The sequence below is a fragment of the Telopea speciosissima genome, chromosome 5, assembly GCF_018873765.1.
Source record: "Telopea speciosissima isolate NSW1024214 ecotype Mountain lineage chromosome 5, Tspe_v1, whole genome shotgun sequence".
NCBI classification, from domain to species: domain Eukaryota; kingdom Viridiplantae; phylum Streptophyta; class Magnoliopsida; order Proteales; family Proteaceae; genus Telopea; species Telopea speciosissima.
The window spans coordinates 21,472,468-21,616,646 of NC_057920.1; the positions used below are offsets into that span (position 1 = coordinate 21,472,468).

Here is a 144,179-nt window from a genome sequence, read left to right on the forward strand (position 1 = left end):
AGATGGGTTCAGAGGATGAGGAATGCAGAATTTCGGGAAGTGCCATTTAGTGAAGATGCAGTTTCAGAGGTGAAGAACATGCTTGACGAGGACGCAGCTGGGTGGGGATTGAAGAAGGAAGAAGTTGATCTTGTGCTTACGTGGAAGAGGTGAAGAACATGCTTGACTCTACAAAGACTTGGGTTCAGTCATCGAAGGGCTTATCAGATGGTTTCCGTTTTATCTACTTCATCTGGCACAGGGGGAACTGAGAAGAGAAAGAAAGGGATCAATAGGTAATGGAGTCGGCTGGGATTCCCAAGGAAATAGAAAAAATCAAAAGGGGAGATAGAACAGCCATCCTATTGGAGATTTTAAAGAAAGAAATGGGTTTTGGTTAGTGGAAGCAAAGAGAGAATGGAAGAACAAAACAGAAGAGAGAAATGATTATGGGGTTTCGGTGATGGTGGGGTACAGATTTCACAGATGGAGGAAGAAGAGAAATAAAGAAGGGAGAGAAGGTTTGGTGATGCAGTCACAGAGGAGAGGGTTTCATGGATGAGGTTGGCAGCTACTGTTGGGGTTAAAGGATAAAGGAAGAATAAACCTCAGGGGGTTGCAGGAATGCACAATGACTAAGGGGGGTCGCGTTCGTCCCAGACGTCGCCAGAGTTTATGTCGGAGAGTCCATCGGATACAATAAAAATTTCGTTCATCCCAGACGTTGCCGGAGTTTTAGTTTCGTTTTCTCATCTCTCACCCTTTGAGTTTGGCGAGGGTTTTTGTGCAAGAGGAAAAGCCTCTGAATCATTCTGGCCTGGCATTGGAGATCAATGATTCAATTTCAGAGACACCTAGCTTTTTGGAAAGATGATTTGTTCAACAAGGACAAATTGGGAGAGAGCGTTTTATGCATCGAGGTGCAATTTTTTTCTTCATCTGAGTTTAGGGTTTACGGAAAAAGAAGAAAAGGAAGAGAAGCTAAGAGAGGGGTGATTGCAGAAAAGAAGATTTGCGATTCAGTGAACGGATTTGTGGCGGTGGTTGTAAGCATAGGACTAGTGGTTGGGCTGGGGTGTATAACAGGAAGGTTTTTTCGACGAGATTGGAATCGTTGAATAGGAGCCGCAGTATTTTCAAAAGGCAGGGGGTCGCTTTGTATTTAGGATAAATCTCAGGGGGTTGCAGTGTAATTTTCCGTAAAAAATTAATCACTGCTTAACAGCTCCTGACTAATGACTGTAAAGGACAGGGGCAGTTAGAGTAATTTTGATTCCCATAGGGGTGTTTTTTAATATATTGGAAAACCTTAGGGAATAGCATTGATAATTTATCAATTTTTTAATGTGTTATCCATTTAACCTTGAAAACCCAGTGCGGCTCATGCGTTTAAACATAAAGGGGTATGAAATGACTGCACCACCCCCAGGAAAGGTAGAAATTCCATTCCTGTTGATACTTTTGTGTATACTCCCATTGGTCCCATGTTGCCTTTAGGAACCTTCTGCCCTAAGTTTTTTTGGTAGAAAGAACACTATCTAGTCGTGTGCGGCGCACGGCCCCTGCGTCCACACACATGACCTTGGAAAATGACACCGCTCGTGACTATGTAGCATTCTCTCCCCCCCCCCTTTTAACCAAAAACGTCTTATTCAATTTGTCCTCTTACGTTTTTTTATGAAAAAAGAAAAGAAAAGAAAATGATCAGTAAATATTAAAAATATTTACATTGTCTCCAGAGATAACAAAATCCAGACGGTCATTCATGGCTCTAGGTGCTAAACTCCAACATGGGTGATTAAAGCCTGAAGCCTGCTCCTTGATACAAAATGTCATATTGTTCAAGAGAGAGTTTAGTTGTAGAAAAAAGGAAACAAGGTGCCAAGGTCATGCATGCTGAGAAGGGGTGGGGATGAAAGCCGTAAGCTCCTGGTTTACGCTCCAGACCTCCTTGATCTACCAGCCCTTCTTCATAGCATGGTTGAGTCCCAAAAGAATTCCATGTACATCAACATCTAATTGTTGTCCTGTATCCAAAAAAATCTACAGCAACCAAAGTAAATTATCCATCTAATAAAATGCAAGAAGCCCAACCAGAGATTTAGGGATGGATCAAAGACTCCAGTGCAAATGAGCATAGGAATCATAGGATCCCTTAGAATAAGAAAATCATAAGAACTACAAGGGGAACAAAAATCAAGATTGTGGATATCACAGTGGGTATACAATAGTCTAGATTAGGGGGGTTGATGTTCAAGTCAGAGATCCAACGGAATATCTTGTGCAACACCTGGGATGGGTCGGGTTTGGCCGAATTCGTTTTGACCATTCACAAGATAGAAGAATATACCATAAGGACTCAACACCAGATCCACAAAGGACATAGGTAGGGTCGATCCATTTTGATAGGATAACCTTGAAAGGAAATCCTGCATGTAAAACACCCAAAAAAACATCTTAAATTTGGGATGTAACTTGAGCTTCCAAAAGAAATGCCACCACTTTGGATACTGGCACACCTCTAGAAGGGCATTGGGTAGAGTTAAGAAATTTAGCAGTTAGATGGATTTTAAACCTCCCATCATTAGAGAGAGTACAGAGCCATCGATCTTCCAAACCTGAGATTGACACTTTAGCAATATAATTAACATTGTAACTAGGCAGTAAAGGGTGCAAAAGATAGAAATCATATTTCCCGTTAATCAAAGCATCCTTAACAAGATAAGTTGAACTACTTACCATCAAATCACGAGGAATCACATGGTCAGCGAATGAGGGGATCCAAGGATCCCACTAGAAAAAAAAAACCACCACCATTCCCTATGGATCGAACAACAATATTTTTTAGAGAAGGTAAAATATGGACAATACTATTCCATGTTCTAGAACCTCTCTTAACAATCACCTTAGGATGGAAAATTGAATTGTGGGCAAAATATTTGGCCTTTAAAACCTAGACCCACAAATCGGACTCTTCGAATAGGAATCTCCAACCCAATTTCAGAAGCAAGGATTGGTTGTGGAGGGAGGCCTTGCGTAGACTCGGCCCTCCAATAGAAGGCCTACAAATTTTACCCCAGGCAATTAAATGAATTTTTTTAGAGTTATCCTTCTCACCATTCAAAAATTCAAGGCAAATGGAATCTAGGTTCCGATAGGTTCAAATGGGCAAAGCAAAAAAAATTTGTTTGTTTGTATAAAAAAAGAGGAAAATTATGCATACACCCCCTTGTACTTTACCTAAAGTAGTAAAAAACCCGAAGTTTTGAAAAATTGGCTTGTACACCCTCTCGATTTATAAAAAAAAATACAAAATTAACAGTCCGTTCTGATGACGTGGGATATAATTTGCACTTGAAATGACACTTATACACCTTTCTAACACTTCTAACAAACCAATGACCCTCCCTTCTCTTCATCCTCCCCAAACCTCACCCATCATCCCTGTCTCCATGCGAAGAAGAGGTGAACCAGCCCTGTTCCTCATCCGGAAACCAGAAGACCAACCATATTCCTCTTCCGGCAAACAGAACACTTGTGCATTCTTGAGGTGTTTGTCCTTGCCAACTAGGGTTCCTCATCCATGTCTCATCTCCATACGAAGAAGAGGAGAACTAGCGGACATTTGGACACATTCATACATTCCAAACGATGGTTTGAAGAATACTCTAGCACTCCAACAAGAAATAGAACAACATATATTCTTTTGGACATGTGTTCATCCTCTTGAAGGTAATTTCTTACCTATTCTTTGTTCTAGCCTAAATCAATGATCTTGCAAGTATGTTGTTAGGAATAGGGATTTATATGATTATAGGGTTCTAAAAGAGTGGGTTTAGTTTCATTTCATCTGAAAGAATGATCTAATTAAATCTATTGAAGTTGTAAATCAGCTAACAACTAAGCTTTGGTTTGAGGGACAAGGATTTACATGATTATGGGTTCGAATTTAGGGCTAGCAAAATTGATGAAAGTTTGCTCGGCCATGCTATCATTTCAGATGTCAAGCATTTTGAATGAGTCAACAACTACTTTAAGTTGGTTTCGGACTCTTCTCCACTGTCTTTCACTCTAACTATCAAGGATACCTTCCTGGTTCAAGTTTAGTAGGAAGATAAAATTCAGGATCTGAAGCTTTTTTCTTTCTCCCTGGATAACTATATATTCCCTATTCCATTCCTCAAACGAACTCATCTACAGCAAAGTTTAGAGTTTTCTAGTCTCTTTTGACAAGAGAAAGAAAAGTTTCACTAGATCTAAGGGACTTGGCTTTCCTTATAAGTTAAAAATATCTCCAGGGTACATCATGAGATTGCTTCCAACCAATTACAAAAGCTTAGTCTCCTTTAGTCATAGCATTTAGCCATGAATTCATGGGAAACTTAAACTTCCAAGCTTGTAATTACTGCCTTCAAGTCTCACATTATGAAGTCACTAACACCAATGGGCCCCGAGAAAACCAAAACTATATTACATTATCACCTCCATGATTCCTAAAAGCTCCCTCCTCCCATGGCTACGAGGATAGGATTACCAAAGGTTTGCCTTCGAATTCTAGCTTAATAATACTAGGGGGACCCAAAAAGACTGAATCTTCATAGGAATCAGTGAAAAAGAGGTCACTAAGTCCCATTTTCTCAATACTTAATCTTCTAAGAACCACTAAAACCTCCAAGGTTGTCGTAAACCTAGTTGTCTTCAGCATTATGGCGATATCACCTCTTGGATGGATCTAACATGTTAACCCAGCCCTTCACTCAAAATCAGATGGATCACAACAAAATTGATTCAAAAGGTAACCCATAACTTAGGTGAACTGAATTATTGAAAGAAGCCTACTGGAATCCATCATTGTGCTTTATGACCTCTCCTATTTGAACCAATGGCATCTCTACCTAAAATAAATCTACAATAATTCTATAAACACATGACAAGGAAAAAATTTATACCCATGACACTTCTTTTATTTCTTTATAGCCTCTCTAGTACTAAATTGAAGAAGATGATGATGGTTTTATACTATTTTAATGTTACATAATCTCATTTAGTGATCAATATCATCAGTGACTACTAGGTTATAAACTGTAGATTATCTAATATACTATTTAAACTTAGTTCATATCCTTTGTGCAATTTATGAAAATCAAGTTAATGAACATGATGCACGTACTAATACACAATGCATGTATATGAGATTTGTTTCTATTGACACTTCTTTTACTTCTTTATAGCCTCTCTAGTACTAAATTGAAGAAGATAATGATGGTTTTATACTATTTTAATGTTACATAATCTCATTTAGTGATCAATATCATCAATGACTGCTAGGTTATAAACTGTAGATTATCTGATATACTATTTAAACTTAGTTCATATCCTTTGTGCAACTTATGAAAATCAAGTTAATGAACATGATGCACGTACTAATACACAATGCATGTATATGAGATTTGTTTCTATTGACACAATCAGGAGGGGTGGTGGTATTTGCCCAAATCGATCGCATTAACAATTCATTTGGTTACTAACCAAACTCACTCTAGCAATGCATGACAACTTTAAGGTCTTCTCATTGCCATCTATAGACATCAATATACACACGGAAAAAAAAAAGGGAGAAAAGAGAAGAAGAAGAAAAATACTCACCGATGAGCTGATTCTCCCCGAAGAAAAAACTTCAGAATTCTAAGTAGCATAACAGATGTCGCCCTTCTTCAAACACATAATTTTTTAACTCTCCACCTCTGCCCTCTTAAGTTCTGATATCAAAGCACCCACCCACCCACTCTCTTAACCCCTTTTCTCTCTTTCCTGTGGTTGGAACAAGAGGGCTCACAACGGTCACTCTTGGACTATCGTCTCCAACAAATCCCTGTAACCTCCTCTTCACCCCCTTCTGCTCTCCCGATTCCCACCTCTCTTCTTTCTTTTGTTTTTACAACTGCTGACTTACGATACTGGACTTCTCCAGCATCGTGATCCTTGCTAAGCTGATTCTGATTTTAGCACTGACGTTTGAAGCTTAATACCTTCAAACCTGATTGGCCACCCCTTCATCTGTACTCTGCTTACAAAATTCCTCTGTAGACCATGTATCCATGGCTCACAAAATCTAGGTATCACCCCTACTCTTATCCACAGAACCAATCGAGAGGTCATCAAGCTCGCACACCTGAACCTTGGCAGTCGTTTTGGACTTCTGACTCCTCTACTGCAAGCTCATCTAGACCTTTATCACCAAACTTTATGGAAGACAGAACTCTCCACGGTTATACCATTGGATTCCCCAAACCGCAGAAAGATGTACTTTGCAATTTTCTAGGATTATTATGGGAACCTTTGGGAGTGACTTCGGTCCGATGCTATGAAAAAGCTTGGTTTGCTGTTGAGTGCAAGACACCTGAATAGAGAGACTTCATCATTGATTCTGCACCTTAGTGGTTTGATAGATGCCTCCTTCAGTTGTTCAAGCACCCCCCTGATGCTTCTTTGTTCCGACAAGAACGTGAAGCCGTGCTAATTTGGACACAAATAAGTGGAATACTGGATACCTGTTTCAACGCAGGATTCATCAGACAAGCAATATCCTGTGCTGGTAAGGCTGTTGAATTCCAGTTAAACCATGCTGAGTTGGTATTACCTAAGGGGACTGCTAGAGTGAAAATCCTTTTCAAAAAGAATAAGCCAGTATGTGTTTCTTCAAAAATCAAGGACATCCATGGTCATAATCACACTGTGGCCATTTCTAATGAGGTGACTTTGTTCTGCACCTGCTGTGGGCGAATATGCCATGATATTTCTCACTGTCCAAGTCTGAGGGGGCCTCCGGATCCCACACTCCCCCCAATGGGCTTTTCAGTAAAGCTGTTATTCCACCAATCCGGGTCAACCACATACCTGAGATCCCAAAGTGCCCGAACCTACCTCAATCTGAATCAAACTCAACTTCGGCCATGGATGTCTCCTATGGACATGAGGTTAGCATCCCTGGTATCCATATTGTGAACTCTGAACAAGAATCTACTGCACACAATAATACTTTGAGAATAGGAAATACAAATACTGAGGGTACTGGAGGTACCCATTTTGGTAATTCTTCTAGCAGTCCCACTTTCTCAAACCTCCCTGACATCAATTTGACAACCCAAACAATGCAGCCCATGCAATAGAATCTCTTTCCTCTACCTGAAGACATGAACTGGAATTTGTTTGAAACCCTCTCACCTGGAGTCCCTCACACAACTTGCCAAACTGCGTCCACTACAACTTTTACCACACCTTTGGTCCAGCACACTGCAGTAAACAATACCTTCCAAAGTACTATCATCTCTGATGCAGGGAATACTGAACAACATTTTTCCCATTAGACTTTCTCAGCTTGCAGTTTCTTGTTGGGAATCCTAGTAACTTCCCCACCACCAAGAAAAGAAAAGTGACTTTCCCCTCTGAACCTAAACCTATTTTTTCTGAGCTTGAGAAAATCAAAACCTTCCTCACCCAATCTCTGGAATCATCCTCTGATCCACAAGTCCTCCTCCCCATGGTTCAGGAATGGCTGGCTGCGATCTCTGTTTCGTCACTTGATGAGTCGTCTCCCCCTCCTCCCCTGGTCATGCCCAACTTTACAAGCTATACTATGAGTGAACCAGATGAGCCCTATGACCAACCACAGGTAAGTCCCCCACACTCAATTTCTGATTTCCATAATTTCTTTATTGTATATTTTATGATACTGCTTAGCATTGGTTTTTCTTGGTTTTTGTTCTCCAACAAATACATCAAACGCGGATTTTATCCCAGAAGGTTTTCTTTTCTTAGCTTATTACTATTATTTTTAATGATCTCTATCGCACTACAACACTTTGCATCTCTTGTTGTCACATTAATTTCCTTTACACCTGCCTTTCGTTATATGTTCATTTGTTATGCTACTTCTATAATCATCATGAAGTTGGTATCCTGGAATGTTAGGGGATTGAACAACAAATTTACGTTACAATGCTTAGGTCACCATCTCAAAAATTTCAAGCCTGGCCTAGTTTTTCTATGTGAAACCAAAGTCACTGACTACAGCAGAATAAAATGCAAAGCTATCTCTGACAATTTCCTCTCCCTAGCCACCCATGCTAGTAATGGAACTAAAGGCCTAAGTGGAGGACTGTGGGTACTAATTGCAAAGAACACTCGGGCCTCTATGGCTTGTGAACATCAATACTTTATTGATGTTAACATTACTGAATCTGTGGATCTTAGCTGGAGATTAATCTGTGTTTATGCCCCACCACACCCTTTGGAGAGGAAAAAATGTTGGTTTGACCTAAACAATTACATCTAAACTATTAACTCACCCTACATCTTGATGGGGGATTTCAACCAGCTTCTTAGCCAAAGTGACAAACTTGGAGGTAAATCTGTCTCACCCCCATCATGTACCCCATCCCTTAAATCCATCATTGAAGATCTATCCCTCAAAAATATAAAATTACCTGGCTCACCTTTTACCTGGACCAATAGACAAAAACCTCCAAAATTAATTAAAGAATGCCTGGATCAAGTTCTAGCCTCACCAAACTGGCTCATGATGTTCCCTAAAACTTCCCTGAAGAAACTGTCACCTGCTGGATCCAACCACAACCCTCTTTACCTGAACACCTCCACTGAAACAAAATCTTACAAAAAGCTCTTCCATTTCCAACATGCCTGGACCTATCACCCTGATTTCAAAACCTTCTGCTCCCAGACTTGGACATTTCTTCATCCCTCAAACCTTCATAACAAACTCACCAATATGAGTTTCCTCTTGTCCAAATGGAACAAGGAGATTTTTTGACACATCAACTCCTTACAAGCCAAGTACCTAAACCAAATTGCTTTGATTGAAGAGAACCCTAAAACCCCCCTGAACCCTGAGGAGTTAGACTCTATTTTACACAGACTCAGATGGACCTTTGATGCTGAAGAAACCTTTTGGCTCCAAAAATCCAGACATGCCTACATCCATGATGGAGATCGCAATACTAAATTCTACCACTCTATTGCTAAAGCAAATCTGAGGAAAAGGCATCTCCTATCGATTCTAAATGAAGAAGGGGAAAGAACAGAAGACCCCATTTTGATGGCCAAAATCTTCACACACCACCTATCTAAGATCTTCACATTCTCTGACCCCCTCGACACATCCTTTGTTAAATGCCTCTTCCCCAGTATCCTTGATCCTTCTAAAACACCCTTAACTGCATCTCCAACTTTGAATGAAGTAAAATCGGTTGTTTTCAAGATTGGGGGTTTTAAAGCCCCAGGACCTGATGGCTACCAAGCTTGTTTCTTTCACACCTTCTGGGATCTCATTGCTGATGATGTCTACAATTTTGTAAAAAATTTCTTCACCACTGAAGCACTCCCTGAAGGTTGTAACCACACTCTGTTATGTATGATCCCAAAATCTAACAGTGCCCTGATTGCATCTGACTTTAGACCCATTAGCCTTTACAATGTCTCATACAAAATTCTTGCAAAAATCCTGGTAGACTGATTTAAGCTCTACCTACCCCTCATCATCTCCCCCAACCAAGCTGCTTTCATCCAAGGCCGACAAATCACTGACAATATTGTCATTGCTCAAGAAATCTTCCACTTCCTAAAAAGGAAAAAATCCGGTTGTTCTAGCTTTGTGGCTATGAAATTGGACATGTCCAAGGCCTATGACCGTGTGGAGTGGATCATGAAAACAAATATCCTTAAATTTCTTGGTTTCCCAGAAAAATGGATAAATTTGATCAAATCTCTCATCAGCATAACCTCTTTCTCCTTTAAAATAAATGGTAGTCCTTTTGGCTATTTTAAACCTTCCAGAGGCCTCAGACAAGGATGTCCTCTTAGTCCCTACCTATTCCTCCTTACTATGGAAGTCCTCTCACGACTGTTAGAGGCAATCAGGGAGATAGGAACCTTTAAAGGGATTAAAATTGTCAGAAGTGCCCCTGAAATCACACACCTCTTCTTTGCTAATGACACTTTCATTTTCTATAGGAACTCTGAAGAAGATATTTTATCTATCAAAGCTACCCTTAAGCTTTTCTCTGATCTTACTGGACAGGAAATAAACTTCTCTAAGAGTGAACTTTTTTTCAGTAAAAATACTAACAGTGAAGATAAAAGAAGAACTTGCACACTGCTTGGTATGAAGGATATGAAGCCTGAATCCTCGTACCTGGGAACCAAACTTTTCCACCACAGATCCAAAGTGAAAGAGTTAGAACCCCTTGTCCATCGCATTAAATCCAAATTAAACCTTTGGAAGGCAAATTGCTTGTCTTTTACTGGAAGGCATGTGTTAATACAATCCGTCTTAGCCTCTATACCATCTTACCTTATGAGTTGTTTTTTGTTTCCCCAAAAAACTTGCTCATCCTTAGATTCAATCTACCTTAATTTCTGGAACAATAACCCACCAAATAAACACAAGACCCATCTTATTGGGTGGGATAAAATCTGCACTCCCAAAACCATGGGTGGTTTGGGACTTCGCAAATCCCACAACCATAATAAAGCCCTCATCACCAAATTAGGTTGGAGACTGATAAATGAAAATAATTCCCTTTGGGCTAAGGTAATTAAGGGAAAATACTTCCCCTATACCTCCATCTTCAACCCATGTGTGGCAAAAAAGAAAGGAAAATGGATTTGGAATAGCATTGCCTCTGTGCTACCTGACCTCAACAAAATTGTGTGGAGAAGAATTGGGAATGGAATGAGTACCAATTGCTAGTATGACCCATGGGTACCAACTATACCAGGACATTGTATACCCCCAAATTTTCAAAACTCAGCGTATAGCCTGGTAAGTGACCTCACCAGCAACCAAAATTGGAACTTTGACATCCTATCACAAATTCTACCCAATTGCTTAAGTCATGAAATCTCTAAATTGAGTCTATCTGAATCCATGGACTGATGGAGTTGCTCTCTTACTAAAAATGGAAGCTTCTCTACCAAACTTGCGGCAAGTTTTTTCAATCCAATTTTGCAAAATAGGCCCCTTGTATCCAAATGGTGGCGCTTTTTCTGGAAACTAAATATTCATCCAAAATTTAAAATGTTTTTTTGGCGTGTCTTAAATGCAAGTTTACCTGTCAAGGCCACTCTCTCAAAGTGGACATCGATCGAGCCTACATGTGTTTTTTGTGGTGCTCATGATGAATCCCACTGGCACCTCTTTCTATCTTGTGAATGGACTAAGCGTATCTGGGCCTGTAGACCCCTCGAACTCAGAACAGAGCACCTAAGAAGCTCTAATTTGGCACACCTGTCTGCCTCCCTCTTCCAATCCAAAACCATGGACAAACAAACTGCAATCTGGTTTTTTTCAGTTTTCATTATTACATATTATTTTATTTGGACTGTAAGAAACAGAGTAATTCACAAACTGGAATCAACAGACCCAACCCCTGTACTCAAACTTGTCACCAAATGGATTAGAGATCTGAATATAAGACCACTGTTGGAGTACAGCCAACCGCTTGATAATTTTGTGCATACACACACTGATCTCGAGGCTCCAACACACACTAATCATCAAATGAATTTTCCCATTTTATGTTGTGCAGGTCTTTCTGAACCAAATGTAGGCCTAATAGGATGGGCATACTGCTTTTTGCTTGACGATCAGAGTGTTTTAGCATCTACAGGATTGCTAGTTCAATCGATGCAATGAAGGCTGAGCTACAAGGAATCTTGCATGGGTGGAAACACGCTGTCACTAATGAAATCCAATTAAGAGAAATTTGGATCACTAACAAAAACCTACTCAATCTTTTGCTTGCCAAGGAGAATATAACTATCCCATGGCAATTAGTCCCTAGTTTTTTTGACCTAGCTGAACAAACCTTGAGCTTTGCAACTGTACAATTTAAATATAAAAACAATAGATGGACTAATAGACTATGCTCTCTAGCAACTTTCTCTATCACCAACAGGACTATTATCCCCCCCCCTTTCTCTATGATGTAAATATGTTTCTCTCTTTAATTGAATATATTACTGTTTTTCATTAAAAAAAAAAAAAAAACAAGTAGCAATAATGTTATGGCTAGTGATGAAGCTGTGTAAATATCAGATGAGTCAGATGATGAGAATTGGGAATAGCATGGTAATGAATGGGTGCATGGTAATGAAAGAGACATCCAAGATGATGATAGAGAAGAATGTGATAGTGATGGAATGGACAGTGGCAATGATTATTGTGAAGAAGAGGAAAAAGAGGAAGATAGTGATGGGGATGAAAATCATGAAGGTAATGATGATATCTCCGATTACAACTCAGATGAATATCATGAATGATTTTCACAACAACAACATGTAGATCAGGTAGGGACATTGAAGATGGAACGTAAAATGGTGTTTGGCAATGTGAACATTTTCAGGGATCATTAGGGGTGTCAAAACCTAGCCCGAACTGTTAAGACCAACCGAAATCGACCGAAAAAACCTGAGATCGAACCGAACCGATCCTTATTGGATCCGTTTTGGACTGGGGTATGACGGGACCGGTTGAAAACCGGACTGCACTGGACCGACCGATAACAAATCGAAAATCAAACACCAAACCGAATGAAACCGATAAGAAAATAATTAGTATAAGGTTATGAATCATTGAATTGATTTCAATATTAGTGAGCAAATTTATGATTGTAAGATAAATTGTTACAAATCAATGAGTATAAGGTTACGAAAATAGGGAAATTGATTTGTAACAATGCTTGTTCCATTGATCTCCTTTTTAAGTGTGGGGCTAATGAAATATTTTATGTAGTTGAAAAGAGAGAGAAGAAAATAGGCACAAACCGAACCCAACTTGTTTAAAAAAACCCAGTACCGAGCCGAATCCAAACCGATATCAACCCGTTATCATAAATCGAAACCAACACGAAACCGAAACCGAGCCAAAATCGAAAAGTTCTTATTGGATTGGTCTCGATTTCTCTAAAAGCCACACCGAAACCAAAAAACCCGAACCGAACCGACCCATTGACACCCCTAGGGATCATATACAAGACTTTTCTATACAAGAGGGATTTAATATACTAAGAAAGGAGAACAAGATGGAATGTTGAATGGTGTTTGTGAAAGTTTTGATTGTACATGGATGGTCCATGCTTTACCTATGGATAATGCATGTACATATAAGATAAAATCATATAACCTAATGCACACATATAAACCTGTATCAAAAAACTCTGGGGTTACATCCACATGGATTGCAAGGACTCTTGCTTTTGAGCTTAAAGCATACCTTAATATGTCAAATGAAAGTATGCTTGACATTTTGAGGAAAAAATATTTTATCAAAGCAGAGGGTTAAAAATTGTACAAAGCAAAGACGATTGCCAAATAATTGCATGAAGGTAAGCATTTTAAATCATATGCACTATTGCATAAATATGCTGAGAAACTTTTGACATCCAATCTTGGTAGCTCAATCAAACTAAAGTATCAGGAGAGGAGAAATGATCAAGAACCCCTAACTTTTAAGAGAGTGTTTGTCTATTTGCATGCTTGTAAGGTTGGAATTTTGAAAGGCTGCCGAACTTTTTTAGGATTGGATGGATGTCAGTTGAAACGTATGTATGGTGGGGTACTTCTATCTGCAACACCCATTGATGGAAATATGAATTGTTTTCTGTTGCATTCAATATAGTACAGATTGAATACAAAGATAGTTGACAATTTTTCTGAACAGTTTAAATGCTACTCTAGGGACAGAAGGAGAAACATTGTTCATCACTTTCATGTTCGACAATCACAAGCTGTGTACTTGTATAGTTGCATTTAGCTTCAAATTATTTTTTTTTCCGATTATTATGATTTGTAAAATAATGTACATGTTGTGTAGGGCCTTGCAGATGCTATTACAAAGATATTTCCACGTGCTAATCATAGATATAGTAGTAGACATCTCTACAACAACTTTAAAAGTAAATATCCTGGAGATCAGTTAAAATCAAACTTTTGGACTGCCTCGAGAGCTACTAGTGCAAGAATGTTCGGAAAGGCAATGAATGTTATGAAGAAGAACAACAATAAAGCACGTGATTGATTAATGAGGAATCCCCCAAGCAAATGTTCTAGACATGCCTTCGTTATCAGATCTAAAAGTAATTACATCATTAACAATATGTTTGAGTCATTCAACAGCTAGATATGACCTTATAGGGGTAAACCTATTGTGGCATTGATTGACTAGATAAAAATCAAGCTGATGATTAGATTACATAAGACGTATGTAAGGAGTGTTACTTTTGAGGGGATGATCACACCAAGGATGAAAAAGTTGTTGGAAAAGGTATAGAGAAATGCTAGGGGTTGTACAACTGTTCAAGCAACAGTTGATGAGTTTGAAGTGGAGGGTGTGGAAACCAGATTTGTAGTTAACTTAAAAACCAAAACATTTGATTGCAAGGTTTGGGAATCCACTGGACTTCCTTGTAGACATACATCAGGGACAAACATGAAGACCTTTGTGACCCTTACTATACCAAAGAGAGATACCAATAGTCATATGAAAATATGACACATGCTCTACCAAGGTTTCTAGATGAAGAAGATTTAAGTCAAAGTGAGTTGCTGCAACCTCCGCCACTTAAGAGGCTACAAGGTATTCCTCAGAAAAACAGGAAAAGAGAACCTGGTGAGCCAGATCCTCCTGAGTTTAGGAAGATATCCTCCACTGTTAGATGTGACATTTGGAAGGGATTACGTTATAACAAGATGACTTGCCAAAGGAATCAAGTTAATGAACAAATGGGATCATCTTCAAGGGAAAAATCTAACTTGAAGGTATTATATTCCAAACTTCCTTAAAGAGTTCTATTATTTGTGATATTGATATTTCTTTAATTGCTTGTGTAAAGAAAGCAGAGTGTACAAGGCAACCAAGCTGATGTTAACCCTTCTCAGAGCACATCATCTTCTAAGACTTCAACTAGAGTAAAGGTATTATATTCTAAATTTTTTTTAATGAGTTTTATTATTAAGGAATGTTAGTGATAGTTCTTCATTGCTCGTGTAGAGGAAGCAGAGCGTAAAGACAGCCAAGCTATATCTTTAGACCCGCACCCGAGATCCTATTATACTAATGTTATCCTTGTAACGTGTAGATGGAGCTGGCATGTATGCTGATGAGTTGTTCGCAATGGTCGTCAAACCAAGTTATAAGATCATTGTCCAGTTCACGGGTATGGCGGTTGAGGAAAGATTTCTCAATCGAGAATGGAGAAAATTTGTGGATGACGACTTCATAGACTACCATCCTATCACAAGTCCCAAGAGTGAGGAATACCGAAGAGAGCATCCAGTGTCTTGTCACATCGACACGACGTGCCCTGGTGAAGTAAACGTCGAAATAAGGAAACTCTTTGGGATCTCGGAAAGCAATCCTTGACGGGAAAGGGAACTATTTTGGGTACATTCTAAAGTTATTTGTGTGTAGGGGTGTCAATAAAGCCCGGCTGGCCCGAACCTGCCCTGAGCCCGACCCGGACCTGACCTTGATTTTTCAACCCTGAGGGCAGGTTTGGGTTTAGTTATAGTCTGGCCCTGGCAGGGTCGGGTCGGGTCAGAGTTTAGATCCCGGGCTTAGACCGGCCAGGCCCAACCCGACCCTGTATTAATTATAAGTATATAATATTGCATATATATATATATATATTGGTCTAATATTTATTTATATATGTAGCCTAATAAAAAAATTAAAAAGCAAAAGACAAAAAAAGCCCTAAAGGCACATGGGATTACAGACAAAATTAGGGTCAGGGTCAGGGTCAAGACAGGGTCAATCAGGGCCGGGTCGAGTCAGGAAATACCTTGGCAGGGTCGGGACTGGGTTGAGGGTTTCTTGGCCCAGGCAGGGTCGGGTTGGGTCAGGGTTTAGGTTAAGGCCTCTAGGGTTGGGTTAGGGTTTAGGGCAGGCCTGGCCCAACCCGACCCATTGACACCCCTATTTGTGCGTGTGCATACTCCCTTTGTAATCTTAGAATGGTGGGCCAAAGCCCGGGGATTATCACCCTTGGTTTACCCTTTTACAACAGGGCTAGACCCTAGACTGGTCTCACAAGGGTGAGTCCACCCATGCTGTAAGCCTTATTTTTGGGTAAAGTGTTATGGGACCCACATGTCCCATGTCTCAGGTTTCGCTATGGTGTCCCCAGGCATGGTGGACCCACCCCCCTTCTGTTCCTTTTGGGGTTAGGCCTTAAAAGTAAGTCCAAAAGACCCTTCTTAAACTCAAAAATGGGTTTTGGTGTCATGAGGCCAAACCAAACAAGCCTTCACTTAAACCCTACTATAAATAGAAGTTATGACCATTTATTGGTCATAACTTCAGCAACCTACCTAAAATCATGGGAGTAAAGAGAGGAAAGAAAGGAGGAAAGAGAAGGAAGAGGTTGGAGGAAGGCTAGGGCTTATGGAGCTCAACCCTAGGTGTCACGCCCCCATTCCGAAAGGGAATAAAATTCAATAAAAGGGGGTATGACTAGGATGACATGTGTCACCCCTCACTGTCAGGATCTCGATTTGCAGTGTATTGAATCACGGTCAAGACTAATATAATCATCACAAATATAATAGTAAATGGAAATAGAGAAATATTACATTTCCAAGGTAAAACAGAGCTGCGGAAGCGTCTAAGTAATAGTTACATAATGTTCATTTGCCTAGTGTTAGGTTATACAGTAATCCAGTGATATTTCAAATGACCATTACATAACTATCAAAATGTAGTCTGTACAAGCACAGTGTAAGCTAAAAAAGAAACAGAAGTAAGTCTCAGAATCAAATTGCCCCATAGGCACAGTCATCATACGGACACCCATCGCCGTGTTCCTCTATCAATGGCTCTGGGTCCTCCACACCCACAGAATCATACTCAGACAAGTGAACGTCCAGGTTTGCCACAAATCCATCATCTGCTGCCATATCTAAAAAGGTGTACACAAAGGGGGTAAGCTCCACTGAGCCAAGTGAGGGGATGGGGAGCATGCAAGCAATAACATATAGTCCATGATGCATGAATTATTATACAATTAGTCACCTAACAAGCACATCTAAGTCACTAGGTACTTGCTACTGCAACAACTCGGGTAACATCGTAGATCACTTATCTTATAACCGTCGATGCAACCTCAATTGTTACAAGGGAGCTCGCGCCGGTAGAAGCTACTCGCCACCCAGAGGCAAACCCCGATAACCAATGATCTCACCTGACCTGGCCTCGTATCACTCCTCAGGCACCACAGGTAGCCTTGGTTACCCAACACCTAAACCCCTGTTGGTAAGGGTCGTAGTAAGGGGATCGAACATCCTAGCCGCAATAATACTATATGAGGCTATCGTATTGAGAGGTATTTCAGGCACATTGACGTCCCATACCATCTAGTACCTGGGTACCAGCACGACACGACACATGACAAACAAGGATTAACAATTTAAGGGGGTCCGATGCCGGCATACCCGACACCGTATCCCAACCAAACATTTGAAATAGATCTACATAAACCACATCACCAACATATCCACAATCATAGTTATAAATATGCAATTTATGAAAGATGCATGATAATTGGCATTCAAATCACACAATATAATAAACACTCCCAAAATCAAATCAAATCCCAACCCCACTCACCTATTGGTTCACAATCCGTTACTAAGGTTTGTTTGCTGTTCAACGTAACGTAGTCCCATCGTACAAGTAATATTGCTTAGAGAAGCGTAACAAAGCGAATTAGGTGTGGTAAGAGGGGTCCCAAAGTCTAGGCTTAAGGATAACACATTAGAGTTTAGGTGGACTCTTGAGTGGAGGCACAGCGCCTGGGTCCATCCTGGGCAAAATACTCTAGATTGGACTCTTGGGTGGATCCTGGCCTAAGTCCACCACATGGTCCAGCTCCTGCAGAGAAGGGGTGGACTCTGGTTGTGGTTTCTCGAGTCCGAGTCCACCACAGGTCCAGCCCTCCGCAGAATTTGAATTTCACCACAAGCAAGCTCCCGAACCCGATTTCTCTTGGGTTTCAGCTCACAAGGACTTGGGGAAAAGGTCTACAAGCCACCTAGGGTCATAATACCCTAATCTTATCATAGGGTTATTGGGTTCAAAGGATAATTTCATCAAAACCCTAAATCTAAGGTTTCTCCACCAAGCACCCTAGATCCAAGAATCAAAATCTAGAAAAGGGAAGAGAATAGACTCAAGGCTAGATTCAAGCCTCCAAGTAGGGAGGATACTAACCCAAAAGCATCCTTGGGTTCCAAATGGAACCCTAGGTTCAAAAACCCCCAGTCCAAATGGTCACATCTCCAAACCCAAAAGAATTGAAGAAGAGAGAGAGAGATAGATAGATTCAATGACCTACCTTGTCTTAGCAATAACTCCTAGATAGAGTGGTTGCACAAGCAGTAGGATCTCCACCTCATTTCTCCTCTTTCCTTCTTCTTCCCCTCTCTTTTCCTTTCTCTACTCATCTCCACGATTTTTCTTGGTTAGATGACTTAGTGGCTAGTTAGTGGGTAAGTTATGGTTTTGTGAGTGGATAGATAAGACCAATCCACAAAACTCCAAAACTCAAAGTTGTCTTTAGTGGGGACCTAGGATATTTATGGCTTGTGAGTGGATAGTTGGATCTCTAGTGGGTCCCTAAGATATTTCATGACCCCACACTAAAATACAAAAAAAGATGATGGGGCCCACGATACCTTATCCACAATAAATCATATGGCAGGTGTGGACTCACCACCGGGTCCAGTTCAGGGTCCAGTCCACCAGAAATAAGGTAAACTCAAGGCAATAGACGCCAGGCTTTGACCCACCCCTTAAGGGCACTAAGGGAATTAAGCAACCTTGTAAACAAGTTCAGAACATACCCAAAATAGTTCCTTTGCCCCATCAAAGATTAATTTTCAGAATCCCGAAGAGTTTCCTTACTTCGACGTTCACTTCACCAGGGCTCGTCATGTCGATGTGACAAGACACTGGGTTCTCTCTTCGGTACTCCTCGCTCTTGGGACTAGTGCTTGGAGGGTAGTCCATGAAGTCTTCGTCCATGAATTTCCCCCAATCCCGATTGAGAAACCTTTCCTCCACCGCCAAACCAGTGAACTGGTCAACGATCTTATAACTCGGTTTGACCACCATTGCGAATAGCTCACCGGCATAGACACTAGCTCCGTCTACGTGGCACAAAATATTAATATTAAAAGATGATCTCGGGTGTGGGTCTAACACTAGGTGTGTTTTGCTACTTTGGCTCAGGAAGGCCCTTTAGTCTCTCCCTCTATTTCTCTCTCTTTCTCTCTTCTTTTTTTCTTTTGGGTTTGGGGAAGAAGCCGTTGAGGTTGGGGGTTTTGACCTAGGGTTCCACTTGGAACCCAAGGATGTTTATGAATCTGGTATCTTACCTTATTGGGGGCTTGATGCTCACCTTTAAGACATCTCATGACCTTATATTGGATCTCTTTTTCTTGGATTTAGGGTTCTTGATGGAAAAACCCTAAACCTAGGTCATGTTGTGTGATTTTTTCTTTAAACCCACCAACCCCTTGATAAGGGTAGGGTATTATGACCCTGGGTGACTTAGAGACCCTTTCCCCAAGCTCTTGTGGCCTAAAACCCAAATAATATCTAGTTGGAAAGATCAAACCCTAGGAAATTTGAGTTCAGCAAAGAGTGGACCCAGAGGTGGACTTAAGCTAGAATCCGCATATGAGTCCATCACTTTGTTGTTTGTAGTTGGACCCAAAGGTGGACTCAAGCCAAAATCCGCATATGAGTCCACCCCTTCTCTGTTTGCAGGTGGACTCAAGCCAGAATCTGCATATGAGTCCACCCCTTCTCTGTTTGCAGGTAGACCTATAGGTGGACTCAGACCAGAAACCACCCAAGAGTCTGGTTCAGGTTTTTTTAGCATTTTGCCCCGGTTGGACCCAGGTACTGTGCCTCCACTCAAGAGTCCATCTAGACTCTGTTATCCTTCCTTAAGGCTTAATCTTTGGAGAATCTTTGGGACCCCTCCTACCTTACCTAACTTGCTTTGTCACGCTTCTTTAGGCAACATTACTCTTACAGTGAGGCTTATTATTTGTTGACCAGTGATGAACCCTAGTAAACGGATCACGAACTAATAGGCGAGTGGGGTTGGGATTTGACTTGATTTTGGGAATGTTTACATATAATGTGTATAATTTGAATGCCAACTAGCATGCATCCCTCATAATTGCATATTTATAACTATGATTTGCGGATACGTTAGTGATGTGGATTGTGCAGTTGTGGTGGATCTATTAGAAATGCATGGTTTGGGATACAATGTCGGGTATGTCGACATCGGATCCCCATAAAATGTTATTCCATGCCTATCATGTGTCCTGTCGTGCTGGTACCCGGGTACTAGATGATATGACACGTTAATGTGCCCGGAATACCTCTCGATATGATAGCTTCATATAGGGTTTTCGATCCCCTTGCTTTGACCCTTACCAACAGGGGTTTAGGTATTGGGTAATCGAGGCTCCCTGTGTGCCTGAGGAGTGATTCGAGGCCAGGTCAGGGATGACCATTGGTTATTAGGGTTTGCCTCAGGGTGGCGAGTGGCTTCTACTGGCACGAGCCCCATTGTAACAATTGAGGTTATATTTCGGTGATAAGATAAGTGATTTGCGATGTTACCCGAGTTGTTGCAGTAGCAAGTACTTAGTGACTTAGACATGCTTGTTAGGTGGTTAATTAGATAATACATTCATGCATCATGGACTATATATTTTTGCTTGTGTGTTCTGCATCCCCTCACTGAGCTTAGTGGAGCTTACCCCCTTTGTGTACACCTTTTTAGATATGGCTGCAGATGATGGATTTGTGGCGAATCTGGAGGTTTACTCATTTGATTATGATTTTGTTGGCGTGGGAGACCCAGAGTCTATGATTGAGGAACATGACGACGGGTGTCCATGTGATGACTGTGCCTATGGGGCATATTGATTCAGAGACTTTACTTCTGATTCTTTTTTAGTTTATACCGTGCATTCTATAAGCTTTGTTTTGATAGTTATGTAATGGTCATTTGTTTTAACACTGGATTACTGAAATACCTATCATTAGGCAGATGAACATTATGTAACAATTACTTATACGCTTTCGCAGTTCTGTTTTATCTTGGAAATGTAATATTCTTTTGTTTTCGTTTCGTAGTATTCTTGTGATTATTATATTAGTTTCTGACTGTGATTCAATATACTGCATTCGAGATCATGGCGGTATGGGATGACACATGTTGTCCTAGTCATATCCCCTTTTCTTTGTATTTTATCCCTTTTTGGGATGGTGGCATGACAATATCAACCCTTCTAAGACTATCTGATCACAAATTTCTTCCACAACCCAAGTTGGTGATGTTGATTGCATGCAAGTGAAGCAACTGCCAAGAAAGGTTGCCCAGATAGCAAAGATGCAGGCAAGGAGAAGTACTCAGAAGACATGATGTTAACTTTGTTTGGATGTAATAGTTTAAATTTTGGATGGATGTAACAGTTAAAGTTTGTCTGATACATTATAACAATTTGAGTTTGTTTGGACGTATCTTGTAACGATACAACTATCAAATTTAGGGATGTGATGTCAGGTGGATGTTTAGGTTCTAAAATCAGCAATTTTCAAATACTTGATGGATTGGAAAGTATTATTACAGAATGTATGTTGTGTGGCTGGGCCTTTTTCTACAAAATCTTGATGGATTGAAAATTATTAACTGTGATATGGTTATTGCACAGATAGGCCAAGAGAGCAACTAATGTAGTTATTATGATTTTGTGATGCATTCTAATTGGTTATAGCCCCTTTGTTGATTTTTTTGAAAGAATTAAGGTTAATGTGAAATAGACTTTTGTACTCCATGCATAAAAACAAGACTATTTCATAATAATAGTTTTCAAAATACAAACATAGATCTATAAGTGCTTTTATCATTTTTCTACAATCAACAAAATAAAGATTACAACCAATAAAACTATTATATAATGACCCAAAGTTTTCATATTTCGGACCTCCTCCTTCAACTATTGAACTTTAGATATTATTTCACTTCTGTTGGAAAATACACTTTTTCATAATGGTTTTAATGATAACAAACACATGAATGTACTAACGTTTTGTGAAAGATCATAATGAAGTAATCAAGACCCAAAAGCCATTGATGTTCAAGAAAGGACTTAAAGAAGTCAAGCACATTTATACAAAGAAAGAATGAAGCCTGAAGATTGAAAGACATCACTTGAGAAGATTCAAGCTCTCATAAGACAATACAAGTATAAAGATGCTCGTGTGCACTTAGAATACGATTGCATAATGTATTGCATAAATAATGTAAAAATGCATCTCATTTAGACACCTTAGGAAGTATTAAAATCCCCCTCATAGGCCTGAACATAGGTTTGGAATTGGTTAAGATAAGCCTTTTAGATACAGGCAGTCAAAGCTGACCAAAACTATCAGTTTAATATGGTGACGGGACCAAGCTAGCGGTTCATATTGGCAAACAATCTGTTTGCACTGGTTGAAAATGCTTGTGTAGTCCAATCGACCGGTGGATATTTGATCATAATCCGGATCTAAGTAATAGATCGAGTAAATAACAAAGGATACTAGTCTAGAGGCTCCACTATTGAGATTTGGCAATAAATCACATACAAAGCATGAAATGTAAGATGCCCCAATATTTACACTTAGGAGACATTGACAAGAAATAAAGGCTAAACCCCATTAGCATCCTTGCCAAAGCACTCAAAAAACCCAAATCAAGTCTTCTAAGGGTTTTAGGTTTCTATTATCCTCCAAATTTTCATATAAACGGTTTTTTATATACTCTATGTTCACAATTTGGTAACTCCATCAGCCACTAGTTCATAATTTGGTAACTTCAACTGCTTAATAGCTGGTGGAGTTACCAAATTGGGGTTGGGGATATGAGTCGGAGTGAGTGAGAAGTGTAGTAACACAAATGGGTGGGATGGTTGGTACTGTTATCGTGGTGTGTTCTTCATATCACAGATAAACAAAGGGAGGGGAGAGGGATAGAAGAGAAATATAACATCATACACCGAAATTAGACTCTAAGTTGACGGAGGTTGCAGGTGTAGTCGCATTGCCCAACATAGATAGCTCGCATAAGAAATAATAACGGTCATATTAAGGGTTTGTTAGATTTGAGTTATCTTTTATTTTGTTAGAAAAGGGTATAAGTGTCATTTCAAGTGTAAATTTTTTTTATTTTTTTTTTATCTTGAATATTATCTGGGACTCGGGCTGGCCCCTATAATTTTATTAAAAATTAACTTATTTCAAGAAACAAATACAAGGAGGGGGGTTTACCTGCCTTACCCCAACCCAGAAAAACAAAATCCAACTCTCGCACTCATCTGTGTAACTTGCAACCCTACAAAGCCCCAATAATAAAATAAAGCTATCTGCGCACAACCAGAAGACCGCATCCTCCTTAATAATTTGTCTAAGATTCCTAGGAAGGTCAATTAGAAAATTGAAGTAGTAATTAGAAGTCGAATCACCTGCATAGTTTGCCAACCAGTCCGTCGCCCTGTTACCTTCTCTGAAAGTAAACGATATAATTGGCTGCAACGCTTCACTAAGAGTCATGGTCTCATGAAACCAGTACCACCCCTTCCAAAGATTCCAATTTTTCCTGGTAGTGCTCGTTACCATCAAGGCAGAATCCGAATTCACATAAAAATTCCGGAGACCCATCTTGGTACAAAGTTTCAGACCATCTCGCAAAGCTCTAAACTCCCCGATGGAATTTGTACACTCACCATAGAAATGTGCGAAGGCAGCCAATACCTGGCCATTAACGTCCTGAATAATACCTCCTCCTGCTCCCAAACCAGGGTTCCCTCTGCAAGCCCCATCGACATTAAGTTTCACTTCATTGAAAGGGGGCAACCAATAGACAACAATGGGAGGTTTTTGACTAATCGGAGGGAATTTCGAATGCAAATTATATTCCATGTCATCTTAACACTCAGGTCCTAACAAACTATTAATTTTGTGTTTTTTTATAGGGAGAAAGAACGCTAATCGATGTTGTGTGTTGGTGTGTACCTACGTCTAGACACAACTCGATCCGAAAAGACCATCGCACCCTTGGACCTTTCCACCTTTCTAGAGGGTGCGACAATCTTTCATGCCGGGCTGTGTCTAGGCGCAGGTACACGCGCGGTTAGCATTCATTTTTCCTTTTTTTTTTTTTTTTTTTAATATATATCAAGAAAGGGGGGTGTACAAGCCAATTTTTGCGAAACTTCGGGTTTATTACTATTTTAGGCAAAGTACAGGGATAAACGCAAATTAGTCCTCTTACGCTACCTCTCCCCCACCACCCCCCTCCAAAAAAAAAAAAAAAAAACAAAAACCCCTCGTGCTCCATATAAAACATTTGTCCTCTTTACGCCTCTCATCTCGCTCTCGGCTCTCACACTAAAAACGCTCTGCTTCTTCTCCTTTCTCCGGCGGCGACTGACAATCCTACACTCTTTAGCTCGCTCTGATTCGATCCCAAAACCTGCAAACCTCTAACCCTAGGAATGGACGAAATATGCGAAGGGAAGGATTTCTCCTTCCCAAAAGAAGAAGAAAAGATTCTGAAGTTATGGGACGACATCAAAGCCTTCGAGAATCAGCTCAAACGAACCGAGAACATGCCAGAATACGTCTTCTATGATGGGCCACCATTCGCTACTGGCCTGCCTCATTATGGACACATACTTGCAGGAACAATCAAGGACATTGTTACAAGGTACCAGTCTATGCTTGGGCACCATGTGACGAGGAGGTTTGGATGGGATTGCCATGGGTTACCTGTTGAACACGAGATCGATATCAAGTTGGGGATTAAGAGTAGAAAGGATGTTGAGGAGATGGGGATCGATAAGTATAACGAGGAGTGTAGGAGTATTGTTACGAGGTATGTTGAGGAGTGGGAGATTATTGTGAAGAGGACTGGGAGATGGATTGATTTTAAGAATGGTTATAAGACGATGGATCTTACATACATGGAAGGGGTTTGGTGGGTTTTCTCGCAGCTTTATGAGAAGGGTTTGGTTTATAAGGGTTTTAAGGTACACATTTGTAGTTGTTGTGCTCTTGTTTTATGTATTTTATTTCTCATTTTGTTTGGTTCTTGTTAAAGTGATCACTTTTATTTTTAGTTTAAAATGACTGCTGAAATATAATTTATTCCAATTTGTTACTCCAATTATCTTTATGTTTGGTTTTTTTATTTGGTTAGAAACAAACTTTTTGATTGTTAAGTTAGCGAGCAGATTGAACAATCTGCGTTAATGAACTGCAAATGATGCTCATTCGTTCCTATAATTAATATGTTCGCAGGTTATGCCGTACAGTACTGGGTGCAAAACCCCGCTTTCGAACTTTGAAGCCAACTTGAACTATAAGGTCTTCAACAAAAATTCTCATTTCTGGTGGCTCTTAATTTGTATCAGTGTGATCTTTATTATGTTGTCTCTAAATTGTGTTTGAGTTGTGTAGGAAGTACCCGACCCTGAAATTATGGTGTCTTTCCCAATAGTTGGTGATCCACATAATGCAGCTTTTGTGGCATGGACGACAACGCCATGGACTCTTCCGAGTAATCTTGCTCTTTGTGTCAATGCAAATTATACCTATGTAAAGGTCAGTTTACTAAAGTTAAGTCCTTCATATGGTTTGTCTAAAATTTGCATGGCAATGGGAAGCACATTATGTCAACCTTCTAGTGGCATTTTACAATAATTCGTCTTTTGATTTTGTTTATAATGTGACTGAATTTGTTACTTGTTAATGGTGAGGGTTTTTGTTGTAGAACTGATTTGGCACAATTCCTGAACATAATGTACTGTGGGTGGGGTTGAACATGGTGACTTGGTTTCCTTTCTTAAACTGATGCTGAACTGCTGAAGTAACCAACATGTGAAAGGCTTATTGGACCTTGGGCGATTCCTTATCAGGATGATACTTGGATGATCTCCAGTGGTCCAGTGTATGTGCATACTAACAGAGTGGATATTGGGAACAGTTCACTTAAACTGTTAAACATAACTCAGCAACATGTAAATCTGAGATGTAAATATTGACAAAATGCCTGGAAGTTGATTGCAGTCAATCTCTTGCTTTCCTTAATGACCTCTTTCTTATAGAGTTGACACAAATGATGGTCATTCTCGGACTAATGTGTGATTTCTAGCGTAATATTTGGATTCAAGTTGCTTTATACTCTTGACACTACACAAATATTCATTTCTAATTGGCTTTAGCTTAGCTTAACCTCAGCTTTGACGTCAGTCTTCATTCTTTGGACTTGCCTTTGCTTTATATCTTCAGCACCTCATGAATAGTGAAATCATGCTGTTCCTGTTGGCATTTTTCAATACCTTTGCGCTTCCCATCCTTTTATCTATGTAAAGCATTGGGCTTTTCCTACCATGTTGTCACCCTCTTAGTCCTTCCATAGCTTTTTTTACATTTTGTGGATCACACACTTCTTTCATTCCGACTCTAGTAGAAGAAGAATATGATAGAGATGAAGAAGTACATTATTGGCAGAGAAATAATAATAAGAAGAAAGACAATATGGGAGAAGTGATTAGAAAGATTACAGCTGAGAATCGACCTCAAACTTGATGTTGCATGGGGAGAGAGAGAGAAGAGAAGCTTATTGACCAGCAAGACTATCATCAGTCCGTGCAAAAGTCAGCAACTCATGAAAGAAAAAGACATATCTTTCTTTTTAAAACTGTAAAATTGATGGGGGTTGTTTATATCATATATGTGGACTCTTAAAAACCTATTTGACTCTCAAAAGAATTCCTAATCATACTCCTAAACTGAAATACACTATTCAGATTGAAAACATAACTTAAACTAACCCTGTGCCAGCTTCTAAGGTATCCTAAAACCATTCAAACTCTGATATTTTAAAACGAAATAACCAGTACCTATTAACTGCTAAGGACTCAATTTTCAATTACAATAATTACAATTATAACCCCAAGATTTCCTAAATGACTAAGCCACTCCTTATGCTGCTGCCAGTCCCTTGTGGGCTTCCTACTCTTTGATTTAAATCCCCATAGTGTAACATATCGATCCAACCAGGTTATGTCCCCAAGGGTTGTATCACTACGTCGTCAAGATGTTATCGAGTGTCGGTCTACAGACATATGCTCCACAGTATTGCAACCCTGTAGGCCTACCTTAGCTCAATGTAGGGACACCTTGCCCTTACTTCTTGGTCTCAGGTTTGGCTATTCCAGTGGATTCAGCATTCAGGAGTTGATGTTATACCTTCTTAGGAGTGTTTTTTGCAGCTCCATGGTGTTTCAAATGAATGAATCAAATTTATGATTTTCACTTCATTGTATTTTAACAGTTGATCTTCAGTGCACACTGCACTAGAATAAAATTGGACACAGCCTGGTGGTTATAGTTGTATAGTCCAGGTATAAGGTGATGAGTTGGTTATCCAGATTCCAGATTTTGTAGATTGAGAAAGATGATGCTACGATAATGAAGCACAACATCATGTATCCCTTCCCTCAACACCCCCACCCCAAAAAAAAAAAAAAAAAAAAAAGACCCTTTGCTATGATGCTATCTATAAACTTTTGCCATCTTTACAGTGACAAGTTACACCAGTGACATTGTTGTGGCTGTAGCATTGCACAATGACTTCCGACATGACAGTTCACAGTCCTAGACATTTAGAATTTTTTCTTGTACTAGTCTGTTTTCATTTCAGTTGGCTTTAATGTATGTACTGTACAATTTTTTTTTGATCAAATATATAGTGTATATATTATTCCTTGGAGGATCACTGGAAGTTCAATGTTAAATAGGTACGAGATAAGGTATCTGGATCAACATATGTTGTTGCTGAATCTCGATTATCTCAGCTACCCAGCAAGAAACCAAAACCAGATACACCAAGTGGACCAGTTCAAGATCCAAAACATTCGAATTCGAATTCGAAGAGCAAAAGCTCCTCGAATGAAAAAGTTAAGAATGCGGTGGATACTGGATCTTATGAGTTGCTAGAGAAAGTCACTGGTGCTTCTCTGGTGGGGATGAAGTGAGTACTCTTCTGCCTTTCTTCTGAACTCTATAGTCAATGATTCCTTGGTATTGTCATTGATATCATTTATTTTCTAATGGTTGATTCCCTGTTTATACAACAACAACTCAGCCTTATCCCAACTTAGTGGGGTCAGTTACATGGATCCTTGTTTATGAATTTCATAATTCACAGACAATTGTTGATGAAGTTAAAAAGAATTACATTCATCTGAGCTCATCTTCTACAATTTATGTGGTACTACACAATGAGTGAGTGGATGATTATTAGATCTACCACACATTCTGATGTAGGACAGCCTAATATTTCCAAATCTAGGGCTGGACTAAATAGAAAGGTGGTGGGAAAAGGGTAGGATGGATTAGGGTTTCAAGGAATAGACAAGAGAGAGGGAAAGTGTATCTGAAAGTTACTGTTTTGGGACTGGGAATAATACTCATGAACAGTAATCAAGATTAGACGGAGAGAAACCTGGAGAAAAAGTAATATGAGGGGAGAGAGAACTCTTCACACACTTCAATTCAACTCTAATTGATTGTTGGGGGGTTGGTTGGTTATATATTTAGGGAAAAAGATCCACGCCAACAGTGTGGGGATGCTTTCCCATGCTCACTCACATCCTGGCCATGTGGGTCCACACTGACTTTCTCTCTTTCCCCTGACTGTGGTCCTGGTTGATTAAACCATTTCCACGCCATGATTGGTGTGCCATTGGAGATTCCCCCCCCCCTCCACTGGCAGCGTAGGGAACCTCCTTGCATATATTTATAAGAAAACTAAAGAAATTATCCTAAAATCTAAAACTCTTGGGCAGCTAGATTAACTTAACTAACAATTATTTTAAAATGTTTAAGATTAGTTGGACTTAAATGGGTTGTGCAACAAACATTTGCTTTTGCATAAAAAGGGAATTAGTTTGTAAGCTGCATTCTGGAGTGGCCCATATCTGAAAATGCTTTCTAAGAGTGCCAAATCATTAACTTTGTACTTCTGTATAAGTTTTGATGTTTCAGCTCTTTCTTTTGTTTCTCTATGGATTTCTTGAAACCTCTTGTTGGATTCAGAAAACTTCTTTATCTACTTAAATCTTTCTGTGATTATTTTGTTGTTAGTTGGTTATCTTTGGGGCCTATTCAATATGTCCAATTGCGGTTCTTCTAGTGTTAGTGGGAAATCCCTAGTTCCTTGTTTCGTTTTAGATCCTTCATAAATGAAAGCTTTTTGGTGGCTTCAACTTGTAAAAAATTTAAAATGGAGAATCCTTAATTTAGTTTTTCTTTCCGAATGATAGTTTTTTGGTAAACCCTTTATAGTTTTTCTTGAGATCCTTTTATTGTTCAAGGGCCTTTCTCCAAATATCTATAAATGCAAATCTTGGTCTTATCGTGTGCATGCCGGTGGGGTGGAGAAGAAAACACGCCTGTGGGATGGAGAAGAAAAATTCCTGCTTCACTTTACAGTTCCCTGTAGTCACAGGTTTCAAAACATATGGTCCTTGACTTTTCTTGATTAATATTTGCTGGCAAGTATTTTATTTTATGTGAAAAAATAAAGGATTGTCTTTTCCATATATGCATAAATTGTTATTAATGTTTGCAGCTCCTTCATAACTGATTCATACATGGATTGCTCCTGCATAACTGATTCAGACATGGATTTACTCTGCTGGTAACTTCAAACTTGTAATGACCAATATTCAAGGGAATATGGAGTTCTAAAAAATACAGTCTTGACCACCTCCTGCTTGCCCCCCCCTCCTTATTCCATCAAAGTGACAAGATTCATATTTTTCTTTTTGGGGTTCGAGGATCAGAAGGGGTGTGATGGTGAGAGTGGTTGTAAATGCATCTTAATTGGGAAGCTGTTGGGCTGCAACAAGGACCAGCAGTGATCATTTCTGCACAGAAGAGGGAAATGAGATGGAGGCTGCAAATGTAGTCCTAGATTGGTAGGAGACCAACTAGGAGCCAGTAAACCAGGATCTACTATGAGCTGGTAATCGGCTAGGTCAAAATAGGGTTCTTGGTGAAATTAAGGTTAGGGTTTTATGTATGGGTTATGTCAAGTCAAGGTAGGGGAGTCTAACATTGAAGGTCCTGAGATGTTTTAATGGAGGGAACTATGCTGATTTGAATTAACAGTAATTTAGGGTTAGGGTTTTTGAAAAGTGTAAAATAGGGGAATCTAGGGTTTAGAGTGGGAGGATGGGGCTAGGGTTTGGATCGAGTGCTATAGGGGCAGGGGTGGAGAGTTTGAATTAAAAAAAGGAGGGAATTTGCTGGCTGGTTTGGTCTGGGCATAATTGAGGTTATGGGAATGTTGTTCAGTGATGGAGGGAATGTTAAGGTTTGGTGGTTTAGAGGATTAGAGGAAGGATGGGGATGCATCCTACTTGCTTGTAATGGCAGAAAATTATTGGCAGCAGCTTGTTGATGGAGGAAATTGAATAAAATTGAATCTTTGACTGAAACTAGAAAGTAGAACTTGAAGAGAACCACTCGGGCTTCACACTGCAGAGTGTTGATTGGATTATACACGATTCCCACCAACGAACCACCTGGACTTCCCACCGCAAGGTGTCAATCGCATCAAACACCGATCACACCAGTCCTGATCAAACACAAGACAAAAATCTTCAATGGAGAAGAAGAGCAGCAAAAACTTTTTTATTAATATCAAAATTCGTGTACCATACTTGCCCACCTTACAACCTTAAATAAAAGACTTAAAATAGACTCCTACACTAAAAAGGAAAGGCCTAACCCAATTCTTAACCTATTAGGTAACTTTAACTGAGTAGGAAACTGAAATAGATTCAAAACATGGCTGGACTTAGAGAGTCTTAAGCCAGCCCAACTTAAACAATAATTAAATAGTCACATGACCACTTAACTCATCATGGCTTCTAATTCCTCCAAGTTGCTTGAGCCGATGAAACACCTTGCCGATGGATAAAGATTTCTATTTTTTTTTTTGTAGAAATTTGCCGGTCGAGTATTTCTTGTCGATGAAGAAACTCATTAGGGAGGAACCGAGATAGAGGATTCCTCCATCAATTGCTCCACCTTGTTTGGCTCTGAATACCAATTGTTACATAAACAAGTGGTGGGAAGAGAGAGAGAAAATACAAAGAGAGAAAATAGGAATGTAGAGATACAAATAACATAGAAAATTAGATAAACTTTGGCTTTATAGACAAAGCTAGGCGTCTTTGGCCTTATCGAGGAAGCCATGACCTCCTTCTCTCTACAGAAATTGTAGGAACACAAATTATCAAATCTCATCCCCTTTTTCCATTACATTCTTCAACTATAAATAAGGATAGAAATTTGGATAGTTATCAAACTATCTCCATTATTAACCACAACTCCCTAACAACTTACCCCTGTAAAACATAACTACGTAGTTAATATAAAATAATTATAAACACTCCCAGTCCATAACTACTCTCCCTATTATTTCTCCGTTTTATTTTTATGCACGTAACATATTCCCATGATCTTGTTTTCTTAGTTGGTGTTTGCGAGCATTAACTCTTGCAACTTGTAAATCAATAAGTTTTGGATTTTTGTAATCAAGACATGTAGTACTGTTGTTTCTTGGACAAGTTCACGCCATGAGAGAAATGCTTCCAGTTTTTGTAAAGGATTAGGGCCCTAGGATGTAGTTGATGGGTCTGTTGAACAATTCTTGCTGAAATTCCTCCAAGATTGTAACCATTTGATCTAATGGATTCTTTTAGGCTTCTGGTGGTTAAATTTGGTTAATGGTCAAGGAATAACCTAGAAGAAGTTTAACTGAGTACAATTGTTTGGGTCAGACTTTATTGGGGTGCTGGACCCATGTAATTGGGATCCCTGTTTTTGGACTAAATAAACATACGCTACCTTACCCTAGTGAACAACTGCCACCACCCGTGCATGCGGTACCTGAGAATTACTCTTATGCATTCATCCTTTTTTCATATTTATCTTTACTATTCTTAATCTTGTAGAATAATGATGATGTTAGAAATTGTTTCTTGCAGGTACGTCCCACTATTTGATTACTTTATGGAGTTGTCAGATGCTGCATTTAGAGTTGTTGCGGACAATTATGTCACTGATGATAGTGGTACGGGTGTAGTTCATTGTGCTCCTGCATATGGTGAAGATGATTATCGTGTTTGCATTGAGAATCAAATAATCAATAAGGTACTCGTAACTAACTTTAGCAATCCTCCTCATGTCTATGTTGGACTCTGAATTTTATTTATGTTTATTCTTTCGCATTTGGTATTCTCCTTATCTTATGAATTTTTTCAAGTTCACGCGTCGGCACCCGGATGCGGTGACAAGTAGGCACCCTAAGTAGGATTGGTTGAAAGTAGTCAGTTACAATTTTGGGAACACTTGGATGGATGACTGCAAGGTTTTAGTTGAGGATAAAAGATTATTATATAGGTGATCTGAATGGACATGTTGGGAGAGGTCGTAGGGGGGCTATGAAGGTGGGATGGAGGATATGGTTTTGGAGAGAGAAATGAGGAGGGGATCTCAATTGTAGATTTTGCTATGACTTATGATTTATTATAAACACTTTAAAAAGAGAGAGGAGCATTTAGTTACCTTCAAAAGTGGGCATCATAGTAGCCAAATAGATTATTATGTGAGTATTGTAAGGTTATACCAGGAGTGAGCCTAACTAGACAACAAAGATTAGTGGGTCATGGGTATGTGCCACATTATGCATAATTGTAAGAAAGGCGAGCTTATTTGCCCTAGGATAAGGTGGTGGAGCTTAAAGGAGATACGTTGAAATCATTTACTGATGAAGCGGTCAAACAAGGACAGTGGGACTTTTTGAGGGAGACACTAATACGATGTGGAACAAGATGATTAGTTGTATTAAGAAGGTTGCTAAAGATGTCTTAAGTGAAGTGAAAGGAAAACGTCATTCCTCTAGGGAGTCTTGGTAGTGGGATGATGAGGTTCAAGAAACCATTTAAGACTAAGAAAGCTAGTTTTAACATATGGCAAAGGACTAAGGATGTAGAGGATCTAAAAAGGTATAAATTTGCTAGAAATGAAGCTATAAAGATTTGGGAAAAGCAATGGCGAAGAAATATGAATATCTTTATAACAATTTGAGCACAAAAGAATGGGAAAAACTATATATAAGATATCTAAAATGAAAGAAAGGAAGAGTAGAAATCTCGACCACGTTAGATGTATTAAAAATGAAGATGGAAAAATACTAATACGGGATGAGGACATTAATGAGAGATGGAAAGGTTATTTCTATAGCCTACTAAATGAAGACAATTCAAGTAATAGTGTCCTGGAAGACTACATCACCCATCAAGACACCATAGTCGTAGTCTCATAAATATGTATGAAAGATTGGTGTTTCTAAAATAAAAGAACCTTTAAAGAGGATTAAAGTAGGCAAGGCACTAGGCCCAGATGAATTCCCAACAGAAGTGTGGAAGAGCTTAGGAATCTGTGGTTGATCTTGGTTAAGCAAGCTGTTTAATAAGATTACGAGCACTAGGAAAATGCCAGATGAATGGAGGAGAACCATTGTGATTCTGATTTTACAAAAATGAAGGTGATTTTCAGAGTTGCAATAACTATAGTGGGATAAAACTAATGAGTCATACTATGAAATTATGGGAAAGGTTTATTGAAACCCACATAAGACATTAACGACAATTATGGAGAACCAATTTGGTTTTGTTACAGGAAGATCCATGATAGAAGCTGTTTAGGTACTTTGGAGACTAATGGAAAGATGTAGAGATTGCAAGAAGGATCTTTAAATGGTCTTTATTGACCTAGAAAAAGCTTATGACAGAGTCTCTAAAGAGTTAATCTAGCAAGTGCTAGAGAAGCAAAGTGTTTCAGGTAAATATGTGGACATAATTGAAGATATGTATGATGGTGTGGTGACTAGTCTAAGAATTGTGTGGGGGGGGGGGTGGTCAAGGTAGTGAATTCCTAATTACAATTGGGTTACATCAAGGATTAGCTTTAAGCCCTATTTGTTTCTGGTTATCATGGATGATTTAACTAGGGACATTCAAGATGGGTTCCATGGTGTATGTTTTTCGTTGATGAGACAAAAATAGAGATTAATGTCAAGTTGGAGTTTTGGAGATCAACCTTGGAATCAAAAGGTTTTAAGATAAGTAGAACAAGGACGGATTATATGGTGTGTAACTAAAAAGTTACACTAGGACAGATAATGAGGTGGTGAAAACTAATGAGATAGAAATTCCGCAAAGTGATTATTTTAGGTATCTGGGCTCAATCGTAAATAAAGAAATTGATATAGTGGATGATGTTTCACAGAGAATTATAATATGATGTATGAAATGAAGAGGTGCGTCCGGAGTGTTGTGTGATTGACGTAATCCTTTAAATCTTAAAGGAAAATTTTGTAGGACAGTCATACGGCCGACTATGATGTATGATGTGAAATGTTGGGCCGTTAAGAAGCATCATGTAGATAAGCTCATTGTAATGGAGATGAGGATGCTGACGTGGATGTGTGGCAAAAGTAGGAAGGATAAAGTAAGAAATGATCATATTAGAGCTGATTTGGGGGTAGCTCTGATACATGATAAGATACAAGAAAGTCGTTTGAGGTGGCATGACCATGTTCATTGGAGGCCTTTGGATGCTCCAGTACGAAGGAGTGATTTGATTCAGATTGAAGGAACCAAAAGAGCCAGGGGCAGACCTAAAATGACCCTAGGGAAGTTGAGGAAAGACATGCATATCTTAGGCCTTGTATCAAGTATGACCTCGAATAGAGCAGGTTGGAGGGCATAGATCCATGTAGCCGACCCCATTTATTTGGGATAAGGCTGAGTTGTTGTTGTTGTTGATTTATCTATATTTTTATGAAATTACGTTTCTTTTTAATTGATTTTGCTTTATTTTTATCAGCTTTAATTGTATTTTGAGAGCTCTTTATTGTTGTTTCTTCCCTCCTCTTGTGACAGTTGCATTGTTTATGTTTGCATTCAGCAATGTTATGTCAATTTTCTTAAACCATCTTGCCAATGAATATATTTTTTTGGAATAGTTCTGGTTCCTTAACCCTCATATTTTATCATTCTATTTCATTGTACTGTCTAGATTCGCCATTTGTTTTGCTTCTATCCATTCTGGTAATTTATAGAGATTCCTTTTGTTACTTGTCTACATTTAGGGTTGTAATTTGATGGTCTTGTGTGATCATGGCATATTAGAGACTTTGGATCGGCCCTCACCTGGCCTGGGAATAATAATTGACAAAACCCTAATTTTGGCTGGGACTGAAAACTGGTCTTTGAGTACAATAGAAGAGCTGCTGAGTTATAGAGAACTAACCAGACATGCTCGGCAGAGATAGGAATGCATTTTCTTTTAGATGTTATACCCATAATAAAACTTGAGTTATTGCCTTCATTCACTTGGTGGATGGATACTTATTAATTAATTAAGTTGATGGGACAAGAATGTCTATAACCTTTGCGCATATGGTTCATTCTTCTTTGTTTATTCATGCTTTTAGATCAGAGTTATTTTTATTGGAGTTAAGTAACTTTATTAAGCTCAAAGGAGATTGCACCATGTATTTTTAATTTGTTACCTTTACAAGTTCCACAAATAGGAATATATATCTTGTTTTTTTCAAAGAATGTAAGATACAAACAGAATATATCTTAGTGAAATATTCTGTTTGTATGATTGACCACCAGTCCCTTCGGAAATCAGAAATGTTTATATGGTGAATTATCTTTGTTGTGCGTCTGCTGCTAGTTTGATAGGATCCTATATCAGCATATTTTTGGTTTCCAGCCTTACATTACGATTGGAGAGATTTTTATCTTGCTCTTTCCAAATTCCTTGGGTGATTGCATATGGTATCAGCTGCCAATGAAGCATCAGAGAAGCACTTAGTTTTCAGGCCATTTACTGGAGCTTCATCTCAGATCATGTGCTTCAACCCATTCTTTACCATAAAGTCCAACAGATACTGGCACGGTACATTAGTAAATAGTAATATTTCAAATAACTAACAGTCGAAAGTAGTTTCTCTGTATTTCCACTCAATTTACGTCTACTAGCCAATGTGAAACCCCTCCCTTCAGCTGCTTCAGATGATGACCCTGTTAAATGAAAGCACCTGGGCAAACACTATTACTTTCATATCTCCTTATCTTGAATACGTCCTTATGTTTGTAATGTAGCTCTAAATGGTTCTGAAATTGATCAGCCGATTGGGGCAAAGTAGGCTGATTTGACTCAAAACTAGGGTTAGGTAAGGGGAATGAGTGAATATGATAAATGATAATGATGGGCAGGTCTAGGGGAAGCTATTAATGTTGGTAGAATGATGTTTAATTAACAAAATTAAATTTCAGAATTTTAGGGTTAGGGTTTTGGGTTTTAGAATTTTGGTCAAATTTAGGATTCTAAGTGGGATTTAAGGGCTGGGCTTAGGATCTACTGGCAGGGAGAGGGAGGTTCGACCAGAATTTGGGCTAATTCTGACGGCTAGAATAGACTGTGGGAATTTTAGGGTGTATAGGGCTTTAATGGAGAAGAGGCAATTTAGGTTTAGATGGCTGGATAGGGCTGAGATGACTATCGAGTGGAGGGGATGATGTCAAGGGACTGTGACTGAAATATGAATCAGTTTTGATGGTTGGTCGGGGCTGTAACTGAACTAGGGTGTAGGGAATTCAAATAAAAATTAAGGGGGATCGATTGGGAGGAAGAAAATGGAGATGGGGCTTCAAAACTTACTTGCAGTTGCAGCCGGTCTTCGATGGAGGCAGCAGCTATGTGATAGAAGGATAAAACCACCTTCCAGCTGAAGAAGATCCTCCCAGCCGTCACGGTGTAAGGAGTCAATTGGATTCCACCAATCCCTTTCCACCTTGAGATCCACAAGGATGCACACACTCACAAGGAGCAAAGGAGCAGCAACAATGGCAGCCAAGCAAACACGAATTTTTAATTCAATTAAACTGTGGGGAGCCTCCCCGATATTCTATTATTTGAACGATGGCCTTAGGCCAAATCCTACTACAAATTAACCTCTTCCTTGATAAATCGTGGAAGGCAAACTAAAGCTAATAACTTAAAATAGTAAATTTACCTATCTACCACTAATAACGTAAATTAAAAGACACTTAGCTAAATAACTTAAATTGACCCAATTGAACCAATTGGATGCAACCAATTTTGAACCGGCCCAATTTTAAAAACAAGAAAATAAACTAAGTATGGAATGGAAATTACTAGAATGTAAACCTAAGCTATGGCTCCCTAATTAAGCCCTAAGTTCAGAACTTCTTCTTCTTCTTCTTCTTCCTACTTGGTGCTGCATCAATTCTCCCCGACTTAAAAGCATTCATCTCCGATGAATGGTTGGAGATCATAGAATAGTCATTCAAATCAGGATCAAGTTTCTTAAGATCATCCTCTGCAAATGGCTCAAGCTTGTAGGCGGATAGCAGCTCTTTGATGGATAGAGAAGGTTGGAATTCTGGCTGGACAATAATAGCCTCTTGAAGCATCACATGAACCCCTCTTAGGTCATTACCCTCGGCTTCAAAGTAAGCAACCACATCTTCATCATCATCCGTAGGATAAGCATGGAAGCCTTTGTCTTCATCATCATCGTGGACTTCCTCTTTCTCAGCTACGTTGATGTTCTTCCTTTTGTTTGGGCAGTCTTACGTCCCATAGGAGCTTTGCCCTTATCATCAACACGTGGGGGAACAGCAGGGCGAGAGGTGCTGCCTATAGAGGGACCCTGTCGTGAGGTGCTAGTGTTGATGTAGGCCGGCTTGGAAGTAGAACCCGGCTGTTTGCTTGAAGCTAGTAGCTCCTCTGCTTTCAAGGCCTTCTCAAAGCAATCTCGAATGTCTGTAACTTCAACCACCCCAATTGCCCTGTTGATCTCACTTGTCAAACCCAACCTGAACCGGGAAAGCATCTGGATGCCCTCCTCTCTAATTCTAATGTGAGAAGAAAGTGCATCAAATTTCCTCATGTACTTGGATACAATCATGGTCCCTATCATGGTCCCTTGGCGTAGGGAGTTGAATTGATCCTGTAACTGAGACCTGAAGTGCCTTGGCAAGTACTTCTTACTCAGGTCATATTTCATGTCCTCCCAAGTGCGGGTGTAGTATCATCAAAGTCCATCTCTCTTTCTGTGGTCCTCCACCACTCACGTGTTGGTCCAACTAGTTTGGTACGGACTAGCTTCATTTTTCTCTCTTTAGATAGATCATACCAGTCAAAGTAGTCATCCAGGGCAGCAAGCCAGTCATAGAATACCTGAGGGTCATGATCACCATCGAACTCTTTCAATTCAAGCTTCACTTTTTGGTTGTCAGTGTGGCAACGATTGTGACCTTGTTCTCCAGTAAAGTAGGTCCTCATATACTCCCCAAAAATGGGCTGGTTACCACTATTTCTGTCCCGGTCTTCTCTTTCTCTGTCTCTATAGCCTCTTTGTTGATCTCTGTGTTCCCAGGAAGGCTCACAGGTACCTCTAGGTCTGTCCCGACGATCTCTATAATGGTCTCTATCATCGTCATCTCGGTCATCTCTGAATCTGTTCCTGTGACCTCTGGGTCCACCTCTATAACCCCTGTAATCATTTCTGGGGTTCTCATCTTTGTCAGGCAGCCTCTGTACCACTGAATGGAGCTGGTACCTGTCTTCTTCTATGGGTAAGTTGCTGTCCCTATCAGGAGGGACTCTCTGTTCTTCCAATTGTTGCAATCTAGTCATGATTGCATCAGTTGCAGCCCTTTGGTCAGCAACAAGTTTCTGGAACATCTTTAACATTGCTGCCATAGGATCGGGTGGGTATGGCAGCACTGTATTGAGCACTGGATTGCCATGCTCATCCATGGCTCTAATACAAAGTTAATGTAACTCTAAATAGGAGGCAGTCCTACTAGAGGCCAGGTGAACAATGGTTCTGAAATTGATCAGCCGATTGGGGCAAATTAGGCTGATTTGACTCAAAACTAGGGTTAGGTAAGGGGAATGAGTGAATGTGATATATGATAATGATGGGCAGGTCTAGGGGAAGCTATTAATGTAGGTAGAATGATGTTTAATTAACAAAATTAAATTTCAGAATTTTAGGGTTAGGGTTTCGGGTTTCGGTTTTAGAATTTAGGTCAAATTTAGAGTTTTAAGTGGGATTTAAGGGCTGGGCTTAGGATCGAGTATTACTGGCAGGGCGAGGGAGGTTCGACCAGAGTTTGGGCTAATTCTGATGGCTAGAATAGACTGGGAATTTTAGGGTTTATAGGGCTTTAATGGAGAAGAGGGAATTTAGGCTTAGATGGCTGGATAGGGCTGAGATGACTATCGAGTGGAGGGGATGATGTCAAGGGACTGTGACTGAAATATGAATCAGTTTTGATGGTTGGTTGGGGCTGTAACTGAACTAGGGTTTAGGGAATTCAAATAAAAATTAAGCGGGGTTGATTGGGAGGAAGAAAATGGAGATGGGGCTTCAAACTTACTTGCAGTTGCAGCCGGTCTTCAATGGAGGCAGCAGCTATGTGATCGAAGGATAGAGCCACCTTCTAGCTGAAGAAGCTCCTCCCAGCCGTCACGGCATAAGGAGTCAATTGGATTCCACCAATCCGTTTCCACCTTGAGATCCACAAGGATGCACACACTCACAAGGAGCAAAGGAACAGCAGCAATGGCAGCCAAACAAAAATGATTTTTTAATTCAAATAAACTGTGGGGAGCCTCCACGATATTCTATTATTTAAAGTGTGGCCTTAGGCCAAATCCTACTACAAATTAGCCTCTTCCTTGATAAATTGTGGAAGGGAAGGTGTTAAAACTAAAGCTAATAACTTAAAACTGTAAATTGACCTATCTACCCCTAATAACTTAAATTAAAAAGACACTTAGCTAAATAACTTAAATTGACCCAATTGAACCAATTGGATGCAACCAATTTTCAACCGGCTCAATTTTAAAAACAGGAAAATAAACTAAGTATAGAATGGAAATTACTAGAATGTAAACCTAAGCTAGCTCCATAATTAAGCCCCAAGTTCAAGACGACTTCTTCTTCTTCTTCTTCCTATTTGGTGCTGCATCCGTTAGGTCATGCTATTGCATAAGATCGTATAGAACAAAACAGAATATAGAATATGAAGCGCATTGTTTCACACTCGAAGAATCCTTGCACCAGGTCAAAAGTGTAACTATAAAGGCAATGTAACAGGTTGAAGCATCCTTCTATTCCTGCTTCTAAATTTGAGATCCATAAGACTGACCGTTAACTGTCTCAAAACTTTAGTTTGCAGCAATTTTTAAGTATGACAAATTTTAATTAGTGTAATTTTGTAATGCTTTCTTGTATGCTACTTTTGCAATATTTGGCATTTGGTTCACCTTTTGTGAAGTATTGAACAGTAGATGGAAATATATATACATGTATTTGGATATTTTAGTGTTCCACTATTTACTTCTTTCGTATATTTTACTTGTGTAGGGAGAGAGCCTAATTGTGGCAGTTGATGATGATGGCTCCTTTACTGATAAAGTTTCAGACTACAGGGGGAAGTATGTCAAGGATGCCGATAAGGATATTATTAATGATGTGAAGGCAAGAATTGTGTCTCCCATCTCTCTCTCTCTCTCTCTGGCTTTGTATTTTCCGCTAGCTTAAAGGGTAAATCTTTAATATGTATAACTGTAAAGCAGATGAAGGTTACCTAGGTTTGAAGTAATGTTAATTAGAGGGTTAACTTTCAACTCTTAAAATTTACAGTGATATTTGCAAATCAATGTGGACGGAACAATTGTACATAGTTGTTAAGGCGCCTAGGCGAACCAAGGCGATGGAAAGGACTAAAAACCAAGTCGACACCAGCAAGGCGACACCAAAAGTCAAGGCGAGAGAAAGGCGCCTGGACGCCTTGACAACTATGCAATTGTAATGAACGTATGTCATAATACATGCATGAGTGGCAACTGGGGCAGTTCTCCATAAAGGCCATGGGTCATTGAGCAATATAGTGGTTTCGTTTGCTAAATATGAAGTTTATTAGCTACACCACTCCATCTCATATTCATAGAGATTGACTACACGTCAAATTTGGTGGTCCAACTTAATCATATGGCTCACATTGTATTGGGATTTTTCTCTATATTTCCATCCGTTTGACTGTCTTTCTCCATTCTTGACTTCTCAACCATTTTTCAAGGCTTTCTTTTGCCACTTTTGTTAAGCTCTGCTTGTCTTGGGTAGTGGAGGGTTGGGCATTGGGCCTAGGTTTGCTTCAATTTGGGTGCAAGATGAGGTGTTATGGGGCAACTAGAAGCCACTCGTTGTGCTTGGCCTAGCACAATTGTCATTGCACCTACAACTTTCTCACTCCTAATTCAGAACATCCATAACATTCCTAATTAAGCACAAAATGATATGCTAAATTCAACTAAATAATCTCTTTGGAATGAAAAATAATCCTTCCTTGAACAAAATCAAATAAGAACATCCTGAATTTCTCTTATCTGTTTAAATTTTGTAGTTGGGTTTTATGTTCTTGATAAAATAGAGCGTGACCCATAGATATGGTTCATTTTATGACTTTTTTTTTGTCTATTCTTTTATTTCTTTGTTGGGTGGGAGGGTTGGTGGTGTAGGTTTTAGTGTTTTACCTTGTAGTTTTGGCTTTGGTGGCACTGTTTTTTGGGCCAGCTCTGTTGCAATGGTGGGCCTTGTTTTCTTTTTATTCCTTATTCTCTTTTATCCTTTCCTCCATAGAATTTTCTCGGTGCCGATAAATAAAAGGAGATAATAGAGAGATGCTGTTTGAAACCTTGCTTACTTGTGGCTGAGTTGACAACCTTAGAAATTCCCATGTGTTCCTCAGGTCATCCACTCAGCATGTGGAAAGTTTAGCTCTATGCTGTGTGTTAAAAAGAGCCATTTTCAGCCCTTTTTACATGAAAAATAAGAATGAGCCATGAGGCTCCTGATTTTCATTGACAAGGCTAGAGTCCATGTGGCTGATTAATATGGGCAGTCTATATGTTGCAACGGACAACGGTCCTCCATTTGGTCAAAGAACCCCCCTGTATCATAATTTAGAAAATTTGTGGTTTAAAAAAAAAAAAAATCCTTGTAAAGCTCTAATGCTTCGCTTGATTGTACACTTGCACTTGATTGAAGTGCAGCTTTTGGCAGGGAGGGGGGGGGTGTTGGAATTTGCTTAAATGGATGCCACATGAAAATTTTCAGATTTTCATTCTTCAGTGTGTTATGCAATATAAACTAGCATTGGGTTCTTCTTGTGGACATGTTCTAATGAAAGACTTGATGTATTGGAGAGGCCTTCCACCCCCCCCCTCCTCCACGAGAGTGGAATTCTGGATCTTTATCTTTTAATTTATAGGCAAAAAGTTTTATGGATGGTGACACCCATGACCCATACTCTTGTATGGGTGGGCCACGTGGATGTGGTAATTTCAGCTGTTGGAAATCTAGGGAAATTTAGCCTTAAATTCAGTTATGTAGTTCTGTAACCTCCCAGGTATGGCAATGCATCCTTCCTTATGCCCATGACCCTTTTCATAGGCCTGGATTTTTCAATGATTTGTTTGCCACATGGTTAATTATCATTGGGCTGAAACTTGACATGTTAGCTAGGGATATTGGGTTCTACCTGCCCACAAAATTTCAGCACCATCAGAGCTGCCACTAGTACGACATTGCAGAACTAGGTGCTCACCAATAAATCCTGCTCCCAATTTATATTGTTGTAAAAGTAGGTGTCTTCTTGCTTGCAACAAGGCGAAGAATACTAAAATTGAGGTCACAACATGAGAGGCTTGGAGCTTGTTGTAGAGTTGTATCTTGGCCAATTTTTTATTGGATGTCTACAAACTTGTGACTGGGGTTCTAATACAAAAACTCTAGAGCATTTGTCATGTATCAGCATTTTTTTCCCCATTATATTGACACAAAATTTTGACAGGCCAAAGGCAGGCTTGTTAAATCTGGAAGCTTTATGCATTCTTATCCGTTCTGTTGGAGATCTGATACCCCTCTTATTTATAGAGCAGTTCCAAGCTGGTACGTGCATGCTTGTGAAAGTGGTTCCTTCTTTCTCTGTTTGCACCATTCCTTTTTTTCCTTGACTCCTTTAGTGTTATTCTTTTCGTAATTATGTAATTTTATTGATTTGATTAAGAAATTTTTTTTTTGGATGAAATTTTAAGATATGATGTCGTTTCACTGTCACCGACTTCTATGTTTCTCTGCCTCTTATTTTTGTTTGACATGGTATAGAAGATAGCATATGGTCACTCTATTTGGCAAGTTCTCACCGATGCTGGTGTAGTTTACAGAAGGAACACTCTATTAATCTGCTAATATAGGCCCTGAGACATTGTGTTGGCTCTGTTTGGTTAGATGTGAAGTGAAGTGAAACTGAAGTAAAATCGTATCCATAACAAATTGGAAAATTTTGTAATGAATACCAAGAATACAAACTAAAAAACGTACTAAATATGGCAATTACATTTTATTCTCCTAATCAATCAAAACAGTACTGACATTTTTTTACCTCCTATCTTCTATATTTTGTGGGCCCACATGTTTTATTATCACTTTGCATCGACTCTCCTTTTCTCCATCATAGGCTGCTAGAACATGCTAACCAACAAGCTTCTCAGCCCCTGGTTTGTCATGAAAATTGCCTAAGCTTAGGCCTATGTTGCAACTTGCAACCAATCAATTTGTTGATTCTTAATCTAGGAGTAGGATTGGCTGGCTGCATTACACAGACTATTGTTTAGATTTACTTACAATTTGGAAGAAAAAATTTAGTTGACTTTGCCTGGTTGCTAATACTTGTGGTGCATTCAGGGTCCTGAACTCTTGACTTTGTCTGGTTGCTAATACTTGTACTGCATTCAGTGTCCTGAACTCTGCCTGTTTTCTTCGATATTTGTTTTTGTTTATTTAATGGGAAGATGTTGTTAACCTGGTTGTTGCCAGTCTAGGCAGCACATACAGCCTGATTTGAACCATGTGGGGGGATAATGTGACCAATACAAACCATTAGATAGATGGAGGACCTTCTCGATTTTCCACATGTCAAATTCATGGGCCATATCAACCTTGTGGCCCTGTGCCCACCATGTGTTGCACTTTTCCATTGTATTGCCAGCCATTCACTCTTGAAAATACATTAATGATGCAGATCAAGTAGATAGATCTGCTGGTGGTGGGAAAGAGAGAGAAGAGGATGAGAAGAACAGAAATCCAGAATAGTGAGGGAGGGAAATGAGAGAGAAGGGAGAGAGAAAAACCAGGGGAAGAGAGAGATGAAAGAGAAGAAAAACGTGGGTAAGAGAGAGGGAAGAGGGGAGTTGTAACATCATCTTTCAATCCAAACAAACTAAATCAATCCATTAATTAAAACCATAAGGGCTCTTATCCATTACAAGGCATTTATAAAAAAAAAAAGTGAAAAAGATTAATTTAAGATGCATTAAAAGTTTCCATGACTTACACCTATTGACAACCCATACTTGATATGATGACCTCTAAACTAATCCTTATCTCCTCTAGCCAGTGACTGTAACTGGAATTTCCTAATGCATTATACGCAGGTGCAAAAAAAATTATTATTTTATTGGTGGGTCCCATGTTGGTAATAGTTGGATAACAACAACAGCTACTCAACCTTATCCCAACTAAATGGGGTTGGCTACATGGATCCTTGCGAGGACAAAATATAAAAATAAAAGTAAAAAAAAAGGAAACTAAATGAAAAGGAACACAACAGCTACAAATCAGTATTTAACAAACTAACTGGGGTTGGCTACACGGATCCTTGCCATTCAATCAGAACTATTCGACATCATACTTGAAACAATACCTAAACTATTCATGTCTCTCCGCACCACTTCTCTTAGGGTCATTTTAGGCTTGCTCCTAGCTCTTTTAGTACCTTCAATCTGAATCAAGCCACTCCTCCGAATTGGAGCATCCAAAGGCCTCCGTTGAACCTAGTATGCCGCCTTAGACGACTTTCTTGTAGCTTATCTTGAGTCGAGGCTACTCCCAAACCACAGCTCTAATGATCATTCCTTATTTTATCCTTCCTGGTTTTGCCACTCATCCATCGCAACATCCTCATCTCTACTACTCTTAGCTTATCTATATTATGTTTCTCCACTACCCAACACTCTGCACCATACATCATAGCCGGTCTTATGACTGTTTTGTAAAATTTTCCTTTAAGCTTTAAAGCAATCCGTCGATCATATAACACTCCGATGCACCTTTCCACTTCATCTATCGTGCTTTAATCCTTTGTGAGACATCATCTTCTATATCACCTTCATTACTGATGATTGATCCTAGTTACCTAAAATGGTCACTTTGTGGAATCTCTATCTCATCAACTTTCACCCTCACCCCCTCATTATCCGTCTCGGAGTTGCTGAAGTTACACACCATCATAGTTGTCAAGGATTTTCAGGTGTCTAGGTGGTTGTCGCCTTAATGGTATCAAACGCTTTGGCCCTTATTTATGGCAACCATCATTTAAGTAAAAGTTTTATTCATAAATAAGAAAATACCCCACTATTTGAATCTAATATAAATAGTTAAAAAATAAAATTCCAAAAGGATAAAAAGTCAACCCCCCAATTTAAGAACAAAAACTGGACTTTTGGTGGTGGATGAAATTTTTAAATTTTTTAATGCTGGGGTTTTTCTCAAATCTAAAAATTCCATAAATCTTAATATGGTAATACATTGCTAAAAACCAAAAGTCTGGTAAAATGTTTTTGTTTTGTTATAAAAAAAAATGGGGAAATTTACGTCTAACGCCCTTGGGTTTCAAACAATTATGTCTGCCACCCTTGAAATTTCAAAAATTACTTCTGTATCCCTGAGTAGTAACTCTGCTAGTTTTGAAAGGAAATGAGATTTTTTCCCTTGTCCTCTTCTTCTTCTTAACCGTTCATCAAATTCAAGTACTCCTAATCCTCAATTTCCCACTTTAAGTTCTTCTTCTTCTTCTTAACCATTCATCAAATTCAATTACTTGCAATCCTCAACTTCCCACTTTGAATTAGATAGAAATTATAAAGGTTAAATTATAAGCAAACTTGTTTCAGCAGTAACACGGCAAGAGAAGAAAGTACTCGAAAAGAAGCCTCGCTGTCATCAACGAGAGCCTTAAATCGCTCAACGAGTGTCTGCACCATTTCAGACCGATTTAACAGCAATGAAACAATCAGAAACCTCGCATAGAACCTCAACTCCTTGTACCACAAGTTGAGATCCTTGCCCGCCCTTTTTGGTCCCTCGAAATAACCCTGATTAAGTATAGTTTCATAGAAAATGTAACACTCGAGCAGAAGCCTGGCCTCACTAGTTCTCAAGTATTGACCGTAGTAGAGTGACCAATCTAAGACGCAATTTCACTGATTTCCCATCTCTGAAGACCAGACTCGACGAGCTTCGAGCAGTTCTCTTGCTGTAACTTCCAGAGGCAAGTGTAGGTCTTGAAAACCTTGTGGAAGTAATGGTTGTGTCCACGACCATAAGATGGGACGTCACGAATCCTAGCGAACTTACGGTCAGTGCTCTCAACCACACCACGGAAGGTTTTGGCAACCTCGCTAGTGTCACCCATGGAGGAGTAGAGGACAGGTCAGTCCTCTGACCACTCGTCGTCGACTAAGCTCATGTAAACGCCGGGAGAATTTTGCCCTTGTCCTCTTTTTCTTCCCTTATTTCTACTCACCACCACCGCAGCCGTCTCCGAGGATTTGTCGGAATCTGTTATTGATTTCAGATTAAGAGAGCTCGCTGTTGAGAAACGGTGGCAGTCCTCGGCGATGGTGATGGCGACGTCGGCGATGGTGGCGTCGGTTGATTGGAGATGGAAATGGGTGCAAAGGTTCTCTCGGTTGTTCAGAAGCGATGAAGGTTTTTTCTCCTCTGTTTTTCCCCTTTTTTTTTTTTTTTCATTTTGAGAAGATGATATTTTGGGGAAAAAAGTAATAGTACTTTATTCCAAGTGGGGGTAAATAAGGAATGAGGTTTTATTAAGGGTAATATGGGCATTTAGATTATAATTTGGTGATGATATCATCACTTAACTATTCTAATCTAACGGTAGGGGTACGGTTGTAAGGTTTTTTCAAAATGCCGGGGAGGTTTTTGAAATAGATGAATTTTCAGGGGTGGTAGACGTAATAGATTCAAACTATAGGGGTGGTGAACATAAATTTCCCAAAAAAATATTTTTCATTCAGAGCGATTTTGACAGCATTCACGCACACCAATTTAGGTCTGACCGGAACATAACTCCTTTAATATAAATCAGATTTAAGCAGTCTTGGATTTGTTGGAAAGTTGGTTTTGTGTTCTACCTAGTACTAAAAGTCTGATGTAGAAATAAAATCATTTGACCAGTCAAACTTCTTAGAGTACAAGAACATTTCTCTAAATTGAGAGTAATTTAATTTCTTATGGATAAGATCATATTTTCTAACAACAGTATAAACCAATTGTATGTTTTGATTATTTCAAATTTCCAATAACTTGCTCCTTCAGTTCTATTGTCTTCTAGTTCTATGTTGATTTTGATGACTTGATGTGGCTTAATATTGATTTTTGGTTACTTGATTTGACTTAATGTTGTTTTTTTATGATTTGATGTGGCATAATGTTAATTTTTATCACTTGATTTGGCTTAATGTTGACTTTGGATGACTTGATGTGGCATAATGTTGATTTTTGATGATATAAGGTATATATTGTAACATACTAAATAATGTTAGAAAAGAGGGGAAATAAAAAATAATACTTGGGCATTCCTAGGCGGTGCCTTGTTGCCTAAGCGCTTAGGCACCCCTCCACTGCCTTGCGTCGCTTTGCCGCCTTGACAACTATGCTCACGATATACTCCGTCTTCGTTCTACTTATCTTAAAACCTTTTGATTCCAAGGTTGATCTCCATAACTCCAATTTGGCGTTAATCCTTGCTTTTGTCTCATCATGCAAAACAATATCATCAGCAAAAAGCATATACCAAAGAACCTCATCTTGAATGTCTCTGATTAAATCATCAATGATAAATGCAAACAAATAAGGGCTTAAAGCTGATCCTTGATGTAACCCAATTGTAATTGGGAGTTTATTACCTTGACCCCTCATAGTTTTTACACTAGTCTCCACGCCATCATACATAACTTTAATTATGTCCACATATTTACTTGAAACACTTCTCTTCCCTAGTACTTACCAGATAACTCTTTAGGGACTCTATCATAAGCTTTTTCTAGGTAAATAAATATCATATGGATATCCTTCTTGCAATCTCTAAATTTTTCCATGAGTCTCCTAAGTAGGTAGTTAGCTTTTGTTGTGGATCTTTCTACCATAAAACAAAATTTGTTCTCCGAAATAGTGGTCTCTTTTCTCAAGTGTGTTTCAATAACCCTCTCCCATAATTTCATGGTATGACTCATTTGTTTTATATCTCTATAGCTGTTGCAACTTTGGATATCGCCTTTATTTTTGTAAATCGGGACCATAATGCTTCTCCTCCATTCATCTGGCAGACGCTTAGTGCATATAATCTTATTAAACAGCTTAGTTAACCAAGATAAACCACAAATTCCTAGGCTCTTCCACATTTCTTTTGCGACCTCGTTTGGGCCAGGAGCCTTGGCTATTTTCATATTTTTTAGCGCTTCTTTTACTTAAGAAACCCCTTTTATTATGTATATACCTCTGACAAGTGACTTGATGTGTAGTGCCTTCTTCTAGTCCACTATAACTCTGATTGGTTTCTTTAAGTGGGCTGTAGAAATAACGATTCTATCTCTCCTCGATGTCGTCATCCCTTACTAGGACTCTACCATCATCACTTTTAATGCATCTAAAATGGTCGAAATCTCTACTCATTCTTTCCCTCATTCTAGCTATCTTATAAATAGCTTTGTCCCCTTCCTTGGTGTTTAGGTTGTTAACTTGTTATAGAGATCTTTACATTTCTTTGCCCTTCCAATCCGCATAGTCTTCTTGGGTTCATTTCTAGCAGATTTATACCTTTCTGGTTTTCTACATCCTTAGTCCTTTCGCATGCCTTGAAACTGGCTTTCTTAGTCTTGATGGCTGCTTGGACCTCATCATCCCACAACCAAGTCTCCCTATGTGAATGACTTTTATCCTTAAATTGAGTCCATCTCCTACAGATCCATCGATTGATTTGTATCAGTTTGTTCCAGATTTTTAGGTGGTGTAAATATGTACAACATTTGCGATAATTGGGCTGAATTTGAGAAGGGAAAGGAAAATCTATGTTTTGGCTTCTTTGGCTTTGTTGGTTATGTTAAAGGTGGGAAGGGTTTTTTTTTTTTGGGGGGGGGGGGGGAAGGTTCCTGACTCCTTCTGTGAACCATTGGCAAGTGTAACGAGGCTGTTTTTGGTGGCTTATTGATACAAATGATTGTTACTTTTCTAAAAAAAAAAAAAAAAAAAAAAAAAAAGAGAGAAAAAAACCCAAAAAGCAAGAAGAAACTCTGAAACTGAGAAATTAAGATTTACTGCTGAAATGATCAGTTACAGAACTGGAATGCCAGAATAGTATACCAGACGTCATTCAAAAGTTCAAATCCCTATTAGAATCAGCTTATCTGAAAAGATAATCTAGGACTCTAGTTATTAACTCCATGAAAGGTCAAATATGCCGACCCTTTTACTCTGAAACTGACTTGCAAAGGTAAGACGACCAATATGACACTATCTAAACTGCTTAACTTAACAGAAGTTAATGTTGAAGAACAACAGCTGAAAAATATTGATGCTCTGTTTTCATGACCCAACTGTTTATGTTTTCCCTTGCTCTTCTTCATGTCCTTGGGTTTTTGGTAAAATGTCACCTATCTCCCCTATATCAAGGAAAGATTGTATTCCTTAGTGTGTTCTCATTGTGCCAATTTTTTTGTTTATTATAGTATTATGGTAATTTAAGTGTGGAATCTTTTCACTTTCTCATAACATCCCCATTTATTTATTGTGGTAATCTAGGCATGGGGGGTGGAGTTTAATTCTTTTGGAAGAGCCTTCTTAAAATGTCTATTTTTTTTCTTCTCAAAATAAGATAGTCAATTTGTGATGGATGAAATATTTATTTATTTTTGCTCATTTTCATCTAGTTTGTGATGTGCTCTGACATGTGTGATTTGGTAATTGGTCTGCATTTTCCATGTCCCTGTAAAGGATTAGTGATGCATACATATTCCTTGGTATCGTTTGTCTTCTCTACTCATGGATTTTCACCAACTTTTGTAGGTTTGTTGCAGTGGAAAAGTTGAAAGACCAATTGCTAGAAAATAACAGGCAAACATACTGGGTTCCCGATTATGTTAAGGTTTGGTGTTTCTGTTCACAAGCTACCTCAAAATTTTTTTTTTTTGGGGGGGGGGGGGGGGGGCGGTGGAGGAGGTTGTTTGCTGGTTTGTTTTCTATCCCATTTTTTATATAATTAGAGAGGGTTTTAAAGTGCTGCTCCTTCAATCATTTTCTTTTATTATTGTAACTAATAAAGGACATGTTAATTTTGTAGATGCCTCCCCTCTAATGCAGTCACGTCACAACATTAGGCCCTGTTTTGAAAATACTTGGTTATGAGCTTTTGTTTTAAATGTTATTATTTATGTGGGACCCTCTTAGTCGTGTGGGTTTAAACCATAGTTGTCATGGCGTCTAGGCGATCCAAGGCATTGGAGAGGGTCCAAAATCAAGGCGACATCAACAAGGCACCTGCCTAGGCACCCAAGGTGCCTGGATGCCTAGCGTCGCCTAGGCAATGCCTAGACAACTATGGTTTAAACAGGTTTAGTCTAGTTGTTTATCTTGAGTAGTCTTATTAGTGATAATCTAGTTACTGTTAGGTTTTTGAGTCCATTAGATTAATTGTTTTTTAATTCTATTATACTATATCTAGGCATAGTTGTCACGGCGTCTAGGCGACCCAAGGCGCTGGATAGGGTCCAAAATCAAGGCGACATCAAGTAAGTGGGTAAGGCGTCCAAGGCGACCGACTAGGCGACCAAGTCGGCCAAGGCGCCTGGACGCCTAGGCGACGACTTGACAACTATGTATCTAGGTGCTTAAAGAGTTTGAAGTTTACTCGAACTCGACTTTTGAGTTTTTAATGTAACACCATGGATTTAACTATCAGTATCGGGCGTCTTATCGTATCTTAAGGGTGATTTTAAGAGAGGTGTCGTATCGTATCAGAGAGACAGTGAGACACAAGGTATGCTAAAGATACACACAAAAAGGGTCAAGAAACACAAAGAAATGTAAAGGATGCATGCAAAATATTAAAGCATAATACACTATTAATAAGCAATATCATCTTTAAAAAGGAGAACAAAGTACGACGAGACAATTGTATTCAATTGAGTTTGTATAAATGATGAGGTTTCTTACATGCATTAATAGTCTATTACCGTGAAGAGTTGTGGGCTGTTCAAACTCAGAGTTGGAAGTGGTCTCAGGTAAAGGTGCAACCAAGATGATATTGTGCACAAACCAAACATACTCCCAATACAAAAATAAAAAGTACAAAAAATTAGAAACAACGAAGCAATGTATCCATAATGCGAGTATTGAGTGTATCGATTAGTATCTGTATCGACCTGTGTCGGGTTGTTTCAACCGATACAGTTGGATATATTTTTTAAAATTAATATCATATCATATTGGATAAGTATCATGTCGGTACCTTAAAGATACTATACATAATTATATATCAGTAAGTATCGGCGGATACTTAAACATTCATCTTTTTATCATACTACACAGTTGAATAACAGGTTATTTCTGAAAGTGTGTGTGAACTGTGAGCTCTTCTGCCCTACCCCTCTCTTCTCCTCTCTTCTATTTACTGTTCACTGTGTTGTTCATGGGTACTGTTCACAGTTTCAGAACAGCCCACCACCTATCTCATCTTTTCCTTCTCTTCTCCTCCTCTCTTTCCCAGATCTGACATTAATATCAGTTATGTGCTATATTCCTGTACCAGAATTGTTTTTCCCTTTTAATTTCCTGTTCTGGTTCCATAATTAAATCTATTTATCATTGTTCAGCTCTGTCATATCTATAGCATATAAAAGTACATCCTTGGGCATGTTTGCAGATGAGATTCATATCCTTCGATTATCAGACTGCATCAACTTGGTATCAAAGCCTACCATTGTTAGTCCCAGAATTATTGATCTTTTAGTTGAGCTCCAAAGAGGGGATCAAACTTTTCAAATTGGGGTTCAAAGTATATAGAGGGAACTTCAGTCTTTTCAGATGCATTTAGAAAAAACTTCAAATGAAAAGAAACAGTCCATACAGAAGATCTTGCTGTCCACAAGGAAATTCCTAAGTCTGTTAAGGAAGAACTACTGATGGCAAAAGCAGACGAGAAGACTGTTGTTCCTGATGTGGATTCAACCGTAATTGTTGCCCCAATGAGTTTGTTATTCCGCACATATTTCAATATAAGAGCGAGCCATTTATGCTTCATCTTCTGAACCTGGTTCGTGATAGTGGTGTGGAGCATAAGACACTCTTCCAAGCTCTGCTATTCCTATCCTTATTCAAAACTCAAGGACGAGTTTTCTTGAAAAAGGGAATAATGCCGTTACGGTGCAACATTAGAGCCTGTTTTGATAGTACTTAGTGATGGGCTTTTGTTTTAAGTGTGTATATTTGTAATTGGTTGAATTATAAGGTCCGAATTTTAGGTCCATATAAGGTACATGATTGTAATCTTTTAATTTATGGTTCAAAACTTGGAAACAGCATCTCCTCCGAAGCAGGGAGTAAATCTGCATACATTTGTCCCTCTTAGACCATGCAGTAATGGAAGTCTCATGCACTGGGTCATTCTTTTATTTTTATTTTTAATCTATTAGGTGGTATGATGGAGTTCAAGCAGCCATTAACACTAAGAAAGCTAGTTTTAAGACATGGCAAAGGACTAAGGATGTAGAGGATCTAACAAGGTTCAGGAGCTCGGTTTCGGACCTGGTTTTGGTCAGGCCAAAAACCGAGTTGGTGCATTTTTTTTTTTGAACTCGTTTGATGGTTTCGGTGGGTTTTTGACCTAGTTTGGTCATGAAACTTGGTATACATCCTATTTTGGGCCATTTAAATACGATGACACTATCAAATTTTGAAAAATCAAAGTCCAAATAGGAGTTTGACTTAGTGGGAAACCTTATTTGTGCCGAATATTATTTTAAGTAAATGATATTTCATTTACTTTAGATATTATTCTTAAATAAGCAAATACCCCTTATTTGAATCCAATAAAAATAATTAAAAAATCAAATTCCTAAAGGATAATAAGTCAACCCCTTGTTCATGAACAAAAGCTGGATTTTTGGTGGTTGGTGCAATTTTCAACTTTTAAATGTTGGTTTTTTTTCTCAAATTAAAAAATTCCATGAATCTTAATATGGTAAAACATTGTAAAAAACAAAAGTGCAGTAAAATATTAATTTGTTTTGATGTCTAAAAAAATATTTTCATTCAGAGTGATTTTGATAGCATTCGCGTACACCAAATAAGTTTGACTGAAACACAACTCCTTGAATATAAATCATATTTAAGCAATCTTGGCTTTGTTGGTGTCTGCTACATGGATCCTTGCCTTCTAATAGGCTCTATTGGAGGTCATACTTGGTACAAGACCTAGACTATGCATGTCCTTCCTAACAACTTCTCCTATGGTCATATTAGCCCTGCCCCTAGTTCTTTGACTCCTTCAATTGGAATCGTATCATTTCCTGCTTACTGGGGCATTCCTAGGCCTCCGTTGAACATGCCAATACCACCTCAAACGGTTCTCTTGGAGCTTGTCATTGATCGGGGCAACTCCCAAGTCAGCTCTAATACGATCATTCCTTACTTTATCCTTCCTAATTTTTCCGCACATCCATCTAAACATGATAACATCTTCATCTCTGCTACACATAGCTTATTAATATGACACTTCTTAACTGCCCTACATTCTGCCCCATACATCAAGGTTGGTCGTACAACAGTCATATAAAACTTTCCTTTAAACTTTGAAGGAATACGTAGGTCACACAACACTCCGGACGCACCTCTCCACTTCATTTATCCCACTTTAATTCTTTGTAACACATCATTCTCTAAGTCCCCTTCTTTATTTTTGATTGATCCCAGATATTTCCCCTGTTAATTCTTAATCCCTAAATTACCCTACTCCCCACCCTCCCACAGCCCCTTCCGGTGGAAACCCAATCCCACAGCCTTTCTCCAACGTTTCCCCAACCCTCTGCCCCACCACCGCCTCTTACCCCCCCTTTCCTTCTGTGAAACTGAATTGATGTGGTTGCTCTAGGAGCTAGGTATTCTGGTCAATTCACCTATGAAAATGTTTTGTGATAATCAAATAGCCATCTATTTTTTCAGTAATCCAATGCTTCATGAGAGGGCCTATCACATTGAGGTTGACTGTCACTTAGTGAGGAATGCTGTCTTGAACAAGCTGATTGTTACTTCTTTTGTTTCTTCTGCCGATCAACTTGGGGATGTTTTTACCAAGCCTCTGTTTGATCTAGTCTTCCGGTTGATTTGATTTAGAATGAAGGAACTAAAAGAGGCAGAGGCGGACCTAAATGACCCTAGGAGAAGTGGTGACGAAAGACATGCATAGCTTAGTATTACCTCGAATAGACCTGATTGGAGTGCAAGGATCCATTTAGCCGACCCCATTTAGTTGGGATAAGGCTGAGTTGTTGTATTATGAGGAGCCCTCTTAGTCTTAGTAGTTGTTTAATTCTGTTAGACTATATCTAGGTCTTTAAAGTGTTTGACGTTTACTCACACACTACTTTCGAGTTTTTATATAAGGATGTAATCCCCTATTGGATTACACAATTGAATAAGAATTTATTTGTGAAAATGTGTATGAGCTTTGAGCTCTTCTTTCCTACCCCTCTGTTCACTTTACTGTTTAGGGTACTGTTCACCATTCCCAGAACAGTCCTATCTCTTCTCTTCTCCTCTCTTTCACAGATCTGACATTAATATCAATTTTGTGCTCTGTTCTTAAACCAGAATTGTTTCTCCCTGTTAATTTCTTGTTCGGATTCCATAATTAAATCTGTTTTATCATTGTTAAGCTCTGTATTAGCCATCACATATAACAATATATCCTTGGTCCTATTTGCATATGCGATTCATATACTTCGAATATCAATTGCTTCACCCCCGGCAGGCATAATTGATAAAGGACTTTTAGTTCTCAGATGTGTTTTGGTTTAGCTTAAGGACATCATTTATTGCCAACCCTTGTGCTGCATGTTATCTTAGGTTGGAATCTTGTTCAAGCCCACCACCCATCCAAAAGTAACTATTTAGGGAGTAGCCTTTGATTTCCAAGCCTTTCTTACTTCCAAAAAGTGAAATTCATCTTCATTATGCATCTCCTCAGCAGTAAATTGTAGAATGCTGCCACAGAAAAATCCTGATTAGGCCCCCCTTCCCTTATACTCCTACCCTACTTCAATTGACTATCATAACTGTGTAAATGAGCTGGCAGCTTGTATACTTTTTCTAATTCTGTAACAGTTGTCATCTGGGGGGCCAGAATTGAGGAGCCCAAGACACCATCGATCTCTGATTCCAACGAAACTTTCTAGTTTGACCACCTATCCTCCCAAAATTGGTAATGCCAGTACAATTCCAAAATAGAGATTCTAGAATTGTCTAGCAGAAACAGGTTCACCAAAACAGAGAATAGGACAGAGTAGGATAACTTAGAAAAGAGTTTGGATTAGCTTAATACCCTGGTTGAGTGACCTTCCTTAACAGCAGAATAGGTTGGCTAAGTTTCAAGGAAATCCAATGGCTAGATGTGCCTGCATGGGCAAGTCATAGTACCACTAGGAATACTAGATAGCAGTACAGGAATTAATGTTTCAGCAGCTCAACTCAACAAAAGAGAACAGATATTCAGGAACCAGAATATAGAAGTAGAAGCGAATAAAACTGATTTCAGGTACTCATTTCAAGTAGAAGTGGTGGAGGGCGGGTAGGGGAAGGGAAGAGGCTGGGAAAAACCAGAGTTGCAGGGAGGAGAGAAGAACGCTTAAGAAGAAGGGGGTGGTGGGAAGAAGAGTGCACACACACACAGCGCTCAGGCTACTCAAAGCATAAACTCAATTCATTCTTCAAGTCTGTCTCCAACGATGGGGAATTACATCATATATACATAGAAATAAAAGACTCCTAATTACTTCCTAAAACTAGACTAACTAAAATAGAAACTCAATAAAACTAAAATTGAAAATGTCCCTGTAAGTCTAATAGCTACCCCAAAATAAAAGATCACATATCTTTCCCAAATAAAATAAATTCTAAATATCCTACTGAACCAGAACATGGTTGGGAACCGGTTCATCTTGGTTTGGATACTCAACTGGATTTGGGTCGGTCCAAGGTAGTGTAGCTGCATCAAGGAGATAAACTGAAACTAGGTCGAGAACAAGGATGCTGTAGGTTTCAGAAAAGAGTAGAAAATTAACCTGAAATTTGAGGTAATTAAGATCTAGAAGATAGGAGATATAGAATATGGCAGTAATCCACCTAACACGTGGAGAGAATTCACTCTTCCACTAAGGCTATTTTTGATTGGCAAGAATGTATAGGAAAAAAAAAAAAAAAAAAAACCATGATGACACAATGATTTTTTTTCTTTTCTTTTCTTTTCTATCCATTTCTTCCCAACCAAATATAGCCTAAGGAATTCACCTTAGCACTTGAGCACCCCATAAATCCACACAGTCAAATATTGAAGAAAAATCCAATATTATTACTTATAATTTCGTGGGGTAAGGACATAGTCCATAGGCCACTACATCTATACAGAGATTTCATGAACTAGTTTTCTAACAGTCCTAAACTGTCTTGGAATTTAAATTAATACTTGGAATAGTCGAAATAGACTAGTTTTTGAAACTCCTACTCTAACTAGGACTCTAAAAACAGAACATAAACTAAGAATGAATCTGGTTTCAAATTCCTAATAATTCTAGGGCTTGACATTGCTAATTTCTATCATAAAAGGACTCAAATAACCCTATAAATTTGGACTAAGCTAATCCTACTTGATTAATCTCGTAGTCCTTGCTTATACCCTTAAGTTAGGCCCATTAAAGTGGCCCATTACAATGAAAACCTGTTCAACCGTAGGCCTGACCACTGTTAGCAAAAACGTGTTTAAAACTGAGTTTTAAACACATTCCCGTTTTTTACCGTTTTAAACACGTTTTGCCGTACATACAGTAAAAAAGGGAAAACGAAAAGCATTCACGTTTAATACACGTTCCCTTTTTCTTGGCGTTTTTTAAGAACTTAGACTTAATTGACCATATCTTTTTGTCATGAACTCTGATCGGCCTGATTCTTTCACCGACGTATAGATGACTCGAAGGGCTACATTTTTCATGATATCACCTTCAACTCAAGGTCAAGGCACAGATACCGAAAATAGAAGCATGTATTTCAAATAAAAATTCCTCAATTTATATGAGAACAGTGCCATTTTTTTTGAAATATAAAGGTTTAAAACCTGTACCGTCCGTTTTCCGTTTATTACTGTTCTCTGGTTTTTTGATTGTTTTATTTGACCATCCGTGTGCACTTTTTTACCGTTTAAAACCCCTACCGTAAGACTTCGTATTTTTGCTGTTCCTGTTTTTACTAACTATGGGCCTGACACATAATGGAACCCAACACAAATCTTATTTCCATTAAAATACGACCATTTATATGATTTGTCTGCATCATTAGTTTTGTAAACTAATCGCTTAATCTTCCAGGTTTTTTTTTGTTTTTTTGTTTTTGTTTTAAATAGAGTCCAATCTTGTAGAGGTAGCGTTACAGTCCATTAATCTTCCTCCTAGCCTCCAATCCTCCCAACAATTTTATCCTATTCCCTTGCCAACCTGATATTAAATGTTCTGGTAAGAGTTTCATCATGCTTGATGAATCTTTCTAGTAAAAAAATCCCACAAGTCAAAATAAAGGACGACTTATTTATCGCCCCCCCCCCTCCCCAAACAACAAACAAAAAAGAAGGAAGAAAGCAAGGTTTGATTTCATTTCCATTCGAACGTGGATATTTACCCTATCTCTTAACCTCCACCACTGAATGGACTAGACTATGTTTCTGAAGGTATTAGGTAATCAGGTCTCATTTTCTATTGTCCTCATCGAACACTTGCTCTTCTTTTGTGTATGTCATACCTTCTTTGTTGCTCATTCTCTGTATAATCATCATCATCATCATCTGTTTAATGAAAATATGCATTCTTCTTGTGTACATTGATAGGAGCATCCCTGTCATTGTGTGTTATTCTATATTTCTTTAGAGGCGTCTTTTTCTCCTCCAATTCTATGAAGGCATTTCTATGCACCTCGATGCACATAGATACTTGTATATTGTTATACTTGTTCATCCTCTTCTTTGTCTAATTAGATTCTACTTTGCTTATCATAAACACACACACACATATGGGTGCAAATGTAAGGATGAGTATTTATGTCCATTGTAATCTGTTTTTCATTCTCTTTAAGTGTTGTTTATGGTCATTAAGTTCTCCATTGTTATATTGCAGGAAAAACGTTTTCACAATTGGCTGGAAAATGCTAGAGATTGGGCTGTCAGTCGTAGTAGGTTTTGGGGTACTCCTCTTCCTATATGGATTAGTGAGGATTGGGAGGAAAAGATAGTCATGGATTCGATTGGAAAACTGGAACAGCTCTCTGGGGTTAAGGTTTGTTAATACCTCTATTTCATTATTCCTCTCTTTAGTTCCTTTCCTATTATGTTATATTCTTGTTTATTTGATCGCTAACATAGTGCGAGTGGTTCTCTAGTCATAGAGTAGAAGTTAGTAAATTGCCTAATTGTTGGATTTTCATTAGCAGTTTATAAATTGAACAAACCTCAGGGCTTTTATTACAATAGGACTGATATTGGAGACACCACAGATTGAGTAGCAAGGCAGAGTTTAGATTGGATTACTTTAAACCTTATGGTAGGCTTACATAACTGCAATATCTGCAATGAAACCACACTTTCTTCTAAAATAGCTTTATTCATAATTTAACTTGGTTTTGAATTACCTACACAAGAAAGAAGGGATTCTTTTCTGATAAATATCATTTACATTTTGGATTGGGTTAGGGCACTGGAAAGAGTGGTAAAGTGACTAAATTAAGGTGTCTGTTTTGGAAGATTATAGTTTTCTGCAGGTCATGCAGGAGCATCCTAGTGAAGATTTCCTATGATCAGCTTAACTGTAATTTTGGCGCTGTTTGAAAGGTTGTCGAGTCACCTATCCAATAAGATCCGGATCTTGCAATTACGACCTTTATTTGGAAAGTTATGGTTACCTTCCAACTTTCTGAAGGAGTGTCAATCATTGAGGGAAATTCTGTTTTAAAAAGTCTAATTCGAATTAGTCTTATTTTGGATTTATGTTTTTAAATTAGTATCTTTATTTGTTTAGCGAAGGGATTAAGGACTCAAGGCAGTCGGTAAATTAAATTTTAATCTTATTACCAAGTCTTCTAAAGAGTAAAAATAAAAAGAATGGCAAATATCTGGTAGTGTGTTAGGATCTGGTTATTGTCTATACAAAGAATTATAGGAAGCATATTTTGGTGGAATGGTTTTGTTTTTGGTTATCTTTAAGGGAATGGTTCTATCTCAGGTGCTTTGATGGTCAAACCCAACCTTAGTTCATGGTGGACAAGCCCATATCTTCTTCTTCTTTTTTTTTTTTTTTTTTTTTCAGTTTGTTGATATTTTTCTATTTGGCCCCATTATTCATAATTTTTTTGTAATTCTACCTACATCAGGTTTTGGGTTCTTTTGGAAAAACTCCAACCTGTCGCTGAAGGTTATGAACTGGAATGGTTTGCGATGGCTAGGGTTAATTTTGGGATTAAGATTGATGATAATGCATGCATCAGGACCTGTGATAAAGCCGCACAAATTGAGCAGGAAGAGGACAATATAGCCTAGGCAATCACACCCAGGTTTTAGACACTCGTGATCAAGCTAGATGCAGTCAGAGTTCTGCGATTTTGGGTCATTTCTCAGTTTGCAATCCAGTAATCAGAATTTCAGTTAATTTAAAAAACAGATAGGGAAGAAAAGTTTGAGGAAGCCAATTTTTTGGTGTAGATGGGAGGAAAGGGATGCTGGAAATTTTCGGAATGAGTTTGTTATGGAGGGATTGGTCATTGAGAAGATCAAAACTAAAGTGGCTCATTGGGTGATGGCAGAAAAGTCATTCAAGGATGTTATTACAGTCCACTGCGTTAGGGACTGGATGGTTATCATATTCACGAGAAGCCAAGAGCTCGATGAACAAGTTTATGGTTCCCTCCTCTGGTTGGAGTGATGATGCTTAGTTATGACGAGTGTTAATTGGTATCCCTTGGCCCTCTGGAGTGGGAGGGGTTATGAGATTCAGTTGAGGTTGCTTTTGCATGGGTGTATTTTTGGAGACGGTAATTCGACGTGAGTTAAGATATTGTCTCTTCAGATGTGTGTGAAATATGCAATCAATTGAGGTTTTAAAAATATATTTGTTGAGGATGATTTGGCAATGGCTATTGCATTTGTCTGCTCTTCTAATGATTGATCTTGGAGATAGCTAACGTCTTTAGGAAAATAACACACATGTCTACATTAGTGATCTGCTTGTTCTAAGGTCTGAAATGATTTGGCAGATCTCCTAGCCAAGCAAGCAGTGGGGAGGTTGAGATGGTGACAGGAAGTGATTATCCCTTGTGACTCTTCATTTAGTGCTTGTGTGGTTTGTTGTTTGGTTTTGGTGGTAGGGGCCAACTTGGGCTGGTCATATATCGAGGTACTCTTTGTCCTTGTTTGTTTTCAGTCAATAAAACTTTGTTCTTTACCCGAAAAGGAGAAAATTGAGGAAGCCACTTGGATGTCCTGGTCAATTATCTATTGAACTGGGACTTAGAACTAATAGCCTGTGTCAAGTTTAAAAAGACAAGCTTGGGCTAAATGCTTTGAACCCGGAAATTAAATTATAAGTAGAACGGATCCATGCTCTTCATAAAAATCCTAATTAACGACTCCTAGTCTTCGACTTTTGACCAGTCCACTTTGTATACCAATAAAGTACCAAGTGACTTGGGCTCTAAAACTAACGAAGCCAAATAAACAAAATCTGGGGCCAATAGGGCACCAGGACTCTGCCTTCTGTGTAACTGTTAAATGAAAATGCTTACCATAATTAGCTTTGCTTCCATATGACCCCAACATAATGATAATGATTCCAGACTTTAGTTACCCAAGACTCCTATACTAACCTGGAAACTAATAATCAGACCAAATAAAAGACTAAAAAACACTTAATTTCATTTTTGGAGAGAAAATGATCCTATTTTTGTTCTAACCTTTATTCCAATCATGCCTGCATCCGTAAGTAACTAATGTCTTTAGGCACTAAGTTGAAAAACCTTAAGAGTTTATGTGATCAGAGCAATCAAACCCTTTATTTTATTTTTGAGGTCATCTATGACACGAGCTCTCTTCAAAGTGGCATTTTGAGGGTATGGAAGAATTATATGATTATTATTTATTTAAATTGTTATTTACAAGTTTTATCTACTGTCAAATCTATAGATCATCTTGGAAGATCCAATTAGTGATGTATTTGGTTAATAGGTTCATTTTGAAAGTTATAGATTATGAACCTGTATCCAAATCGAGGCAAGGACAAACTGGGCAATGAAATGATCTCCTGGGTGGATTTTATGGAATTACCATTCGAAGTTATTGTCTTTTTGTCCGAAACCCCTATATATAGTGTATGTCAAGAATTGTCCTTCCAACTCGTCTGATGATCAGGAGGAAATGCTCCTTTTATGAATACTCTTTTTCGGATTGTCCTCTTCAAAATCTCCCCATCTTCACCATTGATTTGCCTGCAAAAAGTGGGGATGGGAGAATGCTTCAATAAACTACTTCTGTTCTAGTCTGAAAATTGTTTATGTTTGCCTCTGATATATATATGATAATGTTCTCCACTCTTCATATATGCAGTTTTCGATACGGGAGTGTGGCCTATGCCAGCACTCCCATGTCTCTATTTCTCTCTTCCTTAAAACAAGGGGGCAGAGGTGTCTTTTCACATGGGGAGGAGAGAGATAGACTCATGGGAATCCTATATATATATGTATGTATATGTATAGCTTTTATGATTATCATTGTATTTCTTGATACTGTTCTTTTTTTACAGGTGACTGATCTGCATCGTCACAATATTGATCATATCACCATTCCATCTAGTCGTGGCCCAGAGTTTGGTGTTCTTCGACGAGTTGATGATGTAAGATCAATTGATGTCTATGTTAAACATGTCACTAGTGGTGCATTTGTATTTTCGTACGACAGAAGTTCTATCTAGGAACACAGACAATCACTGGATGGGGATAACTACAGCTAATAAAACAAATAGTGGCATCAGCAGGTGATGGGTTAAGCAGCCTAAAAAATACCAATATTTCTTTGATTAAAAAATGGAATTTTTTATGACCAAAGGTGATGCTTTTCTATCACTGAAGGACGCCCCTCAATGAGATTAAAAAATCCTATTGGTAGAACTACTAATTTAATCCATTGGGCTTAAAATCCCATCAGTAGGCTGTTTGGGTTTTGGACAGTAATATTTGGGATTGAAGTGGTTTGTGTGAGAGTGTAATTTCATAATTTTACTTTTGTGTTAAGTAGTTAGTTGGTGATCCTTGTTCAGTTATGTAAGAAAATTGCTAATTTTGCGACAGTAGAAGTTACAACTTACAACCATTGATTGAACCACTGAATACAGTGGATCCCACAGTTTAAAGGAGGTGGGACCACTGTATTGAGCAGATGGATCAATAATTGTAACTTATGTCGTATTGTTAGCAGTCCTTTTTTTTTTTTGGGTGAATAAATATGTATTACCTTACCCCAGGGGGGGGGGCAGGAAAAAGAAAGAATATACAAGGGAGAAGGGGGGGGGGGGGGAGAAAACAGCCAACCTTCGCAGAGGTGGTAGAAAAAATGGAGGGTAGATCAAGGCCCCAGTACACGGCAATGTGCCTATTCCTAGGAGTATCCCTGACTGCGCGGAGATGGGCACGGCTGAGCTTGGAAGAGACTTCAAAGGAGATGGCTTTCCAAATCAGATCAAAGGATCGTGAGTTGGAAGTCCATCTCCTAAGGTTGCGCTCCATCCAAATGTGGTGAATAGCAGCTCCAAAGATAAGCTTACCAATGGTGTCACAAATCGAGGACCCCGAGAAGGACTTAGCCACCCAAACACATTCTCTGTCAAAAGGAAGGGGTCTCTTGTTATGTTGCCAGATGGAGGAGAGGGCTTTTTTCTAGATGGTAGAGGTAAAAGGGCAGTCAAAGACGAGGTGGGGGATATCCTCAAGACCATTCCAGCAAAGGGAGCAGGCAGGGGAAACGGGAATGTGTCGGTGAATGAGGAAGGCTTGGGTGGGAAGGCAAAGGCGAAGGGCTCTCTTGGAAGTGAGGCTATGGCGGGGAGTGTGGCCATTGAACCAGACTAGTTTGTGCCAGGGGATAGAGGGGGCGGTGGGAAGAACAAAGTTCCAGGCAGAGCTAGTACTAAAGTGGCCATTGGGGGAGGGCAACCACAGAAGTCTGTCAGTAGGGGGGGGGAAGGGGGGAGGGGAGGGAGAGTAGGCCAAATCCGAGAGACTATAGAGGGATTAAGGAAGGGGGGGGGGACTAGGAACCAGAGGAAATGAGACAGGAGAGGGGGGCATTTTTTGGAAGACCAGAAGAGTAAATAGACCTGGGACCGAGGATACAGAAAAGGATTCCAAGGGGGTGCCAAGGGTCGAGCCAGAGGGATATGGAGGTTCCACGAGCAATGGAGAAGGAGATACCACAGAGGGCCAGGGGGCGGAGGGCAAGGATCTTTCTCCAAATCCAGGAGGCATCAGAGGGGGTGGGAACAGTCCATAAGGTTTGAGCAGGTGAGAGTAGACCCAGTTGACCCAGATGGAATCATGGCGAGAGGAGATTTTCCAGATCAACTTAAGAATGCCAGCAGAATTGTAATCTTTAATGTGGCGGATCCCAAGACCTCCCTCGGATTTAGGGAGACAGATGGACTTCCAACTGATAAGGTGGAGGAACCTTGAAGTATCGGCCCCTTTCCAGAGGAAGGCACAGAAGAGATGCTCCATCTCCTGGATAGTGGCTTTGGGCAAGCCAAAGATCCCGCACCAATAGATGTAAGAAGCTTGAAGGACAGAGCGGATACAAACCATTTAGCCGGCGTAGGAAAGGAGTTTGCTTTTCCAGAGCTGGAGGCGCTTGCGAATGTTATCCAGCATAGGAGTACAATGGTACTTGGAGAGCCTGGCAGGAATGAGGGGAAGGCCAAGGTATTTGACTGGGAGGGAGCCAATGGAGAAGCCGGTTAGATGCAAGAGGGAGTCTCTCTCCTGGTCGGAGATACCATAGAGGAAGATTTTGGATTTGAGGAGATTGATGGGAAGACCGGAGAGGGTCTCAAAGAGATGCAGGGAGTCCAAAATAGCGGAGAGAGAGGAGTGAGAGGCATTGGAGAAGATCATCAGATCGTCTGCAAAAGCGAGGTGGGTGAGATTGATATGGTTACATTTAGGGATGGGAGAGATTAGATGGAGATCCGTTTTGGATTGGAGGCTGCAGAAGAGGACTTCCAAGGCGATGGAGAAAAGGAAGGGGGAGAGGGGACAGCCTTGGCGGATACCCACTTTGGACTGGAAGAAGCCAGCCGAAGAGCCATTGACCAGAACAGAGAAGGAGGGGGAGGAAATGCATGCGTGAATCCAGCGGACAAAGGCAGGGGGAAGCCCATTTGAGAGAGCACGCCACAGATGAAGTCCCAACGGAGAGAGTCAAAAGCTTTGTGGAGGTCAATTTTCATGAGGACGGCTGGAGAATGGGACTTGCGGTCAAAACCCTGCACGATCTCGGAACAAAGGATAATGTTATCCGCAATGCTACGCCCTGAAATGAAGGCGGATTGGTTTGGGCTAACCAGAGAAGGGATCACAGCCTTGATTCTGTTGGCAGGAATTTTGGCAATGAATTTTTAGATGAGGTTGTAGAGGGAAATGGGCCTGAAGTCCGAGAGGGAGGTGGCTCCCTCTTTTTTAGGGATGAGGCAGATGAAGGTCTGGTTGACCTGGGCCAGCTGACTAGGCTTGTAAAAGAAGCTGCGAATGGCTTTGAAGAGGTCTCCTCTGATGGAATCCCAACAACTGAGGAAGAATCCTACACTAAACCCATCAGGACCCGGAGCCTTATTGGATTTATGGGAGAGGATGGCCTTGGAGATCTCGTCATCAGAGGGAATACTAATGAGGGAATCCGCGACAGGAGGGGGGAGAAACTTATTGATGAGATCCGGGGGGATCGGGGGGGCTGAAAAGGGGAGGGATTGAACAAGTCAGAGAAGAAAGAGATGGAGGCAGATTTGATGTCATGGATAGAAGTGAGGGGGGATCCATCAGAGGAGTGCAGAAGAGCGATGGAATTGGAGTTGAGCCTAGCTTTCAGAGACCTGTGGAAGTAGGCAGAGTTGGAGTCTCCCAGCTCGAGCCACTTGATGCGGGCTTTTTGGCGTAGAAAGCTTTCCTCCAGAGAGGAGAGGGAATGCAATTCATCAGAGAAGGGTTTTTCCTCAGAGGCAGGAGTAGGATTGAGAGGGTCAACTTGAAGCCTGAACTGAACGGAAGAGAGGTTGGATTTGCAAGAGGAGAGTCTGGAGTTGATGTTTCCAAAGGTGGAGAGATTCCACCTTTTCAGGGCAGCTTTGGTATTGCGGAGTTTCCTGGTAAGGGCAATGAGGGGGAGGGAAGGGGAGGAGACCGGGAGGTGCCAAGCCTTAAGGACGGTGGAGAGGAAAGATGGTGAGAGGTCCACATGTCAAAAAATTTGAAAGGCTTAGGACCAAACAAGGAATAAGGAAGAATAAGGATGTGACAAGGGCAATGGTCAGAGAGACCCTGAAGGAGGAAGTTGGCAAGAGAGTGGGGGAAGGAGGAGAGCCAAGCCTCGTTAGAGAGGAAGCGATCTAGCTTGCAAGCGATGCGGTCAGGGCTAGCACAGCGGTTGTTCCAAGTGAGGGGGGAACCGGTCCATCGAAGATCCTCAAGGCCAAGATCTTCCAAATACTCGTTAAAAGCAAGGACGGAAGGAGAGTCAATCGGTCTGCCTCCCAATTTCTCATCTTGGGAACGGACCACATTGAAGTCACCGCCTAGACCCCAAGGGACGGAGTCCAAGGAGGGCTTGAGGAGGGAGAGGTCATGCCAGAGAGACAGGTGGTCAGCGGCATGGCTACAGGCATAGACAACCGTCAGGAGGAAAGAGGAATGGGAATTGGGAGTGGAAAGGCTAAGATGGAGGAATTGGGAGGAGTGAAGAAGAGAAATATTGATTTTAGAAGGGTCCCAGAGAAACCAAATCCGACTGAGGGGGGAGTGATTGTAGTTAGAAAGAAGAGACCAAGAAGGGGCAATAGAGGCTGCAATGCGGGAGGCATTATCTTGCAGGACACGGGTTTCAAGGAGGGCACAAAAGGAAGAATGGGTGGACTTGATGAGGGAACGGATGTCCTGATGTTTGGCTAGGGAGTTAATACTCTTGACATTCCAAAGGAAACTAGCAGACATGAGCACTAAAGGGGGAATGGCAGGGTGCGCACCGGAGGGGTGCTGCGATAGCGACAGTGAAAGAAGACAAGAGCTGGGCTGCGGACTAGAGGCCTGCGGGGTGGGGGAGGGGGGGACGAGAGGGGGAAGGTCCAAGAGGGAAGGGGAGGAGGAGGACCTGGTGAGGGATTGGGAAGGGGGGTTGGGGAAAAGTTTATGGTATAGGTAGGCAGGGGGTTGAAAGATAGGCAGGTTGTAGGTAAAAAAGGTTTGGGCTTGGGCTGGGGGGTGGAGGGATAGGAGGGGGGCAATGAGAGGGGGGGGGGGTTGGGTGTGGGAGGATTGGATAGAGATGGGGGCAGAGGGTAAAAGGGCCTGTGGTGGGGGTGGGGTGGGTTAGGAGGGGGGCGGTGGTGAGAACTGGGCTATTGGGCCGAGAGAGGGGAAATAACTGGGCTGGGGCCTGGGTTAGGAGTGGAGGTGGGAAATGGGCCATAACGCTGGGCCTTGGGAGAAGAGGGGGGTCATGGGTAAGTGCAGTGGGCCCACAGGGATTGGAAGATGGTTGGATCAGGGAGACAGTGCCGTTAGAGGAGTGTGGCGTGGAGGGACAGGAAGGGGTGGGGAGCAGGGGGTAGAGTAGGTAATAAAGTTTGCAAAGTGGAGGGCAAAAAGGGAAACCCAAGGGGATTAAAGCGTAAGGGAGGGGCCAATGAGGGGAGGGTGTCCAAAAGGGGGGTTAAAGCAGGCTGGGAGGTTACAGAGGCAGGGAGAGAAGCAAGAGAAAGGCAAGGGGGGCAGGTCGTCGTTAGGGATTCCACAGGGGCACCTTCATAGGGACCAAGCTCATCAAGGGATCTGCTAAACGACCCAGAGGTGGTAGGTGGAGAGTCAGAAGCTCTTCCAAGCTCAAAGGGGAAATCTGTAGGCGGTTGCAAAGGTGTCAATGCTGCAGAAGTGCAGTTGCAGGGAGCCATGCCAGGGGGATCTTCAAAAACGATGTTCTCTTGCGCCAAATCAGCGGAATTGTCGACCTACGCAGGATTCGAGGGAGCTGACGACTGCTGCGGAATCGAGACAAGGGCCTGAGAGTTCACGGTAGCAGGAACAGGCTCCGCTGCGGTGGTGCCGTCGGCGATGACCATGGCGGTGCTTTGGGGATGATGGCGTCATTGGCGACGAAGTCTTCTTGGTGTCATGCCGCGATTCTCAGAGGAAGAAGGGCCTGCAGTGGGCAAGGCATCGATGGCAGGGTCTTCAAAAGGAGAAGCAGGAGCTGGTTTCTCAGAGGAAGTCGAAGCAGGAAGGTGATCTGAAGGAGAAGCTGGCTGCGAAGCTGCTGGAGCGATGGCTGCTGAGGCAAGGGGCATCAAGGCTGGGCAAGCAGTGTTTGTATGGCCAAAAACTTTGCAGTGCAGGCAGTGGGGGGGGGGATCCATTCATAACGCACAGGCTGCTCAAACCAGAAGCCGTCTTCTTCCTTGATGGAGATGGACGATGGAGGAGGGGAGTCAGCCGAGATGTCCACGCAGAGCCTGGCATAGGAGAGCCGGTTCATCTTGAGGGTGCGAATGTCCATGCGAAGAGGAGAACCCAGAACAGAGCCAATACGGCTGAGATTCTCTTGGGTCCAGTATTGCAGGGGAAGACCTGGAAGATTAATCCACAAGGGAATGGTGTTGAGGCCGACCTTGTGGAGGAGAAGATGAGGCTGCCACTGACAAAGGAAGATTGGTTTGGTTCCTACCATCCAAGGGGCACCATCCAGCGCTCGAGACTTGGCCTCGTCAGCGAAGAACTTGAATAGGAACAGACCTGAGTCAAGGAGATGGATATCTAGCAGTCCTGCTGCTTTCCATTGCTTAGTGAGAGAAGCTTGGACGATGTTGAAGGAGGGGCGGGCACCTAAGAAGTGACCAACCAGACAGGAGGACCATTTCGAAAATTCAGGGGAGATGATGGAGTTGGGGCAGAGGGCGAAAGGAACTTCATTTTCAGTTGAGGGCTTGGAGTAGTGGAGGGTAGTGTCAAGCTGGGGAGAAGGTGACTGCTGTAACAGGGCTGACCAGGATTTGGGTCCAGAAGTAGAAGCAGTGGGGGGGATGGCTGTATTAACGGTGGGTGGAGTAGCAGAAGTGGAGGGGGGAGGGGGGGAAGACGACAAGGTGGGTGGTGGATGGGGAGCAGGGGAAAAGGGGGGGGTACCGCCGGGAAAGGTGTCGGGGGGAGCAGTGATGGGTGGCGGTGAAGGTGGTGGAGGCGGGGAAAGGGTGGGGTGGGGGAGAGGATTCATGTCATCGGCTCAATGGTTATGATTATTAGAATGGGTTGTTAGCAGTCCTTTATTTAAATGGTATCTAGTAAAGTTTTATAACTATCACTTCAAGGCCAACCCATCATGTCTTCAGTACTCTTTTCATGTTGCAATCTTCACTGTTGTAACTCCTAAAAAAAGAGGGTGAAAAATATTCAAGGAGCCCTGCCCGCTTAAAAGAAAAATAAAAACCAAATGAGAGGAAAATAAGTGTTTCAAGGCCTCGGTTTCATTTCTGCCCTTCTTTTTTCGGATTAATCTTTTTTTGCTCTGTTTGAAATGTATATTTTTTAACCTGCAGGTATTTGATTGCTGGTTTGAGAGTGGTTCCATGCCCTATGCTTATATCCATTACCCATTTGAGAATGTTGAACTGTTTGAAAATAATTTCCCTGGGCATTTTGTGGCTGAGGGACTGGATCAAACTCGTGGATGGTCAGCTTCTTATCTCATAGTTGTCTTTCTATTATTTTTTTTAAAATAAAGTAACTAGGAAAATCTGTTTCACATTGATTGTCAGGTTTAACCTTTCTACGCATCTTACTTTTGAACTTGTGTCTTTTATTTATATGTTGATCTTAATCCGACAAACCAGTATTGCAAATTTGCATATTTACATCTATGTTCTTTGCCTAATACATGGGATTTCATAGTTTTTACATTGTATTTTTTGTCTGAAACTTCTTTTGCATGACCTTTGCTGCCTTGTTAGTATGTATTTTCAGCTTTTGCTGCACCTAATGTCTATGCCATATTTAATCCTGTTTCTATAAGAATGCTGATTTCATAGTTTACTGGTAGTTGAACAGTCAATTGTGCTTTCGATATAGCTTTTCTGGTTTGGTAGTTCCCAGATCGATCTTCTTTAAAAGTGCCCAGTTTTGAACATTTTTTATGATTGTGTTTTCTTGTTGATTTTCTTTGTCGCCCGTTAAGTGCTCATTTCAATTGACATAAAAATTTATAGCAGTGGCAATGGTGTTCTTGAACTGACTGTGGGATCAGTTTCATGATTTCATCTTATGGTCAGATCCCTCCCTTTAGTGACCAACTGTTTGCTTGAAAAATTAGCCTCACCTACTGGGGCATATTTATGTGTTGTTTTTGCTCTGGCTGCAGGTTCTATACTCTTATGGTTCTGTCTACTGCGTTATTTGGAAAACCTGCATTCAGGAATCTCATTTGCAATGGTTTGATATTGGGTGACGATGGGAAAAAATTGAGTAAAAGATTGAGGAACTACACATCACCTATGGAAGTCATAAATGATTATGGAGCTGTAAGTTGTTAATTGCTGATGAATTTACTTCAACTATTTAATTTTTTTGTGTTGCTTTACAAAGATGTGTTCTTATTTTCCTTTGCTGGGGCCTTAAAAAGTTATTTTCTACCTATACTGTGTTTCAAATTTTTGCTCTACAGGATGCATTACGATTGTACATTATAAATTCCCCAGTTGTGCGTGCGGAGCCTTTAAGGTTCAAAAAGGATGGAGTTTATGCTGTTGTGAGTATTATTTGTAACATAAATTTTGTTATGTTTCCTTTGTTACATTTAGACATGATCTCATTATCACTTCGTTTCTTTTGCTATTGTCAAATGTTCTTTGAAATGTTCATGCTCACTCTTTCATTCAAAACTTTTTTCTGTTGATGTGGTTCAGGTGAAAGATGTCTTTCTTCGATGGTATAATGCTTATAGATTTCTTGTTCAGAATGCAAAAAGGCTTGAGGTTGAGGGCCTTGCACCATTTGTTCCAACTGATCAAATCACTCTTCAGATGTCGGCAAATGTGCTTGACCAGTGGGTCAATTCTGCAACAGAGAGTCTTGTTCACTTTGTTCGCCAAGAGATGGATGCTTATAGGCTGTACACGGTTGAGTTCCTTTCTTCTGATGCTTTAAAATTCAATCTTAACAATATAAAGTACCTTGAAGAGCTTCTATGCTACCGGGGTCCTTGGAATCCCATGGGTTACCTGAGTTGGTGTAATGGTTAGACTGTTTGTTCCTTGCAATATATTGCTTTTGTGAACTAAAACTTCATGCTAGAATATTTGTAAAATTAGAAGACTGTTCTAAGAAACTAAAAAAAGAACAAAGAAGTGATGTGAGGAAGATATTAAATTATTAGCTGTATGCCCCTGTCAAATATTACCTGTGGTTATTTGTACCTCTTTATCTTGGTTCAAACTTCAAACCCATCTTCACCTACTAAGAACTGAAACCCTTTTGACTAGTCGGCATCTCTCCTCTGTTCCAGTTGAGCCTGCCGAGTCTGTTGAACCTGTGGAGCCTGTCGTCCCTCTGCAGGTTTCCCCTAACTCTCTCCCCCAAAACCTCGGTATCTCCTCCTTTCTCAAATCGATAGCTAAGGGATTTCTATCCCCTAGGCCTTCTCTCTCCCCGATTTCTACTATCCAAGTTGTGGTCCCCTCTTTGACTCCCCCTCTGGCCCAGCCCACCTTATGTCCCTCTTTGGCTGGCCCATCTGGTTCAAATGGGCCAGTTTCCTCTTCTCTCTCAACCCATAACTCTACCCGGCTTTCCCACCCCAGTCATCACCCTTCTGCCTCCCCATCTCTCCATGTTTTTCGTCGCCGTATTCCCAGCTCCCCTCCTTTCAACTTGGATATTAGGAATAGCGCTCTCAGTTGTGAATCCAGAGATCCGGGATAGTTGGTCGCCTTTGCTATGGGCCTGGTTCTTGGGTTGCTTGGAGTGCTTTCCTTTTAGTGCACGTTTTTGGTTGGGCTTTGGCCCGTTTGTTTTGTCCTTGCCCTTTGGTAAGGCTTGTTTTGGTTTTGCTTGTATCCTTCCCCCCCCCCTCCCCGCTTCTTTCTTCCTTTGGTAATTGATTATTTATTCATCCAAAAAAAGAACTGAACTCCGATCTGCTTGCTTAGCTTAAATGTCAAGACTGCCTCTGGTTTGCCCTGGCCCTGTAAGCTTTAAAGGTCATGCATCTTTTTGGCCACAGTTGTAATTAGTGGGTAGGATTTGAGCTGTCTGTCTCCAGTAAGTAATCACTAAACACGTTTGGTTTTTGGTGATAGTAGTTTGTTCTCTTGTGTTTCACAGGTGGTACCATATCTTTTGAAATTTATTGACAACCTTACAAATATTTATGTACGGTTCAACCGGAAGAGACTGAAAGGCCGTACAGTGGAGGAAGACTGCAGAACAGCATTGTCGACCCTTTACCATGTAAGATGGCTATATTTAGGATAAAAATTTATACGTTTTCCTCTTTTATTAGCTTCATATTCATTTTTATGTTAATGACTCTAAAAAAGTCATATTCAGGTGGATCTGCTACAAAGCTGGTAGCCAGTAGGCTGGGTTAGGGTTGAGAAATTTTAATTATTTATTTATGTAGATTTTTACAATTTAGATCCAGTTAGGCAAGGTGAGCCTTGTCTTACTTAATAAGGGCTTTTCTAGAATTCTGTGGGATAAATAGAATTAAATTCAGAAAAGGAGGTTTTTGTGGAATTTTGACAGTATCTGTCCATATCTGAAAATAAAGAATATATCTTCTTCAATCTCATGACTGGGCAGAACCTGTTTCGAATCAGTTCACTCATATGAATGCCGATTGATCTGGGATTTCAGGTGTTGGTCACATCCCATCACCCTTTGGAATGAATCCAACTATAAACAACCCCAGAAAACAACTGAGGAGTTATTAATGGGAAAGCTCTGAAATCAAATCCAGTGGAAGAGGAAGAACCATATCTGAAGTTTGATTTGGATCTCTCAGTTCAACAGCCTTCCAGCCTCAGGCCTTGCAACCTGAGAGCCCTAGGGTAGTGATTCGAACCCAGAGTTTGAGGCTGAAAGAGAAGGATACAAGAGAGATCAAACTCTCCCTTGTTGGTCTCTCTGACACTAAAACAGGGTATTTATAGATAAGAAAGAAAAAGAAGAATCAGTAGGAAAAGAAAAGGAAAGAAGAATAACAGAAAATTAAAGGAGAAGAAACCGGAGAGAAGATTTATCATGATAGAAGACACAAAGGGGGATATCATGGCCAACAGTGCCACACGTGAAACTCAGAGAAAACTATTCCAATTCATCCAGCACAACTCATAATTGATGGGAAGCTTACATGTATAATGTTTTTAAAATAGGAAAAAAAAAAAAAAACCATAAACAAACTCTGAAACAATGGTAGAGGTAGAGTTTGAAACAAACTCCAATCTAACCTTTTGACCTGATAAACAAAAATAAAAAATTACTAAACATCAAATGACATAAATAATTTCAAAATAAAAAAAAACCCTAGACACCCCTATTGAACTGAAAACCAGGTTTGGACCTGGTTCTTCTTGGTCTAGGTTTCCAGACTAGGTCATGTCGGTATAGCCATGAAAGTGCTACTCCATTAATTCTCCCCCTTTGGGAAGAACTCGACCCCATCTAGTTCAGGTGAGGACCAAGGTTGCCGTATGATTCAAGTCGTTGAAGGAGAAACGACCTAGCTGTCTGCTTGAGCTAAAGGGGTGGGAGGCCTTTAGCGGAAACATAGTTTTCAAGCCACTACCTAGCAGCTCAGGTGCCTTCTTGGATCCAAGACGACAACACACTTTGTTTGATGCAAGAAAGGTGACAGCCTTGGATACCTTGACGTCATCTAGGCGTTGCCTTGTGACAAAGCACCTTATATTATATTAGTTTGTTTTATACTTCACAAGTGTACGCAGATTTATATTTATTTTTTTATTTTTCGATGACTATGGTTATATTATATCCTATGTTTTGTTTATTATATGTTTGTTTTCTTAAATGGGTCATTACTAGCATTATTATATCATATTGCATTGATATGGCTTCTATGTTGCATAAATGCATAATTATATAAAGGGAAAATTCCACGTACCTCCCCTGCTTTCCAAACTAAGTAACAAAAACACCCACTCCATTAACTGTAGACGTTAAACGTTAAAATTGTGTTTTAATTGACCAAAATGCCCTCATCTTCCTCAAATCTTTTAGGGTTTAAAAAAACCTGCAATTCATCTTCCCCAAATCGTTTCCCCAAAACTTAGAACTCAAAATTTCCCCTTTTTGGGTTTAAATCGTTTAGGGTTCACAATTGATAAATGATGCCATCAGGAAATTAATGAAAATGTTCTAAAACTGTGTAGAATAACATTATCTTCAGCTAGTGTACTTTCTCATACTGTAATTTGCACTGCTTATCCCTTTGCTTTGAATCTTATATTTTATCCTTGGAAAATCACATGTCTATTTTCTGAAATTGCAACCTAAAAATTAATGCATGGGCTTTGCTTCCGACAATTGTCAGTCGAACTAATCGTATGTCGCCATATCTTAGTAGAGAGCTTCCTAAATTCCATTCAACACCCCCAATCCAGACCCTGAGTAAAAAGATGGGCAAAGGAAGAAGGGAAACATTGTATAGTTATTTCAACTGTAGTCTTTGGATTTTAAATATGTTTTTGTTTGTCAAATTCATTCTAAGTTCATTATATTGTTCAGTCTGGTTTTATTGCTTAGAGGCAGTTTATCTATTTGGAGAAAACTTCTCAGCCTAAAGTCTTATAACACTTCATGTTTGAACCGTAGGTTCTTCTAACTACATGTAAGGTGATGGCCCCATTCACGCCATTCTTTACCGAAGTTCTTTATCAAAATATGCGTAAGGTTTGTAATGAGTTGGAGGAAAGCATTCACTATTGCAGTTTCCCTCAAGCAGGAGGAAAGGTACTGTGTTTTAACATGCTTGTAAATTTAACCTCAACCTAGTAATTGAGCTTTGCAGATATATTTTTGTTACACTGTTTTTGTCTACTTATAGTACACTGGAATTGTATTCTAATTTCACTATTTTAGAGAGATGAACGCATTGAACAAAGTGTAACAAGAATGATGACAGTTATTGATCTTGCACGTAACATTCGTGAGCGTCACAACAAACCTCTGAAATCACCACTTATGTGAGTTGGTAGTTTGATTCTTATTTCCTCCTTCAGCTATTCCATACCTTCATATGCTTACTCTTGCTGTTTCCTCCCTGTTGTTTATTTTCTCCCTTTCTTAACTGACCAACTTCAGGGAGATGATTGTGGTTCATCCTGACACCAGCTTTCTTGAGGACATTGCTGGTAAACTAAAAGAGGTTTGTGATTAACATTCTAATTATTTATTATTCATTATTATCAGTGTTTGATTCATGAATTACTTACTACCATATTGAATTACTTATTTTTCTCACTGGGGCTGCAATGTGATATTAAGTGGTGTTTATAATCTTCAGTCTAGTTCGAGAAACTATTTTTCGACACCAGTGCTGTATTTTTTCTTGGTTAAATTTTTTATGGAATTATATTATTTTAACTTGCATGATCTGGATTCTTGGATTACGTTGAACAATTCCCTGAAATTTTGATTGCAAGCTCATAGCTTTTGTGGTTTTAGAGGGTTTTTTTGTTGGTAGCTTGAACCAACCGCAAATATTTTACAAACCAAAGTGATATCCTATTCAGATTTAATTTTTAGTTTTGTTTTATTATGGTGGAGGTTGGGAGTTTTGTCACTCGTGCGTGTGGAATCCGCCTCTATCACTCCCATGATTACTGCAACATGGCAGCTCAGTTGGGCTCCATATTTCATGGACATGTTATCCATTGGTCAGCTTTCTAAATCACCAATCCACGTGGGTGAAAGTGGCAGGTGTGATGAAAGAGAAACAGAAACAGGCTGAAGTAAACATCTTCCCTATTTGTAGACATTATCTACACTTAAATATACCAGTTAAAAGAATATCAACAAAAGCACAGGAAAATCCCACCTAAATGGGGTCAGCTTCGTGGATTGTTGCCCCCAAATCAGCTCTATTCGATGCCATACTTGAAACAAGCCCCAATCTATGCATGTCTTTCCTCGCTACTTCTCTTAGGATCATTTTAGGCCTGCCCCTAGCTCTTTTAGATCCTTTAATCTGAATCAAAACACTCCTCCGTACCGGTGCATCCCAAGGCCTCCGTTGAACAGGACCATGGCACCTCAAACGGCTCTCTCTTAGCTTCTCATGTATAGGGCTTACTCCCAACTGAGCTCTAATATGGTCATTCCTTACTTTATCCTTCCTAGTCTTGCCACACATCCATTCAATATTCTCGTCTCCGCCACACTTAGTTTATCTACGTGCCATTTCGTAACTGCCCAACATTCCACACCATACATTATATCCGGTTGTATGGTAGTCCTATAAATTTTCCTTTGAGTTTTAAAGGAATACGTTGATCACACAGTACGCCAGTTGCACCTCTCCACTTAATACATTCTACCTTAATTCTTTGGGAAACATCATTCTCTATATCACCTTCTTTACTTCAATAGAGCCCAAGTATCTAACGTAATCACTTCAAGGTAATCTCTTTATCATTGATATTGACCATCACCTCATTAACCGTTGTAGTGTGGCTAAAGTTGCACACCATGTACTTTGTCTTTGTTCTACTTATCTTAAGACCTTTTTGATTCCAAGGTAGATAGCTCCAACTTGGTGTTAATCCCTACTTTTGCCTCATCCACCAACACAATATCATCAACGAAAAGCATACACCAAGGAATCTCATCATTTATGTCTCTAGTTAAATCATCCATAATAAGCGCAAACAGACAAGGGCTTATGGTTGATCCTTGATGAATCCCAAGTGTAATTGGGAATGACTACCTTGAACCCCCATAGATCTTACGTTAATCACCACACCATCATACATATCTTTAATTATGTTCTTGTATTTACATGGCACCTCTTGTCTAGAATGTGCCAGATTAGCTCTATAGGGACTGCATTGTAGGCTTTTTCTAGGTCAATAAAGACCATATGAAGATCCTTCTGGCCTTCTCTATACCTTTCCATGAGTCTCCTAAGTAAGAACATAGCTTCCATCGTGGATCTACCTGCCATAAAGCCAAATTGGTTCTCCAAAATAGTAGTTTCCTATCTCAGGTGGGTATCAATAACCCTCTCTCATAACTGCATTGTATGGCTCATTAGCTTTATGCCTCTATAGTTATTGCAGCTCTGAAGACTTTGTCTTTGTAAATCGGGACCACAATGCTTCTCCTCCATTCATTTGTCATTTTCTTTGTACTCAAACTCTTGTTAAACAACTTGGTTAGCCAAGCTAAACACATATTCCTAGGCTCTTCCACACTTCGATTGGGACTCCGTCTAGGCCAGGTGTCTTGCCTACTTTCATCCTTCTTAAAGCTTCTTTGACTTCAGTCACCCGTAGATGGCGTATATATCTACAACAAGTGGTGTCATGTTGAGTAATATAGCCCTTTGGGGCATTATGACTCGAAAAGTCTCCATTTAGGAGACTACAGAATTACTCATTCCATCGCTTCATAACGTCTTCATCCTTTATTAATACTTTACCTTCTTCACTTTATATACGACAAGGTCACATGGAGGATGTGTCAAACGAGGTGAGAAATCTACTGGGGTGGTCTTTATCCATTATAAACGACCCAATCACAACAGTTGAATCACCTTCCACCATGATATTATTAAATCTTCTTCTAACATACGCATCTAACCCAATACTTAAGGAAAGAAGCTCAGCCCTCTTTGACTCATCCTCCCTTATCTTGCCTGAGTCAGCCAATGAGATGATCCCTGTACTGTCCTTTGCCTACACCACCACCAACTGATGGACTTTTAATCACGAGAGGGCATGCATCACAGTTTAGTTTGACCATGCTCTATTGTGGACGGTTCCTTCATCAGACAATCCAATCCCTGAAGAGGTGGCCAATGAGATGATCCCTGCACCGTCCTTTGCCTACACCACCACCAACTGATGGACTTTTAATCACGAGAGGGCATGCATCACAGTTTAGTTTGACCATGCTCGATTGTGGACGGTTCCTTCATCAGACAATCCAATCCCTGAAGAGGTGGCAAATTTGGATTATACTTTTTGATATCCTTTTCCTGCTTCCTGTTTGTCCTACTCAGATTGATATTTAAAATCCATTGGAAGTTCCCATCTTCTCCTTTTTTTTTCTGTTTTTGTCCTTTTTCCTTTCCACACCACTGATTGTTGTGTTTTGCCTCTTCTAAAGGAGAAGTTTCTAATATATTACATTTATTGTTAAAATAATGTATGTTTTGAAGCCCTACCCAATAGGGGTAGTTTTGACCTTTTTCCCCCTTTCCCCCTCCTAGCCGATTCCTACTTAGGATTACTAATTAGAATCGGCTAGGGTAGTTCTCCTAGTTCAAGTCTGATTAGATTAGTTGTGTTAGTAGTAACTTTATTCATAGTTCAAGTCTGATTAGATGTAACCCTCTTTAATATAAATAAAAGGGCTTGGTGATCTCTGGAATCACTTATGCATTCAGATCTCAAGGCTGTTTACATGGTATCTGAGCCAATTCTGATCTAATAAACAGCTTTCTCAGTTTTTTTTGGTTTGTATTGTTTCCTCCCCTCCACGGTTTCTAGCTTTCTCTTCTCTATCACTCTCGGCTCTTCTCTCTCATTCAGGGCAGCAAGGTGAATCTGCTAAGGATTTAGATGCTGCCCTCCATACCACCTCATTAAAGACTGCAGATCATTGGTGTGCCCTAATTCTGCCGGCAGAACTTCTCCAACCTTGAAGATCGATTCTTCCTTTTTTTGGAGTTTTTTTCCTGCTATACTTGGTGCACACCTTCTTTGTTTGAAGACTGCAGGAGTGGATCACAATCAATTCAGATCCAGTCCTGCAATTTCTCCAATACCAGGTTTTCCTAATTTTTATCAAATTAGGGTTTCTAATTGGCTCATCCAACAGTGCTGTTTTTTGGAGGACATATTCCCCACTACCAAAGGAGTACTCGACCTGTTTTTCAGCCTATTCTGACGGCTGAAAGTGCTGCAATTTCAAAACCCATCATCCACCTTCGATTCTGGTATTTCCCAGTTAGGGTTTTCTAAATCCTCCTCTGAAGCTGCTGGTTTTTTGAAGGACTGCTTCCTTACTATCTCAGAGGGATTCCATCATACTTGTGGCCTCTTTACATCAGTTCTAGTTACTTCATCATCTATAGCTCTTGCGATTTGGATTTTCTTCATAACCCTAATTGGAGTCTACTTTATTATTGGGTTTCCTTTTTTTGAGAACAATCTGTTCTTACGGAGGTGACTCGATTCTGTTTGGAGATCTTATTGCTGGCTGGATTGAGATAACCTTCTTCATCTCCATTGCATATCAAGCACCATTCCTGATTCTGATGTATCTACTGGTTCGGATGATCAAGTCACTTCTGGGCCTGATGCACAAACTCAACAAGAGTATCTTCCCTTTGCTGCCTCCATCAAACTTGATGGAATTAACTATCTCATGTGGTCCAGATCAACCTATCTCATCATTGTTGGTCGTGGTCTCACTGGACACATTACTGGTACTTCAGTAAAGCCTTCTACTGCAGGTCCTCTACAGGCTCGGTGGATCTCTAATGACTCTCAAGTCATGGGTTTTCTTCTGAATTCTATGCAACAAGATCTTGCCAATAGCTATTTACTTAAAGAGACTGCTGCCCAGATATGGATGGCTGCCAAAGAAACTTATGGATAGGTTGGTAACGATGCTCAGGTTTATGAATTGCGAAAAAAAATTCATGAAACCACTCAGACAGACCTCTCCATCTCCAAGTATTATGCTCTCCTACGAAGTCTATGGCAACACCTGGATCATTACACTGATTACCAGCCCACTAATCCTACTGATATTGCTGCCTATCGCAAGCATGTTGACAAAATCAGAGTATATGACTTCCTCGCTGGCTTAAATGTGGAATATGATCAGATTCGGGTCCAGGTACTCAGCAGAATCTCTTTTTCTACTTTGGAACAGTCCTATGCCTTAGTACATACTGAAGAAAACAGGCGGACTGCTATGTTACACACCCCCACCAGTGATCGATCAGCTCTAAAAACTGCTGCCATTGCTGTTCCTAGAACTAATGGGTTTTCTACTACTAGTGACTCTTCTAAAATAACCGTGAAGTGTGAGCATTGTAATAGGCCATATCATACCAAAGCCACTTGTTGGAAACTCCTTGGTAAACCGGCTGACTTTGAAGTTAAATGTGCTGCCCGGAAGTCGAAAAACAAAGCCAATCATACTGAGGCTGTCACTATTACTCCTACTACTGACACTGGTCTATCCAAGGAGGAACTTCAAGCATTCTGTCGTATGTTACAGGCTTCCACTGCTTCTACTACATCGACTCCTGCTAGTTCTTCCACTACTCCAGGTTCAAATTTTGCCAATTCAGGTTTTTCATTTGTTGGTCATTGTGCATCGGTAGTCTCTTCTCCTTGGATCATAGACTCCGATGCCATTGATCACATGACTGGATCCTCCAGTTTATTTCATCGTTATTCTCCTGTCTCTGGGAAAGACAAAGTTCGAGTCACTGATGGTTCCTTCTCTTCTGTATCTGGGAAAGGATCTATCAGTTGTTCTCCTTCTCTAACCTTATCCTCTGTCTTACATATACCTAATTTTACCACTAATCTTTTACCCATTAGTAGTCTTACCCGTGACCTAAATTGCAAAGTAACCTTTTTTCTTTCACATTGTGTTTTTCAGGATCTGGCAACGGGGGTGACGATTGGATGTGGTAAGCTGCATGGTGGATTATATCTGCTTAATAATGGGAGTCCTCCTTCAATATCACTTCCATCTCCCATTCATCAAAATTCAGTAGTCTCTTCTGAACTTTGACAGTGGCATAACCGATTGGGTTATCCCCCTTTAGGAACTTTATCCTTTTTATTTTCAGCACTAGTTAAACAATGTAATAAGGAAGAATTTTTCTGTGAGCCTTGTGTTTTGGCTAAACAACATCGTTCCACTTATTCTATTCCTAATAAACGTAGTTCGTATCCTTTTAATATTGTTCATACTGATGTGTGGGGCCATAGTCGAAAGCAATCTCTTTCTGGACATCATTGGTTTGTTTCTTTCATTGATTGTCATTCTACGAGTACATGGATATATTTTTTGCATAACAAAAGTGATGTTTTCTCTTATTTTCAGAATTTTCACAAGTTGTTTCAGACCCAATACAATGCTACACTCCAAATATTAAGGAGTGATAATGGCAAAGAATATATGGATGGTCGGTTCCAACACTACCTTGCTACCCATAGGATACTCCATCAAACCAGTTGTGTCGATACCTCTGCCCAAAATGGTGTGGTTGAAAGGAAAAACCGCCACCTCCTAGAGGTGGCTCGGGCTCTCATGTTTGCCCGTACTATTCCTCCCCAATATTGGGGCGATGCTGTCCTTACTGCAGCCTATCTTATTAATAGGATGCCTACCCGAGTCCTTGACTCCCGCACCCCAGTTGACGTTTTACAGGGCTCTTCAGCCTTTGTGGTTCCCCCTAAAGTCTTTGGTTGTGTCTGTTATGCTAGGGATACTCGTTCCCCAAGCAAACTTGCACACCGTGGCCTTCGTTGCATTTTCTTGGGATAATCTCCATCCCAAAAGGGTTATAAATGTTACCATCCCCCTACCCATCGTACCCTAGTAAATATGGATGTTGTTTTTCATGAAGCTCTCTCCTATTATCCGACGACTCATCTTCAGGGGGAGATTTCCAATGAAGATGTATTAACTGAGCTTCCCGCTCAACTTCCTATACATAACTCGCCTAACCGCACACCTCCTGCTCCTCCCACATCTTTTAACGAAGACAACGAGGATCTTACACAGGGGGAGAACTTAGATACTGGTAATGATAAAAATCCTATTCAAGAGGAGCCGACTCCAGTTCAACAAACTATTGTAGAATTTTAGAAGAGAATTAATGAATCCAATCTCAAAACTTACCAGAGAGGATGTCCCAAACAAAGGCAGCTTCCATTCATTATAGCACCAGTTCCCATCCAATTGCCAACTCTGGAACCAGATCATTCTCCTATTCTAGGTAATATCTTTTCTCTTGAACTACCTATTGCTCATTACAAAGGTATTCGGGCTTGCACTTGACATCCTATTTCTCGTGTTGTCTCTTATGAATCTCTTTCGCCATCCTTTCGTGCATTTGTTTCTTCTCTTTCTTCTGTTTATATTCCCCAGAATTGGCAGAAAGCTCTTACAGATGGAAAGTGGAAGGCAGCAATGATGGAAGAAATGAAAGCCTTACAAAAGAATGATACATGGGAGCTTGTGGTTCTTCCTCCAGGAAAGACCCCAGTTGGATGTAAATGGGTGTTTGTGGTGAAACAGAAGGTAGATGACACTGTGGATAGATATAAAGCACGATTGTTGGCAAAGGGGTTCACTCAGATTTATGGGATCAACTACCAGGAGACCTTTGTGCCGGTTGCCAAACTTAACACTGTCAGAGTGCTACTATCCTGTGCAGTAAATCTAGGATGGGAATTGCAGCAACTAGATGTAAAGAATGCCTTCCTCCATGGAGAGGTTGAAGAGGAAGTATATATGGATATTCCACCTAGTTTCTCATGTGATAAGACCAGTGGCAAGGTATGTAAATTGAAGCGTGTATACGGGTTGAAGCAGTAACCCTGTGCATGGTTTGGAAGGTTCCACAAAGCTATGGTTTTTGCAGGATATAAGCAGAGTAATGTTGACCACACTCTGTTTATAAAAAGGAATGGTGAAAAAATAACCATTCTCATAATCTATGTGGATGACATTGTTGTAATCGGAAATGATAGTGATGAGATCAGCAAATTGAAGACTTTCCTTGGCCGTGAATTTGAAATAAAAGATCTGGGGAAGTTAAAGTATTTTCTAGGGATAGAAGTTGCTCGGTCCTCTAAAGGCATCTTTCTCTCTCAAAGAAAATATATCCTAGATTTATTGTCCGAGACTGGGATGTTAGGGTGTCAACCTTCTGATACACCTATGGAAGCTACTACACGGCTCAAGGAAAAGGAAGGTGAACCGGTTGACAAAGGCCGTTATCAGAGGCTGGTGGGAAAACTTATTTACCTATCTCATATACACGGCCAGATATAGCCATTGCCGTGAGTATGGTAAGCCAGTTCATGCGTGATCCTTGTTCCTCTCACATGGATGCTGTTCTTCGAATCCTCCGGTACTTGAAGTCAGCCCCGGGAAAAGGAATTCTCTTTTCTCCTCATGGCCATCTTCGAGTTGAAGCTTATACTGATGCCGATTGGGCTGGATTCTCTGATCGAAAGTCCATTTCCAGCTATTGCTCATTTGTTGGTGGGAATCTTATCACATAGCGTAGTAAAATGCAGAACGTAGTGCCAAGGTCTAGTGCTGAAGCAGAATTTCGTGCCATGACTCAGGGTATCTGCGAATTGTTGTGGCTTAAAGGTTTATTGCCAGATCTTGGTGCTCCTGTCCATCTTCCCATGATGTTATATTGTGACAACAAGGTTGCCATTAGCATAGCTCACAATCCCGTTCAACATGATTGTACCAAACATGTGGAGGTTGATAGGCATTTTATCAAAGAAAAACTGGAAGAAGGACTAGTCTGTGTACCTTTTGTGAAGTCGGCTGACCAATTAGCCAATGTGTTCACTAAGGGGTTAAGTGGGAAAGTCTTTCATCCTATTTTAGTCAAGTTGAGCATGTTTGATATTTATGCTCCAACTTGAAGGGGAGTGTTAAAATAATGTATGTTTTGAAGTCCTACCCGATAGGGGTAGTTTTGACCTTTTTCCCCCTTTCCCTCTCCTAGCCGATTCCTAGTTAGGATTACTAATTAGGATCGGCTAGGGGTAGTTCTCCTAGTTCAAGTCTGATTAGATTAGTTGTGTTAGTAGTAACTTTATTCATAGTTCAAGTCTGATTAGATGTAACCCTCTTTAATATATAAATAAAAGGGCTTGGTGATCTCTGGAATCACTCAAGCATTCAGATCTCAAGGCTGTTTACATTTATATATATGGGCATTTGATTTAACACGTTAAATATCTCATTTAAATCTTTAATATTACCATATTAACCAACAACTGATGCCATTGGTTATGATTTGCTGGACCATTCCTAAGCTGAACTTGATTTATACAGTTGTAGCTGTTTCAATGCAACAGTAATGTTTGTATCTTTGCATTCTACTTATCCGTAGCAAGGCATTAGTGAGATTAATTATGACTGAAATGTCAGCATAACTCAATTTAGACCTGTTATTTTCTTTTTTTCTTTTTTTATTCGTTCTAAGCTTTTTTAGGCAGAGTCTCGACTAATATATTCTGGTTATGTTTTTCTGTTGTTTACCACCATCACTTGATTGTGCTGAAATCATCGTGCACTTTATGTTGTAACTGTTTCTACAATATAACCATGAAGTCTTCTGGGATTCTGAGCTAGTATCTTTCTGTTTTCCTGTTAGTTTATTTTACTTATTGGGCACCATGTTTTATAGTCTGATATTTTTCCACTTATTGGAGTTCCATTTACAATGCAGTATGTGCTTGAAGAGCTCAATATTAGGTCACTTGTTCCATGTAATGATCCTCTGAAATATGCTTCTTTACGTGCGGAGCCTGATTTCAGGTATATCAGCATTGAATTTATTTCATTAAAGATCCTTGGCATGAGTTCCTGCATAATTTTTTATTCTTTCTTGGGTTGTTATTTTTTTAGTGTATTGGGTAAACGGCTAGGAAAAGCTATGGGAACTGTTGCCAAGGAAATCAAGGCAATGTCTCAGGCAGATATCTTAACATTTGAGCAAGATGGAGAAGTAACAGTTGCTGGACACTGTTTGAAGAGGACTGATATCAAGGTGGTGCTTCTTCACATTCTGTTTTCCTCTTTCTATTTATCAATTATGTGAATGATTACATTGCTGTTCTATTTTGGGGTGGAAAATTGCTTTATGATGTTGAATGTCCATTAAATGTAGGCATTGCCTCCTTATCACAAAGAGCATTTTTTGGTTGTTTCTTGTGATTTTTTAATTTTAATCTCTGAACTAAGCTTGGAAGAAGAAAACTGGCAGTGGAACTGTTATGGTATTATGCTTGCATTTTATAATTAGTACTCTTGTCTTCCGAAGGATAAGTTGTCGTGAATTAATAATCATGATCTTTATGTAAAATGGTTTTGCATGTCACTTAAATTATGTTTTTGTTTCCATGTTATGATTCTCGTTTCCTGATTGTGTTGTAGTAGAGACATGTTTGCTTAGTCCTTGATGCAATCCTTTCACCAAGCAATGCTAATGATCTTTTGCAATACATTGAATGGGATATAAATTTTCCTAAGTAATACATTGTGCGGAATAATACATGCAAAATATGCTAGTAATAACCTAATATGACAAAATTAACTTATAACAACCAAAGCATAGGATATACATAGGGTGCTCTTGTTGTAACCAAAGTGGTGGATTGAGAAGAAGTAACCTTCTTTTGGTTGCCCTTTGTCTTATTCCCAAAAGTTCTTTAAGTCGGGTAAAAAAGGTTTACAAAATAATTTGAAAGTGACTTACCATTATGTCATTTTCAAGACTTGTCATTGTCTTGCATGGTTTTCGAGTACACATGTAAATAACAGGATTTTACCCTCGTTGAAAAAAGAAGTGTGTTCTATTAGAAGGGTGAAAAAGTAAGGTTACAACTTTTTCACCAACTTTGTTACAACATGATTTTCCCTATAATATATACATATTTCTCAAAGAAACAAAGCAATAAACTAAGAGAATAACAACATATAGTTAAGAAACAGAATTATAGAGCATGTAGCTATGTAAGTATGCATTAAGCATTATTCCATGTATCGCAATGTTTCATATATAGTTGTCAAGGAGGCAGGTGACCAAGGCATTGGAGGGGTGCCTAGGGGGCAAGGCACCCACCTAGGTGTTGCCTACTACCTAGGTGCCCTAGGTGTGCTGTGCAGTATATGACTATATGTTATATAGCAATGATAATTTTATATAATTATGCTTATATGCAAAATATAAGCAATATCACTGCAATATTATATAATTATGCTAACAATGACCTAATATTAGAAAATCAAGATATAGTAATCAAGTATATGATATGATATAAACATATTCATAAAAAAAATAATAATAAAGCCTTAAACATAAATCAACATAAACTAGTGAAGTGTCAACAAAGCATGCCGTCGCCTTGGACCCAAGAGAGAACCCGGATGCTTAGGTGGACGCCTTTGACAACTATGATTTCATAATCTTGTACACAAACCAATAAGAGGGTTAAACAAGGCATCTGCTCAGGTCACAAGGCGGCCCAAAGCGTCCAAGGCGACACCCAGATAACCAAGCCAGTCGCCTTTCCTGCGTCCAATAAGGCAACAACATGCCTGAACCTTGAAATGCACTTGGACGCCTAGGCGGTGTCTAGATGATGCCTAGTCGCATAGTTGTCACTGCGCCTAGGCGAACCAAGGCGGTCAAGGGGGCAAAAATTAAGGCGACACCAGCAAGGTACCTAGGTGACCAAGGTGCAAATCCAGACAAAGCCGCCTGGACATCTAGACGTCACCTTGACAACTATGATTATGAGTCCATGACTCATCCATGTACCCTTTATGCTTGCCAGTTCTGTCCAATTGCTTATCCTTGAAGTCCTTGTATATTTCCTTACAATTTCTGCCTATTAGTTTAATTCCAATTGAAAATCATCATAGTTTTTTACGAGAAAGATCTATCAACTGTCAGGTTATTCGGGAATTCAAGCGTCCAGATGATAAGGAAAAGGAGTTTGATGCTGCTGGAGACGGTAAGGGATTGCTAAGGTTTTCTTCTTATAAGCTTGAGTTTTAACTAGATTTAACATTTGGTTGTCACCTCATCTCTAGGTGATGTTTTGGTGATTTTGGACATGCATGCTGATGAGTCATTGTCTGATGCGGGTGTTGCTCGAGAGGTAAAATAAATATCATCTCTCTCTCTCTCTCACATACACACACATTCAGTCAGTCCTACAGGGTAAGAGGTGCTTAGTTGCTGTTTCCCAGCCTCTTTCCCAATTTAGTTTAATTCTATTTTGCAGTTTTCTAACATGGTTTTGCAGGGTTTCTTCTAGGTATTCAAATACTGTTAGTAACCAGATTACTAGTCTGTGTTTATGTGCTATTTTCTGACTTTTTAATTCTGGTTTTAGAAACTGGCTAATTTTGTAACAGTCCCATAACTTCACATCTAACCGTCAGATTTGGATCAAATTTTGACGATGTATTCTCCACCCAATTAGGTACATTTGACCAGAGTTATATCGTCATCAGACTGACGTCTTGTGAGCTAGAGAGATTCCCTCATTTCTGGTTTATTATCCTGTCCTGGTTATTTCGGTTTCCTGTTCATTAACAGTTTCGTGATTAGGAGCCCATCAAAGACCGTAACGACCAATAAAACTGCGAGTATAACACAATTACTATAAAAAGTTTACTGTGCCATTGTCAATTCATAAATCTGCTCATGATGCATAAAAATATATTTACTTGACAGCCAAATATGATATTTACATGCCTTTTATTCTTCTTGTGGAAGATAGTTTAATTTTGATTGAAGTTCAGGTCTTCTCTGGATAAAATCCTCACGTTTCATGCAAATATTTCAAATTGTTGAAACAACCGAAATGAATTAAATTTTGGTAAAAGAACTAACCACTTCCAACTGAAATCTGGTAAATGAATCAATTATATGATGTATTTGGGTTATATGGGCCTTTTGCTTTTAGTTTTTGGTATTGGGCTTATGTTGTAATTGGCCTTGGGTTTAAGTTAGATTGGATCTGTTTAAGTATTTATCAGGGTAGATACGTAGGGGTCCTGTGTAGTTTCCAATTTGTACTATTAGGGGGAATTGCCTAGATCTACTAGATAACATCAAGATTTACAAAATTGGTAGTTATAAATTATATTTTACAATTACTAGATAGGATATTAAAAAGATTTACCAAATCCCCAAATGAGTAAAAAATGCCAAAAGAACAACCTAAAATACCCCTACCATGTTTCTCTCTCTCCTCCGTTCTTCTCCTCCTCCTTCCTCCGACGAAGAAACACATCGGCAACCAGAACCAGCTTATGGGTATACTCAAGATCAGCAAGGTTGTTAAATGTGTCTACTTAGCATTCTTCAAGATTCTAAAGCAAACAGGGGCTCCCATTAATAATGCTCTAATATCTGAAGAATATTGCTTCTTTTAATATCTTAATAATGTAAGACTAAAATGCTAGTCCCAAAAACCCACAGAAATCTTAAATAAGAGTAGAATCAGAATTTGAAAGTTGGGATTTCTTGCCAAACCAGCCAAGTGATTGAATATGGGGATGTATTCTGGTCCTTCACTGATGCAGCAGCACCACTTGATTGTGGCCTCAAGCAACAGAGAATGTGGAGTTCAAGTGGGAGGAGAAGATAAAGAAGAGAACATAGAAGAGAAAAGGGGGGTTAGGGGAATGACTCTCTCAGCCTGGGTCTCTCACCCACAGCTATCCCAGCTGTTGAAACATGGAATTTGTTAACAGGAACAAAACTAGAGCTGAATGCTTGGATAATCAAAGACTGATCCCAACCTGTATATTTATAATAGAGAATAAAACATTACATGGACAGAATTGCCCCAACATAGCAGACTCTAATAATGAGTCGGCTGTACATAGTAAAGAGAATAATAAACAGGGAACAAGTCCAGAATACCCCCACGGTATTCTGGCCCAATACAATCCAACACTCCCCCTCAAGTTGGAGCATATATGTCATGCATGCCCAACTTGACTAAGATAGGAAGAAACACTTTGCCACTTAGTCCCTTAGTGAACACATTGGCTAACTAATCAACAGACTTCACAAAGGGAACACAGATGAGTCCGACTTCAAGCTTCTCCTTGATGAAATGTTGGTCAACTTCCACATGCTTAGTACGATCATGCTGGACAGGGTTATGAACAATGCTAATGGCTGCTTTATTATCAGAATAAAGCATCATGGGAAGATGGACAACAACACCAATATCCTGCAACAATCCTCTAAGCCATAGAAGTTCACAAATTCCTTGTGCCATCTCACGGAGCTCTGCTTCAGCATTGGGCCTTGCCACAACATTTTACTTTTTGCTATGCCATGTGACAAGGTTCCCACCCACAAAGGAACAATAGCCAGAAATTGATTTTCTGTTAGTGGAGCCAGCCCAATCGGCATCAGTATAAGCTTCTTCAACCTTCAGATGACCATTGGGAGAGAGAAGGATTCCATTTCATGGAGTAGACTTCAAATACCTCAAAATACGAAGGACTGCCTCCATGTGAGAGGAATAGGGATCATGTATAAACTTGCTCACCAAACTTACAACAATGGCTATGTCAGGTCGTGTGTGAGAGAGATAGATTAGTTTGCCCACTAGTCGTTGATAACGACCCTTGTCAACAGGTTCACCCTCTTTCTCCTTAAGTCTTGTAGTAGCTTCCATAGGAGTATCTGAAGGATGAAAACCTAGCAACCCAGTCTTAGACAACAAATCTAGGATATATTTTCTTTGAGAAAGAAAGATGCGCTTCGAAGATCGAGCAACTTCTATCCCTAGAAAATATTTTAGAGTCCCCAAATCCTTTACTTCAAACTCACGGCCAAGGAAGAGGTTCAAATTCTTGATAGCATCACCATCATTACCAGTGACCACAATATCATCTACATAGACTATGAGAATAGTTACCTTTTCACCAACTCATCTGATGAACAAAGTGTGATCAGCATGGCTTTGCTTATAGCCTGCTGAAATCATAGCCTTGTGAAATCTGCCAAACCAGGCTCTAGGTGAACCCATAAAGGGCATGCTTCAATTTACAGACCTTGCCCCTGGTCTTGTCGTCAGAGAAGCCTGGTGGAATATCCATAAATACCTCTTCCTCAAGCTCCCCATGGAGGAAGGCATTCTTTACATCCAACTGCTGAAGATCCCACCCAAGATTTGCAACACAAGATAATAACACCCTTACAATGTTGAGTTTCGCCATTGGTGGAAAGGTCTCTTGATAGTCAACTCCATAAATTTGAGTGAACCCCTTTGCAACCAGTCGTGCCTTATATCGATCCACTGTACCATCAGCCTGCTGTTTGACCACAAAGACCCATTTACATCCAACTTGTTTTTTCCCTGGATGAAGAGCCACAAGATCCCATGTATTATTTTTGTGTAGTGCTCTAATTTCTTCCAACATTCCTGCCTTCCACTTTCGATCTGTAGATGCTTCCTGCCAATTTTTAGGAATCGAAACAGAAGAAAGCGGAGATACAAATGCACGAAAAGAAGGAGAAAGAGAACTATAAGAAACAAAACGAGATATGGGATGCAGAGTGCAAGTCCTAGTACCTTTGCGATGAGCAATAGGCAGGTCGGAAGAAGAGGGCTTACCAAGAGAGGAAGGATCTGGATCTTGAGCCGGCAACTAGATGGGTATTGGTGCTACAGTGGATTGAAGCTATCCCCTTTTGGTGCCACCCTTTTTATACGTGATCATATTTGAGTTGTCAATCCTCTTCCGAAACTCATCAATAGTTCTCTGGACTGGAGTCAGCTCCCCCTGAATAGGAACATTAACAACACTCTTTTCCGTGGTCTCCCCTGTAAAGGATTCCCTTCGGATGAGGGGGGAACAGCCAGAGGAGGTTGGGCAGCAATCAAAGAAGGTTGGGCAGCATTTAAAGGAGGTTGGGCAGCATTTAAAGGAGGCTGGGCAGCAGCCATGGGGGGCTGGACAGCAGCCATAGGGGACTAGACAACAGCCGTAGGGGGCTGGGCAGCAGTCGTACAGGTGGTGAAGAATAATAGGAAAGGGTCTCATGAAAGACAACATCCATACTGACCAAAGTACGGCGGGAAGGGGGTTCTGGGTTGGAGAATAACCCAAGAAAATGCAACATAACCCCCTAGGTTCAAGTTTGCCTCGAGATTTTGTATGTCTAGCATAACACACACAACCAACCACTTTGGGAGTCACAATAAAGGAGGAATTCCCCATTAAAACATCAGCTGGGCTCCGGGAGTCAAGAACCCGAGAAGGTAATCTATTGATGAGATAGGCTGCAGTGAGAACAACGTCTCCCCAATATTGAGATGGGACATGCCTAGCAAACATCAAAGCCCTAGCCACCTCCAACAAGTGTTTTTCCTTTCTGCCACACCATTCTGGGCAGGGGTATCAACATAACTAGTTTGGTGAACAATACCATGGTCAGCTAGATATTTTTGAAAGTGGGATTCTTTATACTCAGTTCCATTATCACTTCTCAATATTTTGAGAGTAGCTTGGAATTGGGTTTGGACCATTTTATGAAAATGTTGAAAACATTCAAAAACCTGATTTTTTGTGTGTAAAAGATACACCCATGTATTCCTAGAGTGACAGTCAATAAAAGAAACAAACCATCAATGACCAGAAAGAGATGTTTTACGACTAAGACCCCAAACATCAGTGATGAGCACATTTATGTGTGAAATCTTAGGGCATAAAGCATGCATTTTACCACATTGAACAGAGCTACTCAGGTATTTTTCTGTGTTTTTCAGGTGTTAGGTACGTTGAGGTCTTTTTATGCTATTCTGGGCTATCGAAAGCTGTATCTCCCAATCTACACGTAAAGTCACAATGTTTCTTTGCATGGCTGCGAAGAGGACGGAATTTTGAGCAAGGTGGACCACTTGCATGTCAAGTACGCATTCGTTTAGACCATCATGCAAGTGATTATTCTTTTTGGTCCAGAAAAGAATAATGGGCCAGAAAGGAGCTGAAATGCAAGCCTAAGCCCAAGTCCAAGGAGAACCTAATTTTTCAAACAAGGGATATAAAAATTAGATTTGGATTAGCCAAGTTTCCTCTTGTTCAAGTTGCCAAACACATTTGAAGTAGCCTCTCTCCCAAGAATCGATTTTTGAAGAGAGGCCCTATTTCCCAAATTTGACCGAATGCTATATTTTTGGATGAGATTTGGAAGAGTTGTTCACTATTGGTAGAAGATTGGTTGGTGATGTGGCTCTCCAAAAAAGAAGGAATCCAGAATTTTGCAATCAATGAAGGACTTTCAAGTAGGAGATTAGCTAAAAAGTAGGAATTTTGGATTTTTCAAAGAAAGCAAGTCCACTCTATTTTCTCTTTCCCTCTCCACGATTTTCTCTTCTCCCTCTTTCTTTATTTCTAATTTCTTTCCCTATTTTCTCTCCACTCTCCTATTTCCCCTCTCAACCGAAATCTCTCTCTCCTATCCTTTCATCTCTCCACATCTCTCCTTATTTTCTCTCTTTTCTTGTCTCCTACTTTCTCTCTACACCCCCTACTATGCTCCACGTTTTTCAAAGAGGACCCCATGGTCCATGATTTTTGAAGGGGTAGAATGGGCATCAATTTAATTCTTGAAGAAGGAAGACCACATGGCACACACTCTCTCTCTCCACCGAATTTCCAAGGGCACTATGGGGATTTAACAAGTGGATATTTTGTGGGAAATATTCTCTTATATTTGGGTAGTTGAGGAGTCAAAGATTGAGGGAGCCTTATTCACATTACTTGGAGAAGACACCTACAAGAAAAAGGAAACACATGAGAGTGGAATCTATGCTCAAGAGTCAAATTAGAAAGCTTTCAAATTAAAAAATAGAAGGTGTATTAAACTAGGAACTTGTATATTTTACTTTGTATTTTCTTCTTTCTTCTTGGGAATCAAGTTTTGATATAAAAGGAAGAAGGGATAAAAAATCAAAGATTGAGTGAGCAACACCAACTCCAACGAATTTTGGAGGTGGAGCCCTCTAAAAAACGTGGTGGCCTCTCTCTCTTCCCCTCTCTTCCTTCCCCTCTCCCTATAAATACTTGTGGGGTGTGGGGGTTAGCTTCTAGTGAGAATTCTAGTCTTTTTTTCACTTTTTTTTGGCTTCTAGTTTTCTAATTTTATTTTTCTGAATTTTCTTTCCAATGGTTGTAATTTCCTTTATGCAATTTTAATTCAAAGTTGTTCTTCAGTTCTAGTTGTAATTTTTACATGCTTTCTAGGTGTAGTTTTTATTTCAAGCTTTCTAGTTCTTGTAAGAGGAATTTAGAGATTTAGAGAAGGAAGGTATGCAAGCTTCATCAAAAATCATTTGATTAATTAAACTAACGAATGAACGGCCTAGCACACAAACATCTAACCTATAATGAAACTAACGCGGGATAACGGAATTTGACGAATGAATTGAAGGACCTAAACTACCACAACCACATAAAGCTAAATAAAAGAAAATGACAACCACATGAATTAAACCAAAGAAACCTAGATCTACGAATGAAGGAAATTACTCTACTGAAGAAAATCGAAACTTGATCCACAGGCGGAATTGCAATGCATCATGAAACCTGAAAATTAAATCAACAACATAAAAATAAGGTGAAGAGAATAGAGGAGGAGAGGAAAGGAGAGAAATAGAAATAAAAATAAAAACTGGAAACGAGTACTCCCTTAAACGAATTGATGATGATTGAGCATTGAATGAATGTTGTTGATGAAACCTACGTTGCTTAGATTAACTTGCATACCTTCCTTCTCCGAATCTCTAAATTCCTCTCACAAGAACTAGAAACCTAGAACTAGAAGGCTTGAAACAAAAACTACACCTAGAGATTGAAGAACTTACAACCAAAATATAAGAACAATCTTTGAATTAAAATTGCATAAAAGAAATTACAACCATTGAAATAAAAATTCAGAAAAGTAGGACTAGAAAACTAGAAGCCAAAAAAAGTGAAAAAAGACTAGAATTCTCCATATCCTCTAACACCCACACCCCACAAGTATTTATAGGGAGAGGGGAAGGAAGAGAGGGGGAGGAGAGAGAGGCCTCCACGTTTTTGAGTGGGCCCCACCTCCAAAATTCGTTGGAGGTAGTGTTGCTCACTCAATCTTTGATTTTTTATGCCTTCTTCCTTTTACATCAAAACTTGATTCCCAAGAAAAAAGAAGAAAATAGAAAGTAAAATATACAAGTTCCTAGTTTAATATACCTTTTATTTTCTAATTTGAAAGCTTTCTAATTTGACTCTTGAGCATAGATTCCACTCTCATGTGTTTCCTTTTTCTTGTAGGTGTCTTCTCTAAGTAATATGAATAAGGCTCCCTCAATCTTTGACTCTTCAACTTTCCAAGTATAAGAGAATATTTCCCACAAAATATCCACCACTTGTTAAATCCCCATAGTGCCCTTGGAAATTCGGTGGAGAGAGAGTGTGTGCCATGTGGTCTTCCTTCTTCAAGAATTAAATTGATGCCCATTCTACCCCTTCAAAAATCGTGGACAATGGGGTCCTCTTTGAAAACGTGGAGCATAGTAGGGGGTGTAGAGAGAAATTAGGAGACAAGAAAGGAGAGATGTGGAGAGATGAAAGGATAGGAGAGAGAGATTTTGGTTGAGAGAGAATAGAATAAAAAACAAGGGAGATTGAGAGGGAGATTGAGAGGGGAAATAGGAGAGTGGAGAGAAAATAGGGAAAGAAATTAGAAATAAAGAAAGAGAGAAGAGAAAGTCGTGGAGAGGGAGAGAGAAAATAGAGTGGACTTGCTTTCTTTGGAAAATCCAAAATTCCTACTTTTTAGCTAATCTCCTACTTGAAAGTCCTTCCTTGATTGCAAAATTCTGGATTCCTTCTTTTTTGGAGGGCCACATCACCAACCAATCTTCTACCAATAGTGAACAACTCTTCCAAATCTCATCCAAAAATATAGCATTCGATCAAATTTGGGAGGTAGGGCATCTCTTCAAAAATCGATTCTTGGGAGAGAGGCTACTTCAAATGTGTTTGGCAACTTGGACAAGAAGAATCTTGGCTAATCTAAATCTGATTTTTATATCCCTTGTTTGGAAAATTCGGTTCTCCTTGGACTTGCTCTTGGGCTTGCATTTCAGCTCCTTTCTGGCCCATTATTCTTTTCTGGTCCAAAAAGAATAATGGCTTGCATGATGGCCTAAACGAATGCGCACTTGACATGCAAGTGGTCCACCTTGCTCAGAATTTCGTCCTCTTCGCAACCATGAAAAGAAACATGGTGACTTTACGTGTAGATTGGGAGATACAGCTCCCAATAGACCAAAATAGCATAAAAAGGCCTCAAAGTACCTAAAACCTGAAAAACACAGAAAAATACCCGAGTAGCTCTGTTCAATGTGGTAAAATGCATGCTTTATGCCTTAAGATTTCACACTTAAATGTGCTCGTCAGATTCCCCCATACTTGAACTTTGCTTGCCCTCAAGTAAACAAAACAAAAACTATCCTGAAATGCAAAAATCCTAACTCACTTTTGTAGGAATCACTGTTGCAATTAGCATGTGCAACAAGCCCTTTAAACCCCTAGGTTACCCCTAGTGGACGAGTGAGGTCTCGTGGGTGTTTGCACAGAATATACACCCAAAATTCATAAACATGATTCCAAATAAAAAAACTGCAGACTTTAATCTTGGCGAAAGGTAAAATGCACACATCCCCTCCACAACTAAGGTATTCCATTCAAAGTCAAAATTCCTAAGGATTCCCCCATACTTGAACTTTATTATCCTATTTGGATTCCAGCAACAAATATGCATTTTAATCAGGGAATATCCTCATATTTTCGGAACACCACCCTAGCCTAAGGTGAGACCACGCATAGCGTCTAGGGTACTCACAACTTGGGATTAGAGCATTTTTTACCATCCATTCTTTTAAGGGCAATTATGGCATTTCAGGATTTATCATGTTTTCACTTATTAATTTTTTCTCCGATGCTTTCTCTTTTGTTTTTTTTTTTTCAAGTAAAGAACTCTAGCTCTACTCCACTACAGTTCCCTGAATGATATGGTGGGGCAAATACTAGACACCCAAGTACTTGGTAGCTTCGCTTTTTGCATATATCACAAGGACATTGATGCTACAGTTCTCATGCTTATTTCCTTTTTCTCTAATCTGTGCAATGTCCTGACCTATTAAGCTTTCTCAATGGCCCTTGTAACAAGCTTTGGGCCAATGGCTCCCAAGCCAGACTGCTTTAGGGCACTAGGTGTAAAACACCCCTCGGGCTTAATTACTCGAGCCAAAGAGGCTACAGGTTACAACTAGATTGAGAATATACTTTAAAAATTCATTCCATTCATTCATGCCATATATGCCATAAAATTAAATTTGGTCTCAGCTCCTCACTAAAGGACAAGAAACCAATAGATACCTAGATGGTCCTTCCATTCAGCTAAGATAACGCTCCTATTTTGTAATTTAGCTCCCATCTCAAGCTACATACGTGCTACCGTCATCTCAACAGAATTTTTATTGCTTCTTATACGGGGTATCTCCCTAGGTTTCTATCTTTCTTGTTTCGTACCAAAACAAAGGAAAGTGAACCAATCGTTTGATTTTTCAACCAGGTCTCCATGTGTAGTTGGTGCCATACACCTGGTCATCTTATGGAGGAATGCCCCAACACCTTTGTGGGTAATTCCAACACTGAAAATGTATGTGCTCTTTATCAGAACAATCCTTATAGCAACCAAGTTTTCCGTCCCTTTCTTATCCCTTATATCTAAGTCAAACTCTTGAAGAAGCAAAACCCAACAGATGAGCACTTACATTTTCGAATGGAGGGGCTGATCTAAGAGGGGCTGCTGGTTCGTATGGACAGAACTGGGGAATTAGGGCAGAATTAGGGTTAGATTTATGAATATGGAGATGAGTCTTATCTGGCATTAATAGGCAGGCCTAGGGGAAGCTAATGGTATAGGTTTGATGAAGTTTTAATTAAAAAATTAAAAATTCAGAAATTTAGGGTTAGGGTTTCGGGTTTTGAAAATTAGGAAAAAGGGTGAATTTAGGGTTTGGACTGGGAATTCTGGGCAGGGGTTCTAACCGAGTCCTAGGGGCAACAAGGGGATGGTTCGGCTGTGGTTTGGTGCAATTCTGATGGCTGGTTAGGTCTAGGAAGGATTTGGGGTTTTAGGGTTTTGTAGAGATGAGGGGATTTTAGGGTTTTGAGCTAGGAATGGGGGCAGCAATCTGGATCGACTGTAGGGTCTACTATAGGGGTGTTACGCTTGAAGTTTGAAAGGATATGGATGGTAGAATAGGGCTGAACAGTCTCTAGATAACCTAGGGTTTAGTGGAGATCAATGGGGATGGGTTAGGGCTAGATTGGAGGATTTGAATAAGACTGGATGTTGCAGAATTCCAGGAACAGCAGTTTGAAGATGAGCTTGAGCAATGGTGAAGGATAGAACCACCTTCAATCTTAGGGACCCTCCCAGCTGTCATGGTGTAAGGAGTCGTAGGAGATCCACTTACCCCTTCTTCCTTGATAGAACCACAAGGCAAACACTCACAAGGAGCAACAGCAGCAACAATGGCAGCAAACATGGTTTTTTTAATTCATAAAATGATAAAACTTGTGGGGGAGCCTCCCACGATTTAACTTTTATAATATAAGGCCATAGGCTAAATCCTAATACAATTTAAACTCTTCCCTCACCTAAATCGTGGAGAGGGGTGGGACCTAATTAAAACAACTTAAAATTTTAAAAGGTTAAAAGACCTATTTACCCCTAATAACTTAAAACAAAAGACACCTAATTAAATCACTTAAATTGAACCAATTTGAACCGGTTCAATCAAACAACATAAAAATAAACTAATTTGATACAACCAATTTGAACCGGTTCAATCAAACAACATAAAAATAAACTAAGTATTGGGCTAATCCCGTATGCAACCTATGTACCCCTAGTTTAGGCCCACTAAAGTGGTCTATTACATAGAAAACCCTTGGGATCAAAGACCCAACATATATATATCCCAACCCTAGACTTATTTCTAAAGAAATAAGCCCATTTTGATGATGAATCTGCATCAATAGGTCAGCTTACAAAATTAGAAAATTAAAAAATATTAACTTCTAAAAGAAATAGCAACTTCTAAAAATAGAAACTAGGCTTATAGTTCAGCCAACATGCAAAGAACAAAATTAGAAACTACAAGATAGAAACCAAGTCTAATTAAAAATAGAAACTTAAGCCTACTTTCTAAATCTGAAATTTGAAATTAAACTAAACTTCTAAATCCCCACGCATAGACAAAATTGACTCTTCTAGAAAGTCTTCATGCGATTTGGTCTTGGGCCCCACAAGATCTTGTATTGTAATAGCATTCACACCAAGGCAAAATAAGGGGCTGTGACGCTATTCACGTGAACAGTGTTTTGGCCTCTCTTTTTTCATGTTTTGTCCTACATCACTTTGTGGACTAGGAAAGGGTTGGTACAGCTGTGGAGATAATTAAGCCTCATGGCCACATCCTATGCAATCTGTACCCTCTGTGTTCAGCTTAAAACCTTTGGCCAGCTCGTGTTGCAATGGATCCAGTTACTCATAGGTCCATTCCTGGCATACTCATAAACAAAATACCAATCTCCCTCACTGAAACAAACACTTGAGGGCCTGATAATATTGATATTTTTTTTGGGCATAGGCAGGCCCCCAAGGAGAGTTGAACTCATGATTATTAAGGTTTGAGAATTGGATGGTGGATTCTGTAAAGCAACAAGGAGCATTGTGAATGGGTAAATAGTGACCTCAGAAAGCTTATTAGCCTCAAGGGTCTCCACGATTTCAGCTCCAAACTGGACACTTATAGTAAAAACAGAGTCACCCGAAGTGTGATTGTATAACTGAGTAAATATTTGACACCAGCATCACTTTGATCCTTTGTGGGACAAGCACACCAAAGGGGGAGGAATCCTTTGGCCAGCATAGATGTTCTTGTGTTGGATTGGTTCTAGATAGCTTGACAGGTGGAAAGACCTTGGAAGCTTTTGGCAATCGAGAAATAACTATATCAGTGTATTTAACAATATAAGAAGTGTTTGCCTGATAATACTGACCGGAACAGGACCAATTTACGGGAATGATCACCTCCTTGTTTGTTTCGAAAGTTGCAGTTTCAGTGACTGAATTAATCTGGGGAGCTAATATGGTGCAGGCGGGTTTGCAGGAAGGAAAGTGGGGCGGGGTTTTAGGGGAGGGGAAGGGAGTGGTTGAGGAGGTGTTCTTTCACTGGAGGGAGAGAGAGAGGATGTTGGGCGTATTTTAGGACTTTAATTTTTTATATGGGGGATTTGGTAAATCTTTTTAACATTTTAATTTGAGATTGTAAAACATTATTTATACCTACCAGTTTTGTAAAACTTTTTGTTATCAAGTAGATCTAGGCAATTCTCCCTAAAGTGTTTCTAGGAATTCTATTTTGAGCTTACTTGTTGATTAGATTAGGGTTTTCAAATTTCAACTAAATCCATATATATGGATGTAATCGGTTGTTGAGAAAAGAATGGAATTTTGTGTTATGGTTTAAGGTTGAGAAATCTCCAATGGAAAAGAGTGGATGGTCAGGCCTCAAACTGTTCATGGAGCATAGATTCTACCTTCTTAATAGAACACTTCTATTGCAGCTACTGGTACCATTGATTCTCTGTTTTAACTAGCTTTGAATCAGGTGTGTCTGCTCTCATATCTTTACTGGCGTGTCTGCTATTTATTCTGAAATTGTGCTTCCTTAGTCCATTGTTTATCTTTCGAGTCCATCAGATATTTTCAATTTTGGGAGTCTGCTCTCAATCCTGTGTTTTAATGTTAGTTTTCGATTGGAGAGTGAGCTTACAATTTTTTTTTTTAAAAAAAAGTAGTCTAATCCAGTTTGTTGTTCTAGGACTTGATTTCTTGTCCAGAATTATACCTATCTGTAGATTTTGGGCCTGAAAGTCTAACTCCCTTAGGAGGTCTAATCAAGTTCAGTGATTTAATATTAAATAATATTTGATTTACTGGCTGCCATTTGTCAGATACTTCATCCAGAAGTTTCATTTGCTTAGGACATAAATTCAGTTTGCTACATTGATCAAAAGGTTGCTGGGTTTGCAATTCTGTAATTCTGAAAATATTTACCAGAAAATAGTGGTAAAAGCGGCTAATTTGAAAAAATGGTTGTTGTTATTTGACTCATATTCCAAGCGTTGGATAACATAATCCAAATGGTACTTTCTTGAACTTTTGTAATTTTATTATTGAATTTTGCGTAATGGGATGCGTTTTTGTAGGTGATTTAATTCTTTGTTTTCTCCTTGTATACTGTTCATGATCAGTTTTTCATTGAAATAAGGATGACCTAAGATGTGTTGACTATGCTAAACTTCCACCTTTATAGGTTGTTAATAGAGTCCAAAAGTTACGTAAGAAAGCTAGGCTTGAACCGACGGACATTGTAGAGATGTACTTTGAATCACTTGATGACAACAGAACCAAGCTGCATCATGTCTTGAATTCACAAGTAAGTATGGTGGTTACTTAATGCATTTGTAGCACTTAGTCAACAATAATTTCAATTTAATGATGCTATAGCAAATTAGCAATTAACTGGTTCCATGATATGCACATCTACATTTTCTAATAGTTAGAATATCAATTTAGTGATTTATTGCAAGTAACTGGTTCCATGATAGGGGCATCTAATTATTATTATATTGAAATATTAAATTAAATAATCTTTTACTATTATATTCTAATTTAGTCATGAGCTGGTAATTGTGGATGTTTTTGAAAAGCAGCTTTCGTCAATTAGTTTTTAAAAACACAATTTTTTTCTCTTGTTTGAAAAAATATAAAATTTTAGACATGTTGATGGAATGCAAGTACAATGGTTAGTTTGGACATGAAGAAAATCTACTGAAAATTCCCTTCAGAATGATCATATTACATTATGTATCACAATGTTGGTTTAGTAGGTTAGATAGATTCAATCTTTAATACACATTCCATGTGCAGGAGCCTTATATCAGAGACACACTTGGTTCTCCACTTCTTCCTTCTTCTGTGACTCCATCCACCGCCGTGAGTTTTGTGGACTAGTTGCTGCTTATTTTGTTATGGAAACTTAATATTTCATTTAATTATCATTCAGCATTATTTGACAGTTTTCACTTCCCTTCCCATCTAGATTCTGACATTAATTGGTTGACTTGGGTCTCATTTGGTTCACTTCATTGTTTATGCTTATTATTCAACTCATGCAGGTTTTGCTTTGCGAGGAAGCTTTCCATGGTGTGTGTGGATTTTCATTTATTATCAGATTAGCGAGGCCCACACTATCTTTCAATTATGATGCTGTTCTTGCATTGTATTCAGGTTTAGTTTGTATGCTTATTTTCCCTTCCAACAATTGTGCCTGAATTCGAGCAACCTAATCTTTGATGTTTTGTCTCTTTGTTCCTTATAAGCTGTTTTTGATAATAGCAGGCAATGTGAAATTTTCTGAAGGTTTACTGATCTATTTGTTGTCAAGAGATTACCATAACCTGAAGTCAGAGTTCCAAAATGGCAATGACAAGGTTTGGTTAACAAGTTGACTCATGGAAATTTCTTTTAAAAACCTCATTCATAGAGGAGGCTATCCACAAGTTGTAATCATTCTGTCATCATTTTTTAGCAAGGACTGCTTTATTAAATTATTTTTGGTATTTTCACAGATCACTGTAGATTGTATAGAAGGTCAGCCAGCAGTGGATGTGCTTTTGAGGAAACACGTATTCTTAACCACTGGAGATCTCTATTTGAGTACCAGAACAGATTGATTTTCCTTGAGAAGGTTTATCTCCTTCAATTATTAGTAATATTAGCTTTGGAAGCTAGCTCTTATGAGCCATTTTTTCTGTACTCTTCAACTTACAAATTCAAAAATTTTATTAATGAAAGAAAAATATTGTATTCTGTACATGTTGCGATTGTATGGAGCTACAACTTTAAAATTCAGAATTTTTTTTTAATGAAAGAAAAATGTTGTATTCTTGAACATGTTGCAATTGTATATGTATTTTGTTTTTCTATGTTCTGGGACTAAGTTTTGAAGTCACAGTTGAACTGTTCTTTGTGAGAAATTCTATTCTGTAAAATTTGAAATTTTGGTCAATGTTGCTGGAGGGACTTGAGCAATCAGAACCGGGTTGTCTGATAGGCACAATGAATAAGGTTTTGGAACCTGATGGAAAACAGAGATACTGTTTCAGATAAAACTAATAAAGAAATTCTCTACTAGTTGAATATTTCAATTGCATTAAGGCATGATTTGGTATGATTTCTATTTCATTTTCTTGGGGTTATTTCTATTTCGGAAATTGTTTGATCTGATTTTTGCACCTTATTTCAGTGAAATAGAAATTCTGAAATGGTTGTGGAGTTGTTTGGATTTTGAAATTGATTTCACTCTTGCTCTTCAATGTGCACATGGTTAATTTGATGGGTAAATTAGTAATTTCATGTTAAAAATAAACCACCACCATTCTTCATCTCTTAATGCTCTCACCACCACCGCCGCACACCTCCCCGCCACCACCAACACGTTCCCTGCCCTGCCCCGTCTGTCTTCACCTCCCCCCTTGCCCTCCCACTACACCTCCACAAAGAAATATGGAGAATCTATTCTCAGAAATTGAATTATCAAATTGATTTCTTATTCTTGAATTATTTCAGATTGATGCAATCAAAATAATTTCAATTTCTTCACCAAAAATCTATTTGTTGACTTTCATGAATTCAATTCGAAATTGAAATATTACTCATGCCAAAGCGTCAGCTGTGTGTAACCCAGCTAAACTAATGTTTTCTTTCGTTGAAATCCTTTGACATAAAAAACATATTTGTCATAACGCCTAAGCGAACCGAGGTGCCAATCCATTTGAATCCGTCTTAATGCATAGGCGACTGCTTAACAACTATGATAAGAAGTAATTAAAAAGTAAGATTTTGAATCAAAATTTCATTCTCATTGAGAAACTCTGTTTCGATTATCTTTAGTCTCTCCACAACGTCCTCCATCTTATTCCTTTGGTCTGGTTATTTCCTTTCAACTCTAGAGCTATTTATATAATTGCTCACTGACAAGCGTACATTTTTTCTGTTTTATTTCCCTCTTCTCTTTCCACAAGGTTGGTATCCAGTACTTTTATGATAGAATATTGATATGCTGCATTAACCTATTTCCTTGAGCTCATTTCTACTGGAGTAGAGACTAGAGATAGAAAGAGTCATGTCAAGATGGAAACAAGAATGCATCAATGGCTGGCTTAGGCAGCGTTTGATATGCATTCTATATCGATTTCGCATTCTCAGATGATGAAAATAGTTGTTTTTATCGTTTGAGAATACAAAATTGACCCAAAATGTATACCAAACACGGCCTTCATTGTAATATCAGTTTGCATCTTCCAGAGATACTCCTATTTAGATTATGTGAAGAAAACCATGGATCTTTTGTTTTCTTCATGCTCATCTTTCTCTCTGTGGTTCACAAAAGAATATCAGGTTTATGCTGACCTCATTTTGATGTAATCTAATGCTAGGATGTGATCGGATACAGATGTGAATCAAATTTTGGATTCTTGACTATTCATTAACATCCTTGACTTAACTTAGACCTTCCTCCCCACAACTGATACCTGTTGAACCTTCAAGAACCCTCAACATCATTGGATATTTAAATTTTTTATTATTAGTTGATATTTATTTGGATCAGATAGATTTTGTTTCGGATTATCAGAATCCAGATCCGGTAACGAATGCAAATACCCTTAAACGGATACGGATGCAAATCGAATTCGGATTTTCGATTATCCGTATACATCCCTACTAGAAATTCCCTTTATAAAGATGGTGATGTCTTATTTTAAGAAAGGAAAAGGCTGGCCAGTATGCCACTTGTTACGGCCTCATGCTCAACCCTCTCCCTTTTAGGAATATATTAATGCTAATAAATTAATTAGATGGATAATTGAATGAAGGAACTTTTTATGTGAAAACCAAATGCTTGAGAACTAAAAAAATGTTTAAGTTATTTCATTATTTATTATTATTATTTATATTATTTATTTATAATTCAATTTGAATTCTAATATCTAATTCTAATACTAATAAAATAGAAAACTATTGATGCATGCATTATATGGCATTTACAATTGGACAATAGTGACATAGCCATACCACTCCAATTTGGATTGAAAAAAGGTCATGTCAAATAGTCTTCTACATACCATTCCTAGGAATGGGATATAAGTAATTGCTGACTAAGTGGTCGCAAGATACTGAATATTTGAAAATAAATGAAAAGAAACTAAAAAATGCTTAGGGGAAGAGTTCTTTGAGCCTAAAACATTTTCTATGTCGTCTCAAAATATGCATCTCATATAAAACTCTGAATTAGAGTACATATATTGAAATCGTGGAATAGGGTACATACAAAACTCTAAAGGAAAATGGTACATACATTTTCTTTCACAAAACCCTGAATTAGGGTGAATACACAAACCCCCCAAAAAAGGGAACAATATTCAAAATAAACACATTTTACAAAAGGTCGACTACCAAGAGAGAGTATTCGTACGTCAGAGATTTCGATTCCATTCCTTTGAATTGGACTTTGAAGCAGAATTAGACGTGGATTTGAAGTTGCCAACGGACTTGCCCGATGTTTTTTCCTTTTTTAGGGGGGGGCCATTTTTTACCCTACATTTCAAAACCCTAGGAACAGGTACATACAGAAAAAGGGTACATTTCAAAATCCTAGGAAAGGGTACATATACCCCAAATAGGTGCATTAATTTCATGTATACATACTTTCTACAAGAACTCTACGAAAAAAGGTGTAGAGATTTCAAATAAATATATACACATGCATTCATACCAAACCCTAAAATAAGTGGGGCATGAGACATATATATCATATAATATAAAATCCCAAAGGGGGAGAAACATACATGAAGAATGCAGCATGCATTGCAAAGAATTCAAAACAAGCATTTATGGCATATATTTTTTTTGGTAAAAACATTTATGGCATATTCCATAACATATTCACACAAGTTTATAAAATAAATAAGGGAATTGAAGTTGGTACTTACCATCTTGCTCCAGAGATGGTTACACATGTGTTGGGCATTACCCTTCAACAACATCCTGGGATACCACTAGGCTTGCTCGTCAAGCTCTGAATCACGCCGTGTACCCATGCAGGGTGGCATGGCTTTGCCTTTGAAATAGGAAATAGACGGGTGCAAATTAAGGGTGTTAAACGGTCAGGTTTCGATTAAACGGTTCGGTTCAATTCAATTTTGATTGTTTGAGGGTAGAAACCGTAGTCAGACCGTTTAATTAAACGGTCTAATAATCAAAACCTGGATCGTTTAGTAAACGGTTTCGGTTAAACGGTTTTTAAATGGTTTCGGTTAAATGGTTCTATAAGGTTTTACACGGTTTCGGTTATACGGTTCTATATAGATTTACTATTCTATTTACTAATACTAGTTATTACTTAATAGTTATTACTTATTACTTATTAAGTTATTTGTTTTTTTTTTTTAAGAAAGGAAATCATTTATGAAGAAACGTGACTACTTAGTAGTTGCTACTTGCTAGGTTTTGATTTTTTGTTTATCAAAAAAAAAAATTTGTTAGGTTTTTAAACGGTTAGACGGTTTGGTTATAATCGATTTTAATTGGATTATACGGTTTGAAACCGTTGGATTAATCGGTCTAAACTGAACCAAATTGATTAAATAAACGGTGTCATTTCTAAAACCATAATCGGATCATTTAATTAAATGGTCTATCGGTTTCGGTTTAAATGGTTCAGTTTAGTTTCAATCAACGGTTTCGGATTGATTTTGATACCCTTAGTGCAAAAACCACTCAAAGGGGGATAAAGAAATTTTGTAGAGCTCAAAATGAGCTCTTACGCTTCAAAACGGGGTTTTTTTTTTTTGGAATTGGGAGCTTTATATATAAATATTTTTTATAGAGGAGAGGGGATCGAACCAGGGAGAGGATAATGTACCAGCCAGGAGACTCAAACTCGAGACCTCCTGGTGAGCATGGGCATGAAGCGCAACTAGCGAAAGGCCTCCAACTTTTCACTAGTAAAAAAAGGGCACTTACGCTAGCGAAAAGCGTGATCTTTTACTGTCTTAAAAAATAAAATAAAACGATAAAATGGGCCAGAAAACCTTTTGCCTAAATATAATATAATAAAATTAGGGGAAAGGTTTTGTACACGGTCGTGTAAACCGTGTACTAAACTTCCCCCCCCCCCCCTCCTTTACTTTTTTTTTTATGAAACCCCCCCCCCTCCTCTTTCCTCTCCGTTTCCTTCTACCATTCTTCTCCGTCACCGGCTCCCATCCCCCTCCTCCTCCAGCTCCAGCTCCCTCTTCCCTTCCCTCCCTCTCTCTCTCTCTTCCACATACGGCTCCTATCCTCCCGCCCCCTCATCTTCATCAACCCTCCATGCCAGTAAATTACTGCTTCTTACTAACCAAGACCAATTCGTTCACCAATTTGAAGATCCTCCCATGGAATCTCTGCTACTTCATCAAGCATTGGATTAATTTTCTCTCTCTGAAAACCACTGATGAAAAGTGGGTTGTCATTGGTTGATTCATTTAATTCTTTGGCACTTAATTGACGCTCTTCCAAAGAATTGATTCGTCCAGTTTCCACATTATTTTCGATTCCTGCATTTTCTTGATAACTCATCTCACCCCTAGAAAAAACATTTTCAAGTTGCTTTGGATAAGAGCCAACTGCACATGGTGCTGGAAACTTCTGAATTTTTTCTTCACATGCAGTTCTAACCAAAGATGAAACAAGAACAGGAAGCAAGCCTACAACTGTGGAACCATCCTGGGCCATGTCATTACCTTCATCATTAACCAACATAAACCCCTCACCTCAAGCCATGGGAGGTGAACAAACACCATGGCTGATAGTGGTTTTGCCAACAACATTATGAAGATCTGAGCTGGCAAAAGTAAAACCTGGTTTATCTGTGATTGAATTCAGAATTGGTTTCTCATCTTTAAAATTAGCTGAATCAGATGCATTCTCTTTCTTTTTTCCTATCATCTCTCGTGTTGAAGTTTGTTGTCTATCTTGAGTTACTAGGTCCATGCTGAAGCAAAACTTATCATGACAAAATTCTTCCCCATTATCAATCTTGTTCAAATCCACAGACTGGCTTTGACCAAGCAAGGTATGTCCTTTCAGGAACTGGGGAGTTAGATCAGAAAATAAATCTGCTGGAGGAGATGCACCGCTCTCCAGAAAGACAGCATGAAGTTTCTAGGCTAATTCTGGGCCTTGTGCCGCACTGATCACATATTCAGAAACATCCTTAAATTTCATCTTTTGGACAGATGAAGCTCATCCACCAGTGCCAGATGAATTTTCATGCAGTTTATGCAAGGATAGAAGAAGCTTGCCAAATTCACACTCAAATCTCTCAGTTTGATTCTTTTCAGAAATATTTGCATCATTCTTCTTTGCTTGAATGCCAATATCATCTGGCAAACTAACTTTGGAAACATGATCTAGGTGTCCAAATATAGTTGCTTCACTTGTTTGATTCTCAAATTGACAATTGAGCTTGCCGAGTGCAAAACATGAACCCTCTACATTCTGTGCAATGTTAACAAAGCTCCGTACATCTAATCCTGGCCTGGAGGGTTGTGGAAGATGAGGGGGCGGGAGGGTAGGAGTCGTATGTGGAAGAGAGAGAGAGAGGGAGGGAAGGGAAGAGGGAGCTGGAGTCGGAGGAGGAGGGGGACAGGAGCCGGTGACGGAGAAGAATGGTAGAAGGAAACGGAGAAGAAAGAGGAGGGGGTTTTCATAAAATAAAATAAAAAGGTAAAGGGGGGAAAAGTTTCGTACACGGTTTACATGATCGTGTACAAAACCTTTCCCCATAAAATTATATAATAAATACAAAATAGAATCTTTTATCCACACATCTAATCGACGCGTTTTTCATCGCATTGGACTCCAAATTTCAATCAAAATTGTTTGGACCCTAAGATCTTTGATTCCCATCTCTTTCCTAAGATTTTATTCTTATCCAATATTAGTCATCTTATCCACATGTCCGATCTACATTATTTTCATCGCATCGCATCAGACTGCAAATTTCAATTAAAGATGGTCTAGACCTAGGATCTTTGATTTCTTGGTCTTTTCCCTTAGATTTTGTTCCAGACAATATCAACCATTTGAAATGGAATTTTTTTACGTAGACATTAGATCGATGCAATTTTTGTCGCATCAGACTCAAACTCAACCATAATTCAATCAAACTTAAAAATCTTCGATATCTTAATCGATTCTTGAATCCGTGGCTGCAATTGCTACACATTGGATTCCAAGATTCCCGATTCCATGGATGTGATTGTTCCACCATCAGATTCCAAGATTCCCAAGTCCATGGATGTGATTGTTACACCACTGGATTCCAAGACTCCCGACTGTGTAATGTAATTATTGTACCACTGGATTCCAAGACTCCCGAGTCCGTGGATGTGATTGTTGCACCATCGGATCCCCAAGATCCTAAAAATAAGTAGGTTGGACTAAATATCTTCAATTTCTTGGTCCAACTTTTGGCTAAAACTTTAGTCAAAAGAATTCTTTTCCAGTGTTATGACACTAGTTCGGTATTAGGCATGTGCAAAAATAGCCTCCTAATATCTTTAATCATTGTATGTCACTAATCATCCCTCGTCATGAAATCTTGTGTCTATTTTATCAAGCAATGTTTAGGCCATGTATACTCTAGGCTCAAAAAAATTCAAAGGTCATTTCTTTGACTCTCGTCTGTTGTGCCCTCAATTAAAGAGTGGCATTCTGTAGGCACCAAATTTTGTAACCGTAGAAACCCAACATCACTCTGGAAACTTTATAGACAAAAGATCATTTAACCCTTGTGGTCATTCAGATGCCCAAGCCTCTCCAAAGTTGGCCAAGGCTTTCGGAATAGGTGGATCCATATTTTTGGAACCGTGTCTAAGCTCTGGTCTAAAGACAATGCTATTCGATGGAAATGTGACTCTCACTTTGAGTATAATTTTGAAACTGTTTTCGGTGGAATTTGCAATTGATCTTGCGCCATTGAAAAGTACTCGAAAAGATAGGATCGTTGAAATCTGACGGTCAGATCTTCGGTTATCACCCATGGAAGTTTCAAAAGAAAATCGATATACATACCAAAATGCGCCGGTATGGGCCTGCTAAAATGCATTGACTCATATGTGTACCAATGAATTTTGTAGTCTTTCACTAGTAAAACTAATAGAATTTCGCTGGCAAAAACAACAAAATTTGTCAGCGAATTATTATGGTTTTAACAGCGAAGCAAGCAAAAAATTGCTAACTAAAGACCAAGGGAGAGTAATAAATCCCCCTCACAAAATAGAAAAATAGAATAAAAATTAGGAAACAAAAGTGCCAGAATTCTGCATAATTATAAAGAAAGATCCAAAGGCAGATAGTTTCCCCTTTTTTCTTTTACTTTTTAATTATTATAATCATTTAAAATAGAGTAAACATCTAGTAGATCCCCTGGGTTTGTTGACCTATCTTGTAGCCCCCCCAAGAACTAAAACCTTACTTACGGATCCAAAGAACGGACAGAAAACTTGTTTCGTTATAGTCCACAGTTAAGTGATGATGTCCTCATTTTATATCCCAAAAATACCCTTGTACATGTTTAATGAAAAATTACAAAGTGGAATTTATAGTTATATCCTTATATCATCTTCAACCTTAGAAATCAATCCCTATACACCCGATCGTTGCAAAGAAGACCGTTGGAGGAGTTGCAGGCGATCCGATGAAGAGCTTCTCTATTTAATAGCATCTGTCCATGTAAAATCTGGAACTCCTCTATGTTAGCATCATTTGCCCCATGTGAAATCTGAAGCTCCTCTATGTTAGCTTCATCCCTATGTGAAATCTGAAGCTCCGACTTCTCTCTCCGTCACTGAGATTTCGATCACTAAATTCTGGTAATAGAAGAGTCTTTAAGGTGAGTAAAGTAAACCCCTTAACCTCTATTCTTCCTGGATTTTGGCTGTTTATTTTGTTCACCTCATCACATCAACCGTAAGAGAAGAGAATGGAACCCTAGGTTGGTTATTTAAATCCTATTAATTTTTTCCAACTGAGAAATTTCTTTTTTAAGTGAATCCGATTTGAATTTTTTTTCCTGGTTAATATTCCCTTCTCATTCCAGATTTTCGAAGTTGTCCCACTTTGGTTCCATCGACTAGAGTGAAAAATTGGAACTCTTGACACTAATTTTTGAACTTTTTCCACTATTGTAGATAAGAATGGCCTCAGCTTCTAGTACAAACAGTACCTCAGGTTATATCAAATTTGAGAACAAGAAATACCACTGTGGACGTAGAGCTATAGTGAAGACATTGGAATCGGAGAAAAATCCAGGAAGGCTATACTACAAATGTGAAGTGGATGGTTGTAACTTTTGGAAATGGGTGTACCCAAATGATGCTCCAATAAGGTCATCTCTGTTGATAGAGTCAGCAAGGAACAACCCTGTTGCTAACAACCCCGTGGTTGGTGGAAGTGAAAATGAACAGCTTCAGTTGAAGAGCACAGTGAATCAAATGCACAAGATGCTTGTTGTAATGATGTTTCTTGTTCAATTTATATTAGTGTTGTCTATTATTAACTTTGTAGTGATGATTGCAAAATAATAGATGGAAGTTGTATTACATTTTGTTTGATGTTCTATGAATTGGAGTCTGGTTGATTATCAAAGATGGGAAATAAATAATAGGTGGTAGATCCCCTCCCAACATCTGAATCCCTTCAAAGGTTTTAAAAACATCAAAACAATTCCATGAAAGAAGAGTAGTCCACACTTCAGGACTACATAACTAATTCCGTGTTCTCTTATGGCTACTATCATCCAATGCCATGTAAAGATAATATAAAGGGCTACAACACTTCCCTACTACACTCAAGAACATCTAAAACTATAATCTTCACTTGCTAAGCCATGGTTCCTCTATAACAACAACAACAACACCAACAACTAGAAGACCACCAAATAGGACCCAAGCTTCACACCCCAAAACCACAATGGATTTGGCCTCTATGGGTCATGGTTCAGAGCAATTCTCACCCAACTCAGTCAATGATGCTTACTACACTCCTACCAACTTCCCTAAGAAGACCAAGCACCACCACCACCAAGCAACAATCGCAAGCAAGCAAGCAGGAAGCAAGTAGCGGCAATAACAAGCAAGCTACAACACCAACGCAGCGGTAGCAAGCAAGCTCAAGTTGCGCCGCTAAAGCAAAGCAGCAAGAAGGCAACAACAACAACAACAAGCAAGCAAGCAAGCAAAGGCGCACTGACAGCAGCAAGCAAGCAAGCTATAGCAGACAAAGAAGCAAGCTACAAACGAAGCAACAAGCAAGCTATAGTAATAACGGCAGCAAGCTACAGCTAGCAAGTAGCAAATCCTAGGCATATGCACATCAATATCCCTATTGAAAATAACTGAAAAATAAAACCATAATAATATGCATTCAATCTAAGGGTGTCAATTGGGACGGTCCCGGTATTTGGGGCGGGACGTACTGCACGGTACTAAAAGTGCCAATCCCGATGCCGTCCCATTTAGTTAGCGGGACCAAACCTAGATCCCAGTCCGATTACTAGCGGGACGGGCGGTACCGGTTCTTAAACGGTTCTAAACCTTTGTAGAAAAAGGGAGAAGAAGTTTAATTGTTTCTAACAAGGCGGGTTTATTAGTGTTGTGGAATTTTTTCACTATCATAAAATCTAAGTTGTCTCTGCTTTTTATAAAGCAACTTAAATTATGAAATTATGGTTTTACTTCTTCAAACTCCCTAAGATCATATGTAATAAGCTTCTCATTTTTTAAATCTAGAGAAGTCCTACAAAATGGAAGAATCCCGTTGTGTTTCCTCTTTGATTTTCCCAAACAAAACTCTATTTATCACACATGTCACACGGTAGTATGGTACGAAATACGAAGTGCAAAAGGAAGAACCTGGTAGATGTAATTGGTCGAGGGAGGAGGGAGTAGCACTGTAGTAGGTTCTGTGGAGGAGAGATTTCAAGCTACACTGTTGACCTATTGTTCCTCTTCGTATTCAAAAGGCAATTAGTGAAACCTTAATGAGTCGTAATTCTTATACCCTTTCTTTTCTTTTCTTTTTTAAAAGATCTTATATACTCTTTCTTTTTAAAAAAGTACTAGTAGTTTTGATCTGGTACCGTTGGGAATCCCATCCCAGGAACCGCCCTGTCCCATTTATCATTTGGTACCAAAATCGAGATACTAGTACCGTCCCATTTGCGATGGGATGGTCCAATACCGGATTTTAGCGGGACGGTATTGGGACGGTTCGTTCCAGTCCCAAATTGACACCCTTAATTCAATCCCATGGGAGCATTTGATTTAACAGCATCTATCACACCAAAGTGTTAATACAAATTCTGAAAAAAAGAGTCAGACTTCCAAAGTACCACAACCAATCCAAAGTACATGATACAACATCCACTTCAAAGTCATAATACAAACAACCCCAATAAAATTCACTACAGCACTAAACTAAATAAAAGAAAGTCTCAGTTCTTCTTCTTTTGCTACCTTTTTCTTTGCTCTAATATTTGCTGCAACTACATCCATTTTGGCTCGTGTCCTTGCTTGGCTACTTTTCATAGTGGTAGCTGATGAAGATTGTGACCTGGTCACTCTCTGAGAGTTGTTGATATCACCTTGGCTTATATTATCATGAGTTCACTACATAAGCAATAAATATATATATGGTTAGTTAAACATGCAAATACAAGTGTTACAGGTATATATTAAAGCATAAATAGTTATAGTTATAACTTCACACCAACAGTCTAACTAGTAAATGCCCTATTGACCTTCACTAGAGGTCCCTTACATTTTCTCTTATTATGACCTACCATGTTGCTTCTGCTACATCTGAGGCTTGTTGATCTTTGACTGGATTCCCTAGTAGGTGCTTCATCAAGATCATTTCTTCTACTTTTTGGTGGTCTACCTTGAATCCTCCTCAGTCTTAGAGGCTGAACCACACCAACAGGACCATCTTCTCTCAAATCAGTCAGATCATCTTGAGGATGGATCATCCCCCTACATGCTTCCATGTATTTGTCCATAGTGTAATATGCATCACAGTAGTCTTCAATTTGATACCTCTTCATTGCAATTGTTGATGCCGCATGCTTGCAAGGTAGTCCAGTGACATCCCAAATTTTACAAGTACATGATCATTATCTCAATTTTACCACAAACCTTCTTCCAGTAAGCTCTGTTACCTCAAATTCATCATCAGCACCACCATGACTAATGCAATCTTTTGATGCTTCCTGGATTTTGATTATTTTCTTCCTCACCATTGGTGTTAGTGTACCTTGGAAGCTTTGACCTTTTTGAAACTTATGATACATTCTATCCATGATTTTCAATCTAAGGGTATCAATTAAGGTGAGAATGGATTTTGTCCTAATGGTTGATACCCATTGGTTAAATGATTCTGACATGTTGCTGGTAATATGGTCACTCTTTGCTCCAGTATCAAAAGCATGTCTAGCCCACATACTTTTGGGATCTTTCATCAATCACTCATATGCTGTATTATCCATGGTTTTGATGACATTCATTACACTTTCAAACTGATTCACTGTACATACTGAAGATGAAGTCCAAAAGTGTTTTCTAAATGCATCACCTAGATATTTTTTCTTGAAATCCTGATAGAGATGGCGACTACAACACCTAATGTAGGCATTAGGGAAGACTGAAGCAATAGCATCTGCTAGACCCTACAAACATAAACATGCATTTTATATATCAGTTACATATTATTAATACATTATTAAGCAATGGATATGATTTAATAAGAAAGTATAGTTATTACCAAAAAAAAAAAAGAAAGTATAGTACATACCTTTTGTTTGTCTGACATGAAAGTCAACAACCTATTAGCATCATCCGGGTCTATGATATCATGTAACAAATTCAGGAAAAACAACCAACTTTCTTTACATTCAACTTCCACTACAGCATATGCAACAGGGAACAACCCTTTGTTCCCATCCACTGATATTGCAGACAATAGTACTCCACCATACCTGCCCTTGAGGTGACATCCATCAAGACCTATAAATGGTCTGCACCCCTTCAAGATACCCCTTGCACATGCTCTGAAACAAATAAAAACTCTGAAAAACACATGATTGACTCTCTCATACTCTATTATGAATTTACTCCTAGGGTTTTTCTCCAGAACCAACCCACCATATGCAGATAATCGAGCATAGGATTTTGAATAGCTACCTTCATTGATTTCTTGAGCAATCCTACGTGCCCTGTACACCCATTGGTAAGGAAGTTGAATATGATATTTCTGAAGCAGAAACTCATTAATGGCAGTGGGCTTCATTTCATGATCAACCTTGATAAGAGGAGCAATTTTTTTTCCAACCCAACGAATTGTAGCATGCTTGATTGACTGTTTTCGTTCACATATGTGCTTACTTTCATAAGACTTTATCTTGTATGTCACACCATCAACAATGGGTGATGCATGGATTCTCCAAATACTACCCTCTGCTGCACATTCAGCAATCACTCTAGTTCTCTCATTTCTCTTAAATTATATTTTAAACCCCTCTTGCATCACAAAATCTTGGAGGGCAACCCTGAACTTGGTCACATTATCAAATACCTGACCTAACTGCAATTTCACTTTTCCTTCATCTTCATTTACATCTATATTGAAAAATTGCCCATAAAATTCTTCAGAATCATACCCATCTAAATCACCATCACTCATATCTTCTTCTATTTCATATTCTACATCATCTTCATCACTCAAACTATCTTCTTTTTCACTTTCTTCATCCCATTCATTATCACTATTATGTGCCCATGCATCATCAGTACCATCACTCTGGCTACTAACATCAACATTTTTTGTCAAACCCATTCTGGTACATGCTACTTTCTCAGCAACCTCATAATTATCATTCAACCCCATGGGAGTTGCATCAGATCTATTAGGACTCCCTGTATATCCAATGGCAACACTACTAGCTCTTGAATTATCATTACCAGTAGGCTTAGCATTAGCAGTAGCAGCAGCAGTCCCATTACTACTACAAGTGGCACTGATAGTAGCCCTACAGACAACTGGACCCCTTCTCACTGGTTGTTTTTTCCTTCTAGCTGATCGAGGTTGTTCTCTTTAAACAATGTGATTGGGGTGCCCATTGATTGTATACACTCCAGTGTCAGACATACTATGTTCTGGATCATAAACAAACAGTCTAATCGTATTCACCCCAAAGTCATCATATATGTTATAGACCTCTGCATCATTTGTCAATAACTTTTCATTATTATTCGGGAGTATAGCTTTCACCTTAAAGGTCACATCATGTCCTATAGGGATATGTTTGATTACTCTATTGTATATGTCTAAGATCATGTCCAAGTAGCCATATGTATCATTATCAACAAATTCTGTTTCCTTTACCATATACCAATTGTACTTAACTTCATGTAACACAGACATTGCTGTACAATTGACAAGTGAGCCCAAATATGCTTCCTACAATTCTGCAAAGCACAAACCATATATAACTAGATACTCTACAACTTTTAATCTAAGCTTACAATGTTTATTCTAATCGTCTAAATAAATGTACTTTTGGACAATCCATTCTGTACAAAAAGGCCAATTATAAAAATTTTCAATCTGATGAAGGCAATCATTTGGAGCCTTTAATCAGAAGGATATAATTTTGGAATCAATGTGATCATTTGGCTGCTGTCGGTCAAAGGTATGGATTAATATTTCAAATTCTAAGTACCAATTCATCAGTGAGCAGCATGGCATATTGACAGCTTCTCCAACTGCATCTTTTATTTTGTGGGTGAGGGAAGGGTTTGGAAATTGCGAGGTGGGTATTCTTGAACCTTAATCCATGGCCACCAAATTACTCTTTTTGCCTTCAAAACCCAAATTTGGATCCCAAACAAATAGATTAGGCTCCAGACCAATGAGGTTATAGTGATTAGAAATGAATTTCATTAACACGAAAAACCAGATCATCTAATTCACATTAAATTTAACTTTCAGGAACATAATCAAGTAAAAGCTCACAAAGAAATGTAATAGAGCATCATACATACTCAACAATGAAACAAAATGAGAGAGTGCGAGAGAGAGAGAGAGAGAGAGTACCTTAGTGGATGGCGGAAGAGGGGACAGAGAGCGAGAGAGAAATAGAAAGAGCTGAGGCTCGAGGAAGTCGCAGGAACTATAGTCTTCAAATATAGATGTGGTCCTTCACAGTGCTTGCGTGAACGAAATAAGAGGTGAAGAAGAGGATGGCGGTGGTCCTTCACAATCCTTCCTTACGACAGTGGTGACAACGGCGGGGTGCACAGCAGTTGCGAGAAAGAAGAGATGAAGAAGATGATGGCAATGGTGAAAACGGCGCTGTTCTTCTCTTTCAAACCTAGTAGAGGAAGAAGAAGAGGAAGAAGAGTAAAGAGGAAAGACGATGGATTAGGGATAAGGAGAAGGGTAATTTGGACTTTTATCTTTTTATGGCTTGCTGACATCATCAATTCATCCATTTTCTATAACGGAACGAGTTTTCTGTCCGTTTTTGGGTCTGTAAGTAAGGTTTTAGTTCCTGGGGGGGCTACAAGATAGGTCAACAAACCTCAGGGGGTCTACTAGATGTTTATTCTTTAAAATATTTATTTCAAAAAACTTCATGTGTTGCCATAATGAAAATATTTTCAAAATGATTTTATAAAATACCCCCTTTTTAGTCGCTGCAAAAAAGTAGGATTTTCCAAAAGATATGAATCCTCTTTTCTTGCCATTGTGCTACAAAAATTGAAAATTCAAAATAGACAAATATCCCTTTTTTCTGGTCATTATGTTGCCAAAACTAAGATTTTCAAAATGCTCATTATTTCATTTTATGCAGTCATATTTGCTAAAATAAATTTCTGACTAAATTATATATTTTTTTTAACCCAAGCCTGAACTACGTAATAACTTGATCCCTTGTAAGGGTATGTAGGTAGTTTGATGTTGTTGTGTTCAAGTTATATATATATTTTTCCCCATTTATGCAGCATCTACTTTTGTAGCTTTACATACATGAAGTATAATTATCAGTTGTAGACTTGTAGCTAACTATAGTAGTAGAGTTTCAACCAATAAACGAACTTAACTAAGGCATTGCTCCATGGATGTAGGCAACTTGTCAAACCACGTATATTGTGTGTTGTGGATGTTTGTTGTGCCTTTGTGGATATTTGGTAGTGTTGTTTGTTTACGGGATAGGTGTGCACTATCTAGCATATGCTACATAGTGGTTGCGTGTGGATGTGAAGGCGTTGTGTGGTTGTTTGTGTTCAATGCCAATAGTGAGTTGGTAGTTTCAGTTGAGTCATTAAATAAAAAAGAAAAAATTTTAAATCACTGGTTCACCCCCCTTCTTAGTGACAACCATTGTCTAACGCATGGTGCCCAGATTATTTTTAGATGGAAAAATCTCATTTTAGTGGCCTATTATGATAACTTTATCAAAAAAATCTATCATCATTATTTCACATGAGATGATAGGTAAAAATTCTAGCCGTTAGTTATAGTACAAATGGTTTGTATCAGCTACATGTCGAATTTTGGATCCTAATTCAATAAAATACCCTCTTATGTATAGGAATGCATCTCATGTATGTCCATATATGCATGTCTATGATACATTGGTACTCTAACCACTACTGTGAACACTCTCTCATATTTTTGAATTTTCAAATCAATATTTTGTGACTTGGCAAATTCTATTTAGGTTGAATTTTTTTTTGTGAAATGCAGTGCTGGAACCTGTCACCACCCGATGGAAGAAGCTTCTTCAATGGCAAAGCCCTTATAGAAAAGATTTTCTCTTTAATTCTCACTCAATTTTGAATTTTCTATTCTTAAAAATGTTTAAGGTTTTCTATTTCCATCACATTTATAACTAAACCTATTTAAAACAACGATTGTGATCAAGTCAAGTGGTGTGATCCAATATGGTGATCTTTCAACTTGTCCACTATCGCATATAAGGGTATCACATGCGAGGTGTAATCATTTAACCCTCAAATGATAGAAACTTTAATTATGTTTTAGTCCATTCAATTATCAATATAAAATAATAAACATACGATATGAAAAGAACACCGTAAAAAACCCTAATCCATCGAACAATTAGTATCAGAGAGTTTTAATAAATAATGATATATAAAATAATTTTAAAATATAATTATGATAAAAATAACACTATTTGGTCGCGTGGATCCTGTGCCCAGACACATGAGCATGTAAAATTACCATCCCACTTCGTAAAATAAAAAAGCTCATCCATGTTAATGCCAATGTGCGTGCTCTCATTAGCCCTTATGTTGGTGTATGGACTACACAACCAGACAACTATCTTTTTTCTTTAATTATATATTTGTTTTCATCTGCTTCGAGGGGTAGAGATATATGTATTATTCGAAGGCACAATCATTCACAAAAGCAAGGGATTTTTCTTTCAATGAATCTCAGACATGGATAATCAAAGACATCCATATAATCAGTCACGATTAAAAGGTAAGCTCACTCTCCATTGGACTCATCCCTTGCTTAGTTTTGACACGCATTAGTGCTCATGGAATAATCAAGCTACTACGGTACCACACAACGCTAGTAAGAAAAACACTAACTCCCTAACTATAAATAGGCATACTAATGCGTCCAACAACCAAACTACTGCACTAATGCACAACCAACCATCATATTAGCAATATAAAAGTATTCTGGAACTTAATGCATGAAAACAATGAGGGATTAGCTCAAAGAGTACTAAAAAAATGTGCTAATGACAGTGGGACTCGTGCGGGTAGTGAGAAGCTTAAAAAATTAAGTTTATTTTTTTACTCTGTTCGGACTCTTTAATCATGCACCGATCAACAAAAAAAATGTTGGGTAAGGCAAACAATCGGTTTATTACAATTCATTCTAAGACTTTCTTTCGTTAAATGCATTCCAGTGAAAAATCATTTGCCTTTTCCTTTAATACATTTTTTTTGCTAAAAATGTCATTTGTATTGTTAAAAAAATAGGATACAAAGGAAAGAAAAAAAAATAGCCAAGCCCAGAAACAACTACAATGAAATAAGAGGAAAAACTCCCACCTATAGTACTAAAACTTGTTAAAACTCAGTCGAGATCTCGAGAATTTCGAGTATCTCGATCTGTCCAAAATGAAACAGTGGTTCGAATAAAAAAATATAAAAACTCGATCGATATTTCGATCATCTCGCGATATCTCGAGGCAAAAGTAAAATCTCACGAGATATTAAGATTCCTCTCAAAAGTGCTTTATATAAAAGATAGAAACTCATTTTCGACCGAGACTTCACAAGCTTTGCTCTTTTGTGTTTTTTGCTACTTTGTTCTTCATCCTTTCACTTCTTTTTGTTGATTCTTGTATCGGCTTTTGAATTTTCGCCGCATCTACGCCGAAAGCACTTGGAGAACACAATATTCAACCTTCTCAGCACATTTGTGAAGCTTTTCCACTATTTCAGGTAAAACCATTTTCTCCAAAAATATATATTTTTTTTAAAGAAGCACGATCAAATTAATCTATGTCAGACATCGGAGGCCGATCTACAACCTCACGGTGTTGAAATTTTTTTTCTGTATATATATTATTTTTAAATTTTTTTATTTCAAAATTTTGATTTTTCTACAACAAAAATCTAAAAATAATAGGGGTTATGTACATTGTATGGTGATCAATTAAATATATGTTAGATATCATTGGCCGATCTACGGCCTCAAAGTGTCTAAAATATTTTTCTATCAATAATTAATTATTAATTTTCAAAATTACAAAAATTATTTAAAATTTCAAAAAAAAGGGAATAATATGAGGTTTTTGTTTTAAAATTAATGAAAAATATAAAATTAAATTCTACATGTTCTGGAACTGATGTTGTAGAGCAAGACCGGACACGTGGTGATACCGCTACTCATTAGTCATTACTCAATTCAATATCTTATTCTTTAATTTATGTATGTATTGAAACTTTTGAAATGAATATAACATGTCTCTTTTGTTGTAATGCAGGTGAATGGTGGGTGTTGCATGGGGGTTTGGCAAAAAATTTAAAGAAAATAACAATCAAAGTCCTCTCCCAGACATGTTCCGCATCTAGCTGTGATCAGAATTGGAGTACATTTTCTTTCATCCACTCCAAGAAGAGAAATAGATTAGGTTCTGAATGTCTATCTGACTTGGTGTATGTGTATTACAATTTGAGGATGAAGATGCAACACATACGCAAGGGACAAGAGGGTATCAGGAAAAATATCGATCTTGCCGACATTTTCCAGGTGGAGTCAAATGATGAAGATCCTATTATGGATTGGGTGAGGGATAGAGGTGAGTCAGTGTTAGATCAGCTTGGAGGTAGGCTTGACCTCATGATAGCCGAACATATAGAAGCTGATGTGGATGAGTTCATGGCTGAAGAGAGTGAGGTACATGCACAGGACACGTCACCCATACTGTTCTAGGCTACTGGTTGCAATGTTGATGAGGAGGAAGAAGATTGGTCTGTGTCCTCCGGTGGCGGTGGTGGGACTCAGACTCGTAGAGATGATGATGGTGGTGATGATGATGATGGTGGTGATGATGGTGATAGTGGAGATGGTGATGATGGTGGTGGTGGTCAAGCATATGAGGGAATGCGAGAGGGGTATACGGTAGAAGAGTAGTAAGAGCCGATCCGATTCATCGGAGAAACACAGTTTGATCATGCCATACAAAATACAGACCATGGTGCACGTGCCCCCACACCGGCCACCTCGACCTACTCGAGACATCATTGTGGCCAGTGTCGTCTTCCTGGCACTAGTAGGCAGGATGATCTTATGGACATTGATACCTTATCTGGATCTATTGGTAGATTGAGTATTGGTGACAGGGGTAGCAAATCGAGTGGGCATTTTCGTGCCCCATCTTTTCAGATAGAGAGCAATCCATCTCCAGCACAATCAAAGTACAGTTCATCTCATTCACATCCATATGACCAAGGACAGTTGACTTAGGGGGGGGAAGCATATATCTTCTCCATCTATTCCCAGTTTTGAGTACAACTCCCACTCACGGGGACGTAGTGGATCATCTTTTGTGGATGACATCTTCTCCTACCCAACCCACCAGCCATACCCTTACATGCTCCCAGAGTCGTCATATCACAGTGAATCGGTGGGTGGTTGTGGTTCTTCACAGTTTGGTAACCTATATCCTAGGATAAGTTACCTTTAGCATGTTGAGGATGCAATTTACATGGCAACTGTGGATGACTACACTCGTTTCTTCTTCATGACTATGACATGACATTCATTTGTCCTACAGTTGGAGAACAATGCACATCGGCTCCATTGGACTATGAGTGGGGTCGATCCTGAACGGCGGAGTAATTATTATTAGAATATTTATAAATATTTGAGTCACTTGATGACTACTTGACTTGTATTGGACTATTGGGAATTTAGGATATTGTCATATTGATATCATCTTGTTAAGTTGTTATTGACTTATTGTACTTAATAGTATGACTTAAGTTATAAGTCATTCACTTTATGTTTCCTACTTTCAAGTGAATTTATTTGTTTAAATTGTTTATTAATTATTAATTTATTTTGAGTCCCACCTATGGCAAAACCATTAGAAGGAGAGAAACTGTTATTAAAAGGAAAAAAAAACTATAAAAACCGATATCTCGATCTACACTCGGCATCAATTAGTAGTTCATCAATGATAAAGGACGTGAGAGACACCATCACTGAGGACTCCCTCTACTTAGCTGCTCATTTAGCTAAGAAATCAGCCAATAAATTTCTTTCTTCGAAGCAGTGGGTAATCTTCTACACTATGGAAAGGAGATAATATTGCAAAGCAAGCCAGCATTGACACAGAACCATGAGATGCTTCCTTGAGACACTGAGACAACCACAATATTTGAGTCACACTCGATCCATAATTTAGAATTACCCATTCTGCGAGCATGATCTAAGCCTAAGATAAGGGTATAAACTTAGTTTCAAAGTTGGTTTTGACGCTCAAGTATTGTTTGAAGGAAAAAACCACAGCGGCATGATGTTCTCGAAAATACTACTAACACCAGCCCTTCCTAGATTTCCAATCGAAGCAATTTTTGGGACTTATAAGGAAGATATTGGAGATTCATCCTTCTTGCCTAAGTAAAGTCAGCAACTGATGAAATATGGTGAGAAAAAATAAAGGATAAAACACTAAGTTCTCTTTTTACCATATTTGAAACCTGAGCATGACTTCTAACCTTGAACTTGAAGCGCCTTCGATTCTGCTCCAGCCAAATGAAGTAGAGATCATAATCAGCCCAGACATCCATGTCTCCTTTATGGAAACAATAGTAGCTTCCGTTTCCACCATCTAAATATGTCATAGAACAAAATATGCTACTGCCAACCCAAACTGAAAAACTGAGAAAAAGTGAGACCAGATAGAGCAGACAAAGTCACATCCTATAAAACATGGATGGTTCAAGGATTCCTCATCTTTAAGACAAAGTTCACACCTGGACAGAAAATAAAGACCCTTGAACATGACTTTTTCATCTATTGGAAGCTTGTCGAAAATGGATTATCTTGGTTGAAGGCCTTTTCACCAAATTAACGAGGACCAAGCAACATTTGGATGAATTTTCCTGATGGACTCCCAAGCTGACTTAACTGAAAATGAGCCTGAAGGAGAAAGAGACCAGGTGCAAGTCATCCCATGGGGGATTAGGGAGCATAGTATCTTGGGCCGAGGCAAAAATATCCTTCAAGAATTGAGGATCCACATCGGGAAAGAACCACTCAGATTTATGAACAAAATTTGAAACACAACAATTATATCTTTGAAAGAAAGATGGATATAATTTAAAAATATGGTAAAAAGAGTTGTCTGACTATGATTGGACGAAAATTCTAATATCGATGAAAATTTTGCAAAGTCTTTACGAAGTATTTTTAAAATATTATTACGCCACCTTTACCTCTAGTTGGAATTAAAGAAAAATCATTTTTTTTTTTTTTTTTGGGAAACTATCTGAATATGTTCAATCTGATTATAAAAATATGATTAAATAATAGTTATATAAATAATATTTTATGAGAGGGATCACTGCCATGCTATGTGAGTGCGGGGCATCCAACAAGGGTGGGATTTTTCATTTCGTGGGTGGGTAGGGTGCTCATTTCGCCCTTTCTATATTTGGGTGTAGATGCCACACAACCTAGCAGCCTTCTTTTTTTCTATTAGTCAAAGAAAGGGTGAAATGATCGTCCGACCCCGTGAAATGAAAAATCCACCCATGTTGGATGTCTCCCCATGATCTTATTATCCTTATTAGTCCATGACATGCATATTACATGCAATTAAATTAAACAATAAGCTAATTTCAAGTAAGATCGTTCAATATCAACACTAGTGTACAGAGGTTTTAAACCTTCAAAATCAACCCAAGTCAATTTTTCTTTTGTTCAAGTTCTCCTCCACTTAACATAGACAACAAAGGATGTAAATGGATAACCGAAAACCCATATCCGTTTTATGAAATCTTCAAAATCCATTAAAAACCTAATTTGAAGCAAATGCCGATTCATCGTATTCGATTTATTCACATCTCTACATCGATAGTGTTCATATGCCACATGTCATATGCAGATGAAATGTTGCCTCATACTCCATTTCATTTTTTTACGCTAGTTATTTAATAAAGCCTCTTCTTCTACCAAAAAAAAAAGTTATTTAATAAAACCTCTAACCAAAAAAAAAATTTATTTAATAAAGCCTCTTTCCAGAAAAAAAAAATTTTATTTAATAAAATCTCAGTGGCATATTTGTTAAGCTTTTCAAATTCAACTTCTAGCCACATCGGCGCGTTCCTTTATAGACAAATGGGGATTTCCCGCCTTTACACTGAGGTTACTATTTGTTAACAATAGATTAAGCTTGTAAAAACTTATTAAAATATTAATTAAGGTTAAAACTTAAAAATCCCCAAAACACCCTTTTTTTTAAAGACCTAGAAGACTTCTTTGGTTTCGTTTGAACCAGGAAGCTATTCCTTTCTTTTATATTTATCTTTTTTTTCAAAACCCTTACTCTTTCTCTCTCTTTCCCCCCTCCCCCGTGTTTCCCTTGGAATATCTTCGATCGAATGCAATGCTAAGAGGTAATCCTCTCAACAATAATTTTTGCATATCTCCATGTTTTGTTCGGTTCAAAATATTTTCTTGTCTAAAATGTCGTCTCCTTTCCTCCCCCTCTAAATGTGTTGTGTGTGTGTCTGTGTGTTTTTTTTTTAAATGTTGAGTTCTTTATTATTATTGATGGAAAATCAAACAGAATTTGTTGCTACGAAGCTCAAGTGATCTTGTTTTGACCTTTCTATTTCATTTATCCTAAATTAGTTATGGGATTTCTTAGATTTTGGTGAATCTTGATTTATTAGTGATGGTGGTGAAAGGACAGTAAGAGAGTAGCTTCTTTTGCACTTTCTTATTTATAGTGGACGATTATGCCCGTATAGTCTCTATTGGAATTCTCTTTTGCATTTCAGTTTATTTTATATTGCACAATAAGATTTTTCTCCTTTTTTTGGGGGTGGGGGGTGGGGTGGGGTTTGCTCGATTTAAATTATTGAATAAACATTTTAACCAGAACTGAAGTAGTATGTTTTGTTGAAATTTAGTATTTAGAGAGTTTACTTAATGCTATTGTTGTTAACATCTATTTCAGTTCATTAGAATATGTAAAAAAATATTTAGAAGATTTGTATAGGTTGATTTTGCAAAGGATTCTGGGACAAATTAATTATTAAAATTTGAAGACTTGGGATACCAGAAGCATGATTAATTATAGGGTATTGGTGCTTTGGGAGTCATTCTCTTATCTCTGATTAATTGGAGTCTCCATTTTGTGGTCCATGGTGGGGGATTTTGGTGAAAATGTCGAAGCATTCAGCATTTCAATTTACACCTTACAACAGTACCGTAATGATGTGGTAGTCTGGTTTATATATTTTATGTCTTACATTGTTCATCAACTTCGTATGATCAAATTCAGTTTGCCAGTGATGTGAAATAAGAAAAAGTTTAGGGTTTGAAAATCTCAGTCCTGAGTTGTACTTGATAACATATTTTTTACCTAGGTCAATGCCATATTCTACTTGCCCAAAACAGGGGAGGTTGTTATTAGATAAAGGTCATATAATATGATGACCGAAGAAATGCTTTGTTTTTTGTTGAACCAAGAAAACCCTCATTCCTTGTTCTATTTCTTATTTCTCCCTTCTGTCAAATGTCTATGTTTGATGCATCAATTGTATAGAGTAATGTCAGATCTTCAGTAATATCCATATAATTGCATAGGGTTGTAAGAGAGACACATCATTTGTCTATACTGGCTCAATTGTCATGGCGTCTAGGCGACCCAAGGCGTCAAACAACTAGATTTAATGGGTAGGAAGTGTACTAGAAAATAGTGATCAACACCTGTTGCAATGAAGAGACTTGTTTGATTTTTCAGATGTGGTTCTTAGTGATGATCTACTGGGTGCACTCTTTCCTAGGGAAGGGAGTGGGAGAGAGAGGCAGTTGCATTGCCTTATCTATTCACTTTGAAGAAAATGTCAGTTGTTGAATGTATTTTGATTGTTGTTGATTCTTTTTTTCTTTTTTTTGAAAAAGTAAAATGATACCTTGGTAGGTAATCCATCAATAAGATCACAACTAAATGTTGGTTTCGAACTCATCTCAAGAGAGGCTGGAATTGCTGTGTCTGTTCTTTTTTTTTTTTGGAAGTAAGATGGTAACTAGTGTCTTAATGATCAATCCATCAAGATCAGAGTCAATTATCGGCTTCCAACATATGGTGGATACATGTTCAATCTGAAGACTGGAATCACTCTATTTTCCAATATGAATTTTAGAAGCGCCTGCAATCAAATAAAATTCATCCTAATTCATATGAAAAACTTGAAAATAAGGTTTTAAAATTAAATGTGGGTTGTATAAATGGTTATCAAACTAAGAGTCATATCATTTAGGTGATGAAGTCTTTATATGTTACCATGTTTCTACAATTTAACTTACAGTTCTAATAGGAGGGAGTTCTAAGAGTACCATAGAGAAGTTTTGTGGGTATTGAGGCTTAGAAGCTTATCTAAATCTTAATAAATGAATTAAGAAAAAGCTTCTTCATGTTATCTTGTATAATCTTCTTGGGATTTGTGGTATCCATGTGTTTTGTTAAGCCCAGATGGAGTTAAGGTGATCTTGGATTGGCATACACCAATGTTAATAGAGCTGGATTGTCAATGGGTAAGCCACATTCCTTAGCCTGATACAATTGGAACTGCTACATGAACATGCAACCCCCCCCCCACTGGATGTCTAATTGAAGGGGCATACCTTGTTGGACTATGACACAAAACAAGCATCCATACATAAATGACCAAGACAACTATGTGACAGTGATGTAGATTCATCAGCAAAATAGGCTTGTTTTATTAGGAATAAGTCTAGGGTTGGGTTCTACACATGTTGGGCCTTTGATTCCATGGGTTTTCTATGTAAAATGCCACTTTTATGGGCCTAAAATATGGGTAATTAGATTACATACGGGATTAGCTATTTTAATTCCTTAGTTTTTATTTTTATGTAATTAGTAGTCATGTGATATAAGTTGGGCTGGATTAGGACTCTATAAGTCCAGCCATGTTTTGAGTCTATTTCCTTTAGTATTTCAGTTTCCTAGTCAATTCAAGTTACCTAATAGGTTAAGAATTGGGTTAGGCCTTTCCTTTTTAGAGTAGGAGTCTATTTTCGAGTCTTTTATATGAGGTTGTAATTTATAAGGGGAGCAAACATTGAACATGAATTTGATTAATAAAAAAAAACTTTGCTTGCTACCATTGCTATTGTTGCTTTACTCTTTTAAGTGTTGTCTTATGAGTCATATCAAGGTGAAGGGATTGGTGGATCTCCAGTTGGGTCCTTGCGTGTTGTAGATCGAGAGGATCTGCTACTCGTCTCCTTGTATCTTGTAGATCGGGAGGACCTAAAATCTGATCTTCAAGTTGTTGCAATTGAAGATCTGTTATTCAAGTAAGTAGTTACTGTTTCAGCAATCATCCTTCTTCTCCTAATCCTCTAACCTAAGCCCATCGATCCATAGATCCATTAGAATCCTAAAACCTGCAACTATTCTTCTTCCCTTTTAGAAGGTCACATGCAATGTGATTTTCATGAGAATTCTGCCCAGCCAAATCTAATCATTAGAATCATCTCAAGTTTGACCTAATGTTCTTGAACCTAATTCATGAACTCGATTTCAGTTTGGGGCAATTCTGGCATAAAGATCTGTTTCTGGTGTGAATTTTCAATTCTGCCCTTATTGTTATATTGTTCTTCTGAGGTCACAATTAATATACCTATTCTGCTGATTTTTATAGACTAAATTTATATTTGATTACTAAACATAACCCTAATTTCTGATTTCTAAATTTACATGTTAAATTATTGTTTTGCCCTTTTCTAGTTGTACTAGGATTCCCCCATATTAGCTGATCTAACCATTGGATCAATTTCAGCTTTTCAGCAATTGTTCCAGTCCATATTTGGTAAACTCATGGAATGTGGGATCATTCTAACCATCTGATTTGTGTTATCAAGATTTTCCCTAATCTAAACTATCCTTTGATGAAAAGATCCTGGTTTGGTTCCTAGTTTGATTATTCGAATCTAGGGCTACATTAGAGCTTACTAGACTTCAATGAGGTGTTTGAAGTGTTTTGTGGTGGTCTCTCGTGCATCATTTGCAATTGATGTCTCTATGGAAAGGATTACCCTGCTTATTTTGAGAAACATTATTGGGCAAAAGTAACTCTCCACTAAAGACCTTATGTGTATGAGTTGCTCAAGGTGTCGAAACTAGATTTATTTATGCTCAAAATCATGGCTTTGAAGTGGATTAGAAGTTTAGTGCCCAACATACAAGAAGTCCCTATCTTCAGAGTTCCATTTGTCCTCATGTGTCACTTTGATGTGGAGGACAAGGATGCGATGTGCTTACCTATAGGTTGTTTTATTGACTTTATCTTAGTATGATGTATGATTCAAAGAATTGAAAAAGGTTAGTCGCCAATTAGGATTTTAGTCCGACATTGCAAAACTATGAACAGATAGATTTGTGCAACACTTAGATCGTATCATCCAAGGTGGGGTTTTGTTATATGTTACTTGTTTATGCCATCAAGGCTTCCATTTGCATTTTATTGTGTGAGTACTTGCTAGACTCGTTGGGAGTCTCGTGAAAGACCACAACTTTTTCTCAACTTGAGGATTGTTTTAGGACTAGAGACGCAATGGAGTTTTGATTCTTTTCTTATGGTTGCAGACATATTATAAAGATGCCACACTTCATCATGTGCCTACAATAACAACAACAACAACATTGTCTTATCCCAACTAAATGGGGTCGGCTACATGGATCCTTGCTCTCCAGTCAGCTCTGTTCGAATACAAGATACGAGACCAAAGCTATGCATGTATTTCCTCACCACCTCACTCCTATAAAATTTCCTTTAAGCTTTAAAGGAATCCGCCGATCACACAGTACTCCAGTCGTACCTCTCTACTTTATCCATCCTATTTTGATTCTTTGTGAAATATCATCCTCTATATCACCTTCTTTATTTACGAATTATGATAGAGCCTAGATATCTAAAATATCACATTGAGGTATCTCCTTATCATCAATATTGACCACTTCCTTAACCATCATAGTATGGATTAAGTTACACACCATACATTCTGTCTTTGTTCTACTTATCTTAAGACCTTTTAATTCCAAAGTTGATCTCCATAAACCCAACTTAGCGTTAATCCATGCTTTGTCTCATCCACCAACACAATATCATCAACAAAAAGTATACACTAAGGAATCTCATCTTGTATGTCTCTAGTTAAATCATCTATGATAAGTGCAAACAAATAATGGCTTAAGGTTGATCCTTGATATAGCCCAATAGTAAGTGGAAACTCACTACCTTGACCCCCACAGTTCTTACGCTAGTTACCACACCATCATACATATCTTTAATTATGTCTACATATTTACATGACACCCTTATCTTATCTAGTATGTGCCAGATTTTCTTTAAAGACTCTATCATAGGCTTTTTTTAGGTCAATATAGACCATATGAAAATCCTTCTTGCCCTCTCTATACCTTTCCATGAGCCTCCTAAGTAAGAATATGGCTTCCGTCATGGATCTTCCTGCCACAAATCCAATTTGGTTCTCCAACATAGTAATTTCCTTTCTCAAGTGGGTATCAATAACCCTCTCCTATAATTTTATCGTATGGCTCATTAGTTTTATGCTTCTATAGTTATTGCAGCTTTGACTGACATTTATTTTGTAAATAGGGATCACAATGCTTCTCCTCCATTCATCTGCCATTTTTTTTGTACTCATAATCTTGTTTAACTTCTTGGTTACCTAGGTTAAACCACAGATTCTGAGGCTCTTCTACACTTCTATTGGGACTTAGTCTGGGCCTGGTGACTTGCCTAGTTTCATCTTTCTCAGAGCTTTTTTTACTTTGGACACTCTAATTTTATGTATATATTTGCAACATGTGGTGTCTTGATGAGTAATCTAGCCCTCTAGGGTACTATTACTCGAAAAGTCTTCATTTAGTAGGCTATAAAAATACTCTTCCCATCATTTCTTTATGTCTTCATCCCTTATTAGTACTTTACCATCTTCACTTTTAATACATCTAACATGGTTGAAATCTCTACTCATCATTTCTCTCCCTTGCTTTCCCCACAATCTCCTCAGGTATAACCTTATAGTCCTTACAAATCAATTTGTCGAATCTTCTTGTTAGGAAGAGATTTATTTGGCTGGTATACTACCCACTTTTGTAGGTAACCAAATGCCCGTCTCTTTTAAAAAAAAAAAAGTGTTCATAATGGATAAATTGTAAGCTACCTCAAAGTCTACAACTGAGATCCCCTCTTCATTCCTCTCTCCAACTCCATAACCTTCGTAAACACCTTTATAGCCTCTACGATCTCCCCCAACATGTCCATTTAGATCACCCCCTATATAATAATTTTCTCCTTGATTAAAACCTTGAACTAATCCATTATGTGTTCCCAAAATTGTAACTTACTAGTTTCATCCAATCCTAGTACTGGATATATTAACGACCTCTTTCTCCAACACATGTTTGATTGATATAATCATATCTCCAAATCTCTTAACATCCATCACTATATTCTTAAGGTCTTTATCCACTACTATGTCCACTCCACTTTTATTACTTTGGTCTCCTGTGTACCAAAGTTTAAAGCAGTTCAACACTTTAGCTTTTTTATCCTTCCATTTAGTCTCTTGAATACAGACAATATTAATCCTTCTTCTCCTTATAACATCTATCAGCTCCAGACTCTTACTTGTTAGGGTTCCAATGTTCCAAGATGCTAATCTAATCCGACGTTTTTAGACTAGTATTAATGTAGTCGTAGATAGGTAGGAGACCTACTAGGAGCCAAACAACCAGGATCTATTAAATTGCTGATTCAATGGGGGCAGAATTGAGGTTTTAGATCAATTTTAGGGTTAGGTTAAGGTTTGAGGGGTTGGTTTTGATAGGCAGGTGTAGGGGAGCCTATCAGTATTGGCCTAGTGATGATTGGATGAGTGGAAGTGTGAAAAGTCAAAAAATAGAAAGTTAGGGTTTCGGGTTTTTGAAAAGAGGGAAGTGAGGGATTCTAGGGTTTATTGTGGGAAACTAGGAATTAAGGTGGGGGCTTTGGATCGAGTACTCTTAGGGCGGAGATGAACACTCGGTCAAAGTATGGAGGGTTTTTTATGGCTGGAATTGTCTAGGTGGATTTTTAGGGTTTTGGGAATTAATGGAGACGAGGGAAATTAGGGTTTAATGGATCTGGTTTTAATGGTGGATGAGGAAGGTAGTAAGGATTGAGTATTGGCAATGGGGGATCAATGGGGTTGGGTTTAGAGGATTAGGAGAAGGGGAATGGTTGATGATATTAAACACTTACTTGGAGTTGCAAGTCTTCAATGGCAACAGCTTGAAGACAAATAGCAAATCATCCCGGTCTATAAGACGCAAGGAGTCAACTGGAGATCCACTAGTCTCTTCACCTTGATATGACTCACAAGGCAACACTCAACAGAGCAAGACTATAGCAATGGCAACAAGCAAGAGTTTGTTTTTTCAAATTCTGAAATTGTGGGGGAGCCTCCCACGAACTATTTTATTTATAATATGGCCAATGGCCTAATTCCTATTCAGCCTAGGAGTTTAATCACTAGGCTGACTCCTAATACAAGTCACTCTCTGTATAGAAATCGTGAAGGGGTGTGGGGACTAAAAACAACTTAAATAAAAAAGGATATTCCCTAAGCAACAAGAGAATAAAAATCACTTAAATTGGACCATGGTTTGAACTGGTTCAATTTAAGTTTACAAATAGACTAAGTATAGAAAACAAAGTAAGTAATGGAAACTGCAAATGTAAAAATAAACTAAGGCTCCAAACACTTGGCCCTTCTTCTAGGGCTGCTTCTTCTTCTTCTTGCGGATGTAGGCCCTTGGATCTGCATCAAGTTTCTTTACTCGCACTTGTCCACTGTACAAGAACCCTTGCCTACTTGTCACTGCATCCAGGCCATAGTTATCAAGGTGTCACCAAGGCGACGCCTTGGCGTTTTTCAAGGGTCAAGGCAAGTTGTTGCTTTACTGCTAAGGCGTTATTTATTATTTTATTATTAATTTTTTCATTTTATTCTATTTCTTATATTTTTATTGGATTTGTGTATATGATTTTCATACATTGTGACACACTGAATCATTAAATAACAAAACAAAATAAAAATATGTAAAGTTTTATTTCATTTCTTAGATTTTCATTAGCTTGTATACATTAGTTTTGTACATTGTGTTACATAGAATCATCTAAAGCAAACAAAATCGAAAGATTCAAAATGAAGGGGAAATTGCCTTAGATCTACTAGATAGCAAAAACATTTACAAAACTGATAGGTATAAATTATATTTTACAACAATAAGTTACTATGTTGAATTTACCAAATCCCCCTGTAAGTAAAAAAAGTTAAGTGAAGAACCTAAAATGCCCCGTCTTTTTTTATTCAACCCGCCTGTTCTTCATCTTCTTTGTTGTTGTTCTTCTTATACGAACAAGGGGATGGAGGTGAGGCGGCAGAAACAACAGGAGCGCTGGAGTTGGGTGGGGTGAATGGGGCTACAAAGGAGGCAGGGTTGCAGGGCTGGTGTGGGGTGGAGGTTCACCGAAAAGGGCTAAGGAACGGCGGTGGTGGGGGAAGAGGTTAGAGAGGAGAAGCAACGGTGGTTGCAGAAGGGGGTATAAAGAACCCCTACAATACATCATGTTGAAATTGTGGAATGAATTTCGATCTTTTCAATTCAAGTTTTAAACAGGTTAAGAAACCAGATGTTAGCTTACCAGTAGGATGGAACGTCATCCATGAAAGTTCTGTCAAAAATATATAAAATTAAGTTCATAAATTGGGTCCCATGGCAGATTCAGATCTTATGGTTGAAGTCTTTTCCTTGGAGTTCTCCATCATTCCATCTGAATCATTGGCTCCATTTTTAACATAACCACATGAATCATTAAATTAGGGTTTTCGGCACTTGAAACCCATAATCACACAATTCTTTCCACTACCAACACAATATTGTTGTTGCTGCTGCAATTATCTTTACAATTGGAACAAAGCTCTCTGTTCTATCCCTATCAATAAGGTCGATATCTATGTCCATGGCCACTATAACCAGTGCCCTGCTTCACCCCACTTGAGCTTCTACCACTCCTACTGCCACTTCTTTGTTGAGGAGGGATGTTTTGTGGCTCCCTCTTCTTCGCTTTTAATTTTTTTTTATCCCCACCTTTGTTCCTGCTCTCCCTCTTCACTCCTCCCGCCCACTTTTTTTTATTCAACTATCTTTTGTTCTGACCCCATCCCCCTGTTTGCAGAAGAACGAATCCCCCTGTTTGCAGAAGAACGAAGAACGAAGAACGAAGAAGACTTAGGTTGTGTTTGGTAACGGTCTGAACAAAGAACGTCTGTTCTTAACTAGAAACGTTATTTGGCGTTTCTAGTCTGGAATGGCGTTCTGTGATCGAAAATGACCGTTTGGTAATAGTCTCAAGAACATGTTCAGAACGAAAATGGTGTTTGGTAAAACCTGCTCTTCCAAATTTGATATTAATTACAATAATGTCATTTCCTTCTAAATTATACAAAAAAATACTTGTAAAACCCTTTTCTCTCTTACCAACCTTGGCATAAAATTAAAATATTTCATTAACATAATCAAAATAATTATAAAAATGTCAAATTTCAAAAATACCATTAATATTGGGTTCTTGTGTGGATTAGTGTCATAACTGACTATACTATGAACAGTTGAATAAAAAGGGTCATGGTGGATTCGAACCACCATCCCTGAGCATGTTCCAAGTGCTCCACCAATTTGAGCTAAAGACCCATCAAGTAGAGATCCAAAAACAGAAATACAACAAAAAAAAGTCACAGTAGCATGAATCTTCACATGAGGAATGAAATGAGCAAAGGTCTAATGCGAGAAATCAGCAAAGAGTCGCATTGAAATGAATATTTGCATGAGAAAGTTAACAAGCAAGATTTCTAAATAGGAATTCAGCGAGGTGAATTATGATCTCATCAAAATGGGAAATCAATAGAGTCAACATGAATGCATCTAACTTGAAAAAAAAGGAAAATGAAAATTCGGGAGGGAAGTTATGAATACATCCATTCACAAGAAGGAAAAGAGATCTCATCTTCCATATCTTCCCCAAAGCTATGCGAGGTTTGAAGGCGACAATTGTTCAAAGGGAAAGACCCTTGATTGATGCATTATCATATATAGTTAGGGTAGAGAGACTAGAAAGGGAGAAAATAAAAAGACAAGCATGACTAGAAAAGAGAAGGAAAAGAGATGAAACTCGATTCCCATCTTCCCTTTGAATATTTACAGGACTTGAGTTCGGATACTCCACATAGAGTGAGTGCACCTTTCACACCACCGAGTCTAATGGATTTCTTCCTCATCATTTCCCTCCACTTCGTGCTATTATTGCAACAGCAATGTGAAACATAACTTGGAAGGGACTTAACAGACCCACATGACGACCTTATGAAGCCCTATTTGGCGGCCAATAAATGGGTTTTGGGGATTATCGTACCACTGGCCGATCCTCTAGAAATGGAAAAAATAAAGATTGTCTTATAAAAACAGGGCATAGCTTTGTTTGTGTCATGGCAGTCTTAAGGGAGTTGAAATTTTGGTTGGGAGGTAGACCCATTGTTCTCTGCCGTAGGCTATGCAGTTGCATTTTCCTTCCTAATCTAACACTTGAAATTTCATATTGCTATATATATTGCCTTCACCATGGACTGATTTACCACAAGAAATATATTACGGCTTTAATCATATGATATGATGGACAAATTAATAAAACATTACCCGAGGAGCAGAGGGAACCCAAACACATTTTCCCTAGCAAATTGTCCAAAACAATGGAAACCCAAAATCCTTGGTAAGATTTAAACGAGAAAAAGAAGAGAGAACTTTGTTCTTTCCCTCAATTCATCATCACAAGTAGGAAAAGAAATTAACAAGATAAGCTTTACCTTTCCAGTTCCTCCTGAACTTTCGCCATCAACATCATCATTAGATACCACTCTTCTTCTACCTTCCTTAACCACCATGTTTCCAAGGCCAAGAGATCTTTTCAATGTAGCATCCATCATATCTTTTGCAAGAGATCTCTTTCTTTTGCTCCTCTAACTATTGTTGTTTAGAGTTCTTCATTATTAGTCTTACTTATAATGGTTGGCTTAGGAGCCTCTCTATCGTTTTTGACTTTTATTTTTCAACATATTCAAAACTCAATCGAGTTATCTTTCTCCATTACACATCCACCTACAAAGAATCACAACCCATCTAGGACACAAAACACCTCAAGCGTTTTGTTAAATAGCGAAATAGAGAAAGAACCTAAAAATTTGAAGCACTGAGATAACATATTGAGGCATGGATTATCTACTAAACAAAGAACCCTAAAAATTTTAAACATGAAGAATTTCTAAATCAATACATTACACCGAGAGAATGTTACATTATCCAAAAGCCCTAAAATTGCTCAATTTCTTACGAAATCCATACCTTTTGATCCGACTTCTTCGACCTAACACCGAGGGTCTACGACGAGGGTAGAGAGAGAGAGCGAGCAGAGAGAGTGAGAGGGAGAGAGAGAGAGAGAATGAGATAGCAAGATAGAGAGCGAGAGAGAGATGAGATCGTGTTTTGTTGTTCTTACCTTGAAGGTGGAGTTGCAGGTAGAGGTCTCCTCCTCTGCTCCTTCTCTTCTCCTTCTCTTCCCCTTCTCTTCCCAACGTTTGATCGCAAGGTTGTATCCCCAAACCAAGACCTTCATGGGTTTTGGTCGATTTTTGCTTTCGCCTAGTCGTTCTCGTTCTTTACAAACCGTGTCGAGACGGTCTGTAAAGAACGTGCTTTTGGCAAAGATTCTCTCCTGGTCGTTCTAAAAGAACATAAAAACGAACCGGCAACTCAAACAAATTTTCATGTTTTTTTGTTCTTAAAGAATGGAAGAACGGCAAAGAACGGTGTTCGGACCGTTACCAAACGCACCCTTAAGTGTGGGTGACTCTGGGTGAGGTTGAATAAAAAAGCGAAGGGAGAGGGAAGCATGTTAGGGGTATTTTAGGTTGTTTACTTAGCTTTTTTCACTCATAGGGGATTTTGGTAAATCTTTTCGACATTGTAACATAATTTATATTTACTAGTATTGTAAATCTTTTTTGGGAAAATATCATCTCTCTCCCCTTTAGGTTTGCTTAATACCAATTCAATACCCAAGTTTTTTAAAATGATTACTCTCTCCCTTACTTTATAAAGAGTATATCAATCGTACCTTAAGTAAGTATGTAATGCTGTTTAAAAAAATGTGTAAAGATAAAATTACCCATTTTAATATCTATTGAAAGCAGATGTCTTTCTCCCTTGCTTATAAAAGGACTATATTATCCTTTTATGTAGAGTTAAAAGGCAAAAGCCTTTCTTCTCCCTTGCAACAGCCTAATCGAGAGATAGAAGAAGGGGGAGAAAGAAGACAAGCTTCCTCCGCCATTAACGATCTGCAACCTTTCTCCGCCATTGACGATTTGCAACCTTCCTTCGCCATTGACGACCTGCAAGGTATGTAAAACTGCAAGCTTCCTCCACCATTCACTGTAATTGCTTTCTTCTGTCACTCTTATCTCTCATTCTTTCGGTTTCTGTAGGTTAGGTTTGTAATTTTTGGTATTGCCTTTGTTTTTTCCTCTGGCATTATTCTTTGCCATCAGCCACTACACCCCATTTTGCCACTCCCCTCTAGCAATGATTTTTTTGAGATGCCTTCCTCCTCCATGGTGTCATCTTATCTCTCTGATTATACCAGCTATCCGACCTGAAACAAAGGAGGCAGAGGAGTAAGAAGTATTTTTTGTAGTGTGCCAGTAGCCACTCGCATGATGGGTGCTTTAAAATGACATTTTGGACCAGATGTAGTATCCTAACCTAATCAAATCAGTCAGATAATAGCGAAACTAGGGTTTGCTTGTCAAAATTAATGTAAGGGGGCGGAGTTAGGTGTTTTTGCTTTATGAAGTTAGGTTTAAAATAGGAAGAAGATGTGATGGTTTCAGCATCCTATTTTTGTTGCATGTAAAATGACATTTGGACCAAATGATGCAGAGTCCTACTCAAATCAGTCAGTTAATAGCAGAAATAGAGTTCTTTTATGAAAAATAATGTTAGGGTAGTTAGGGTTTTTGATATAGACACGGTTTGATATGAGAATGATACTATGATAGATTCCAAATGGGATAATTGTAGTAGGTTATGAAAATAATGTAAATTAGGTTGCAAATTATGGATCTTTAGGGTTATTGTGAGTTGGCAAGGTTTGCAACATAGGGCAAAGTAAAGGGGATGGCTGGGTTCTATAATTGTAGCATAGTAGTATTAGTTGTTCTTGTTCTCTCTCTTCCCTTTTTCTTTTCCACGTATGTGTGTGTATACCGTTGGTTTCATTGATTGTGAAACTGAGCTTCCGGACACAACATTCTTTGGAGAATTTGTTGTTATTACTTATTAGATGATGAAGGGCAGAGAATTAGATAGAATTAAGATGGAATAAAAATTCAGGTTTTTAAGACAACCATGCCTTTTTAAGGGAAGCAAACACACCAGTGATTCAGTACCTGCTGTAAATCTATCAGATTTTCATAAACATTGATGTAGTAGAGACTAATATGTTTGTACTCCAGGCTTAGGTTTTTTACCAGTTATTATTGAGAGTTTAGAAAGAATTTAATTGTGGTCTCCTATTCTTTTTTACGGTAAGAGCTATTAGAGGTCTAGACTGGATGTAGCTAAACTAAAATACCATAGTTAATTGCTTTTGTTACTGATAATGCTCCTATGTTCTCCATATCATCTTGAATTCTGCTGAGCTTTCTAATTTCTATTATGGCATCTACTTCTTTTGCTATATGACTTGTTTGCATTGGAGTGCCTCTTTTATACCCAAGATAGTTGGGTATAATTTAAGTTTGTTCTCAAACAAATTACAAATAGATTGTTTTTTTTTCCTTCTAAATAGTGTAATTGGAATTTTATATACATAAACTAAGCTACTGATAAAAGATGAATTCAGTATTACCTCATCTAACACTTCTGGACTCTTACTCGAGAATGGAAAATCTGATTTGGTTGTGGGAAAGATTGACGTTAATGGAATTGTTGGTTAGATAGGAGACCAACTGCAAGAACCATGAAAAAAGAAAACTCTTATCAGTGGCATGGCATGGAGTGATATATGGACCCTAGTAATATTATAAGCCTTTCAATTTGTTACCTTTATGGATCACTATATTATATTACACTTCACTTAACACTCTTATGTTGTGTATATTTGACAGGAAAATATCTACTGGAAGTGTTAATTGTAGCAAATCTGTTGTATTCAAGTACCAATCATGAGGTGTAAATGTAATCGGAAAGCAGCGATTAGGCTCTCTGAGACGGATGATAATCCAAATAGGCTATTTTACTCATGCCCAGATTATAAAGGCTGCAACTATTTCGCTTGGTGTGATCCCATGAATGCACCAATAACCCATGACGTACAAGAGTTGGAAGAGCGAGTGAGAGTATTGGGAGAGGAGATGTGAGGCTTGCGAGAGGTTAACCAAGGGTTACAGGAGGAGGTGCACGGTTGTAACACTAAATTGGATGAGGTTAACCAAGGGTTACAGGAGGAGGTGCACGGTTGTAACACTAAATTGGATGAAATAGCTGGTTCAATGAAGCTTGTCTGTAGATGTGTTTTGGTTATCTTTTTTACTGTATTTGTAGCAGCCACTCTTGGCATAAAAGTGTGAAAGTTTGATGAAAGGAAGTAGTCTTTGTAGCCTTAGTTTAGCTAATCAATTTGAGATGTAAGTCAGACCTGGGAAGGTGGAAATGACATTCAGTAGTTTATGTTTGTATGTTATATAATGCTTACCTTGATTGTCTTTGTTGTTAGTGTTATCATAAAATTCCTTTGAGTAGCAGTAGGGGAAAGAATGGAAGTGTAGCATAACAGCATAATAAGCCTGAAGGACAAAGCAAAAGAGTTTCTTCGGTCAGCCTTCCGACAGACTTATTATTCATACAACCAGACACCACAGGCCGGGTTTTGGCATCACTTCCTAATTAAACTACTCTCTCTGATGCAACATGCCAGCCACACTAATCTGGACCATACAATCAAATAAATGCCATGGAACATGATAATCCCAATTTGCAACAATTAGAACGTGGAGACCAGAAAGTCTCTAAGACTTGTATTTTACTAACTTGGATGCATGGTGTTTTGTTGCTATCTGTGTTACACCCCCATTCCTGAACCACGGGGAATGCAATTGGAGTGTACCAATACGCCCTTGAGTCGGTTGAGTCAACCTAAAGAGGGTGTACAATATGGGGTGAGGTTAGTGTCTTAAGGCCAGAAGAGTTAGGCCCCACAAGTTATCAAACAAGACTGAAAATAGGGGACCGACACGTACAGCAAGGCCAGGACTAGCTTGTCCATGTGCTTGTCCCTCTCGGGACTTTCCACCAACAGAAACAGTTTCTCAGGTAGCGGCACTTGCATGTGTCTGTCTATGTACATGTCCCTTGGCAGTAACCATGACACCTGCAACATTTTTGGGATTGGATGGGTAGAAATGAAATTAAAATAAATTAAGGGTAATTGGGGTTTTAGATAAATTGGACCTGTCCACGTCATCAATTAATGACAGTTGTACGGTTGATATAATCTTTATAAAATAGGGGAGGGAGGAATCATTTTTGAAAACTTGGGTACTTGATTGATATTAAGCAAACTTAGAGGGGAGGGGATGATATTTTCCCATCTTTTTTTTAAATTGGTAGATCTAAGCAATTTCCCCCAAAATGAAACCCTGGACTTCAACCCTCGACTTCCTGCTCCAGAGACTCCTGCTCTTGCTCGGCGACTCCAGTGCCTTCGATGATGAGGAATCACGACCATGAACTCTGCTCCTGTGAGGGACTGCGACCTCGAATCTTCTCCCGGTAAGTTTCTTTTCTTCTGTGTTCCATTTGCTTCTTCATCTTCTTCTTTAAAGGAGGAAATAGACCTCCTGCTCCTGCGATGCCAGCTCTTGCTCAGCGACTCCAGCGCCATTCCTTCGATGATGATGAATCGCGACCTCGAACCCTACTCCGGTGACAGACGGTGATGAAGAAATATTCTTCTTCTTTTTCCCCTTTCCCTGCGACACTTCTCTGAAGAAGGAAGGAATTAGGTAACAGATTGTCTTCTTCTTCCCCTTTCCCTGCGACACTTTTCTTAAGTATTCTTTGTTCCTCTTTCGATTGTCAACTGTTTGTTGCAAAGTTGATTGTGTTGGTGCCCCTTTCCCTGCTACACTTCTCTGAAGATAATCATGATCTCTAGATTTTTCAGAAACAAAGGCGTTTGCCCTTTTAAAATTTCTGAAACCTTCAATGTTCGTGCTCTGTTGCGTTTTTTCCCCCTCCTTTTTCTTCTCATCTTCCTTCTTCTTTTATGTTGGTGGCAGTAGTGGTGGCTCCTGGGGGTGTGACCGGTTGCTGTAATTCTGTGGTATGTGATTTTGTTATTCAAATCAGATTTTGCAACTGTTAGTATGAGTCATGTAATTTTATCATTTTCTGATTATATGATTATGTAATCTAACAATATTTGATTCTGTGTTTCACTTACATTGTAATATTGTGATTATATGATTATGTAATTCCTTGATTGTTGATTTTACTGTTTTATGGGTGGATTGTTGACTCATTGTAATGAGTCTAATGACTGCTTTTAATGATTCTGTAATATTTATTTAGCATATAAGTAGAATTATATAATTTTTAATATGCTATTCGTGCTAAATAAAATGGTTATATAAAAAAAGAACACTAGAACGCTTTGTTTGCCATGGCGACGCCTTGCGGCCGCCATATCGCCAAGGCGCTTAGGAAGGCCCTCAAACACCTTGGTCGCCTTGCCGCCTTGATAACTATGATCCGGGCGTCGACGCGGTGCGTCGCTTACAGGGGATGCCCTACCATTCTCTCTCTCTCTCTCATATATATATATATATATATGTATGTATGTATGTATAAAAGAGTAAACAATAGAGTAAAAGAAAAGGGCAACCCTAATGCATTAAAAGACAATCGCAACACTTAAAATAGACCACAAAACATGATTCATAGTCGTCAGTAAACCAGAAAATCATAATAGATAAACTACACGATACTAGGTAACAGATATTTGGAGAGAGATCCCACAACTACAGGTCTGCTTCAGAGCTACAAGAGGGATTCCCACCGCAAGTTCCTCCACCCAACAACAGAACCTCCTCCAGATCAGAAACTTTCCAAGTCAATAAGTTTCCATGCTCGCTTACAAACCTGAAACCTCCTTTGCCCATCCTCTCTTGCTTGCTCTTCTCCCTCTTGATTTGTCCATTGTAGCCTGTCTGCATCTCAGATCTGGATCAGAGAAGACAAAGTAACACTAAAGAGGCAAGAGTCGGAGACGCCGAGATGAATTGAGAACAGAATACTCTAGAGCCAAAGACAGAAGCGAAAGAATGAAATAAAAAACTCTAGTTCTATGCTCCATGTCTCTGCTCCACTAGGCTTTTTTATAATTTTAAACTAAATTTGTACCTCCACTATAAGTAATTAAGTATTGCTATATGCCTTTTAAAAAAAACCCATATGCCATTAGTCTTATAAAATATAACATATAAAATTAAATTTACTTCATGTTATAATTGGACAATATCCGGTTGGATACTGGGATATCCATATCCATATCTGTATTTGTATCTGATAAGTTCCTAGACGGATCAGATAGTTTCCGGATAGAGAATTTCTGAATATGGATATCTCTAAACGGATACGGATGCGAAGTGAATTCGAATTTTTGACTATTTGTTTACATCCTTATTTATCCTCCACTTCAAACGCTTCAAAATATTCTTCACCGCTGTCCTCTGTAACACCTATCAAAGGAGCCATACTCAAAACATGAATACTAACGATGTCATTTTTCATCTTCTTCAGTGTTATCAGTCGGCAGCTCTTCAACCTTGTTGTCATAGGGAAGTGGATCACAATATGTTGTCTCCGGGTTGGCTTCTATGGCTGCTACAATATGATTCGTAGTTGTCGTGGGAAAAACTTGACTAAGTGACCAAACTTGTGGCAATGATAACACTGTGTGTTACTACTTACATAGGAGCCTTTCCTTTCTCTGCCACTGTAGGGACATGTGCTGGTTGAACTGTGGGACTATCAGAAGCAATACTGTCAAGTAAGGGTGTCAATGGGTCGGGTTGGGCCAGGCCTGCCTAAACCCTGACCCTAACCCTAGAGGCCTTAACCTAAACCCTGACCCTGACCCAACCCTGGCAGGGCCAAGAAACCCTCAACCCTGACCCAACCCTGCCAGGGTTTTCCTTAACCCGGCCTGACCTTGATAGGGTCGGGTTGGCCTTGATTGACCCTGACCCTGATTTTCTTTTGTAATCCCATCTAGATCAAGTAATTATCTATATTAAAAAAATGATTTCTTTTAAAGAAGAAGAATAAGAGGGGAAGGAGAGAGAGGGAGAGAGGGAGAGAGGGAGAAAGGAAGAGATCATACCAACACACGCCACAACCAAATTCAACCTATTCAATTCCAATCCTAAAGTTATTATAATGTTCTCCAATCCCTGAATCCCATCACTCTTGAAATTCAGAGAAGTAGCTTATTTCCTAAGAGTTTCAAATGTAAACTATCACTTGTATACAAAACTATCCTTTCAACATCGATACGACTTCAACAAGATCAAATAGCAACCCACATTGATAAAAGAAACGAATTACAGGATAAAGTAGAACGAAAACTAAAGAAGAAAAGACCCACCAACTAACAAGAGAATGAGAAATGTGTATAACATGACTCAGGAGAAAGACAGAAGTGTGTGTAACCAACCTTGCACATGATGCTACAATTTCCGTAAATATCTCCATTTTGGCTCTCCCAAATTTTAAACACAAATGTAGCTGACGCAAGAGGCGAGAATGCCGGAGGAGACTCCGAGAAGTTCACAGAGAACTAAGAGCTATCACAGTAAACCTCCAGACGGAGAAGAAGAAAGAACAAAGACATAAAATCCAACATTGAGAATGCCGTTAGGCCCATTTCAGAAAATTAGGGATTTGAAGCTTTTAGTGGGGATAGCACACCAACTTATCTGTCGGAATCGAAGCAGCTACAGCCTACAAGGAACTCAGGGAAGGAGACCGAGGGAAGGAGGAAGGCAGCGAGCGGCACCCTTAGAACGAAAGAGATTAGGTTGAAACTGAAAATAGATTGGCTTAGGGTTTTTCTTTGTCTTGTGGCAATACTTGCCGAGTTGCCGTATGTGCCCTTAGGGCTTTTTTGGTGTTTTGCTTTTTAATTGTTTTCAGTTAGGCTATATATATATATATAATATATATATATAGAATATTATACATTTATAATTAAGACAGGGCCGGGTCGGGCCGGGCCGGGCCGGGCTAAGCCCGGGGTCTAAACCCTGACCAGACCCGACCTTGCCAGGGCCAAACTATAACTAAACCCAAACCCGCCCTTAGGGCTGAAAAATCAGGGTCGGGTCAAGACCAGGCTCAGGGCGGGTTCTGGCGGGTTCGGGCTTTATTGACACCCCTACTGCCAAGGGTCTTAATATACTCCCTGGCTTGGAAACCATGTTTCCTCACTGGTGGCTTCAATAATTTCTCAGCCAATACAGTCTTCTGGATACTGTCCTGAAGGCCATATATATCTACCACGCCCATCTCATTCCGAATGCCTAGTCTCAGTCCCAATTGAAAATGGGAGAGCAGCTGGTCATCATCTTCATTCAACCCGGTGTGTGAGAAGCGCATCGAACTGCTGCATATAGTTTGGTTCTGATAAGGTTCCTTGTCGCAGTAAGTTGAGCTTGTCAAGTAAGTGTGCTTTGAAGGTAGGCAGGAGATACTCTTCCTAGAGTTCTCGAACCAAGTATTAGGGCTTGCTCCCCTTTGCTGTAACCTCCTT

At 38.9% G+C, this 144,179-nt stretch overlaps 1 protein-coding gene across 1 annotated transcript; it reads left to right on the forward strand.

The window, feature by feature from the left end:
* The first annotated feature begins 24,515 nt into the window (after positions 1-24,515).
* On the forward strand, positions 24,516-102,071 carry LOC122661273 (isoleucine--tRNA ligase, cytoplasmic). The gene is made up of 27 exons (XM_043856619.1): positions 24,516-25,152; positions 25,424-25,489; positions 25,583-25,726; positions 27,928-28,160; positions 32,191-32,356; positions 40,689-40,802; positions 43,177-43,274; positions 50,529-50,607; positions 58,892-59,050; positions 62,561-62,650; positions 69,602-69,735; positions 70,420-70,579; positions 70,723-70,806; positions 70,964-71,176; positions 72,381-72,506; positions 74,892-75,029; positions 75,159-75,262; positions 75,381-75,444; positions 84,760-84,848; positions 84,939-85,080; positions 86,989-87,049; positions 87,129-87,196; positions 100,514-100,636; positions 101,131-101,196; positions 101,379-101,490; positions 101,602-101,693; positions 101,832-102,071. The coding sequence occupies exons 1-27, from the start codon at positions 24,619-24,621 to the stop codon at positions 101,934-101,936; spliced, it is 3,564 nt and encodes a 1,187-aa protein (XP_043712554.1). The 5' UTR covers positions 24,516-24,618; the 3' UTR covers positions 101,937-102,071.
* The last annotated feature ends 42,108 nt before the right edge of the window (positions 102,072-144,179 follow it).

What these genes read in the sequence shown, in the direction of transcription:
- LOC122661273 (XM_043856619.1), top strand. Translation starts at nt 24,619, where the DNA reads ATGGACGAAATATGCGAAGGGAAGGATTTCTCCTTCCCAAAAGAAGAA. An exon ending in GCTTCTCTGGTGGGGATGAA is followed by an intron (nt 28,161 to 32,190) that starts GTGAGTACTCTT and finishes TGTTTCTTGCAG; the next exon opens with GTACGTCCCACTATTTGATT. An exon ending in TCATAAATGATTATGGAGCT is followed by an intron (nt 70,580 to 70,722) that starts GTAAGTTGTTAA and finishes TTTGCTCTACAG; the next exon opens with GATGCATTACGATTGTACAT.